Genomic DNA, 144,179 nt, shown 5'->3' with positions numbered 1-144,179 from the left:
CTGGTGAACAGGACAACTGGCAGGACAGACATAAAGATGGTTGGTTGGCCCTTTCAGCAAGTTCCCATGTGCAAGGCACTTCTCTTAGATTCATCTGCTCTTAAAAGTCATTCATGAAGCCATACTGCTCTGCAGGCAAAAGCCATAGATCCCCTGCTGTCCCCTACTCTGTCCCTTGAGACACAGACAACACAGTCCTGTCCTGAACACACTGGAGTCGGGGTCCTCACCTGTGAAAGACCCCACTATCACTATTGCTGTCCCCTGGAATGACTGTGGGGGGAGCAATGCTGAAACTCCACCGAAATTTTCATCTGGGTGAGTGGATTACAAAACTGTGGGGTATGTATGTACTAGTATTGGGAAGAGGTTTCAAAATGTACTAATGTAGCAGTATTAGGAAAGATTGCCAATGTTAAAAAAACATATTGTTTGTACTAAAGAAAGCCAGGATAGTCAGGAAGAAGAGCCTTTTCACATTTCTAAAGAGAAGTAAAGAAAGCCAGAGCCAGGAAAGGGGTCTCTTTACATTTCTAAAAAGAGACAAACTGCCTTAAGAATGGGAAGAAATCCCAGATCCTGGAGAGGCAATTTAACACGTCTTGGGAGTGTAACAGAAGGTATAGAGGTCTGTGTCTGGAGACAGGGCTGCTCCTGCCCTGCCTCCTCCGAGGGGCAGATCCGGCTGGGATGGAGACAGCAGAAAACTGGGCTAAGAGATAGGGCAACATATCTACATATCAAAGGACCTGCAGCAGACTTGGTCAGGATAAGAACACTCAGCATACTGGGGTCTTTGGTAAATTCACTCGAATTGCCCCCCTGTGCCATTCTCTGGCATAGGGCTGTAACTATCTCCTGTATTTCTATCTTTTTAATAAACTTCTTTAAAATCTTCAGCAAGAGTTCAGGTTAATGTGTATCTACACTTAGCTCAGAACAAGAACCTGCGGTTTTGCGGTTTTTCTGTTTGTGTGATTGTGTTGGGGGAATTATTTCTCCCCTCACACACCGAACATATTTCACCACAACAATGCACACAATGGAATTTTACTCAGCCATAAAAAACCCAAAATTACATCATTTACAGGGAAAAGAATGGAACTGGAGGACATTATGCTAAGCAAGATTAGTCACAAAAAAATAAGAAATTGGATGTGTTCCCTAATATGTGAAAGCTAAGGAGAAATGGCTCATAGGAGGAACTCTAGATGAAAAAGAAAATCCTATAGAGGAGCAAACAAGACAACCTGAATGAGGGGATGGGAGGGGGAAAGAAGGAAATTATCTAAAGCACACAATGTACTTAAACATATTGAAGTCAATTACTAAGCCTAGCATGGGAAGGAGGGATGGGGAGGGAATGGGGTAGGAATTGGGTAGGGGCTAAATGGGCGATGTGTACATATTTTAAAAAAAAGAAATTTTCATCTGGAATTGGAAATGATAAGATTTCTATAGCAGTTTCCGAGGACAGACCTAGAACAATGGAAAGATAGCAAAAGGAAGTCTCACAAAGGAAATCCAGGGTATCACAGGGAGGAAAAGAAGAAAGGGAGCAGGGTTGCCGGGCGTGGTGGCGCACGTTTATAATCCCAGAGCTTGGGAGGCAGAGACAGGAGGATCGAGCAGGTTTGAAGCCAGCCTCGCTGACTTAAGAGACCCTGTTTTCAAATAAAAATATAAAATAGGTCTGGGCATGTAGCCCAGAGAAGGGTTTCCAGGAACCCCAGTACCACTAAAAATAAAGGAAGAAGAAAGGGACCAGGGTGGTTGACTCACAGAGCAACATTGCTTTGATGATTCAAACAGGAGAGACAAAACAGAAATTAATGGAACTGTTAACAAGACTGCTGCCAGTACCATTAGGCTTTGTGGTGTTGTGGGCGCTGTGAGGTCGGGCTGTGAGCCCTGGCCTGAGGAGATGGAGAAAAAAGAGCTGCAGCCGTGGTGAGGAAAAGGGACCCTAGCCATCTCCCTGCCTCAGCCCAGAAACCTACCTGTCCCGCCCCTGTCAAGGCCACCAATGGGGAAAAGCCACGACTGTGTAACTCTCCCTCCCTCCTGTGCCCCATAAAAAGCCCTAGTCTGTAAGACAGGGGCCCCTGACTCTTGTGGACTCTCCCAGTCAGGTGCCTCCTCCCAGACCTATCTCCAAATAAATCTGTTCCTGCTGTCAAGCTGCGCACTCCTTGTCCCGATACTTACCAACATACGATATTTACCAACATCATGGTGCATTGGCCAGGAAATGAACTTCCGGGACCAAAGTGGCACCCAGAAGGTTTTAGGCCAGTCACTCTCCAGCGGGCCAGCACCACCTCCCCTCCCCCTCCCCTCCAGCAATTTGAAGGTCCTTTTGCATGCAACAGCGGCCACCAGTCTTGGCTCGGTGAGTCCTGCCCCCCATCTGTCTTTCTGAGGCTCACAGAAAGGTTGTGATGATCCTTCCTACCACACTGACCTGCCTTGGGTAAAGTTTTACGAAACCTGGATATCTATGTACCTGTCTATTTTAATATTTGTGTTCCCAAAATGTACACGCCTAATTACACTATGACCATCTTTTTTCCTGGTATTTATTTCTGTTTTGTGTTTTTCCAAAAGAGCTATATAACTGTTCTGTCACCTGCAAGGCAGCTTAAAAGACCTGGTGGAACAGACCTTGGTCTTCAAGCTGAGACTTATGGAGCAATCTGGAAAGACAGGACTAAAGAAAAACCACCAGTGTTTCAGCCCTAGTCCTCGAAGGTCAAACACAATACAGGGAATAAATGATGGGACTTCTAAGGACTTTGTAAATTATGGAAAGTCACCCAATCCCCCAAGAAGGGAGATTGTGGGTAACCCCAGAGATAGAGCCACCAACATATTCTCTGCAAAGCGTAGGTCATCAGAGAGGAAAATGTCCTCTATGCTTCAAGTGGTCAGCAATACCATGACATGGCCTGTCCGACAGAGGGAGGGCACAACTGGTAGGGATGAAGCCTCACCGAGCCCCTAAGAGTAGCCCTGAGGAGCCCTAACTGATCTCAACAGCAAAACTGCTAAGAAAAAACAACAACATATGTATGCTTGGCCTTGAATTCCCAGAAAAACAGTATAACCAGAGGCAAGTATGCTATTTCAAGGGTGACAAATAGGAGCTGTACTAAAGCCATTTATGTTGTGGGGGTGAAATGTGTGTGGTGTGTGTGTGGGGAGAAGTAATTCCCCCCACCACCACCACACAAACAGACAAACAGAAAAACCGTGGATTCTTGTTCTAAGCTAAGAATATATATTCATGGCTTGGACAGTTGCTGAAGATTTAAAGAAGTTTATTAAAAAGATAGAAATATAGGAATAGTTACAGCCCTGTGCCGGAGCAGAGCACAGGGGGGCAATTCGAATGAAAATGCCAAAGAACTCCAGTTTACTGAGTGTTTTTATCCTGTCTAAGTCCAGCAGATCTCTTTGATTTTGGAGATAATGCTACCCCTTATCTCCAGCCCCGGCTCTGCCTCTGCTTCTGCTATCTCTCCAGCCGGATTTAGGGCCAGAAGGGGAGGCATTTCTGTCTCCAGACACAGGCTTTTACCATTTGTCTTATCCCCCAAAATGTGTGAAATTGTTCTTAGGAATGTAAAGACACATTTTTTCCTGGCTCTAGCCTTCCTTCCTTTACAAATGGAAATTACAAGTCTCTTCTTCCTGTTAGCTAACCCTGGCTTTCTTAGTAAAGAAGATATAAAGTTGGGAATCTTTCCCAATACTGATACATTAATACATTTTAAAACCTCTTCCCAATACTAGTACAATTTATACAGTACTTCTACCTTTACACTCACAAAACAACAGGATATGACACCAGTATCCAAAACCTCCCTTCAGTTAAGTCCTTGTAAGATGCTGTAAAGTTAAATTGTCTGTTCTTAAAGTTTTACAGGTCCAGGACCATCAGACTTCTACCAGAAAGTGAACATTCCTATTTCTGTAAACTCCTACAGGATCTGAGTTCTGTTCAAAATCATACAGATAAAACTTCCTGTTTGAGCTAAGAAAAAAAATAACATGCTGGCCAGGCATGGTGGTGCATGCTTGTAATCCCAGCATTCGGGAGGCAGAGATTGGAGGATCGCGGTTTGCAGACAGTCTGAGACCAGTCACCAAAAGAGGTTTCCTGATAAATTCAAACAACACTGCTGTCCTGGAAAGCCACTATTAACAAGAAAGAAGCTGAATATCTGGTAACTACTAAAGACAGTGTGTGCCATTTCTGGGTATTCTTTTGGTCTTTCTAATTAAGGTGGCCTGAAAGACGGCCAGCTTTGAGTGTGACCCCATCAACAGCAGACTATTGAGGTCATACATCTTGCAGTGACACAGGTCATGCAGGTCAGCTCAGTGGAGCTCACTAGCCCTATGGAGCCACAGGTCAGCAACTCCTACCAAGGCAGAATGGAGATTGTGCAAGGGGAGACTCCTTCCTACCAAGATGCATCAGCCCCTCAGGGTTTGAAAATCAAAGTGGCTACCAGTTATATGCCCCTTCAGAGCAGCAACACTTAGCATGCAATGGGCCCTAGTGGAAACAGGGTGCCTGACAACTAAGGCACTATATGTGACTTTAAGACCTGAGGACTAAGCCGGGCATGGTGGCGCACTCTGGTAATCCCAGCATTTGGGAGGCTGAGACAGCCCTATTTAATCTTTTATTTTGTAACAGGGTCTCACTAAGTTGTGGAGGGCCTACTAAGTTGCTGAGGCTGGCCACAAACTTTCAATCCTCCTGTCTCAGCCTCCCATGTACTTGAATTACAAGTGTGAGCCACCATGCCTAGTATTGTGATTCTTAAATACTCTGAGCTATCTAGCATAATATATGTAAAGTGCTGAGAAATATGTCTCCCCTACAATAAGGGCTCAATAAATGCTAATCAGCACATGATTTTATTTCTACTCCAAACTTTCATTTTTCAGATGAGAAGACTAAGACCTAGGGACCAGGATGTACTTTTCCAATATTAAATAATTTTTTGGGGGGAGGGACAGAGTTGAGTCTATACAGTCTTCTGGCTCCTAACGCACAGCTCCTTCCGAAATCAAATCCCCAGTCAGGAAAAGCTTGGACAGAGTCTCATCCCACCCACGAGCCTGTCACCAGCAGCCCAGGCCTGACATCATTACACCGAGTTTTCCTTGGCCTTCGCTGTTTGGTGGAGGGAAAGAAGTGGACGGAGTATGTTTTGTGTTCAAGGATAACAAGCGACTTCGTTTGCCGCCAGGCCTCCTAAGATGAGTTCCTGGGTGACACTACCCACCCGCCCACCATGGATGGGACAAAGAACGAACCCTTGACCAACATGGCGCCAGCCAGCCAGATTACTTCCTGGTCTTGGAAAGTGGACACAGAGACCAGCGGAGAAGGAGCACGTGGCTGGAACGGAGCTGACTGTATGACGAGGGGCCAGGCCGAGGAGTACACAGAGGAACTGGCAGCATCATCAGGAGAAAGGGTTATAAAGAGATCACACAGCCCCAGAGACAGGGAGGGAGACAGGAGCTGCCAGACACTCCAGCTCCGCAGCCCCCCCCCCCCACTGCTGCCTCAAATGACCCCACCGGTCCTTACAAGAAACCAGGCTCATGGGCTTCTCTGGAGGGGATTCCCATCTCTTGCTTGCAGCTAGCTGTTCCCTGCTCATCTTTGTTGATATTATTTGGACTGAAGAAAAGGAAACCCCCACTCCAGTTGGCTTGGGTGAAAAGAGGCTCTCTTCCCAAACCACAGGCTGTTTCCTGGAACCCAGGGGCACGAAGGTCAAAGGCCGCTGGGCCGGGAGGGCCTGCAGTCAGGTGCGCAGGGGCCTCGGAGGCCTGGCAGCCTGTGTCTCCTCGCGGGTCCCTCACAGGACTCCTCTCGTCCCCATCAGCACTTGGTCTGCAGTGCTCTATAGGGCTCGCCAAAGCTTCCCGGTGCTCTGGCAAATCTAGACATCGGGCTCCACCTAGTGGCCAGAAGCCGCAGCGCAAACTAACCGTCAGTTCTAAAGAGGACTTGTGGATTTTTGCTTTGTGGTGTTTTGTTTTGTTTTGTTTTGTTTTGTTTGGGGGGGTTGTTTGTTTGTTTTTGCTGCTGCTGCTGGGGATTGAACCCAGGGATATTCTACCTCCGATCTACACCCTCAGCCCTATTTTACTTATTTTAAAACAGGGTTTCACTGAGTTGCGGAGGGCTTTACTAAACTTCTCTGGCTGGCCGCGAGCCTCCTTTCTCGTCCTCCCAACTACTCGGATTACAAGCGTGAGCCACCACGCCCGGCTAGAATTAGTCTTTTAAAACATTACTAGACAAAACTATCGTGCCTGGAAAAACATATATATATTTCAAACATTAGGTTGTAACTTTACCCCCACCCTTTCCATCTTCCAGAAAAGGGCAGCCGCGGACTCGGCTGCACACGGGAGGGGCAGCAGTGGCTAGCCCGTGCCAACCTACTCGCCCAATGCAGTTCTGCTGCCAAATTCGGGTTCCCAGACCCAATCTTGCTCTTCCCACACCGACCGTCGATTACAGAAACAATCGAATAAAAGAAAAATGAATGAATGAAGAACAAGAATGAATGGGCCGGGCATGGCGGCGCACGCTTGTCATCCCAGCATTCGGGAGGCTGAGACCGGAGGATCGCGGTGCTCGTTCAGCCTCAGCTACTTAGTGAGGCCTCTGCAACTCAGTGAGACCCGGTTTCAAAGTAAAGACTAAAAAATAGGACAGAGGGTGTCGCTCGGAGGTCGAATGCTCCTAGGTCCCATCCCCAGACCGGCAAAAAAATAAAATAAATAAAAATGAATGAAACAAAACTTGATAAAGAGCTGTGCTTTTTGAAACAGGCCTTTAAGAAAACAAAGCAGCAAACTCAGCTGCGAGAAAACATTTGCAAAACTTTTCTCTGATGAAGGCATTTTCGGGGGGGGGGGCTAAAATCGCGAGCTCCGGGGAGCCGCGCCTTCCCACGGCTGCGCGGCCGACCAGGAAGTGGGCGCGGCCCGCTGACCCGCGGCCGAGCCCCGCGCGGCTTCGACTCGGGCCGAGTTGGGAGGGCATGGCGCGGCGCGAGCCGGCCGGGCTCCTCCTGGGTCTCGCCGCTCTGCTCCTCGGGGGCTCCGTCTGCTCGGCGCCGGCCGGTGAGTACGGGATCGGGCTCCGGCGCGGCGGACGCGGAGAAGCCGCGGGGGCCCGCGCCCCGGGCAGCCCGCTCTCCGCTCGCCCCCCGCGCTTCCCCGCCGCTCGCTCGTCCTAATCAGATGGGGGGGGGGCACCGACACCGACGCACTGCAGGGCCGCGGGAGGAGGGGCGGGGGGGAAGGTTGGCTGTCGGGATCTCGGACATCCAGTCCACGTGAAATGAAGGGAGCGGAGCGCTCGGGAGCTCGGGTGCCGGGTGTCCCGCACAGCACGGGGTCGTCCATGATCGGAGGCAGCCCCGCGCACCTGCAGGCCCAGCGCTGCCCCACGCCCCCACCCCCATCTCTAGGCCCTGGCCCCGTGAACTTCCTCCGGCACCTTGCAGGGATCCCTTGTTTCATCAGAGCTCCCTCCCGGCTCCACGCATGAGTCACTACCCAGTTAGCATCCTCTCCCAGCACCCGCACAACAGGGCCCCCTGCCTTCCCTCCCGCGATCCTCCCGTCTCAGCCTCGCGATTGCTGGGATTACACTCACGCGCCACCATGCCCGGCCTATTTTTTTTTTTTTCTTAAATAATAAGAATAACCATTCCTTTGTGGCTTTTTTTTTTTTTTTTGCAATTCCGGATGACTGGTGTTGTTGGGCATTTTTCATATGCCTGTTGGCTGAATATTTCTCGGTGTTCTTTTGACACCTTTTATCCTTTTTTGTTTTTTTCTTTCTTTCTTTTTGGTCCTGGGGATTGAGCCCAGGAGCATTCTACCTCCAAGTTATACCCCCATACCTCTAAGCTATAACCTTTGTCACCCCCCCCCTTTTTTTTTAACAGTCTCATTAAGTTGCAGAGGGTTTGCTAAATTGCTGAGACTGACCCTGAACCTGTGATCCTCCTGTCCAGGCTTCCTAAGTATTGAGATTATAGGCATGTTCCATTGTGCCCAGCTACATTTTTGTTTGTTTGTTTGTTTGTTTATTTTTGGTGGTACTGGGGGTGGAACCCAGGGGCTTTTCTACCTCTGGGCTATACTCCCAGACCTATTTTATACGTTATTTGGAAACAAGGTCTCACTAAGTAGCTGAGGCTGGCTTCCAACCTGTGCGATCCTCCTGTCTCAGCCTCCCAAGCACGGGGATTACAAGCGTGCGCCACCACGCCCAGCCCCGGCTACATTTTTAAAAATCAAACTTTTTTTTCTTGGTATGGAGTTTTTTGAGTTCCTTATATATTCTGGGTATTAACCTCTCAGCAGATGCAGATGTTTTCTCCCATTCTGTAAGTTATCTTTTCGCTCTGAAGTTTGTTTCCTTTTTGTGCAGAAGGGTTTTAGTTTGATTTGTACTCCCAGGCATTCAGGAAAGCTATATAGTTAGGAAATCTGAAACCCTGTTTCTCATAAAACCATCATGAACACTGATAAAAAAAATCCCCGCGCTTGGGAGGCGGAGACAGGAGGATCGCACTGGTTCGGAGCCAGCCTTGCTGGCTTAAGAGACCCTGTTTCCATATAAAAAGTAAAAAAAAATAGGTCTGGGAGTGTAGCCCGGAGGTAGAAGGGCTTCCAGGAACCCCAGTACCACCAAAAAAAAATATATATATATATATATATATATATATATATATATTCAATAATCAGCTTGGTCAGAACTCTGAAAACTAGCCAAACCTTATATCAATCTAAGGAACATTCATTCAAGAAAAATGGCTTAGCCGGGTGTGGTGGCGCACGCTTGTCATCCCAGCATTCGGGAGGCTGAGACAAGAGGATCGTGGTTTGTGGTCAGCCTCAGCTACTTAGTGAGGCCTTCCACAACTCAGTGAGACCCTGTTTCAAAATAAAGAATAAAAAATAGGGCTGGGGGCGTAGCTCGGAGGTAGAGTGCCCATAAATTCCATCCCCAGTACCACAAAAAAGGTGATTAATTTTTTTATCATTATACCCCCACCCTTAACCCCTTCCTTCTCCGTGCCCTGATCCCCATCTGAGTTTTTCGGCCATTACTGGGTGTGACCAAAACCCTTCACAGGAAGGACTTACAGGAGGAAAGGCTTATTTGGCCCACAGTTTAGAGGTTGAGTCCATGGTCAGCCAGCCCAAGGCAAAAACATCTTGGCAGCAGGACATGGAAGAAAATGTCGCGCAGCTCCTGGTCGCTGGGAAGCAGAGAGAGGGGTGGGGCCGTGCCAGGGACAGAGGTGGGCCTCAAGGCTGCAGCGCACCCTGAACCTTGCTGCACTGGGGACCAGGCTCCAAACACATGAGCTTGGCGTGCAGAGGGAAACCATGACCACACCAAGCTCCACTCTTCTGCCCACTGCTCTCCCTTGTGTTCACGAGACCCTTTTCTGTTTCTCCCCCTCTCTGGCTTCTACATCTGAGAGAAAATTTACAGCCCTTGATGTTCTAAGTCGGGCTTATTTCACGCAGCAATTTGTTCTCTAGTTTCATCCATTTTTCTAAAAATTACATAATTTCATTTTTCTCTTTATGGCTAAGTAAAAGTCTAAGGTATATATATGTGTGTGTGTGTGTGTGTGTGTATATATATATATATATATACCATATTTTCTTTAGAGAGGTGTGTGTGTGTGTGTGTGTGTGTGTGTGTGTGTGTGTTTTACTAGGGATTGAACACCCTGGGTTAAATCCCCAGTAACACACACACACACAAACATACACACACATACACACAACTATATATATATATGTATGCATGTGTGTGTGTGTGTATATGTATATATATATTATATATATATATATCTTCTTCGTCCTGTACTTTTTTTTTTTATGGGTCTGGGGATGAAACCTGGAGCATTCGACCTCCGAGCTATACCCCTCTGCCCCATTTTTTATTCTTTATTTTTGAAATAGGGTCTGTGTTGCACAGAGCCTCACTAAGTAGTTGAGGCTGGCCGTGAACCGCGATCTTCCTGTCTCAGCCTCCCACATGCTGGGATTACAAGTGTGAGTCACCACGCCTGGCTTGTCCTGTACTTTCAGTTTAACCATGCTATGTTATGGAGAGTATCTTTTCTGCTCATGTCTGTTTGGGGTTTAACTACCTCCAGCACTTGAATGCTCATAGTATTCTCAAGACATGGGAAATTTTCTGCAGTAATTTCACTGAATAAGTTTTCTGTGCACTAGCCTGTAACTCTGCTCTCTCTTCTAAACCTAGGATTGAATGTTTATCTTTTAATATTGTCCCAGAGATATTATATATTCATAGTTTCTTTTTTTCTTATTATTACTATTTCAGTGTGCTAGTTCATTCACTTTGTCTTCAGTCCTGATATTGTGTATGTGTGTGTTTGTGTGCACACACATGTGAGTGCACACATGGACACAGAACTGGGGATGAAGCCAGGGCCATTTTACCTCCGAGCTACACCTCTAGCCCTGTTTTATTATTTATTACATTATTTATTTATTTATTTACTTTGTGGTACTGGGGGTGAAACCCAGGGGTGTTCTACCTCCAGGCTATACTCCCAGACCTATTTTATACTTTATTTGGAAACAGGGTCTCACTCAGTAGCTGAGGCTGGCCTCGAACCTGTGCAGTCCTCCTGTCTCAGCCTCCCAAGCGCTGGGAATACAAGCGTGCGCCACCACGCCTGGCCGAAGCCCTGGATATTCTTTCTTCCTCTTGATCTAGTCTATTGGTAGAGCTTCCAACTGAATGTTTCATTTGGCTTTTTGAGCTTTTCATTTCCAAGACTTCTGTTGACTTTTTCTCAGGATTCCTTTTATCAAATTGCTCGTTCATATCTTGAATGACAGACACGTCTTAATTTATCCAGCGTTTTTGTTTTGCATCTCTTTTGAATTCTTTGACCATTTTAGCAATCTTTTGACATCTTCGGCATTTCGTCCACTTCAGTGTCTTTGGATTTGGTTACTAGGGAGTTACAAACTTCTGGAGCAGGCATGTTGCCCGGTGTTTTCATGTTTCTTGTGATTCTATATTGAGCTTTGCAAATCTGTTGGGATGAATGTTTCTTCCTCTTACATGAGGGTTCTAGTGAGCGGCCGTTCTTGAGTACGTGTCTTGGGATGTTGGTGTGTTGTATAGTGTTGAGTTTAATTCCGGGTGGACTCTGTGTTGTCATTTCCTTGTGGATTCTTAGGCAGCGACTAGTGAGCTTTGGTTCTGTGAGTACTGCGTGGGAATCTGAGGAGCCTGCTTTCTCTGTAGAACTCATAGGACGAGGTCCTTCGCTAGTTCAGGCAGGAATAGTTTAGACAGTAGAATATGTGAGGTGACCTCTCTATGGTTACTCCTCCTCCAGACTCATCAGCACTGTAGAGTCTGAAAGGAGTTGGGAGTGTCCTATGTTAGAGCCCCTAACGGGTGGGGTGACCAAAACAGTGCTGTTATTTCTCTCTGTTGTTTGTAGAGGGTCTTCAGGCCCCTCTATCTGGGGCTCTTTGAGGCTGAGTTGTCAGCTGGGAGCATGTGTCTCCTCTATTCTTTAAGTTAGGGTGGATATGCACAAGTTTGGACATGACTAGGTCATGGATGGTAGAGAGTGCGGTTTCTCTCAGCTGGTCTGGGGGTGTAACTCAGTGGCATAGTTATCACCCAACATGTTCAAAGCACTGGGCTCGATCCCCAGCACCATTCTGAGAGGAGAAAAGAATGCTAGTAGCAACAACTTCAGCAAGCCAGATATAGATACACAGTAAAAGCCTATTAAAAACAACAATATCTACACCACCATTAACTAGAGAAGAAAGGGACAGATAATACAGAATAGACTAACGCTGAACATTGGTGAGACTAAAATTAATAAAAAATAAAGTTGTAAAGGGGGAAGGAAAGAAAGAAGAAGGAAAGTAAAGGAGGAGGAAGGAAGGATAGAGCTGGGTGTATTGGTGCATATCTAATCACAGCTACTCAGGAGACTGAGGCTAGAGGATCCCAAGTTCAAGGCCAAAGAGGGGCTGAGATGTAGCTCAGTGGTAGAATCCTTGCCTAGCATGGTCAGTCCCCAGTACAGAAAAGGAGGGAAAAGAAGGAGAGAAAGAGAGGTAGAGAAAAACCCAATTAAAGAATTTTAATTAAAAATACATAAAACTAAGTAACAGTATAAAATAACGATAGAAAACAATATTAAAAAGCCAGATTTGGTGGCATACACTTATAATCCCAGTACTTGGGAGGCTGAGACAGGATCTCATGGGTTCGAAGCCAGTCTCAGCTACTTAGTGAGCCTCTCAGACACTTAGTGAGACCGTTTCCAAATAAAATATAAAATAGGTCTTGGAGTGTATTATAAAATAGGTCTAGAGGTATAGCCCAAAGGCAGAAGGCCCCTGGGTTCCATCCCCAGTACCACATACACACACACCAAATATATATATATATATATATATATATATATATATATATATATATATATATATAACAAAAACAAAAACAAGCAAACCATTTCTCCCTGCTGAGTTATTTGAAGTGGAGACACTTCTTCCAGGACCTCTAATTTTTTGAAACCCGCCAAGTATGGGTGGTAATGGTGGCAGTTGCCATCTGGCGTATTGGTTTCCGCTCCAGCCAAACAGGCCAAAACACACTGGGCAGTATGTGGGCTGAGCCCACCCCACCTTCCCCGCCAGACCAAACAAAAGCAAAGTTTCTGGACAGAGGCATAGTCACTCCAGAGACCTGTGGATGTGCACCCAAGAACAACTGTGATTTGGGGAGCCTTGACATGCTGGGCTTTTATCTATCTGAGTGACACCCAGTGAGTCAGCGGCTTTCACCCTGAGAAGTGGTCTGTATATGAAAGTGTAGACAAATAAAACTGCTTGAGATAAAGCCAGGCAGGGCGAGCTGTGTGCTTAGTCCCAGCTGCTCAGGAGACTGAGGCAGGGGATCACTCGAGCCCAGGGGTTCAAGGCCAGCCTAGGCAACAGAAAGAGAGCTTGGCTTTAAAAAAAATGCTTCAGATTTTTCAATTCTGAAAACAAAAGCCCTGAGACTCAGACATGTCTACTATACACAGACAGGGCATGCTTATACTTCTAAGGAAGCATTTTTTTTTTTTTTTTTTTTGGCGGGTCTGGGGATGGAACCCAGGGGCATTCGACCTCCGAGTTACACCCCCTGCCCTATTTTTTATTCTTTATCTTTTTGAAACTGGGTCTCACTAAGTTGCGGAGGGCCTCACTAAGTAGCTGAGGCTGTCCGCGAACCACGGTCCTCTGGTCTCAGCCTCCCGAATGCTGGGATTACAAGCGTGCGGAAGAATTCTTTTTATTCTCTACCTACCGCAGGATTTCCATCTTTAAATCTTAATGAGATTTCTGACATTAAGTACTCTCACCCGAGAGAGCAAGGGGGGTGTTGGGGTGATGGGTTGATCCCTGAACTCAGGATCGGGGGGGGGGCGGGGGGGGTCGTTGGCTAATGTGAAGGAAACAATGTTCAGCAACACCTGAGACGTGGGAAGACACACACATTCAAGAGAGGATGCGCACGGGTCACCTCAAGGTGAGGGAGGCATTTAGGGCGTGCAGAGCCCTACTCTTATAGGATGGGCTAGGGGAGGCAGTGTCTGGTGGTCTGGTCAGTTTTAGTGAGGATGATCTCAATCTGGAAGTCCCCAGGAGGGTTATGATGGTCCGGTGGTCTGGTCAACCTTAGGGTCCTCGGGCTGATTGGGGTCTTCATTGACTGACTGACAGATAAGTTGGAAGACGTCCTAGATAAAGTTTTCTCAACATATCGTATGTGTCTTGTTAGCAATATGCGCTCTTTCAGTTGACCCTAGAATGGACAGATTCCCCAGAAATTTGGGAGCGACAGTCCTGGGAAAGAGAACGGGTTTGGTGGATAGAGGCTGAGGCGCTTCAACTTCAGGTTCTGGTGTTGAAGTTATATTTTAAGCAAGTGGTGAGACTCAAGTTAACCTAGTAAGACCCTATTTCAAATTATAACTTAAAGAAAGCTTTTTGGTTTCGGAACCCTTTGTACTCTTAGATTCCCCCCCAGTGGTGGGGATGGAATGCAGGGCCCTGCACATGCTAGGAGAGTACCCGACCACTGAGCCACACCCCAGTCCACTCTTAGATATGCTTAAGGACCTCAAAGTCCTTCAGCCTCCTTCACAGGGAACATCCATTTGTGCTTAAATGTTTTATAAAGTAAAAAGCTGGGGGGGGGGGCAGAGAGCTTTGGTTAATGAGGGCTATATCTATTAAAATGTACATTATTAGGCTGAGTTTGGAGGTACACACCTTTAACCCAAGTACTTGGGAGGCTAAGACAGGAGAATCGCAGGTTCAGCAACATATCAAGACTTAGTAACTTAGCAAGCCTCTGTTTCAAAACAAAAACAATTACCCGGGTGTGGTGGTACATGCTTGTAATCCCCAGCATTTGCTGGGGTGCAGGGGGGGTGCTGAGACCGGAGGATTATGGTTTGCAGACAACCTCAGCTACTTAGTAAGGTTCTTTGCAACTCAGTAAGACCCTATTTAAAAATAAAGAATAAACCGGGAGTGGTGGCACACGCTTGTAATCCCCGCGCTTGGGAGGCGGAGACAGAAGGATCGCGCAGGTTTGAAGTCAGCCTCACTGGCTTAAGAGACCCTGTTTCCAAATAAAAAAGTATAAAAATAGGTCTGGGAGTGTAGCCCAGAGTTAGAAGGGTTTCCAGGAACCCCAGTACCACCAAATAAAAAAATGAAGAATAAATAAAGAATAAAAAATAGGGCTCAGAGGTAAAATGCTCCTGGGTTCCATCCCCAGTACCACACACACACACACACACACACACACACACACACACACACACAAATTAGCTGAGCATGTAATCTCAGTTCTTAGGAGTTCTTAGGAGTTCTTAGGAAGCTGAGGCAGTAGGACTACAAGTTCACAACCAACCTCAACAACATAGTGAGGCCCTCTGTAACTTAATGAGACTCTGTTTAAAAATAAAAATAAGTTGGGCATGGTGGCACACACTTGTAATCCCAGCATTTTGGAGGTTGAGACAGGAGGATCATGGTTTGCAGACAGCCTCAGCTACTACTTTGTGAGGCCCTTTGCAACTCAATGAGAACCTGTTTCAAAATAAAGAATAAAAAGTAGAGCTGGGGGTGTAGCTTGGAGATAGAATGCCCCTGGTTCCCATCTCCAGAACCTCAAAAAATAAATAAATAGTCATAAATTTTATATGGAGAAAGAAAAGACCCAGAATAGCCAAAGCTATTCTCAGCAATAAGAACCATGCAGGAGGCATCACAATCTCTGACTTCATATTATACTATAGAGCAGTAGTAGTAAAAACAGCATTGTATTGGCACAACAGGCATACAGACCAGTGGAACAGAATAGAAGATATAGAAACAAACCCCACATACCTATAGTCAATTAATCTTTGACAAAGGGCCCAAACTCATATACTAGAGAAAAGACAGCCTTTTCAACAAATGATGCTGGGAGAACTGGCTATCCATTTGTAGAAAGATGGAACTAAATCCTTGCCTCTTACCGTACATAGGAATTAACTTGAGATGAATCAGACTTAGAAATTAGACCAGAGACTGTAGAGGAGGGCGTAGGCTCCACCCTCCAACATATAGGCACAGGTAGTAACTTTCTCAACAAGACCTCCAAAGCTCAGGAAATTAAAAACAAGAATTAACAAGTGGGATGACATCAAACTAAAAAGTTTCTTCTCAGCAAAGGAAACCAACAAAAACCTAAAGAGGAAGCCTACAGAATGGGAAAAGATCTTTACCAGCCACCACTCTGATAGAGGGCTAATATCCAGAATATACAAAGAGCTCAAAAGACTCTACACTAGCAAAACAAACAACCCAATCAAGAAATGGGCAATTGAATTGAGTAGACACTTCACAAAAGAAGAGATACAAATGGCCAATAGATACATGAAAACATGTTCAACATCAGTAGCTATTAAGGAGATGCAAATCAAAACTATGCTGAGATTCCATCTAACCCCAGTCAGAGTAATAAGCATAAAGAAATCAAATAACAACAAATGCTGGTGAGGATGTGGGAAAAGAGGATGTTGGTAGGAGTGCAAACTAGTTCAGCTGCTATGGAGATCAGTGTAGAGATTCCTTAGAAAACCGGGAATGGATCCACCATATGATCTGGCTATACCACTCCTGGGTATCTTTCCAAAGGGGTTGAAATCAGAGAACTACAGTAACATATGCATACCCATGTTCATAGCAGCACAATTCGTAATAGTCAAAATATGGAACCAACCTAGGTCTCCATCAACAGATGAATGGGTTGCAAAATTATGGGAAATACACACAATGGAACTCTACTCAGCAATAAAGAAAAACAAAATCATGTCACTCACAAGAAGATGGAAAGACCTGGAGAACATGTTAAGTGAGATCAGCCAAGCACAGAAAGAGAAGGGACAAATGTTTTCTCTAATATGCCCAAACTAGGGACTATTAGGAATACCAGAGGGACTCCAGATAATAGAGAGGAAACCTCAGCAGAGCTAGAATGGAAGGGTAGGAGAGGAAGAAGGCTAAGGTTGATTAATGGAGGAGCTACATTCAAATATGTGTAAAAGTATGAATGTAGCATGGTTAACATGGTTAACATTGTTGAGATGAGGGGAAGGGGAAGTGAGGGGGAAGGGTACCAAGCACAGTCTGAATGTATGCCATTTTTAATATGATCTACATAAAAATAAAATAAATAAAATAGTAATAAATAAATAAAATAATTATTGAAATTTTTAATAAAGAACAGTAATAATTTTGATATGATTACAAGTAATAAATAGATTTTTGCCCCCCCAAAATAAAAATAAATAAATAAATAAATAAAAATAAAATAGAGCTAGGGATGTAGCTTGGGGTTCAATTTCAAGTCACACACACACACACACACACACACACACACACACACACACACACACAAAGGGGCTGGGGCTTATGCCAGGGTCTAGCCTTAGCAAGAGTCGAGGTTTGTGTGTTGGTGAGAGGAGAGTCGCGGTCGTGAGAGAGAAGGCACTGACACCCGAGACAAGATGGCAGCTTTTTGAACTTTATTCTGATGGAAGCTTCTCCAGTTTCTCTCTTATTACTTTTTTATTTTTATCTTTTAGAATTTGTTATAATCTTTATAGTCATGCAAACAGGAATTTTAAGGACAGAAAAAGTCTTTTATAGATTTTAGGGCAGGGTGTCAGACATTTAAATAATCATAGAAAGTATGTTTTGTCTCATCACAAGGCCAGCTTGAACTTAATCTTATATATTGGCCTAAACTAAGGTCAGTTTGAACTTAATTTTTGGCCCAAACTTTATCCTTGGGAAAAAAAAATCTTTGTTGTCTGAGTCTTTTATAAGCCGCTGCTCATCAATTTTAGTTATGATGTTTATACATAAAATTTTAATTATATATTAATCCAAATAATCTTAAAATAATTTAAAAAAATACTAGACATACTTTATGGGGGATTTATGCCTTTATGGGTCTCCTGACCAAGCTTACTCAAGGTCTACATGAGATGCTGTAACAGGCTTAGAGGTAGAATGCCCCTGATTTCAGTCCTCCACTGCTACAGAAGAGAGGGAGAGAGACAATTGTCCCTGTTGAGGAGCGAGGTTGTCCTGTGACACATTGACACTCCTGTTCATGCCACCTGTAGTCCAGTTCCCACAGCAGTAAGCATTGGGCTGGTGGTGGAAGCCTGAATTTCCCTCCTCCATGTTGGGAGGTGCAAATGTGTTCTCAAACAGAGGTTCTGTAACCTGAGGAACCAGAAAAACACCTGGGGTACATTGGAACTGTACAGTCCATCCCCTCGTGACACTGAGTCACGGTTCCTGAGCAAACAACCCTCATCCCCTGCACAGCCCCAAGGAGCAAGTTTATTTAACATATGCATTTTAATCTCCGCATTTCCATGTCTCACCACGCGATACAATCAACATTCCTTATGTACTTGAAACCAAGCAAAGTGGATTTCTGCCTTTAAAAACTAAGCAGGGTGTCTAGGTGTGATGGCCCACACCCCAGTCTTAGGAGACTGGGACACTTAGCCAGGTCCTCAGCAACTTAGTGAGACCTTGTTTCAAAAAAAAAAATAAAATAGTGTGTGGGGTGTAGCTCAGAGGTAGAATGCCCCTGGGCTTGGTTTCTAGTTACACACACACACACACACACACACACACACACACACACACACACACACGGAGCTTTGAGCAACCACAAAGTGTACCCTAAGAAAGGTGAGCAGCCCTGGGCACCTTCACAGGGAGATTGCTTACTCACAGGAATTTTTAGAAAACAATCTTATTTTTTAAAACTTGAATCTCGTGGTGGTGCATGCTTGTAATCCCAGTACTTGGGAAGCTGAGACAAGAGGATTGAAGGTTCCAAGCCAGCCTCAACAGCTTAGTGAGGCCCTCCGCAAAAGAAAATCAGGCTGGGTTTTTAGCTCAGAGATAAAATGCCTCTGGGTTCAATCCCCAGTGCCGCAAAAATAAAATAAAATAAACTTGGTTCTCCTTTTGGACTTCAGAGACCCTCAGTCCCACCAGTGATCAGGACCACAGGGACAGTAAGATAGAAGGCCCTCCTGTCCTTTTTTTACAAGTTCTTCACGGCCTCTCCAGCAGCTTCTTTATTTTCAGCTTTGGGACTGTAGCCCAAATTTCAGGACCCAAAACGGGCAGGGCTTTCCCCTTCCTGATATTATAAAATTTGTAGAAAATATCATCTCTGCTGGTATCAGAAGTAAATTTCTATGATGTAAAAAAAAAAAAAAAAAAAAGGACACTTAGCTGGGCGTGGTGGCACATGCTTGTAATCCCCGCGCTTGGGAGGCGGAAACAGGAGGATCACACAGGTTCAAAGCCAGCCTCGCTGGTTTAAGAGATCCTGTCTCCAAATAAAAATATTAAAAAAATAATTCTGAGAGTGTAGCCCGGAGGTAGAAGGGTTTCTCCCAGGAACCCCAGTACCACCAAAAAAAAAAAAAAAAAAAAAAAAAGGACACATAATTGGAAGCAGTTCAGCAAGGCAAATTTTACATTTTGCAAAGAGAGGTTCTGTTACAAGTAAGTCAGCTACAGGAAGATCCGGGTGGGAAACTGCTGGGTATTTTATTTCCAGCTGGACTTCTGTGCTGTGCTCCTATTGGTGGGAGCATAGCCCCACAGTCCTTATGCCATTGGCTGAGGTGGTGGGGAGAGGGTTGGCACAATTTCTAAGAAATGCTATCTTTACAAAAATAAAAGCACACATACAGTCATACAATGGCAGTTTTACAGAAACAGAGCCAAAGTCAAGCTATTCTTTTGATAGAAAAGATCTCATTAAAGCTGGGCGTGGTGGCACACACTTATAATCCCAGCGTGTAGCTCAGAGGTAGAATGCCCTGAATTCCATCCCTAGTACTGCAAAAAAAAAAAAAAAGATCTAATTATAGTCTCACAATATCCCCCTTTTTTAAATATTCACTACTACTCTTTTTTTTTTTTCAATTCCATAGCATATAATGGCTTTTGCTCTCAAGGGTGTTATCCAGTTCAGCATCCTCAGCTAATTCATATCTAGAGCTAAGTGATTTTTCATCTCAGGTAAGGTTGACAGATCTCTCCTAATTGTAATATAATTTACTCTAAAAAAACAAAAATTAATGGAAAAATTCCCACAGCATACAATTTAGCTTATTGACTACTATTACCCTATCCATTATAACTAATAATTTGCATATTAAAGGGTTGCCCACTGCTATCTCTCTCCTGTTGTCACACATTTGGCCCAACTGTCTGTAAATCAAGCATCTTATTTTTTTCTTTTAGGTGTACAGTGGTCCTAGGTCTGTAAATCCTCAAGAGGGACAGGTGTAGTTTCATAGCATCTTATAAAGATTCCAGGAGTACGGCAGAGGTTGAGTCTCTACTGGGGGAGCATATACATACATACATACATACATACATACATACATACATACACACACAGATACAAAAACATTTTACATGTAATATCTATTATTTGTATATACTATTTATATCTTAATATATACACCTAAAATGCAAGATTAAGGACAAAATTTGAAGAGATCAAAATCATGACTGACAGTGGCAAGAAGGGGGATTTTTGTTCTTGTAACTCTGTGTGTGTGTGTGTGTGTGTGTGTGTGTGTGTGTGTGTAAGAGAGAGAGACAGAGACAGAGACAGACAGACCAAGATATACCAGGGATCAAATCCAAGGTCAGCTAAGCCCCAAGTCCTTTTTTTTTAAATTTTGAAACAAGGTCTCACTAAGTTGCTGAGGCTCTTGTTAAATTTCTGAGGCTGGCTACAAACCTGTGAGACCTCCTGTCTCAGCCTCCCAATTACAGGGATTACAGACACGCGCCACTACGCCCAGCCCTCTGGTAATCTTTTTTTCTTTTTCTTTCTTTCTTTCTTTTTTTTTTTTTTTTTTTTTTTTTTTTTTTTTTTTTTGGTGGTACTGGGGTTCCTGGAAGCCCTTCTACCTCCGGGCTACACTCTCAGACCTATTTTACACTTTTTTAAAATTTGGAAACAGGGTCTCTTAAGCCAGCGGGGCTGACTTCGAACCTGCACGATCCTCCTGTCTCCGCCTCCCAAGTGCAGGGATTACAAGCGTGCGCCACCACGCCAGCCTCTAGTAATCTTTGACAGCCATTCACAGCCATGAATGGGAAGTCAGGAAAGACCAAACTCAGGGACCGCTAGTGTTCTGTCTGGCCAGAGTGGTTCTGGGAATTTCCGGTGAGGGAAAGGTCATGGAGGTGGTTTTTGGCAGTGATAATGTTAGTCATAAAGGAAACCTCAATAGCCATGGTGATGAGGTTTCAGCCACGGTGGTGATGGGTGTGGCTGCTAATGGGATGACAACAATGAGTTTGGTAATAATGGGGAATGCTGCAATAATTTTTTTGCGGTTTTTTGTTTGTTTGTTTGTTTGTTTGTTTGTTTTGCCATACTGGGGATGCAACCCAGGGGTATTCTATCTCTGAGCTATATATACCCCCAGCCCTATTTTTTTGTTCTTTATTTTGAAACAGGGTCTCATTGAGTTGCAAAGGGCCTAAGTAGCTGAGGCTGTTCGCGAACCGTGATCCTTCTGTCTCAGCCTCCCCAATGCTGGGATTACAAGCGTGCGCCACCACGCCTGGCTCAGTGCTGCAATGATTTTAATCGTTACAAAACATGAAAGTTTAAATTTGGAGCCAAGTGTGGTGTTGCACACATAATCCTAGTACTTGGAAGATTGAGACAGGAAAAGATGGATTCAAGACCAAACTCAGCAAATTAATGAAACCCTATTTAAAAAAAAAAAAAAAGCAGGGGGAGCTGGGTGTGGTGGCACACGCTTATAATCCCAGCATTTGGGAGGCTGAGACAGGAGAATCCCAGTTCAGGGACAGCCTCAGCTACTTAGTGAGGCTCTTTGCAACTCAGCTTGACCCTGTTTCAAAATAAAGAATCAAAAATAGGGCTGGGGGTGTAGCTCAATGGTAGAATGCCCCTGGGTTCCATCCCTAGTATCACAAAAAAAAAAAAAATATATATATATATATATATATATATCTTTTTTTTTAAAGAGCAGAAGGTATACTTGGAGCTAGAATGTTCCTAGGTTAAATCCCCAATACCACATACAAAAGATATTTTTTGGACCCATGAAGAGAAGAAACTTTGGCAGCATATACTTATAGGTGTCACTTGTGTGTGTGTGTGTGTGAATTGAACCACCCAAGGGCATTCTAATAATTCTATTATTTTAAAACAGGATCTTTAGACCCTGTTAGACTCAGATTGATTAGAGTCTCACTACTTGTTGAGGCTGTCCTTGAATATATGACCCTCCTGTCTCAGCTTCTTAAGTATTGAGATTACAGGTGTGGGCCACAACACCTGGCCTGATTCTTAAGATTTACTCCAGTGCTAGAGGTGGGTTGTTTTGTTTTGTTTTTTCAGGTACTGGGGATTGAACCCATAGCACTTTACCACTTAGCTAGCACTCCACCCCTCTTTATTTTTTGAGGCAGGGTCTCATTAAGCCTCAAACATAGGATCCTCCTGCCTCAGCCTCATTCTCCTGAGTAGCAGAAATTTTGAGTAGCCTTCTGCTCAGTCATCCAAGAGCAGTTCTTCACAAAGGCATCCACTTTGAAAAGAGAAACACCTTTTTATCCATTTGCTAGAGGTATTTTCTTAGGGGGAGTACTGGAGCCAGCCATTTTATTTTCTGTTGGAAACAGGTTTTCACTAGGTTCCTGAGAGTCTCATTATGGTGTTGAGGCACTCCTCAAACCTGCAATCCTCCTGTCTCAGCCTCCCAAGTGTTGCAGAACCTTCAGTGCAAGGATCTCCAGAGGCCAGAATCAGAGTCACGTTTTTTTATTTACTGGTAAGGCCTAGTTGACAATGGTCATGGATCTGAGCCTCGAACAAAGGGTTCACAGGATTCATACACTTTGAGAGGGGAGGGGTAAGCAAGATTTATTACACTTAGCATAAGCAAGATACAGAAAACAGAAAAGGCAGTTAAGTTACATACATCCCCCCAGCCCTCTCTAGTCTTTTAACCTGCTCGCTTTTGTTTACATTAGGGAGAGCTCCTGGATCTGACTCTAGGTTACCTAGGAAACAACTCCTTCATCCTTCGGAAGCGTCTGCTGGCTTGCTTGCTTATGCAGAGGGGGAGGTGTTGGGGAATTTTTACTTTTTCCTATCTTAGGTCTAAATGCCTAGCAATATTTCTAAGTCTCTGACTCAGTTTCCTACCTCACAAGTAGTGGGATTACAAGCTTGTGCCGCCACAGCTGGCTGCTGGAGGATTCTTGACCTCTTTCTTGATCTTGGTGTTGAGGATTTTCAGTCTTTTCTATTACCGTTTGTTTCTGTGCATTTTGGGATGAGTGTCTTACATAGATTCCTCACTAGAACCTTTTCTTTATCAGCAAGTTTTACTTCTGAGTTTCACATCCTCCTGTTCTCTGTCCTCTGACACTACGTTCCATCACAGCTACTAAATGCTGTCCATAATACACACGGACCCTGAGCCACACTTTAAACTCAAGGCCACAGGCAGTGTAGTTTCAAAGGCCCAAAGGGAGCCAACCATTTGCTATGTAGACATTTTCAAAACTGCAGAGAGAGGAGCTCCCACCCCAGGACCCCTCGATCTTCTTAAAGATAATGTTCTTAAGGTGATCGTTTTTGTCAGCCTTTAGTTCACAACTGAAAAGATAGCTCTAGAGGCCCATGCCCATGTCAACTGAATCTTCCCCTGGGGTGTGCTTCGTGAGACTGAATCTCAATAAAGAGGACAGAGTTAGAAAGGGTCAGGGGTGGTGGGAGAGAGGAGAGGAGAGTTGGGAAAAAACATGGGCCCAGTAAAGAGGGCAGGGAGGAGAAGGGGAGAAGTTGGTGGAAGGGGGCAGGATAAAGGAGTGTGTCTACCCCCAGCAACCCTGCTCAGACTGGAGCTTGGGGGAGTAGAGGGAAGTGATTTAAGGTGAATTTTACTTTTTAACATCTCCTTTTCTGTTTTACTTTAGTTTTGGTACTGGGGATTAAATCAAGGATGTTCTACCTCCCCAGCCCAAGGGTGTTCTATATTACCAGCCCTATTTTATTTTATTTTTTTATTTGGAAAGAGGATCTAAGTTTCTGAGGGTCTCAGTAAGTTTCTGAGGCTGGCCTTAAACCTGTGATCCTCCTGTCTCAGCCTTCCAATTACTGGGATTATAGGAATGTACCACTGGGCCCAGTTCCTTTTCTTTTTCTTTTTTTTTTTTTCTTCTTTTTTTTGTTTTTTGTTTTTTGTTTTTTTTTTTTTTTTTTTTTTTTTTTTTTGGTGGTACTGGGGTTCCTGGAAGCCCTTCTACCTCCGGGCTACTCTCCCAGACCTATTTTTACATTTTTATTTGGAAACAGGGTCTCCTAAGCCAGCGCGCGCGGCTGGCTTCGAACCTGCGCGATCCTCCTGTCTCTGCCTCCCAAGCACGGGGATTACAAGCGTGCGCCGCCACGCCCGGCTTTTTTTTCTTTTTTTTTAATGAGTAATTCTGCTTTGTATAATTTGCTAAACACTCCTCTGACGAAGTTGTTCTTCAATTTGATTTCAACAGACTGGTCTCCAGTCTTTTCAGGGTAGATCCCAGGTGTGCCCGCCCCTGTAGAGGATATATTATATGTCCGTGCTCAACTTCTGCTTGCCTGTTGCTCTGTGCAGGCTTCTCAACAGAATGCCTCCTGCACGTTTTACCTTGTCTTCTAACACTCCTACTACTGCTAGTAGCAACCTGGAAGACTGTGGGCAGCGAGTATTCTGGGATGGGAGAACTGGATAGGCCAGGGAACCTGGGATTTCCTGCAGGGTACAGACAAGGCCTGTCCCTTCTGAAGAATGGGACGGGTGTGGCTTAGCAGAGCTTACAGAGAGTTCCTGGGGAGCCCCAGCCCAAGGCTCTAGGTTGGGAACTGTGTTACCTCCCATGTACTAATGTGCCCTCTACTGCCAAGCTCGGCCTCTGCTCCAGGAAGCCTTTCCTGGACACGTGGGACCCAAGTTGAGTCTGGAGTGAACCTTGTCCTCTCTGTTGAAAAAGGCATCTGTTCAGCTAGGTTTAAGTCCAGGAAGAGGGACACTGTCTTGTAGTGTGTGTGTGTGTGTGTGTGTGTGTGTCCAGAACGTGGTAGAAGTTGGTAAAAGTACTTGGCAGATGAATTCTCCGGTAACTATGTGTTCTTAAGGGATCCGCAGTAGCTTCAGGGCATCTGACCAATCTCAGGTAAAGATGGCCCTGGACTAAGGAGCTACCAGACTGTGGGTGTCTAGGAGGGAGGCTCCTCCCCCACCTTCTCTCTGCAAGCCTGGCTCGCCAGAGGGTGCCTGGGGGTCACAGAAGCATGAATCCTCTTCTCCCTGCCCTGGACGTCACTGGCATCTTTTTCTCACAGGTATTCACTCTCTTTGCCTCAACTTCACCGTGAAATCTTGGGTCCAACCTGGAGAGCCCTGGTGTAAAGTACATGGTTCAGTGGATCAGGTTCTTGTCTCGCAGTATGACAGTGTCACCAACAAGGCCATGCCTTTCCATGTCTTGGGAAAGGAGGTAACTGCCACCAAAGAATGGACAACGTTGACTGACGAGATGAGATCTGTGGGGCAAGAGATCCGGGACTTGCTGTCTGACATGCTGGTGACAAACAAAACCAAGGGTAAGGATGGGATGGAGTGGGGAGACAGACAGGCAGCAAGAGGAGAAAGGGCAGGGCATATGTAGGGAGGGGACCTTGGATGTATTTGTGTAAAAGAGCTGAACAGTAGCTAATGTGGTGGCACATACCTTAGTCCCAGTATTTGAGAGGCTGAGACAGGAGGATCAGGTCACAGGTTCAGGGCCAGCCTCAGCAACTTAGTGAGGTTTCAGCAATTTAACAAGACCTTGTTTCAACATAAAAATTAGGTGGGGCCAGAAGTATAGCTCAGAGGTAGAATGCCCCTGAGTTCAATCCTGAGCACCATATGCAGAAAAAAGAAAAGTTGAAATATTGGCCAAATCTTAGAGGCACACAGGACTTAATGAACAAGAAAGGGCAAATCAGGAAGAAAAGATTATAGTGCAGAGAAACACCTGGCCTTTTGGATCTACCAAGAGCTGAAGATGAGAGCCAGGTATGGTGGCGCCTGCCTGTAATCCCAGTACTTGGGAGGCTGAGACAGGAGAATCACAGGTTCAAGGCGAGCCTCAGCAACTTAGCAAGACCCTGTTTCGAAATAAAAAACAAAGCCAGGCATGGTGGTGCACGCTCGTAATCCCCGCGCTTAGGAGGCGGAGACAGGAGGATTGCGCTGGTTCAAAGCCAGCCTCCCTGGCTTAAGAGACCCTGCTTCCAAATAATAATATAAAACAGGTCTGGGAGTGTAGCCCAGAGGTAGAATGGTTTCCAAGAACCCCATACCACCAAAAAAAATAATACAAATAATAAGGGCTAGGGTGTAACTCAGAGGTAGACTGACCTAGGTTCCATCCCCAGGACCAAAATAAAAAATTGTAAAAAATATAAAAGAGTGCCAAGCATGGTGGTTCACACTTGTAATCCCAGCATTTGGGAGGCTGAGACGGGAGGATCACAGTTCAAGGACAGCCTCAACTACTTAGTGAGGCCCTTTGCAATCAGTGAGACCCTGTTTCAAAATAAAGAATAAAAATAGGACTGGGGGTATAGCTCGGAGGTAGAATGCCCCTGGGTTCCACCCCCAGTACTGAAAACAAAAAAAAAAACCTAAAAAAAAAAAAAGAGTGGAAGATGATGGTACTGTGTGTGGCTTGCAGGTCATCCCACCTTGGAGGCCAAGATGTTTTGTCAGTGTGATAAGGAACAATGCCTCGAGGCATCCTGGTTGTTCAGCATTGATGGACAGAGACCTCTCAAATTTGATGCAATGAGCAGTAACTGGACAGCGAATCATTCTGGAGACAGAGAAATCAAGGAGAAATGGGAGAATGACAGGGACCTAGGGAACCATCTCATAAAGGTCTCCAGGGGAGATTGCAAGGACTGGATCCAGGAACTCTTAAATCACTTGCAAGAAATACCAGGTATGTAGTTAACTGAGTTACCTACTCAGGGAAAGACAAGGGGCCATCTACATCATTAGATGTAGACTTCTGACGACTTCCGTGTGGGGATGCTAGCGTGTGTGTAATGGATCATTTTATGGACTGAATGATTGGTTGATTTCTTGGTGGGCTTTCTGGCTAGACAGTCAGTGATGGCCATAAAGACTTCTCACCATCTTCTCTTGCCCATCTCACCTCCCAGGGTTTCTTCCTCAGCATAGGAGCTCCATTGTTCATTTAAAAATAATCTGGTTCACAACCGGGTATGGAGGTGCATGCTTATAATCCCAGTCCTTGGGAGGCTTATGCCAGGAGGATCACAGGTTCGAGGCCAGCCTCAGAAACTTAGTGAGAACCTCGGCAACTTATTAAGACTCTTTCAAAATAAGAGGTTAAAAGGGCAGGTGTTTTTATCTCAGAGATAGAATGCCCCTGAGCTCAATATCCAGGAGGAAAAGAAAAGAAGGAAGGAAGGAAGGAAGGGATGGAGGGAGGGAGGGAAAGAGATAGAGAGAGAAAAAGAAAGGAAGAAAGGAAGAAAGAAAGAAAGACCTGGTTGCTGATGGCTTTGCTCACTGGTTCCCAGGTCTATATGTACCACTGTAAACTCCCAGTCCTTCTCTTCTTCCTGTTAGACTAACCCTTCAACCAGCTCCAGTGTCAGTTTTGAAGCTTTTGCTACCTTCCCAGACAGAATGAAGTATCATCAATTGTGTCAATGCCCAAAAAGCTCTAAACACCGTAAACATGCCACATGGTATGATAATTGGATGGACATTTGCTGTCTCTCTCAGGAGTAGCATGAGCTCCATGAAGGCACGGCGCAGACCCCATTCATCCCTGCACCCCAGAAGGTGGTAGAATAGTTGTCTCATAATGAGTGAGTAAGTCTGCAGGTTCTGTGGGATGCCTGGAAGAAGCTGGTGCTGAGGAAGGTATGATGGAGAAGGATTGATGGAGATTTTGCTCTTTTGTTTGTTTTAGTATCAACATCAGAGGCCCCACATACCAGCCAGTCTCCAGTTAGCTCAAGTAATAATCAACAGAACAGGCTAGATAAAGTCGGTGGTGTTGGCCGCCTCATCAGCATTATCTCCGCCCTTGCCCTTGTTGTCATCGTCATCGTAATTTACATCACCAGTAGGAAGAGAGAATGCTCCATGAAAGGTGAGGAGCGGACTGGGCTGGGCTGGCTTCTGGCTCCGGGGGAGGTCTGAGTCTGGTAAGGACTTGGGAGAGGAAACTCCATCAGTCTCACCCAAGGCCCTGGCCGCTGTTCTATATCTCCACAGAAATCATGCCCTTTCTCAGTCTGGAGCCCCCACTCCCGAGAGTCAGGCTGGGATAACTGTGTTGTTGAGGTCGAGGAGGCTGACTTAGCTACTACAGCAATGTAGTAAGCGGAGGGACAAAACAGGAATCTCCTTTTAGGAGGAGGCAGGAGTCCAAAATTGGACAACCCTGAGTGAGGTGTTGGCTTCTCACCTCTAACCCAGGCTTCCGCCAGCACTTTGATCGGACAGCTGCTTGCTCGCTAAGGACAACATAATCTAGGTCAACACTTTTCCTTGATGTCGTAGAAGCTGTTCCAATCTGTACTGTAAACTCTGGTGCACGAGAAGGCAACATCTTGAGAACAGCTCTTTATGGCAAGAACTGACCTTTGGCAACAGTCTTACTGCCAGTCTAGAGATGGGTTTTCCAAGAAGCAACTTCAACAGAAGCTTCAGAATGAATGCCTCTAATACAAGAGCTGCTACCATGTTCTTACAACGTGTTAACTTGGTCATTTGCAGAAGCAGGATTTTTGCTCAGTTAGGACTGTCAATTTTACTCCCATACTCTTTCCAGTAGACTTCCTTCCATGTCAGCTGGAATTGCAGTGGCTGTTGACATTTTCATTTGTTTAAGACACAGTGAGTCAGGAATATATTTTTATCTAATGAAATGTAAGTGCTCACACACTTAACTTTTGCATACAGTTAAGTTGGTGATGGGTAGGACCCACAAGTCGACTGGGCTTACTCATGTGATGACAAAAAAGGGTCACGGGGTGAACCGACCTGTGGGTCAATATATATCAACATGTCCTGTGGCATCCCGCACAGTATAAGCAAAGTGTGTGATATAATTGTAATTGGACCATTAAATAGAAATACAGACAAAATACAGAATAAACTACTGCTATACAAAACATGGGCAACTGTCATAGATGCAAACTATGACTTAGAACTCTGGCTCTAGAGAGGAAGAGAATGGCAGATGAAAAAGAATATACACAGCTGGGCGTGGTGGTGCACGCTTGTAATCCCAGCATTTGAGAGGCTGAGACAGGAGGATTGTAGTTTGCTGACAGTCTCAGCTACTTAGTGAGGCTCTTGGCAACTCAGTGAGATCCTGTTACAAAATAAAGAATAAAAAATAGGGGATGGGGGTGTAGCTCAGAGATAGAATGCCCCCGAGTTCCATCCCCAGTACCCCAAAGTAAATGGATGGCTGGATGGATGGATAGATAGATGCAAAAAAAGAACATACACTTTGTAACTCCATTCATACAAAATTTTAAAAGACAAAACTGATCTTTGGTAATAGAAGTCAAAATAGTGGGTTCCTGGGGTAGTGATCTATAACTTGATCTGCCAGGTCCATTTCATATTTTAAATACGTTAAGTTAGGCATGGTGGTACACACCTGTAATCTCAGTACTTGGGAGGCTGAGGCAGGAAGATTGCAGGTTGGCAGCCAACCTCAGCAATTTAGTGAGGCTGTCAGAAACTTAGCAAGACCCTGTTTCAAAATAAAAAATAAAATAGGGCAGGGGGTATAGTTCTGAGGTAGAATATCTGTGGCTTCAAGCCCCAACACCACAGTTTAAAAATACATATATATCAAGCTAAAAAAAAACTCAAGCTGCACGCTTGTAATCCCCGCGCTTGGGAGGCGGAGACAGGAGGATCGCGCAGGTTTGAAGCCAGCCGCGCTGGCTTAAGAGACCCTGTTTCCAAATAAAAAAGTATAAAAATAGGTCTGAGAGTGTAGCCCAGAAGTAGAAGGGTTTCCAGAAACCCCAGTACCACCAAAAAAAAAAAAAAAAAAAAAAAAAAAAAAAAAAAAAAACCTCAAGCTGTTATTTGAGATGTTTGAACTTTACTGTAGGGATATTATATTTTTAAAAAAGGTTTTAAAAATATTTAAGGGAATGTTTCCATTTTCATTAATGTTTTAATAAAATGGGAGTTCTCTCCTATCAGGAATATACTCCGTGAGTTTAATTAGATTATAAATATGCTATGCATTCTTCTGATTGAACTCAAAAAGAGAGAGCTGTTGTATGCCAAACACAGGGCTGTACATCTTCCACTAGCTTGTCCTTTTTCCCCCTCACTACCTTAACCCAAGAATTCATTTCCTCCGTTGTTGTTTGTCCTCATAGTGATTGGCCTTCAATGGCCCAGGTGGCCCTGACAATTCTAATGTAACATTTACAAAGGTTGCGTGAGGCGTAGTGATGCATTCCTGTCATCCCAGTATTTGGGAGGCTGCAACAGGAGGATCACAGGTTCGAGGCCAGCCCCAGCAACTAAGCGAGACTCTGTTTCAAAATTTAAAAAATGAAATAGGGTTGGGGTTTAGAGGTTGAACTCTTCTGTGTTCAATCCCCAGTATCAAGAAGAAAAGAAAAAGACAGATACTTGTTTAGCAGGAGAGGAGCCTAATGAGAGGTTTTTAGATCATTGGGAGTGTGTCTTCAAGGGACTTGTATGGGATTTTAGTCTCATCCTCTCTCTCTTTTTCTCCCTCAGATTGTTTGTTTTACTGTGACAAGCAATCCTTCCAAAATGAGAATTCTCTGTCCAGTCCCCAGAGCAATGGGCCAACTGATCTTCACCTGGAACCTCTGAACCCGTGAATCTCATGCACCAAAACAAGCCTAGGGAGACACTGTTTCAAACTAAAAAACAAAGCCAGGTGTGGTGGCACAGGCTGGTAATCCCAGTCCTTGGAAGGCTGAGATAGGATGATTGCAAGTTCGAGGACAGCCTCAGCAAGCAGTGAGACTTTCATCAACCTACGGAGACCCTGTTTCAAATAAAAATAAAATAGGGCTGGGGATGTGGCTCAAAGTTAATATTCCCCTGTGTTCAATCTCCTGGGTTCCATCCCCAGTACCATAGAAATAAAATATTAGTATTAATATTTTATTCAAAACCACATCAAGAGAATTGTACACCACGACCAAGTTGGTTTCATCCCAGAAAAACAAGGCTGGTTCAACATACGCAAATCAATACACGCTATTAACTGCCGAGACCGCCCACTTACTCTCGGCATCTGCGTGTGAAAAACCCCACGTAGTCATATTGGCGATTAGCCCCGAGAGAGAGGGCGTCGTCTCTGGCCAAAACTCCTCCACTCTTAGATATTCTTTCATAACTATTATTCTTTTGGTAATGATTCTTTTAACTCTCCACATGAATTGCTCTGGTGGTGTAAGATCAGGACTGTGAGAGAAACTGAGTCCGTGGAAAATAAACTTTCTGGTAAACATCCTCAGTTTTGTTCAAATGTAGTGGCAGCATTCCAGTCAGTAATTACAAATGCAGAACTCCTCCCTATCTTTGACCTTCATTCTAATAGAGCTAAGGGCTGAAAGAGTGCTCAGCTGCTAGAGAAGTACATCTGACAACGACAACTAAATCTAAAAACTTCATGTTATTTCTTGGTGTTTACCTGCTAAACTGTGTTATGAGTTTGCTTAAGCTTTCAGACAGCAGATTGTATTGCAGACAAAATCCAGCAAACATTCATCGAAATCCTCTAAATCATAAAGGTACACGGATTTCCCTACGTCAACTACATATATGAAAGCTGGAATCTCGGACTTCGTCCCCCATTCAGCTCAAGGAGGTTGCTAGATAGAGAAGGACATTGGACTAAGCCCTAGGAATAAAAGTTCCTAAAGGGTTAAAGAAAACTCTTAAAAACTGGACTTCTCAAGAGATTTTGGGTGTGACTTTTGTTCTTCTGGAATTAGCCTATTAAAAGCCTCTGCAGCTGCAAGGCCAAAGAGGCTGACCCGGAGCACAAGACCCACCTGGGGTAATGGGACTGATTTCAATCACAAAGACCTGTGATATCACAGACCTTACTTTTGTCTTGTTCAGGGTTGGTAATCTGCATGTGTATATCTCTATTGTACCTTGGGTGTTTTGCACTTTTTTACTAGAGAATCACTGGGAGATGGGAATATATAAAAAATCTTGTGTCTAGAATAAAGTGTTCGATTGCACAAGAAGCATTGATCCATGTCAGGTTCTTTCCAGAAGCGCCGCTAATAGGAACTTATAGAAATTTATTTCCTAGAAGGGAAAGAATCGCTGCAGATAAGTGGCTGCAGTACGGGCACCCTATCCTCCCCCATCTTTTCTGAGATCGATCGCAAGTGGACTCGCGCCCCCAACTGAGCAAAAAGTCCCTGGCAATTAACCACATAAATAGAACTGAGAACAAAACCACATGATCATATCAATAGATCCTGAGAAAGCATTCAACAAAATCCAACACCCATTTATGTTAAAAACACTGCAGAAAATTGGGATAGAAGGAATGTATTTCAACATCATTAAGGCTATATACAACAAACCCAAAGCCAACATCATATTGAATGGGGAAAAACTTCATGAATTTCCTCTAAAATCAAGACAAGGATGCCCACTATCACCACTCCTTTTCAATATAGTCCTTGAGACTCTTGCCACAGCAATAAGACAAGAGAAGGAATTCAAATAGGAAGAGAGGAATTAAAACTATCCTTATTTGCAGATAACAAGATCCTTTATCTAGAAGACCCAAAGAACTCACCCAAAAGGCTTCTGGAGATGATTAAGCAATTCAGCAAAGCTGCAGGATACAAAATCAACCTAAAGAAATCAGTTGCTTCTCTTTATGCCAACAATGAATCCACAATGAAATAAATAAAGAAAAAAATTTCATTCACTATAGCCTCAAAACCAATAAACTACCTAGGAATAAACCTAACCAAAGATGTAAAATACCTCTACAAAGAAAACTATAAAACATTAAAGAAAGAAATTGAAGAAGACTTTGGCAGATGGAAAGATATCCTGTGCTCATGAATAGGCAGAATATCAAAATGGCCATTCTGCCAAAAGTAATCTATAGATTCAATGCAGTCCCCATTAAAATGTCAACAACATTCTTCATAGACCTAGAAAACTCAGTCATGAATTTTATATGGAGAAAGAAAAGACCCAGAATAGCCAAAACATCTTTCAGCAATAAGAACTACACAGTAGGCATCAAAATCCCGGACTTCAAATTATACTATAGATCAATAGTAATGAAAACAGCATGGTATTGCCACAACAGGCATACAGACCAGTGGAACAGAATAGAAGATACAGAAAAAAACCCCACATGCCTATAGTCAATTAATCTTTCTTTCTTTCTTTCTTTCTTTCTTTCTTTTTTTTTTTTTTTTTTTTTGTGGGTTTGCTGATGGGACCCAAGGGGATTCAGCCTCCAAGCTACACCCCCTGCCTATTTTTTATTCTTTTTTTTTTTTTTTTTTTTTTTTTTTTTTTTTTTTTGCTGGTCTGGGATGGAACCCAGGGGCATTTGACCTCCAAGCTACACCCCCTGCCCTATTTTTTATTCTTTATTTTGAAACCGGGTCTCACTGAGTTGCAGAGGGCCTCACTAAGTAGCTGAGGCCATCCGCAAACCGCAGTCTTCCAGGTCTCAGCCTCCCGAATGCTGGGATTACAAGCGTGCGCCACCACGCCCGGCTTTATTCTTTATTTTGAAACGGCATCTCACTAAGTTGCAGAGGGCCTCACTAAGTAGCTGAAGCTGTCTGTAAACCACGATCCTCTGGTTTAAACCTCCCGAATGCTGGGATTACAAAGGTGTGCCACCATGCCCGGCTGTCAATCTTTGACAAAGGGACCAAACTCATACGCTGGAGAAAAAACAGCCTTTTCAACAAATGGTGCTGGGAGAAATGGCTATCCATTTGTAGAAAGATGGAAATAAATCCTTACCTCTCACCATGCACAGGAATCAACTCGAGATGGATCAAAGGCTTAAGAGACCCTGTTTCCAAAAATAAAAAAGTATAAAATAGGTCTGGGAGTGTAGCTCGAAGGTAGAAGGGCTTCCAGGAACCCGAGTACCACCAAAAAAAAAAAAAAAAGATGTTCAATATCATTAGCCATCAGGGAGATGCAAATCAAAACTACACTTAGATTCCATCTAACCCGAATTAGAGTAGCAAGCATAAAGAAGTTGAATAACAACAAATGCTGGTGAGGATGTGGGGAAAGAGAAACTCTTATACTGTTGGTGGGAGTGCAAACTAGTTCAGCAGCTATGGAGATCAGTGTAGAGATTCCTTAGAAAACTGGGAATAGATCCACCATATGCTCCAGCTCTACCTACCATTCCTGGGCATTTCCCAAAAGGGGTTGAAATCAGAGAACTACAGTAACATGCATATCCATGTTCATAGCAGCACAATTTGTAATATGGAACCAACCCAAGTCTCCATCAAAAGATGAATGGATTGCAAAATTATGGGAAATACAAACAATGGAATTCTACTCGCAATAAAGAACAAAATCATGTCATTCGCAAGAAGATGGAAAGACCTGGAGAACATTATATTAAGTGAGATCAGCCAAGCACAGAAAGAGAAGGAATATATGTTTCCTCTATATGCCCAAACTCGGGAGCATTGGGGATACCAGAGGGATCCCAGATAATGGAGGGGAAACCTCAGCAAAGCTAGAATGGAAGGATAGGAGAGGAAGAAGGCTGAGGTTGATTACTGGAGGAGCTACATCCGAATATGTGTAAATATATGAATATAGCATGGTTAACCTGGACACTCATTGTTGGGAGGGGAGGTAAGGGAAATGGGGGGGTAGAGGGCACCAAAACTTAAAAAAAAAGAACAAAAAATCAAATTATTAGTATTGAAATATTAGTGCTAATATTACTTATGTTTTATTAAATATTAGTACCAATGTTAGTAGTCATAGTGTCATTTAAAATGTTCTTGTCTCAGGGATTTTTAGATACTTGAGGAGAAATCCAGTACAGCAGTGAGGGGGAAGTTTGGGGGGAGAATCAGTGAAGGAAACGGTCTTACTGAAGTTCTGTTTGTACATATGTGACATTACCAATACCAATCTCAGTGTCCTGTATGGAGAAGGGGAGGGAGTGGGGAAAGAGAGGGAGTTCACCAAGTGCTGTGTGTATGTATGTCCCTCTCACTCTGAACTACACTATGATGTGACACTACAGTGCACCAATTTAAAAAAAAAGGCATCTTTTTTGTTGTTTTTTTCAGTACTGGGGATGGGACCCAGGGGCATTCTACCTCGGACCTATACCCCCAGCCCAATATTTTTTTTTTTATTATTCCAGTGTCTTACTGAGTTGTAAAGGACCTCACTAAGTAGCTGAGGCCGTCCATGAACCCAGATCCTCCAGTCTCAGCCTACCAAATGCTGGGATTACAAGCGTGGGCCACTGAGCCTGGTGCTGGCGTTTGTGTGCCTTGTTTTCAAAATCAGGTTATTTGCTTTTTGCTATGGATTTGTTTGGGTTTTCTGTATATTATGTTAAAGACCAATGTTGAATAGCCAATATTGGATGTTAATCCAAGATATGGTGTGCTAGTCAGCTTTGCACCACTGTGACAGGTATCTTGACAATTTAGTGTGACGTGTTCCAAAATTAAAAAAAATACAGATGGGGTATAGCTCAGAGGTAGAATGTCCCTAGGTTCAATCTCCAGTACCAAAATAACCAAATTAACAACAACAATAATAATGTATTACCAAACTGTGTCCTCAAAATTAGTGATTTTTAAGTTAATTAGGAGCAAATGGAAGTAGAAACTAGGTTTTTCCCCAGTAACAGTACATTTCTTTCAGCATCAAAGTCACGTAGAGGTACTTCCTCAAAAACATCGTAATTTCTTCTCCTGGAATAGCAAAAAGATTGGGCTATTTTTTCCCTTTTCCATTTTGCTTTCTATTTTTTACCTTCGAATTCTACCTCCTACTCTGTTCTGAGCCTGCAAGCAATGGGTTCCTTAATGTCAGCCCTGGAAATAAAAAAATAAAGCAAAAAATGCTGTCTTCCTACCAAATTATTCTTCCCTTCCTAAAAAAAAAAAAAAAAAAAAACCATTCAACAACATTCAACTCTCAATGTCCAGCATTCAGGCAAAAAACTTTCACACATGTTGGTGTGGGGACACACACCTGTAATCCTAGTACGTGGGAGGCTGAGACGGGAGAATTGCAGGTTTACAGCCAGCCTCAGCAACACAGTGAGGTTCGCCTCAATTTAGCGATATTCTGCTTCCAAATAAAAAATAAAAATAGGGCTGGGGGTGTAGCTTGGAGGTAGAATGCCCCTGGTTCTATTCCCCAGCACCAAAAGAAAAACTTTCAGGCAAGCTTAAGAGCAAGAAATGTGATCCATAATCAGAAGAAAAATGAATCAATAGCAACTGATTGAAAATAAACAAGGTAGAGAAGCTGCGCGCAGGGGGAGGAGCCGGCCCGGGAGCGGGAGGAGCCAGCCGGGAGCGGGAGGAGCCAGCCGGGAGCGGGAGGGCGGGGCACGTCCCGCCCCGCCCGTGGCCACGCCCCGCGCGTCGCCCCGCCCCGCACGTCGCCCCGCCCCCGCCGCGGCCGCTGTCCGCACGCCTGGTGCTGATCCCCGTCGGGGCCGGCTCGCACAGCCCGCGCGTCCTCGGAGAAGGAGGGCGGTCGGCTCCAGGCCCCGCCGGTCATGGCGCTCGCCGGCGCCCGTGCGCCCGCGGCCTCGGGGCAGCAGCCGGGTCCCCGGGGCGCGGCGTTCTGAGGCCAGGGCCCGGCGGCGGCCGCGCGAAGCCCCAGGCGGGTCTCCGGCTTCCCCCGCGCTCGGCTGCCAGGGCCGCCATGGCGGGCGCCGCCCCGCCGGCCGCGGGTTCGGGGCGCCGGCCCCTCGGGGCGCTGCGCGCGCTGCTGCTGCTGAGCCTGTGGCTGCCGCCCGCCGCGCCGCTGTCCGAGCTGCACGCGCAGCTGTCGGGCGTGGAGCAGCTGCTGGAGGAGTTCGGCCGGCAGCTGCAGGAGGAGCTGGAGGTGGAGCTGCGCGCCGGCGGCGGCCCGCTGCGGGGCTGCCCGGGCCCGGGCGGCGACGGCTACAGCGCCATGCCGGACGCCATCATCCGCACCAAGGACTCCATCGCGGCGGGCGCCAGCTTCCTCCGGGCGCCCGCGGCCGTGCGGGACTGGCGGCAGTGCGTGGCGGCCTGCTGCTCCGAGCCGCGCTGCTCCGTGGCGGTGGTGGAGGGGCCCCGGCGGCCCGCGGCCCCGGCCGCCGCGCTCGGCTGCTACCTCTTCAACTGCACGGCGCGCGGCCTCAACGTCTGCAAGTTCGCGCTGCACCGCGGCCACAGCAGCTACGTCCTCAGCCGCGCCCCGGACGCCGCCGGGGCCTCGCCCCGCCTGGGTAAGCGCGGCCCCAGGGCCAGCTGGGGCCTGCCCGCCCGGGTCCCCCTGAGCTTGCACCTGCTGGGTGGCTGCGCTTTTCCAGACATCTGGGAGACCCTCACCAAGTTGTAGGGAAACTCACTCCAACCTCCAAGTGATTTTAGCTGCAGATAGCCAGAAAAATGGCTTGATTCCTCATTCTTAGGGATGTTCCCCAGAAGCCCCAGTAGACGGGCCGAAGGGCGCACAGTGGATTTGCTACTGGAATTCTTTCTAGGCCGGGGCTGGGGGAGGGTTGCCGAGCGAGAAGACGGATGGAAATTCAACTTTAAAAGGAAGAGGAAAAACCCAGAGCCAAATAAAAGTCCATGTTAGTCTTACAGGTTTTGTGTCAGGTCATCGCAAGAGCAAAATCTGAACTAATGCGAAATGGTTCACAGCACCCACCCCTGGTTCTTGGCATGGCCCTCCCGACTCATGCTTCCGCCTGTGCTTAATGCTTCAGCAGCCGGAAATGGGAAGGAAAACTACTGTTCCCTTTAATGAAGAGTGAGGAGAAGGGACATGATTTGGGATTCTAGGAAGGACATTTGAGGCATGTCTCCTTTAAAAGCGGCTCCAGTTCTAGGGTTTATTTTGTGCAGGTGCTGTAAATGAGAATCGAGGCAAAAACAGCAATTGGAAAATTAACACCACTGAGCGAATAAGAGGTCGATCCGGCCCCTTTGCAATCAGGCTCGGTGTGCTTCACGGAACTCTGTTGATTTTCCAATGTATGATAGATATTATTAGCAAGACCGTGGGAGGAGGGGGCAGGATAGTTTCAGCCACTTGGGAAATCTGGCTTCTCCATATGAGAAGGGTCTGGAAATCTACATCCACACTGACATGCTCCCCTCCCCCCTCCCCCTGTAACTGAGCTAAAGCTCAGAACCTTTGTGGGGTGGGAGGCAGGCGTGAAAAGGGCCACCCTGGAACTGCTCAGCCTGGAGCCAAGCACTGGGAAATACCTGGTGGTATTCCCTCTGAAGCTGGGGCAGGCCACACCTACACTTGGACCCCTACCAGCCTCCTTGAGCCCTGCCCGTGGCTGTTATCCTCTCTGCCAAAAGTGGACCAAAATATTTCAGTACTCATCCAGAAGGAACCTTGCCAAAAGGAGTTTCCCTATTTTAAAAAGGGGATGAGAGAGATCTACAGCAAAAGAGTATGCCCAGGGAGGTTAGCAACAAAAAGGTTAGGTAACTAGAAGTTTCCCAGTTATTTTCCTCCTACTTCCTCCTTTGCCCTCCCTTCACGAGGGAAAGTTTGCCAATGAACTCTATGTTTAGATGTTTGGAGGTGAGAATAGGCAACTGAACGGGGATGAGGTGGTGCGTACCTGTAACCCCGGTGCTTGGGAGGCTGAGGCGGGAGGATGGAAGGCTGAAGCAAGCCGCAGCAACTTAGACCCTGTTTCAAAATAAAAAAGGCCTGGGAGTATAGCTGGGAGGTAGAATGCCCCTGGGTCCAATCCCCAGTGCAAAAAGAGTAGGTAACACTGGCATGGCCCTCCTTTCTAGGAGGACAGTGGTGTGCTCAGACTTCTCCAGGTCCCCACAACATGGGGATGTGCAAGGTGCAGCTTGGGCTCCGAGGCTCCTTGTCTGCCCTGCACGGAGGGCTAGTGGTGTTTCCCTGTGTTCTGGGTTTCCCCTGTTGGAGCTTTAATACTTTGGGGACTTTTCCTTCTTGGATTCATTCATTCTCTCTCTCTCTCTCTCTCTCTCTCTCTCTCTCTCTCTCTCTCTCTCTCTCTCTCTCTCTCCTTTGAGCCCAGGGTATTGGGACTGAAGTGCCTGCTGCCTTCGGCTCAGGCTGTCATGAGGATCAAGGGCAGACATGCTGAGAATGACCAGGGTGGCACAAGGGATGGTATTGTTAGAGAACCCTGGTTGAGTGACACAGCTCCCTGGAGGGGTAGGAGGACTGGATGTCGTGATTAAAGTGAGGAGCAGAGGGAGCTGGAGGAGCTGAGAGTATAACCTCTGAGGGGCTCGGGGACCAAAACCTTTTCCACCGAATAGCCTGAAATCCAGTTTCGCAGGACAGAATGTGGAGGACCAGCCCTTTTCATGTCAGGGAGAATGAAAGTCTTCAGGCAGAGTTCTGCTCTCCCTTCCGCAGACCAGCCTTGGCCTTTCTCAGCTGCTTCAAGTACAAAGGAAGGAACTGACCGTCCAAGTCAGGGCAAATCCCTCCCCAGCTGGTGGCCAGACTCCTCCAAGGACTTCACTTTCTTACATTTTCATCTCCCTTCTGTGTTATAAATAAACAATTACATTGAATAAATAATATTAAGATATTGGGTTAGCAATTTTGGGGGAAATACATTTAGCCCTACAACTAACCACACATGAACTCCAGAAGAGTTAAACAGTTGTTTTAGTTTCTTAAAAATAGACTTTAGTCAGGCATGGTGGTGCACGCTTGTAATCCCAGCACTTGGGAGGCTGAGACAGGAGGCTCGCACAGGTTCGAAGCCAGCCTCAGCTACTTAGTGAGGCTCTCAGCAACTTAGACCCTGTTTCCAAATAAAATATAAAAATAGATCTGGGAGTATAGTCTGGAGGTAGAAAAGCCCCTGGGTTCCACCCTCAGTACCACAAAAAAAAAAAAATTGACTTCATATGTATTTGTAAAAAATTTTTATATCAAGAAACAGAAGGCATTGCAAACAAGAATCTAGGAAATGAGATTAAATATTGATTTTTTTTTTGGCTAGGAAGAACCTATTGATCAGTAAGAAAAGCAAAAGTAAACGAGCAAAAGAAATGAGCAAACAGTTCACAAAAGAGGCAGTCTAGTTGATAAACATGTAAAATGGCTTAACCACAGAAGTAATCAAAGAAATGTAAATAATGCCAGCTTGTGCTTATTAAATTGGCAAAAATATAAATTGTGTGTGTGTGTAACTGAGGATGGAACCCAGGAACATTCTACCTTGGAAGCATACCCTCAGCCCTATTTTTAAATTTTTAATTAATTATTTTATTTATTTTGCAGTGCTGAGGATTGAACTCAGTCAGGGTAATTCTACCTCCTAGGTACACCCCCAGCCCTATTTTTATTCTTTATTTTGAAACAAGGTCCCACTAAGTTGCAGAGGGCCTCACTAAGTAGCTGAGACTGTCTGAGAACCTTGATCCTCCTGTTTCAGCCTCCCAAGTACTGGGATTACAAGTATGTGCCACCATGCCCAGCTTAATTTTTTATTTTTATATAGGGCTTCACTAAGTTGCGGAGGGCCTCACGAAGTTTCTGAGGCTGGCTTCAAATTAAATCCCATCTCAGCCTCCCAGGTACTGGGATTACAGGCATGTACCACCATGACCTCCTTATATATCAACTTGCATGCATACAGGAAACTTTTTGTACTCTTAATTGGTACCACTCTCTTGGAAGTCAATTGAGAAATGTATAACAGACACCACTAAAATATTCATTTATTATTCTGGAATATTTCTTAGGAAAATAATCCATGCTAAAGAAAAATATGAGCAAAAAAGCATTTATTTAGCCAGGCGTGGTGGTGCATACCCGTAATCCCAGTATTTGGGAGGTTGAAACAGGAGGATTGCAGGTTCAAGTACAGTCTCAGCAAGTAGTGAGACTCTTAGCAACCTAGCGAGACCTTGTTTCAAAACAAATAAATAAAATTGGTCTGGGGAGTATAGCTTGGAAGTAGAAAGCCTGTGGGTTCAGTCCCCAATACCACATAGACACACACACAGAGGGTTTTTTTTTTTTTAATAATGGCATTATTTATAACAGTGAAGAAAAAGTTGGTAACAAAGCAAATGTTTAATAGTAGGAGTTGGATAACTAAAATAGCAGTTGTAAAGCTGGGCATTGTGGTGCATGCTTGTAATCCCAGCATTTGGGAGGATCTCGGTTGGTGGACAGCCTCAGGTACTTAGTGAGGCCCTTGTCAACTCACTGAGACCCTGTTTCAAAAAAAGAAAAAACGGGTGAGGCTATAGCTCGGAGGTACAATGCCTCTGAGTTCCATCCCCAATACCACAAAAATAAACAATCAAACAAATAAATAAATAAATATAAAATGGCAGTTGTAGCCAGGCATGGGAGCACATGCCTGTAATCCTAGTACTTGGATTTAATCTTCTCTACAACCAAAAATAAATAAATAAATAAATAAATGGCAGTTGTGCAATGTATGCAATTACATCGGCAGTGCTCAGATGTCAGATATATGGATGAATAGGAATGAGTGCAATATGTCAGTAAACTAATGGATTCGATTCAAATGTGAACTTAGGGTAGCTAGGATACTGCAAAGTGAGCGGGAGGAGCCTTTGACGTGGACATATCTGGGCTGACATCTGAGATGATAAATTGATCACTGATGTGTGAGATCTTGGCAACTAACTGAGCCTCTCCGAGCCCAGGTTCCTCATCAGTAGTGTGAGATCATATTATCTACCTTAGAGGTTCTTAGTGAAAGTTAAAGAGAGGTTATTCCTATAAAGTACCAAGCATGATCCCTGGTACAGAGAAGTCATCCAATAAATGGCATAGTTATGATTATATGTGATTATCAGCATTGTTTGAAGAAAGAATAAAACAGTGTGTATCAAAAATAATTATTATAAGTTTTTTCTAAAGTGTTGTAATTTTATTTAGTGTTGAAATTTTATATTGATTGATTGATTGATTGATTGTGGTGCTGGGGATAGGACTCAGGGACATTCTACCTCTGAGCTACACCCCCATCCTGATTTTATTTTTATTTTGAAACAAGTTCTTGCTAAGTTGATGAGAGTCTCACTACTTGCTAAGGCTGTCCTCAAACCTGCGATCCTCCTGTCTCAGTCTCCCAAGTACTGAGATGACAAGTATGCATCACCACACCTACCTCTAAAATACTGAAATTTTAAAACCCATGATAAGCCAGGCATGGTGGTAATGCCTATCTGAGTACTTGGGAGGCTGAGATAGGAGGATTGTAGGTTTGAGGCCAGCCTGAACAACTCAGCAAGTTCCTCTGTAACTCAGTAAGACCCTGTTTCAAAAATAAAAAGACTAAAAAATAGGGCTGGGGGTGTAGCTGGGAGGTACAGTGCCCCTGGGTTCCATCCCCAGTACCGCAAATAAAATAAAATAGAATTCAGGGTAAAGCTCAAAGTTAGAATGCCTCTGGGTTCAATCCCCAGTACCACAATAAATAAATAAATAGATAGATAATCTATGATGGCTTTTACCCCTTTATCTGAGCCTCATTCCTTAGATGGCCCCACTTCTATACTTCACTTCAGATACCTCTGCATTTCTCGGCCTGGTCTGTATCGTTCCTGCTCACACGGCACAGATCCAGAACATTCTCCTCATCTCCAAGGCTCTGTTCCCAGCAGTCTGTTGTGAGTTAGGCCCACCAACAATGTCATTCTTTTTTTGGTGAAGTCCCACCTTTTGATGTACTTTATCTAGATTGGTGTGAGCCTTATTTGTCCTCTGTGGGTCTTACGGTTCGCATTTAGTTTTCAAAAGAAAACCATTTTCCCATAGTACTTAATATATGCTGATTACATTTTTATGATGAAAATTTATCATAACAAGCAAGATAAATCACCTTTATCGTGTCCTTCCTTGGCAAGTCAGCCTTTGTTAAGTGATCGCACAGTCCTTTTCTTCTTGTCCTTTGTTTATTTTAAGGGCAATTTCTGGGTAAATAAGCTCTGGCTCATTTTAAATACATTCCGCAGTGTAATTGAACTTGAACGGAAAAGGAAACATTATCTCTGCCTTTTGAACACACCCGAGGGCAATTTAGATAATAGGAGGATTTCACAAATCATATCTTAAAGCTCACCTACCTCATAGGGCTCCGCACTTAAATGATTAAAGTGATTTTCTTTCTTTCAGGAGAAGCAGGATTAATTAGTTCTGTACTACATGGGCCTTTCATTGCCTGCCTGAGCCTTTCATGCTAGATGTTTTAGGTGAACTTTCTGTTGTTGTTGTTGTTCTGTGGTACTGGAGAGTGAGCCCAGGGCATTCTACCTCCAAGTTACACCTCAGCCCCAATTTTTTCTAGTTATTTATTCATTTTTTGTTTGGAAGCAGGGTCTTCCTAAGCTGCTGAGGCTGGTCTTGAACCTGAGATTCTCAGGCATTTTACCTCTGAGCTATACCTCAGCCCTTTTTATTTTATTTTTTATTTGGAAACAGGGTCTCACTAAGTTACTGAACGCTTTGCTAAATTGCTAAGGCTGACCTCGAACCTGAGATCCTCCCATCTCAGCCTCCTAAGTACTGGGATTACAGGTGTGCAGTACCATGCCCAGCGATTTTTTTATTATTATTATTCATTGCTTTTATATCATAAGACATATTTTAATTTGTTTAATTGAAAACAACAATTTAAAATAAACTTTAATGGAAATAGCTGCAAACTATTATATCTAAGTGCTGAATTATAAAATGCTTCCCAGATTTTAAAGAGGGAAACTATTTTACAGAAACTATGAACCTTTTAGAGCAAAGACAAGGTCAGCACTCTAGAAAAGGCCTATTGTAAGTAAATGTCACATCTCTCTTCACCTGGGAAAAGCAGAATAAAGATAGCAGGCACACAATCTTTGCTCAGAGATGGGAAAAGGCAGAAGAACTAGTTTTTTTCTTAGGTCAGGGGTTGATCACTTGTCTTCTTTCAACCAGGGGTATTGGTTGTATTAGCCAGATTTCCATTTCTGTAACAAAATACCCTATAAAGGGAAAAGGATTGCCTGGGCCCGTGGTTCTGGAGGTTCCAGCCCAAGATCCAGCAATCTCATTGCTTTGGCCTTCTGCCCATGTGGCGGCCATGGCAGAACCCTGTGGCTGAGCTTACATCATGATCCAGGAAGCAAAGACAAAGAAAGTGAGGAAGGCCAGGGCCCCACACTCCCCGAGCCCTCGAGGGCTTGCCTCAGTGTCCCAGTGACATTCCACTGGGCCCCACTTCTCAGAGTCCCACCACCTCCCCATGGCACCACCCTGGACCACGCCTTTAACACGTGGACCCTCAGAGACATTCAGTATCCAACTCTCATCTTCTGGGTGAGCATATAGGTCTCTTGGCAGTGGCTAATAGTGAGCAATTGAGCTTATTCCCTGTAACCTAAAATTAGTGCCATTCTAGATAAAAGGAAAGTGCATACTTGTTCTTTTAGGACATTTCAACCAAAACTCAGTGTGCTGCTTTCATTGTAAAAATTAGTTATTAGAACCATTAAATCTCTTCTGTTTTCCTGGAGGAGAAACTAGATTCCGGAGGATTTCCATGTGGGATTTATTTAGTATGTATCCAAGTTTGCTTTAACTTTCCAAATATATTTTCCATCCATTGAACATTTGATATCACTCTTACTTTAAGAACTTGAAGGCAAGTTATTCAGTGGTGCACACCTGTAAATCCCAGCTACTCTGGAGGCTGAGTTAGGAGGGTACAAGTTCAAGGCCAAACTTGGCAACTTAGACCTTGTCTCAAAAGAAAATAAAAATGGGATATGGGTATAGCTCAGTGAAAGAGCATCCATCCCTCAGTTTAATCCCCAGTACTGCAAAAAAAGTTTTGAGGATAGGAAAAATAAAATTTATACTAGAAATAAACTTGGTTTTATTGAGGGGTGTGTGTGTGTGTGTGTGTGTGTGTGTGTGTGTAAAATACTGGGGATTGAACCAAGAAGCATTCTACCTCTTAGCCCTATTTTATTTTTTTATTTTGAGTGGATTTGGCTAAGTTTCTGAGGCTGCCTCAAACCTGAGATCCTAGCCGGACGTGGTGGCATATGTTTGTAATCCCTTTTTTAAAAAGAAACTATTTAGAGCCGGGTGTGGTGGCGCACGCTTGTAATCCCTGCGCTTGGGAGGCTGAGACAGGAGGATCGCACAGGTTCGAAGCCAGCCTCAGCTACTTAGTGAGGCTCTCAGCAACTTAGTGAGACCCTGTTTCCAAATAAAGTATAAAATAGGTCTGGAAGTATAGCCCGGAGGTAGAAAGCCTCTGGGTTCCACCCCCAGAACCACACACACACACACACAAAGAAACTATTTAATAATGGCTTAAGTCAGCCAGGCATGGTGGCACATGCTTATAATCCCAGCATTTGGGAGGCTGAGACAGGAGGATTGCAGTTTGGCAGCCAGCCTCAGCTACTTAGTGATGGATGCCCTTTGCAACTCAGTGAGACCGTTTCAAAAAACAAAGGATAAACCAGGCATGGTGGCGCACACTTGTAATTCCTTTGCTTGGTAGGATGAGACAGGAGGATCACACAGGTTCAAAGCCAGCCTCAGCTACTTAGTGAGGCTCTCAGCAACTTAGTGAGACCCTGATTCCAAAATAAAATATAAAAAATAGGTCTGGAAGTATAGCCCAGAGGTAGTGTACCCCCAGTACCATAAAAAATAAATAAATGAATAAATTAATTAATTAAAGGAGATCTGGGTGTGGTGGCACACACTTATAATCCCAGCATTTGGTAGGTTGAGACAGGAGGATCACTGTTTGTGACAGCCTCAGTTACTTAGTGAGGCCCTTTACAACTCAGTGAGACCCTGTTTCAAAATAGAGTATAAAAAATAGAGCTGGGGATGTAGCTTGGAGGTAGAAATCCCTGGCTTCCGTTCCCAGTTCTGCAAAAAATATAAAAAAGTAAAGGATGAAAAATAGGGCTGAAGGTGTGGCTCGGAAGTAGAATGCTCCTGGGTTCCATCTCCAGTACCACACATACACACACAAAAAAGGCTTAAGTCATTTTTAAACTAAGTGAAAAATTTACCCCAGAGAATAAAACTACTTCTCTGGATTTAAAATGGGCAGACTCCAGCACATTGCCTCATGCCCCCAATTCTGTCCATAACTACTGCTAATAGTAGATGCAGCATCCTTTTTCTTCTGCATATATCACAGCTAAATTTCCATGTGAATAACATATTGCTATTTTATTATCTTTATATAAAGAGAATACAATGAAAGCAGCAGGAAGAGAAATTCCAGTTAATATTCATTCTCTTAGCAGTTCTTTGCTGGACCAAGTCTAGTCAGCAAACAAGGTACCTCTCTTCATAAAGCAGAAGAAATGGGGAATCATCTCTCTTATGATCATTTATCTTTTTCCACAGACAAGGATGCACCTCCACTTAGCAGTGCCGGGCAGGACGTGGTCTTGTATTTGCCCACAGACGGGGTGATTTTGGACGGCCGCGAGAGCACAGATGATCACGCCATTATCCGGTACGAGTGGACACTTCTGCAGGGTGACCCATCTGTGGACATGAAGGTAGTTCCTGTTGTCCTTGCTAATGAATACTGATGCTCCTGGAAATGGCCTTCTGCAGTGTCCTTCCTCTTATGTTCCCAACATGCCTACAAGCTAGCAGAAGAGGCAGAAAATAGAGAAAGTCTAAAATTGATTGTTCAAAACATGGTTTATTCTACAAATTTACTTTTCCACTGAGTAAACAGTGATATTGTTTTGAAGCTTGCCTCATTCTTGCTGCTTTTTGTTGACAAAAACACTTCAAGGGAAAAGGCATGCTTTGTTTCAATGACTTTTTTTTAAGAGTGTAAACCAGTTGTGGTAATGTACGCCTGTAATCCCAGTACTTGGGAGGTGGAGGCAGGAGGATCACAGGTTCAAAACCAGCCTTAGCAACTTTGAGAGGTTCTCAGCAACTGACTGAGGCCCTGTTTCAGACCAAAAAAAAAAAAAAAAAATAGGGCTGGAAGTATAACTCAGAGATAGATGTCCCCGATTTCCTTCCCAAGTGCACACACACACACACACACACACACACACACACACACAAGACAAATGTAATGGAAACTTACTAAAGGGTAGATTCTTTTACACTAACAACTTCAGTATTAAATCGTAAATCAAACCATTGCACACTAGCTTACCTGCTATGCATAATTTTAAAAAATAGGTTGTATTTATTCTATAATTAAATGTAAGCTACTATGTGTAAAATATATATTTTATATATACAAATGTCACAATATATCTATATCTATATATAATATACCTAAGGTAAGCCACTGAATTTCCGGCTAGGGAGATGGAATTGAGTTAGAAAAGCAGGCTGAGTCATACGTTGACATGACTAGAGACCAACGATCAAAGGCTCTGCTGCTGCTGAACACGTCTCCAGCAGAGATCACACACTCCTTGTTTTATTAAAGGTAACTCTTATCTCCTCTTTAAGTTCCAAATTGGGTATGTTGTGTCTGCACGTGTACATGTTGTGGTTTTTATCCTGAAACTAGGAACGTCACATAAATGTGAGGGTCTTGAAGGTAGCACACCAACCTTACAGTCCGATGCATTCCAAATACCTCTATAGGGGAAAGACAGCTCTGTTACTTAGATGAACAGAAGGAGCCAGGGAGGGGATATGCCATCTGAATAGACCTAAATTTGATTGCACTCAGGATGTCGAAGGTGATTGTTGTGATCTGCATCTGGGTCCACTGTTTCCTGCACTGGAGAGAAAGAGGCTGGGAAGTTGGCGGGAGAAGCTCTGCAAAGCCCAGCAGAGAGGTTGGCCTCTTATGCAGGGACACTCTGTCCTTCTAGCCCTGCTGCTGGAAAGCAGGCTTCCACGTTCACCCCAGGCCTGCAGAGTTTTAGTCTCGTGCCGGTTCATTGAACTTCTGTGTGTCTGTGTGTGGTACTGGGGATTGAACCCAGGGGCATTCTACCTCTGAGCTACACCCCTAGTCTATTCTGTTTTATATTTTGAAACAGGGTCTCACTAAGTTGCTGAGAGTCTAAGTTTCAGAGACTGGCCTTGAACCTCTGGTGCTCCATCTCAGGCTCCCAAGTACCGGGATTACAGGTAAGCACCTCTACATTTGCCCCCCACAAAACCCACAAACATACACACACACACACACACACACACAAATAAAATTAAAATTCTTTTTAAAGATAAATAAGTATTGTAATCACGACAGCACAGTGACTTTTGCAGGCATAGTTTCAGGGGACGAAGGGAACGTGGCCAGCGTGGTGGAGGGAGCCTGCCTGGGAAGCAGTGCAGCCCGCCCTGCACATCCCGAATCCGTGGAGGTGGGAAGGAGTCAAGGCTGGGGCCCCGAGGACCCTGGAGCTTAGGGAAGTCTTCACTCGTTTTCCTTATTGTTTAGGACGAGTGAAACTTGAGCATAGTAATAGCAGAGCCATTGAAGGAGAAATTGGTAGTTGAGCATTCTGAAAGTCATGGAAGGAAAGTCAAGGGCCAGAAGGAGGGACCGCTCCAGAGCACAGGACAGACAGTGCATCCCGTACGGCGTCAGGACAGCGGTGGCGATGGGCACGGGGACGGGCCAGGTGAGGTGGCGGGGCAGCCAGCATCGTGGTCCTGACTTTCTCCTTGAAGTAGAAGAGGGAGTTGCTGAGAGGGAAGGGACTTGCTACTCAGTGTGGCGCTTGGGAGGCGGGAGGCGATGTAGGTTTGAAACAGAGGAGGGGCCATAGGTCAAGGCTATTGTCAGCTCAGATAACACTGGAATGGTGGGGCCAAGATGGGGCCAAAATAGCGGGATTTAGTCTCCAGCAGCCTTGGCTTTGTCGCAGAGGCAGGCCGGGGCATTGCTGCAAGGACCGCACTGGGTTCTGGTTTGGGAGGATGCTGAACTCCATACTAGGATCTCCTCACTAAGTACGAAGCGTCTGGTTTGTGTGTCAGGTGCCTCAACCTGGAACCCTGAAGCTGTCTCACCTCCAAGAAGGCACATACACCTTCCAGCTGACCGTGACAGACACCGCAGGTCAGAGAAGCTCCGACAACGTGTCGGTGACCGTGCATCCCAGGACCCACTCTGCAGGAGGTAGGAACATCCTTCCCTCGAGTTTACCCTGGCCAGCCCAACCCAGCCATTCGTAGAAGAATAATGTCTGATTATCATTTTATCTTCTGACTGTGCATTCTATATGCTCTCCCATTTTGCTTTGATGGCTATTGAATGAAAAAGTTTTACTGAAAACATAAAAAGCCAGGCATGGTAGTACATGCCTATAATCCCAGTACTTGGGAGGCTGAGACAAGAGGATCACAGATTTGAGGCCAGCTTCAGCAACCTATTTCAAAACAAAGAATAAGCTGAGCATAGTGGCACCCACTTGTGATCATCTCAGTACTTAGGAGGCTGAGACAGAGCTCAGAGGTAGAATGCCTCTGGGTTAAATCCCTAGTTTAAAAAATTATGTGTGTGTGTGTGTGTATGTGTGTGTGTGTGTGTGTGTGTGTGTGTGTTGAATACATATATAGGATTACTTAGGAAATAAGAATGCAAAGAATAGCATATAGAAAACCTTGAAATACTTAGGATTTTTATTTCATGAATTTAGTAAAGATGACAGGTAACTGCACCCTGCTTGGTCTATTAAAACAAGGGGTAGGGCCAGGTTAGGTGACCCACTGAGGAGCAATAAATGGCCAGAGGAAGAGAGGACAGTGATGGCAAATGAATGAATGAGTGCATGAATGGAGGGAGGGCGCTGGGGGAGGGGCCGGAGCCCCGCTGGCCTGTTCCCACCTCTAGGCAGCGCAGCGCTGACACCGAGAGCCCTGGGGCTGCTGAGAATGCAGTCAGGGTCCAGAAGAGAGACACCCTCTGACCTTTCCAGAGCCCGAGGCTCCAGCGGTGAGGTTTTCCTCATTATTCACAAGAATTTACTCAGATGTATTTTCTTTTCTCTTTCTTTCCTTTTTTCTTTTTTTCTTTTCATTTCTTTTTTTTTCTTTTTTTTTTTTTTTTTTTTTTTTTTTTTTTTGTGTGTGTGTGTGTGTGTGTGTGTGTGTGTGTTACTGAATATTGAGCCCAGGGGCATTTTACCTCCAAGCTACACCTCCGGACCTATATTTTTATTTTTATTTATTTATTTATTTTTGCGGTACTGGGTATGGAAGCCAGGGGCATTCTACCTCCAAGCTATACCCCAAGCCCTATACCCCAAGCCTCTTTTTTATTCTTTATTTTGAAACAGGTTCTCACTGAGTTGCAAAGGGCCTCACTGAGTAGCTGAGGCTGTTCTCCAACCCAGATCCTCCTGTCTCAACCTCACAAATGCTGGGATTACAAGTGTGGACCACCACGCTCAACTATTTTTTTATTTTTAAATTTTGAAACAGGGTCTCACTAAGTTGCAGAGGGCCTCATTAAGTAGCTGAGACTGGCCGTGAACCCGAATTCTCCTGTCTCAGCCTCTCAAGTACTAGGATTACAAGCATGTGCCACCACATGACACACATGACACCACATGACACAGTGAAGGCCTTAACTTTTCCTGCACCCCCCGTGACTTGAGACTTGTTCACAAACAGGATGCGCCAACATTTGCTCACGCAACCACTTCTTCTGTGATGACGGCTGCTGTGTTGACATCACCCTGGCGTGCGATGGACTGCGCCAATGTCCTGATGGGTCTGACGAGGCTTTCTGTCAAAATTGTGAGTCCCCCGCATCAGCTTGTCAGGCAGGGGGCTGGCAGGGATGGAGAAGGGATGTCTGTGTTCTTAGGATAAAATAGAACCCAGTGTTCATCTGCTCCAAAACGCTCTGCCTGAAATGGGAAATCACTGTGAGTTGCTAGTCTGAGTTGCAGATGTCAAGTTTTTGGTATTGCATATGTCTTTTTTTTCCAGTTTTCCAAGTATGTTTTCCATTTTAAAAATGTTGCGTAACATGATTTTCAAAAATCTAAAGTCAATTAACATTTTTTGATAATTTCTAAAGAACATTCATGATGCGCTAGGTGTGACTAAGTCAACACTATAAATGAGTCCCACAATATCACTTACACAAGTGTACCACAAGAGCCCTGTTAAGTCCCAACTTTTCAATTATGCAAATTTCAACAAAATCGACCCAGATGCATTAAAATTTAGATTGTAAATAATAATTGAGAGCTTATATGTATTATTACTATTCATTATAATTACGACTATATATATGTGTAAATATATACTGTTATACTTACTTTTTTGGGGTAGTGAGTATTTAACTCATTCTACTTCTGAGCTACACTCCCAGCTCTATTTTTTATTTTGAAACAGGATCTTACGAAGTTACAGAAAGCCTTGCTAAGTTGCTGAGGCTAGCTGCAAACCCACGATCCTCCTGTCTCAGCCTTGCAAGTACTGGGATTACAGGCGTGTGTCATCATGACCAACCATACTTACATTTTTATAGGTGTTCCACATTTGGGACAATAGGAAAAATACATTTAAGAAGTACTGGTTTAGCTGGGCGTGGTGGCGCACGCTTGTAATCCCCGTGCTTGGGAGGCAGAGACAAGAGGATCGCGCAGGTTCGAAGCTAGCCGCGCGCGCTGGCTTAGGAGACCCTGTTTCCAAATAAAAATGTAAAAATAGGTCTGGGAGTGTAGCCCGGAAGTAGAAGGGCTTCCAGGAACCCCAGTACCACCAAAAAAAAAAAAAATAGTACTGGTTTAGCCGGGCGTGGTGGCACACGCTTGTAATCTCCGCGCTTAGGAGGCGGAGACAGGAGGATCGCTCAGGTTTGAAGACAGCTGTGCTAGCTTAAGAGACACTGTTTCCAAATAAAAAAGTATAAAAAATAGGTCTGGGAGGGTAGCCCGGAGGTAAAAGGGTTTCCAGGAATCCCAGTACCACCAAAAAAAGAAAAAAAAGTGCTGGTTTGTGGAAGGACAAAGAATTTTAAAACATAAGGTTTAATTTTATCTTTGTCTATTTCTTTAGGTATTATATTTGGAAAGCTAATTATTGAAAGAAGAGAAAACAATTTGAAAACTAGAAAGAATAGTTTTTATGGGGCTCCGGTGTGTCTTAGTTAGGTGGACTGTTAGTCCCAAATATCCATGATTTTAAACCAACTGCAAATGTAGTGGTTTTATTTAAAGTTCAGAAAAGAAATTCAACTAAGTAAGCTCTTGTACACTTCAGTGGGGCTTGACCGCAAGATGGTGACCCACACAGCAGCTAGTCCTGCCCAGCCAGGCAGGACAGGGCTGAGTGAAGAGGCAAGGGAGGACCCCTTGTTGGAAAAGCCTCGGAAAGCCACCGTCCCCAACCAGCCCGCTGCCTCGCCAAACACAGAGAAGAGGAATCATTCCACCTGGGGCGGACTGGAGAGTCAGCCCATTCCTGTGATGCCAGGTAAGGACCCAGGGAAGGCTCTCCATTAAGAACCTCACTCTATGTGGTTAAACATAAAATTAAATGTGGTTCAAATTTAAGTTTATATACGGAGAATGTTAAGGAAGTATTTCAAAAGAAAGACAATAATTAGAATGAAGAATTTGGCCAATACTTGATATTTGTTCTGATTGATTTACGGTAAGGAATACCTACTAAATATCCTTGGTATCCAAGAGAGATTGGTTCCTGAACCCCTGAGGTACCAGAACCTGCAGACACACAGGTCTCTTATATAAAATGGTGGAGCGTTTGCATATAACCCTAACAAATCCTCCTGTACTTTAAATTATTTCTAAATTACTTTTAATATGCCGTAAAATGTAAACGTTATGTAAATAGTTGTTAAGCTATATTGTATAGAAACTAATGACAAGAAAATAAAGTCTGCACGTGTTCAGTACAGACTTTTTTTTCCCCTTGGTGCATGTTGGAGATTGAACTCAGGGCCTTGCATATGTGAAATACTCCCTCTAAAACTGAGTTAAATACCCAGACCCAGGTGCAATTTAGTGTTTTCTGAGCATTTTCAACCCGAGGTTGGCTGAATCCATAGATGTAAAGCCCCCAGGTGTGAAGGGCTAACTGGACATTCATTATCTATCTACCCACCCATCCATCCATACTACAGAGGTGTGTGTGTATATGCGTGCATGTGTGTATGTGTGTGTAAGTATTAGCACTTAAGGAAACTAATTGCACTAACTGGTATACTTTAGGTTATTTTGAACCTAAATGAAGCAGCATTACTTCTACATAGTTATATAAATCCTCTTTGCCCTAAGCAAATGAATATATTTAAAAAAAATTTTTTTTGTGTGTGTGTGTGTTTCTGGGGATTAAAACTGAGGAGCATTCTACCTCTAAGCTATGCCCCCAGCTCTATTTTAATTTTATTTTGAAACAAGGTCTCGCTAGGTTAATGAAAGTCTCACTACCTGCTGAGGCTGTCCTTCAACCCCAAATCCTCCTGTCTCAGCCTCCCTCCCCAGGGAAAGTGGGCACTTAAGAAAGTACTCTGAAAAGCCAGGCATGGTGGTGCACACCTGTAATCCCATACTTGCAAGGCTGAGGCTAGAGGATCACCGTTTGGAAGCCAGCCTCAGTAACTTACCTGTTTCAAACTGGGCCAAACTAAAAAATAAAATAGTAAACTAAAAATTAAAATAAGGCTGGGGTGTAGCTCAGAGGCAGAATGCCCCTAGGTCTAATTCCTAGTACCACCCAAAAAAGGAAGAAAGTAATATTTAATTTTGAAAACCAAAGATTCAAAATGAACTTGGACAGTTTTGGGTTTGATTGGTTGTTTGCTTATTGTTTTATTTTTTGTGGCACTAGGGATTGAACTCAGGTATATTCTACATACGAGCTATACCCCAGTTCTATTACACACACACACACACACACACACACACACACACACACACACACACACATATATATATATATATATATATATATATATATATATATATAGAGAGAGAGAGAGAGAGAGAGAGAGAGAGAGTGTATGTGTGCATGCACGGTACTGGGGATGGAACCCAGAGGCATTCTACCTCTGAGCTACACCATCAGCCCTATTTTTTATTCTTTATTTTGAAACAGGGTCTCACTGAGTTGCAAAGGGCCTCGCTATGTAGCTGAAACTATCTGAAAATCCAGATCCTCCTGTCTCAACCTCCAGAATGCTGGGATTACAAGCATGTGCCACCACGCCTAGCTTTATTTTATATTTTGAAACCGAGTCTCGCTAAGTTGCTGAAGTTGACCTTAAACTTGTGATCCTCCTGTCTCAGCCTCCCAAGTACTGGGATTACAGGTTATAGCGCCATACCCAGTTTGTACAGTTTTTTAAACAACCCCCCCCCACCTCCATGGTGAGGTCCCCTGAGTACAGATAACTCATTTCTCTACCACATCTTTAATAGAGCATCACCTTGGCCTTTCTAAGAACACATTTAAATTATTGATTGTGTTGGGCAAGGTGGCACTTGCCTCTAATCCCAGTACTTGGGAGGCTGAGACAAGAGGATCACAGGTTCAAGGACAGGACAGCCTCTGCAGTGTAGTAGTGAGACTTTTAGCAAACTAGCAAGACTTTGTTTCACAGTCAGTAAATAAAAAGGGGTGGAGGTGGGGCTTGGAGGTAGAATGCCCCTGGTTTAATCCCCAGTTCTACAATAAATAAAATAAATAAATAAACAAGTTTGTGATTGTAGCTAGATACAAGTAAGCAAATATAGTATTATCTGTAAATTCTTGAGGTACAAAGCTTACATTGTAACATATGGTTTTGAGAGCAGTGTGGGTCATAGGAATCTGCTTTGGAGCAGTTCTGGGTTCTAACCCCAGCACCATTTACTGGTCACTTGATAACCAGCTGCCCTGAACTGCATTTCCTCACCTCTGAGAGGATAATGATAACTTCTCGTGTGGCTGCAAAGGTCACATGAGATAGTATATGTAGATAATTTTTGTCTCTCAGTAAATGCTCGCACCCTCTGAATTTTGGCTGGAACATTCAAGTTCAGTGATATTCCCTAGGAAACTGGGAAATGGAGCTGCAAGTCTCTAAGACAATTCCAATAAAATTAGAAACAGTGCATTGATGGTCCCCATACTGAGTTCCTCTTCATAACTAAGACAGACGAGCCCCAGGGCGAGGTGGATTTGTTACAAATCCACTAAGCAACTGGAAAGGCGATCTGATTCTCTAGACTACAGCGTGCCTCTCTCATTTGTCTGCATTCAGAGTTTACGGAAGAAACGAGTTATTGGCTCTGTGTAGGGCTTGTCCCCGAGCGAGCGCAGCAGACACAGCCAGCTCCGGGCGCTGATCCATGAGCGAGTCAGGCGTGCCTGGAAGCCGGAGGGTGGGAGGGGCTCCTGGCCAAGGCAGAACCTAAGACCAAGTGGGGTTTATAGCCGGGGTGACTCAGAGGGGAGAAGGGAACCATCCGGGGAGTGGCATGGATGCCTTAAAAGATAGGCGCGTCGTAGTCCCTTCTGTTTAGCAGCAGTGACGTGATCGCCACGATGGACTCGCGATGGCCGGATCGCCATGACTCATCACTCTCTGCTCTCGCAGGTGTCCTGATTGACTATGATTTTCATTCGCCAAGTGACTTCCTGATGCTCAGCAAACGCACACGTATAGCTCAGGACAAATTCCATACCACCTGTGTGCATTACTAGGGATTGAACCCGGGGCATTCTACCTCAAAGCTATACCCCCAGCCCTTTTGTTATTTTGCATCAGGGTCTTACTAGGTTGCTGAGAGACTCATGATGCTGAGGCTGGCCTCAAACCTGAGATCTCCCTGCCTCAACTTCCAATCTTCCTGCCTCGACCTCCAAGTGCTGGGATCATAGGGGTGTGCCACCATGCCCAGGGATATACCACTTTTAAATTGTCTTATTCCAAGACAATTTGACATTATGAACAGAAGTTATGAACATTTCTGTTGATTCCATACAAGTAAAAAAAGCTTTAAAAATTGTCTTGTTTCTGCTGGGCGTGGTGGCGCACGCTTGTAATCCCCACGCTTGGGAGGTGGAGACAGGAGATTGCGCAGGTTTGAAGCCAGCCCCTCTGGCTTAAAAGACCCTGTTTCCAAATAAAAAAATATAAAATAGGTCTGGGAGTATAGCCTGGAGGTAAAAGGGTTCCATCCCCAGTACCACCAAAAAAAAAAAAAAAAAGAAAGAAAATTGTTTTGTTTCTCAATAAAATCCTTCATCTAGAAAGTTCATTTGAAACTTATTGACATTAACCATAATAGTTAAAAGTCCCACTTGAAATCATACCATAGCATGAAAGTAGCTCTGTCAATTCATGAAGTATTATCTTGTCAATGTGACACATAAATGCCTTCATTTACTAGATGGGAAATGATGGGAAGGCACAGTTTGGCCTTATCAGAACCTAGGGGTAAAAATGCTGATATTTGGCCAGGCTGGTGGTTCCCGCTTGTAATCTCAGTACTTGGGAGGCTGAAACAGGAGGACCGCGGGTATGAGGACAGCCTCAGCGAGTAGTGAGACTGAGACTCTGATCAACTCAGAGAGACCCCGTTTCAAAATAAAACCAAAATATAGGGCTAAGGGTGTGGTTGGAGGTAGAGGGTGTAAGCCCTGGTGCTACACACAAGGAAAAAAATCCCGAGATCTTTTTATCTTGATGTTTTCCTTCGATAATATATAATAACTGAATAGAGTAGTTGCTATATCATTAAACCATAAGTTCTGGTTTCCACCTACAAGCATCTTGATACCCACAAGCTTGAGCGTGAGCACTGTGATGCACCTACTGCCTGTGTGGACCCGGGCCTCAGCCCTAGGGAACAAGCTGATGGTTAAGACCTGCCAGGCGGGGTTGTGGCAAGATAGTGCCCAGGAGGTCCTGATGTCTTACGTATGCCCATTCCTAGTGTGCGCGCGTGTGTGTGTGCATACGCACGTGTGTGTGTGCGCATGTGTGTGCGTGTGTGTGTGTGCGTGCGCACGTGTGTGTGCACACACGTGCATGTGTATGCACGTGTGTGTGTGTGTGTGTGTGCGCGCGTTTACTGGGATTGAACCCAGGGACATTGTATCTCTGAGCTACACCCCCAGCCCTACTTTATTTTTGTTTTTGAAACAGTCTCACTAGGTTGCTGAGAGCTCAGTACTTGCAGAGGCTTTGGTTGATCCTGTGGTCCTCCTGTCTTAGCCTCCCAAGTCCTGGGATTACAGGCGTGTGCCACCATGCCCGGCTCATTCTTACTGGTTAAAAGAGAACCTTTTCTTGAGGTTCTGCCTCCTGGGTCTGATGTGCAGAGGCCGGGCCTGGCTTGGCCAGCTGATTCTTCCTTTCCTCTGGGATGGGGTGGTAGTCCTGGCAAAGGGTGCGTCTGCCCCCTTTCCCTGTGCGGGGTCTTTGGACTTGCCACACACTCTGCTTTATTAAAACGGTCCAATTTGTTGTCCAGTGTTTTAGTATCAAACCTAGGCCTATGTGTCTTTGAAAAATAAATCCTGCAAGTTCTTTCTCTAAGTCCATCTTTTAAAAAATAAAACTGTATTTTCATGTCTGTTTCCTGGGGTTTCTGAGGCAACTTCAACATATGGACTATTTCTTTTCTGCAGATAGTAATCCCTCAGGGAAGAACAGAAAAGAGAAAAATTATATTTTCGAGTCCAAGAGCGAGCGAGGAAGAGGGGAACATCCGGCCCCAGAAGCAGGTGAGAGTGCGGCCACACCTTTGGAACCACGTGTGCTGAGGCGAGGGAGTTGCCCCCGTGAGGTCCGGGAGCCCCCGGCCCACAGCCGTCTTCTCTCTTCTGCGTCCCAGCGCATCTCGGCGCTCTACACAGTAGCCTACCATCTTCAGGCCCCCGCTTCCTCTTTCGTACACTCTTCCAGGATGCCATTTTGTAGAAAAAAGTCCCACTGTGGCATAGTGGCTAAGAACGGGCCTAGGATCAGGGACCACAGTTCATCCTGGATCCACTACGAAGCCTGGTGACTTTGGCGGGTTCTTGTCTCTCTAGATCCTAATTTCCTCATTGGTGGGATGAGGTAGTAGCCATTCCTGCCTCATAGGGTTGAGAGGGACAAAAAGCAGGATGAGTGATATAAGGTATTGAGCACATTGCTTGGTCACGTAATGAGCCCAGTGTGAAGTAATGGCCATCACCATTGGATTATTTGTGAAGCAAGAAGAATAAGAAAGAGACCTTGTGCTCCCGCTCTCTCTGTTCCAGTAACAAACACAGAAGACAGTTAGAAGGGAAAAGGGTATAGAAGATAGAAAGAAAATTTACGAGGTGGGAGAATGCCATAATTCCCTAATTCTGGGGTTTTGTTTGTTGGGTGCTGGAGATTGAACCAGAGACATTCTACTTCTGAGCTAAACCCCTGCCCTTTTTATGTTTTATTTTGAAACAAGGTCTCACTAAATTGCTAAGAATATTGCTAAGTTGCTGAGGCTGGCCTCAAGCCTGCGATCCTCTTGTCTTAGCCTCCCAAGTACTCAGTACCCCAAGTAGAGGTGTGCACCACCATGCCCAGCTTGGTTGTTTTTAACTAAAAGAAAACTCTAGATTTAGTCCTATGCAAAGTCAGACTTTAGTCCTAAATCCCCCAAGATAATGAGTAAGAAGAGATTTAGAACAAAATATGATCCTTAAGTTACAGATCTAAACATTGAGAAAACTCTTTCCCTGGAGTATCTTCTGTATATCTCTCTCTTCAAGTCTGAGCCCTGGGTTGGGCTGGGACCCTCGCCACGGCTCTCTTCCTCTAACCTAAGCACAGGTGCCCATCTTCCAACAACGCAGGCACAGCTGAGGTCTGGAAGCTTCTCCACTGCCCTGTCCTGATCAGGCAGAACTGCGGCTGGGCGTTATGACCCAGTTAGTAGAGAACGTTATGAGGCTCTTGGGGTTTCTGCGAGTGCAAGGAGGATTGCAAATTGGAGCCTAGAAAATCAAGGCTGTCTGAAATGGACTTCCTCACATACCTACCTAGAAACAGTGGAGAAACACGTGTGTTTCCACCGCCCTTCTTTACCCTCCGAGGCTCTCCCCTCTCCCTCATTTTCATCTTGTGCCCCCAACTTCCTCGGGTATGTTTCTCCATCATCTATAAACTCTCCAGGGTGTGTGTTTGTGTATGTGTGTGTGAGTGTGTGTATATGTGTGTGTATGTGTGTATATGTATGTATGTGTGTATGTGTATGTGTGTGTGCCCTCATTCTTCAGTCTCCTGTGTGTGTATGTATGTATGTATGTGTATATGTATGTATATGTGTATGTGTGTCTATGTGTGTATGTGTGTATATGTGTGTGTATGTGTGTGTGTGCCCTCATTCTTCAGTCTCCTGTGTGTGTATGTATATATGTGTATATGTATGTATATTTGTATGTGTGTCTATGTGTATATATGTGTGTGTATGTGTGTGCGTGTGCCCTCATTCTTCAGTCTCTTGTAAATGGTTTCCCAGTTGCTAAACCCAGTGGACACTCTGGTTTCACCTCACTTGACCTCTCCTCAGCGTTAGATTCTGCCGAACCCTCTCTTTGTGGACTCGCCTTTTTTTTTTCTTTTTTGTTTGTTTGTTTGTTACTAGGGTTGAAGCCAGAGGAACTCTACACCCTCCCCAGCCCTAATTTATTTCTTATTTGGAAACAGGGTCTTCAGAAAGTTGCTGAGAGCCTTGCTAAAGTCGCTGAGGCTGGCTTTGAACCTGTAATCCTCCTATCTCAGCTCCCAAGTATTGGGAATACAACTCTGCACTACCATGCCCAATTTTAGTTTCGTTTTGAAACGGGGTCTTGCAAGATTGCTCAGAGTCTCACTAAGTTGCTGAGGCCATCCTCGAACCTGCGATCCTGTCTCTGCTTCCCAAGTACTGGGATTACCAGCGTGCAACCTACGCCCGGCTTCTTCTCATTCTTTGTGGCCCCTGTCTGCTGTCTTTCTTCCTTTCTCTCTGGCAGTCTCACCCAATTCATGACTGCAGCTACCACCTTTATGCCAGAGGCTGCCGCATATTTAGACCCAAATAGTCCAAAAGCCTAAGAGAAAATTCTACCTGAGTCGCCTATAAGCATGCTCATCTGAAAATGTCAAAAAATAAATTTGTCTTCCTCACTCATCCCAGACTCTATTATAACGTCCAAATCACTCCAGCAAAAACCTTACTGACCAGACAGATGGAAAATTCTTTTTACATCTGTCCTTCACAAGTAATTCTATCACAGTAACTACAATATTTTATTGCATTTTTTAAAAATTTAAATAAGTTAGCCAGACATGGTGGCACACACTTGTAATCCTAGCACTTAGGCAACTGAAACAGGAGGATCAGTTTCAATGAGGGTCAGCAACTCAGGAGATTTGTGGCAACTCAGTGAGACACTGTTTCCGAAGAAAAAATGAAATAGGGCTGGGGAGTAGCCAGGAGGTAGAATGCCCCTGGATTCAATCCCCAGCACCACAAGGAAAAAAGATTGTTTTTAAATGTCTCTACCTAACCTCAGTCATTGGAAGTAGTCTCGGTTACCCTTTGGAGCAGTGGGTTCTAAAGGGCTCTGGAGCTGCCCTGGCTGGGTGTTTCCTATTTTCACCATTAAGAGCACAATGTTAGGGCCAGGCATGGCAGACCCACCTGTAATCCCAGTACTTGGGAGTCTGAGGAGGATCATAGCATCAAGGTCAGACTCAGAAATTTAGCCAGGCCTTCAGCAATTTAGTGAGATTCTGTTTTAAAATAAAAACTAAGCTGGGCGTGGTGGCGCAAGCTTGTAATTCCAGCATTCAGGAGGCTGAGACAGGAGGATCGCGGGTCACGGCCAGCCTCAGCTACTTAGCAAGGCCCTCTGCAACTTAGTGAGACCCTGTTTTAAAATCATGAATAAAAAATAGGGCAGGGTGTGTAGCTTGGAGGTCGAATGCCCCTGGGTTCCATCCCCAGACCTACAAAAATAAATAAATAAAATAAAAACTAAACCAGGCATGGTGGCACGCATTTGTAATCCCAGTACTTGGAAGGCTGAGACAGGAGGATTGCAAGTTTGCAGCCAACCTCAGCTAAACTTAACAGGCCCTCTGAAATTCAGTAAGATTCTATTTCAAAATAAAGAATAAAAAGAGGGCTGAGGTATAGCTTGGCAGTAGAATGTCCCTGTGTTCAATCTCCAGTACCGCAAAAATAAAAATAAATAAATAAAAATAAAATAGGGCTTAAGGTATAGCTCAGAGGTAGAACACTCCTGGGACCAATGGCCAGTAACACACACACACACACACACACACACACACACACACACACACACTATATTAGACAAATAACTAAATTCGTGTGTGTGTGTGTGTGTGTGTGTGTGTGTGTGTTTGGGGATGGAAAAGATCATTAACCTTTCTGCACCTTCGTTAATCTGCAAAATGGTGGTATCAATTTGAGTTGTTCAGATTAAATCAAATCGTACACGGACGCAAAGTGCTGGCTGCGCAGTGAACCGCTGCGCCGTCCTGGCCGGGCCTGACCTGTCCCCTTCTGCCCTCCAGGAGCGGTGCTCCCCCTGGCATTGGGTCTGGCCATCACCCTGCTGCTGCTGATCCTGGCGGCCTGCCGACTTCGGCTGGTGAAGCAGAAGCTGAAGAAAGCCCGTCCCATCACATCTGAGGAATCCGACTACCTCATCAATGGGATGTATCTGTAACACGCGCAGCGAGTGCGTAGGGCAAAGACAGGTCTCACCTTAATGGATTCTTTATTAGGTCCCGGTATTTACTTTTGTTTTGAAGTGGGCTAGAAGATTCTGCTAACCACAAACCCTTATTTATTGTAGAAAAGTTTTCCTTGGGAAACAGTAAAATTTTTTGACCTTTAGAGAGGAATTGGCATGAGTAAAGACTTTGGCAGATCTAATGCTGGTTTACAAAGCTGTCCCTGAAAATGCAAATCTGTGGTCAGCTGAGACAGAAAAGTCAAATCTTGAGAGAGGGCGTTGGGCTGGCAGTGCTCGGCGCCCTTCCGTTTTGAGAAGCCGCACATGGCCCCTGGGAGTGCCAGCCCGCCCGCGCTAGGCACAGAGCCCCTCGCTCTGGGCCTGGTCTCCGTCACACCCCTGCGCGTGCCATTTTCTTTTCCCGTGCACATGTTTCTGAGAATGGGTCTCCAGTGAGTTGATACTGTGAATGACATGTTACCCATGGCAGGTATATTTAAATTATAAACCTTCTAGCCGGGCGTGGTGTTGCACGCTTATAATCCCAGCATTCAGGAGGCTGAGACAGGAGGACCATGGTTCCTGGACAGCCTCAGCTACTTAGCGAGGCTCTCCGTAACTTAGTGAGACCCTGTTTCAAAATAGAAAAGTTAAAAATAGGGCAGAGGGAGCCGCTCAGAGGTAAAATGCCCCTAGGTTCCATTCCTCAAAAAACATTATAAACCTTCTCAACAGATGAGTGAGGCCCCAGGGGGAGGAATGTGGTTCTCCCAGTGATCCGGCATCGCCATGTCGGTGGTGTGCTCCTTAGGCTGATCTTTGGAGAAAAACAAAAGAGCTCTAGAGTTTGGGTGGGGAACAGCTCTCAGATGGTTATAAAGTGAGATAGGACATCCAAGTGAAAGGAGAGGACCTGAAGGCCAAAAATTGTAAGAGCCAGCCGGGCATGGTGGCGCACGCTTGTCATCCCAGCACTCGGGAGGCTGAGACTGGAGGATCGCGGTTTGCAGACAGCCTCAGCTACTTAGTGAGGCCCTCTGCAACTCAGTGAGACCCTGTTTCAAAATAAAGAATAAAAAATAGGGCTGAGGGTGTAGCTCGGAGGTAGAATGCACCTGAGTTCCATCCCCAGTACCACACACACACAAAAAAAATTGCAGTAGAAACTTAGCTGGGGACTACGCCAGCCCAGGACAGTTCTTTGTTGCAGCTACTCAACACTGCCCCACAGCCCGGAGCACAGCAACTCATTTAAATAGTCCCTGGTTTTCATTATTAGTCTTTGTTGATGAAAAACAGGACACTGAGTGGATTTCTAGGAACAGCTTCTGTACAAATGTTTCCAGGCTTAAGTATGAGCAGGTTATTTGAGCTGCTGGAACTGAGCAGAGGGTTTTGTTTGTGTCTTAGTGCTATAAGATGTTCTAATGTGCCGTCAGCTCATGCCGGGCTTATGTATTTCCAGCGTAGAAAGCAGTTTGGCACAAACTGGCATCTAGCGTAGCATCTTTCCCCTTTAATTTTTGTAGGCGTTTAAAGACAAGTCATTCCTGCCATCACTTAACACCAGGATTATACACACTCTAGAAATTACCCTGAGGAGAATGTACAGTGCAGGCCCATCCGCGCGTGCATGATGTTCCTGTTTGCATTTTTAAATCCTAAGTGGCAATCTTTTGAAACACATGAAAAATACTGGAGAGAAGCTGGGTGTGGTGGCGCACACTTGTAATCCCCGCACTTGGGAGGCTAAGACAGGAGGATCGCACAGGTTCGAACCCTGTTTCCAAATAAAGTATAAAATAGGTCTGGGAGTACAGCCCGGAGGTAGCAAAGCCCCTGGGTTCCACCCTCACCACAAAACAAAAAACAAAAAAACAAAAAAACACTGTAGAGGCTAGTAGAGTTTATTTTTAGACTGTATCTAAAGTACATAGTTCCTTTAGCAAAGGGCTAAGTTGGGTATGAAATATCTTATCAAAATACATTAACAAATGGAAGTTAGTTCTAGAAAAGTAAATTGCCAGGTGTGGAGGTGCATGCCTGTAATCCCAGTACAAGGGAGGTTGAGACAGGAGGATCACAAGTTTGAGGACAGCCTCAGCAAGTAGTGAGACTCTCATCAAACTAGTGAGACCCTATTTCAAAATAAGAATAAAATTGGGGTGGGGGCATAGCTCAGAGGTAGAAAGGCCCTGGGTTCCATCCCCAGTACCCCCCCACACACACACACGAGTATCATTTTTGTCTCCTGAGAAACTCCAGCCTTTTAAAGAGTGTGTAGAGTTGAGCAATGATATGATTTAGATTTCTCAGTGTGAATGAACTTAAGGTATTTACACTCTATGTGATATTGTACAGTATGATATTATAGAAAAGGATGTCACCTACAGCCATACCCAATGGAATAAAAACTGATAAGGCATGCATCTTTCAGCAAATCTTTTATACATGAAGAAATGAAATTTGATTTAATCTTATGATGGTATTGAAGTGCTTATGATGTCTCACATATATGTAAACTATATCCCTTTAATAAATTGTATTTATTCTTAAGCCTATTTTAAAAAGTCCTTTACTATAAACCTGTAAGTTGTTAATATTGACTGTGTTGTTACAGTATTATTCAGATTTAATCATACCACCTCTATTTTATAAAGGGGGAAATTAAGAGTTTAAAAGTGACTTGCCAGCCGAGCGTGGTGGCGCACGCTTGTAATCCCCGTGCATGGGAGGCTGAGACAGGAGGATCGCACAGGTTCGAAGCCAGCCTCAGCTACCTAGTGAGGCTCTCAGCGACTTAGTGAGACCCTGTTTCAAAATAAAGTATAAAATAGGTCTGGGAGTATAGCCTGGAGGTAGAAAAGCTCCTGGGTTCCACCCACAGTACCACCAAAAAAAAAAAAGTGACTTGTCCAAGGCCTTATAAAGTATACTGGGGGAAGGGAAAACCAGTATGAAGTATTTATATTAATAAATGGACTGAATGGGACTTATTTTTTGTAGTACTGGGGATGGAACTCAGGGGCATTCTACCTCTGAGCTACAACACCAGCCCTGTTTTACAACTAAGTTGCTGAGGCTGGCCTCTTGCCTCCCACGTATTGGGATTCTAAGTGTGAGCTCTGAATGGGAATCATCGTGCCTGTGATTAGGTTAGTGAAGGAGTTCTGCATCTAAGAAAACTCAAAAATAATTTCAAAGGGAAATTTACTTCTCAAAACATGTTGTTTCGCATTTCTTTTCCTACGCAAAGATTCACCAAACTATCTTCCTGAAAACTTAAAACTTGATCATGACTTTCACGCAGGAGTCTCCTGTGTGAACACACTGCAGAGGAGTACATGCCCTAGAACGCTGTTGATAGCAGACTACTAATATTCCTTAGCACAAGCATCTGAGCCTGAGCGTCTGTAATTTGGCTGTCATCTCCAGTTTCACATGTTGACTTGCTTTCTTTTGTGGATTACACCGTTTTCTTCCGAGCAGAGCTACTCCACTCATTTGTCTTTTGCAGTCCCAGTATTCTATGATTTTTTGTATTAAAATTGAAGGAGCTGGGCGTGGTGGCGCACGCTTGTAATACCCGCACTTGGGAGGCTGAGACTGGAGGATCGCGCAGGTTCAAAGCCGCCTCGGCTACTGAGTGAGGTTCTCAGCGACTTAGCGAGACCCTGTTTCTAAATAAAATATAAAATAGGTTTGGGAGTGTAGCCCAGAGGTAGAAAGCCCCTGGGTTCCATCTCTAGTACCACCAAAAAAAAAAAAAAAAAAAAAGAATGAAGATTTGACAAAGAACTGCTCACACTGAGTATGAAGAGGGAAAGCCATAGTTTGCTGCCTGTGAGTGTCCCCATCTTGCTGCTGTGTGCTGTGAGTGCCTAGGAGCATCCTTTTCTCAGTGCCTTTGCCTGGCCTGGTAGGACACCATGTCCTAATTGAGTAATATATACTATTTGGTTTCCTCTCCCACCAAGCACACCTGGCACAAACACAAAGTTAAAGATGAAGCCCAAGGCACAGAATCAACAAGTAATGTGGTGGGTGTTACAGTTTGGGAAACTGTCTCCAGGGACCTTTATTAGACCCCTGAAACAATTCCTATAAACAAAAATCGCAGGTTCTTGTCCTGAGCTAAGGATAAGTATGCAATAGCCCGGACTCTTGCTGAAGATTTAAAGGAGTTTATTAAAAGATAGAAATACAGAAGACAGTCACAGCCCCATGTTACCCACAGGTGACATAAGGGGGTGCTTTGAACAAAATCACTGAGATATAAAACACGGAACAGACTTTTTATACACATGACATCCTCCATCTTGTTCCAGTAACTCTGACATAGTAAAAGTCCCTGTAAAGTCCCTCCCCTTACTTTTCCCACCAAACTCTTGGTCTGCGCCCAGATTTCTCCTTTCATGAAGGTCGACCTCCTCCTCCCATCCTCTTAACTCAAAGCACTTATCATGTAAACCTGTCTTTAGAACGAGGAAGTCCTGGTTCCCTTCTCCTATCAACTTGTTAATTATTTTTAGCCAGGTTAATTTAAGTTTCAATGGCTGCTTGTTTCTTGACCAAAACCAAGTCCTTCCCTAGGTCTGCCCTTTTTACACTATGATTTTTGAAATATATTTATTAATAATCAGAGATTTCTCAAATCTTCCTACACCATTCCCAATACTGGTACAGTAGGAACGGTATCAGAAGGACTAAAGACAAGAAAATAATTGGACTTAACTTGGTATTTACTGTGTTAGAATACATAACACACACTTCCCGGGCCAATCACTTCAAGTGGGACCCTTTTCCTGACACTCTTCGAGGCACCCTTTAAATACAGCAGGGTCAAAACACTGCCCTTAAAAACAGAAAGAAACTCAGAGCCACAAATGAAATCCAACCAGAAGCCATTTGTTTTACTGAATATAGTTCCTAAAGGCCACAATAAGTTGTAGAAGAGTGATTAATTTTTTTATTTTTATTTTTGTGGTACTGGGGATTGAACTTAGGGACATTCTACCTCCAAGCTGTACCTAGTCCTACTTTTTTTGTTTGTTTGTTTTCTGTGTGTGTGTGTGTGTGGTGTGTGGTACTGGGGATGGAACCCAAGGGCATTCTACCTTCGAGCTACACCCCAAGCCCTATTTTTTATTCTTTATTTTAAAACAGGGTCTCACTGAGTTGCAGAGGACCTCACTAAGTAGCTGAAGCTGTCCGCGAACTGCGATCCTCCTGTCTCAGCCTCCCGAATGCTGGGATCACAAGCGTCAGCCACCACACCTGGCCTATTTTTTATTCTTTATTTTTGAAACAGGATCTAAGTTGCTGAGGGCCTCACTAAGTAACTGAGGCTGGCTATCAAACCTTCGATCTTGTTGTTTCATCCTCCCAAGTACTGAAATTACAAGCGTGTGCCACTATACCCAGCTAAAAATGATGAATTATATGCTGCAAGAACTTTAGCACTTACCTAAAATGAGTTATTGGCCCACTGGGTGACATTTAAAACATTTTTAAGCTATCCATATTTATTCTTCATTTACAATACTAGTATTCAGTTATGATACTCAGTACCATAAAAATTTGTTAACATTTAGCTAAAAACCAGAAATGCCTACCTTATTTTTTTTTTTTTTTTTTTTTGCAGTCCTGGGGATGGAACACAGGGGCATTCTACTTCGAGCAACATCCTCAGCCCTATTTTTTATTCTTCATTTTGAAACAGGGCCTGAGTTGCAAAGGGCCTCACTAAGTAGTAGCTGAGGCTATCTGTGAACTGCAATCCTCCTGTCTCAGACTCCCAAGTACTGGGATTACAAACCTGCGCCACCACGCCCAGCTGAAATACCTACCTTTCTAATAAAAATCACAAAACAGGAGTTATTTCCAGGATGATAATCACATACCTTCAAGAAGAGTTTCAAGGAATTAATGACATTTAGTTATTACTAAAGTGAACAAAAAAGTTATCCTATTTTGGAATTCACTGAGCTTTAAAGATGTCTAGGTCTAGGTACATTGTAGATAATTTTAAAAGTTTACTCAGCTTTTTAAAACAATAGAAGTTTTAAAATTAGGGAAATGGCATTTTAAATATTTGTGTGAACAATGGTATTAGATTAACACCCCCCATTATCATTTTTCTTTTCTTTTTTTTTTTTTTTAGTACTGGCATTGGGATGGAACCCAGTTCTACCTCTGAGCTCCGCCCCCAGCCCTATTTTTTATTCTTTATTTCGGAACAGGGTCTCACTAAGTTGCGGAGGGCTACACTAAGTAGCTGAGGCTGCCCTAGAACCACAATCTTCCTGTCTCAGCCTCCCAAATGCTGGGATTACAACCGTGCGCCACCATTCCTGGCTCTATTCTTTAAGCAAGGTCTTTCTAAGTTGCAGAAGGCCACACTAAGCAGCTGAGGCTGTCCTTGAACCACTAGCCTCCCAAACGCTGGGATTACAAAGCATGCACCACCATGCATAGCTCCATCTTCATTTCTTCTGTTACTGGCTGGGGAAGAGTTGAAACATTCAATAGAAACTAAAATTCACAATGCATGCTTATTAACATTTGACAACTAGATTTTATCTTTAAAAAGGTAATACAAATATAGAAAAGAAGAGACAGAAAGATGGCGGAGACAGCCAGTATTCGGGAGAGGAAGATAAAACCAATCCTACCTGCCGTGGACTGTTGGCGAAATCTCCCCCCAAAAAAGACTGCTCCTGCCCCACATGCTCACGACTTCTGGACAACATACTAAGTAAGGAAAATGCTCGGGAGGAGAGCCAAGATGGCAGTGGCGGCAGTGGGCAGTATCGGGCAGAGGCAGGTAGATTCATTCTAATCTACCCTGAACTTTTGAGGAAATCTCCCTGAAAGTAGACTGCACCTGCCCCACATGCTCAGGACTCTGGACAACATACTATGTAAGAAAAATGTTTGGGGCGCATCAGATGGAGCCCTGCATAGTCACGTCGGCCGGCGCCATGCATCAAGGGAACTCTCCGCGCTCATCTGCGCAGCACTGGGGCTGGGTGCGCTCAGAGCAGCAGAACCTGCTCTTCTTGGTGAAGCTGTGGGCCTCCGCTCTTGGCGGGGAGATAAAATACACTGCTACTAAATACTTGGGCCCACCCCCAAATGACACGTTTTCTCTTAAAAAATATTGAAGAGGGAGGAAGATGGCGGCAGCTGCGGTTGCAGCTGCAGCGGCGACCAGGGCTGCAGCGGTGATGGTTAGCAGCGGCCGAATAGGATATGCACCCCCTGAGAAACCTGGACAACAGATTTTGATTTAATAGCTGATTGGGACAACACACAGAAACAGTTCCAGTCATGACTTCCTATCTGAAATATAGGAGAGAGAGTGGAAAATGGCGGAATTAGAGGGACGACTGCAGTGTGACGCCTGCCAGAATATATATATATGGAGGGGAAAATGGGAACCTCTGTAAACATCATGCCCACAGTGACAGAACCAGAGCCTGCCGGGAGGTGAGGCTGGAACTGGAGCCTACTTCACAGCAAAGGGCCAGCGGGTTTCTTCAACTGTGTGGCCAGAAAGCAATAGAAGCTGCCACTGCCTCACCTAATCTCAGCAGATTTCCAGATCCAAGTGACCTCTATTTTTAAAAAAATTGGTTGTGAGTGGATCATTCTGTCAAAGTTACTCAAGTGGGAATAAGTGTGGAGAAATAGAAGATCTAATACATTGTTGGTGGGATTGCAAGTTGGTGCAACCACTTTGGAGAACAGTACAGAAGATCCTCAGAAGAAGGAAAATTTACTTACTTACCATATGATCCAGCAATACCACCTCTGAGTATCTACCAGAAAGAATGAAAACCAAAATACCAAACCAATGCATGAGCAACCATGTTCATAGCTGCCCAGTTCATCACTGCCGAACTGTGGAACCAGCCAAGATGTCCTTCAATGGATGAGTGGGTTTCCAAACTATGGGATATGTACACAATGGAATTTTGCTCAGCCATAAGGGAGAACAAAATTATGGCATTTACAGTGAAATGTCACAAAAAATAAGAAATCAGATGCTTTTCTTAATGTCCAAATTTTAGGGAGAAATGGATGACAGGAGGAACTCTAGATGAAGAAGGGACCCTATAGAGGAGCAATGAAGGCGACATACCTGAGGGGATAAAAGGGAGGATAAGGGAAACTCTTTAAAGCATGTGATGTACTTAAATATATCAAAGTCAATCAGGAAGCCAAGCATGGGTAGGAGGGAGGGGGTGGGAAGGGGTTAGAGATTGGGTAGGGGCTGATTGGCTGATGTGTGCATGTATATCTCCACGAGTTTTTTTTTTTCCCCATTGAGATGCATGACTACAATGCACCAATAAAAATTTACTTAAAAAATTAAAAAATATAGAAAAATTCTCGTGTCAACAGATCTCACTAGATTAAAACTATTTGAAATATTTCTTTTGTTGTGCTTCATATGATAAAAAGGAATCATTTTTACTAAGGAAAAACAAGCCAGACATGGCGGCATATGCCTAGAAGGCCAGTGCGTGGGAGGTGAAGACAGTCGGACCGCAGGTTCGCTGCAGCCATAGCAACTCATCGACCTAGATCGTTTCAAAATAAAAAACAAAAAAGGCTGCACGTGGTGGCGCATGCTTGTAATCCTCGCACTTGGGAGGCGGAGACAGGAGGATGGGGCAGGTTCCAGACGCACTGGCTTAAGAGACCCTGTTTCCAAATAAAAAGTATAAAATATGTCTGGGAGTGAAGCCTGGAGGTAGAAGGGTTTCCAGGAACCCCATTAACGCCCAATAAAATAAAATAAAAAATAAAAAAACAAAATAGGGCTGGGGTGAAGCTTGGAGGTAGAATGTCCCTGGGCATTTTAGAAATTATGACTACTAAAATTGATCTCTAACCTATATACATATATAAATTCAGCTCTCTTAATAAAAGCTTTCAGACCCAGTTAAAATCCATTACTTCCATCAGTTTCCAGTTAGTGGTGCTTTCTTAAAATTCATGTTGTTTATTCAACATCCTAAAATTTCAATTCATAAAAGTGTAAAGTCTGCCAGGCTTGGTGGCACATGCTTGTAATTCTAGCATTTGGGAGGCTGAGACAGGAGGATCGTGGTTCGCAGCCAGCCTCAGCTACTTAGGCCCTTTGCAACTCAGACCCTGTTTCAAAATAAAGACTAAAAAAATAGGATTTGGGGTGTAGCTCAGAGGTAGAATGCTCCTGGGTTCCATCTCTAGTACCACAAAAAAGAAAAAAAAAATTAAGTCTTAGTTAGATGGAATGGTACATGTCTGCAAACCTAGTACTTGGGAGGCTAAGACAGGAGTGTCATTCACGGCCAACCTCAGAAACATATCGAGGCTCTCAGTAGCTTACTGAGACCCTATTTTAAAATAAAAAATCGGATTTGGGGTATTGTAGCTCAGATGTAGAATGCCCCTGGGTTCAATCCTCAGTACTAAAAAAAGAAGTTGCCTTTAGGAACATCCGACTTATGCAAACATCTCAAATTGACACTGAATCTGGATGTGAAAGTTCTCATAGATGGGGTTCAGAAGCAATAAACAGTAGCAAACTTAAGACAGCAATAAACTTAGATTCTCCAAATAATGCTAGTTTCATACATCTATGATTCCAAGAAAAGGTCCTTATGAAAATAACAAATCTGAACATAAAATTTCTCATACCTAGGGTTCAGAAGCATTAAGCAGCAGCAAACCAAGCCAGCAATAAACTTAGGTTCTCAAATTTTGGGCACCAAATAATGCTACTTTCCAAGAGACACTTGTGAAAATATATATGCATAGTTTAAAAAAAATTTTTAAAGAATTGTGTATGTGTATGCCTGGCCATGTATGTGTGGTCCTGAGGTACACCCCCAACCCTTTCTTTCTTTTCTTTTTTTGCGGCAGTGGGTTATTCTACCTCTGAGCTACACCCTCAGCCCTATTTTTTATTCTTTATTTTGAAACAGGGTCTCACTGAGTTGCAAAGGGCTCACTAAGTAGCTGAGGCTGTCCTCGAACCGTGATCCTCGTGTCTCGGCCTTCCAGGAACTAGGATACACGCTTGTGCCACCACGCCCAGCTCACTCCCAGCCCTTTCTAATTTGTTTGCATACAAGGTCTGGCTAGGATGCTGAGGATCTTGCTACACTGCTGAGGTTGGTCTTGAACCTGTGATCTTCCTGTCTCAGCCTCCCAAGTAATTGGGATTAGCACCACCCACGGCAGAAGTTATAGTTTTGAAGAGTGGGGAAGGACATCTCACATGCTCACTAAGGACCTCCTTGCACAGAGCTGAATGGCTTTGCTGGGAGTGCCAGTTCTTATTTTAGAGCTTGCAGTATTTCCTCAAATTCTAGAACCCTTAGAAAAACTAGGATTTCTTACATTTAAACAAGATCCCAGAGTGCCACTGCCTTCTTAGAAATGCACTTTACAGTCATCATACCAATACATCTACACGAGGAGACTTTGGTGACGTGTTCCCCTGACATTAATCCGTTCACCCATTCACTCACTCAGCGCTTATTATACAGCTATTATAAGAACTGGGCTAGACGCGCAGAGAGAAATTGTGAATGAAATGTGGGCCTTGCCCTGAAGAAATGGAGTTGCATTCTATGATGTAGAAGATGGACAAGTGATGTTTACCTACTTTTATTTTGTGAAACAGAGTATTAGAGAAACAATTTTTTCTCTGTGATCTTCACATTCTGGATCTGGTGGAACTGATATTCCTTCTAGATTCAAACACCACTAATACCTCTTTTGCTTTTAACTTTATTTGGCAAAGCAGCAGTGTATAAGCTGTGCAGTAATTAGCACACAGCTTACACAGCATTTTAGGATCATATACATTATTAGCAGCAAACTAGAAACAGAAAAAACAATACTGAGCTGCAAGTCTCCTATCAGAATTAGAGAGAAAGGAAGAACTATGTAACTATGTCCAATCTGAACAGCTGAATGTTTATAGGACAGTACCTGCCATCTTAAGTCTCAATATTTACAAACGCCTAGTTTAAAGGTAACAAAGCAGCTGATTGTATCTACAACATGCTATTCTATGACACCACATCAGAAGCTTTAAAAAGAAAGCTCATCTCTATTTTCTTAGTAGCATCTAACAGACATCCAAATGCCAAAACCTCAACTTGTGAATGGTGGTGTTATCAGATGCACAAAAGAAATCTTATAAATTAATATCAGAACAGAATTAAATGTCCAAAAGAGAGAATTCACTCCTTAAAATCAATTCACAAACTAAGTTTTCCATTTTGCAGAACACCCCGTTTTTAACATTTTAAAGTAAAACGTGGGCATGTTAAATTAATAACACACAGATTTATACTCTGCTTCCTTCTACTAACTTGGCTCTGGGCCTCTTTGAAGAATTAGAATACCCTATAAAACCACACATTTTCATGCTAAAAATGATAGTGTAACAAAGTCCAAAACAAGCTGTGATGCTGTTGGTTTTCAAAAGCTTTAAGGACTGAGATGAGCGATCCACTGCAGTATTATAGACTGGTCAAGCTGATGCTGCTTTCACAGTTCATCCCTGGGGAGAAAAGAAAGGAGAATATAAGTAGAAGTTACAGCTGTAAAATCTGGCTAACAGTTCAGATACAATGCTTAAGTCAGCCAAAATGATTCCCCAAGCAGTATATTTAAAAAGACAAAGCACAAACAATCACAAGTCAAAGCAAAAATGAAAGGCAGTCATTTCAAACATCTTTCATGCTACTCCAAAATGAGGTATGAGACCTAAAGGGCCTGAGTTCTTTATTTTTCTTAAGACAGATTTCTTCCTTCAAGATCAAAAGTTCAGAAAAATTATAACTTATAGATCTAGGACCATGCTGCTAATACATTTCATCATAAAATATCTAGAGTATTTAGAGTTCAAATTCTTTTTTTAAAGTTACAGCCACAAAACTGGACAAAAATGTATTCTTCTGCTTAGAGTGTCTGATAGCAATTGCAGAGTGGGTCAGTATCAACCCAAACTCTGTGGGATAAGATGCGTCATCTGTAGGTATATTATACCTGTCAGCTGATTTCATAAGGCAGCTTTATCAGCTCCAAAAGAAACCTTTCGCTCAGCCAGGTGGAGCACTGGGCCAGCAACTGCCAGTGAGAGGAAGGAAGGTGTAAAAATGCAAGCTACAGTAAACTGTATGGTATATAAAGTCTACCTCAGTAAGCAGCTAAAAGTAAAACAGACAAATGAGACTACCAGGAAAACCTGAAGGCCTCATATTAGAGGGTAACCTGAGTGGTTAAAAAGCACGGTGAACACTCAATACTTTGGGGTAAAGAAACATTCTCTTTGCAGCTAAATCTCAAATGATTCTGGGAAAAAAATATTGTGTATGTATGTGAGGATAGAGTGAGAAGGCAAATGTAGAGAAGGAGTGAAAACGAGTGATTCTGGATAGAGACTCAAGAGAGCTTTACACTATTCCACTAGCCTCTGTCTAAGAAAGCGTAGAGGTTTTGAAAAAGTTGTTAAAATACTGAAAAGGAAATAAAGAGCTTTTATTTCACTGGTAAGTGGTCTATTTGTTTTTTTAACGAGTTTTGTAAATAATGCAACAAAATATTTTAAAAATTACTTCTTCCAATAGCTACCTTGTCATATAGTGATGGATTATTTATTTATTTACTTACTTATTTGTGGTACTGGGGTTCCTGGAAGCCCTTCTACCTCCGGGCTACACTCTCAGACCTATTTTTATACTTTTTTAAAATTTGGAAACAGAGTCTCTTAAAGCCAACGTGGCTGGCTTCAAACCTGCACGATCCTCCTGTCTCTGCCTACCAAGCGCGGGGATTACAAGTGTGCGCCAACACGCCCGGCTTATTTATTTATTTATTTACTTACTTTTTGGTGGTACTGGGAATGGAACCCACAGGCTTTCTACCTCCAGGCTATACTCCCAGACCTATTTTTATATTTTATTTGGAAACGGGGTCTCACTAAGTTGCTGAGAGCCTCACTCAGTAGCTGAGGCTGGCTTCAAACCTGTGATCCTCCTGTCTCAGCCTCCCAAGCGCAGGGATTACAAGCGTGTGCCACCATGCCTGGCCTGGATTATCTTTTAAATGATAAATGACCAGTTTTGATCTCTTAATATTTATTTATTTATTTATTTATTTATTTATTTATTTTAGGTACTAGGGATTGAACTCATGGGCATTCTAACTCTGAGCTACACCCCCAGCCTAATTTTTTATTCTCTATTTTGAAATAGGGTCTAAGTTGCAGAGGGCCTCACTAAGTAGCTAAGGCTCACTAAGTTGCTGAGGGCTACGAACTGCGATCCTCTTGTCTCAGCCTCCAGGTACTAGGATTACAATCGTGTGCCACCACGTCTAGTGATCCTTCAATATATTCTCTTTGTGTGTGTGGACGGAACCCAGTGGCAGTGCACCTCCGAGCTACACCCCCAGCTCTATTTTTTAGCTTTTTATTTTTGAAACAGGCTCTCACTGAGTTGCAAAGGGCCTTGCGAAGTAGCTGAGGATGTCCACAAACCCTGATCCTCTGGTCTCAGCCTCCCAAATGCTAGGATTACAAGCAGGCGCCACCACACCTGGATTCCTCAATATATTCTAATAGTCTTATAATTCTCATAGAATAGCATCTATTTAAGGTAGACATTAACATGTAATATATAGGCATATATTATATTTACCTGTGGCAAAGCACTGAAGATATTAATTAATCCTAATGCCCCATGGAGAATATGGTATACGGCCAAATGTGTGTGTGCGCGTGTGTGTGTGTGTGTGTGTGTGTGTGTGTGTGTGTGTGTTACTAAGGATTGAACCCAGGGGTGTCCTGCTCCTAAGCTATACCCCCTGAACTATTTTATTTTTACTTGAAACAGGGTGGAGGGCTTCACTAAGTGCTGAGACTGGCCTCCAACCTGTGACCCTCCTGTCTGTCTCCCAGGTACTGCAGTTACAGGTGTGTGCCAGGATATCCAGCTTCAAATATCGTTTTCATGTAAGCCGGTCGTGGTGGTGCACGCTTGTAATCCTTGTGCTTGGGAGGCTGAGACAGGAGGATTGCACAGGTTCGAAGCCAGCCTCAGCTACTTAGTGAGGTTCTCAGCAACTTAGTGAGACCCTGTTTCCAAATAAAGTATAAAATAGGTCTGGGAGTATAGTCTGGAGGTAGAAAGCCCCTGGGTTCCACCCCCAGTACCATAAATGCACAAAAAAATCCTTTTCAAACAAAAAAATTTTCTTAAAAATATGACATGCTAGCTGGGCATGGTGGTGCACACTTGTAATCCCAGCATTCAGGAGGCTGGAAAGGAGGATCGTGGTTCGTGGACAGTCTCAGCTACTTAGTGAGGACCCTTTGCAACTCAGTGACACCCTGTTTCAAAAAAAAGAATAAAAAATAGGGCAGGGGATGTAGCTCAGAGGTAGAATGCCCCTAGGTTCCATCCCTAGTACTTAAAAAATATATATATGCTAATCAACTGTTCTACTGCAGCATGCCTGCTAACTACAATTTTTTAAAAATATAGTTTGTAACATCTCTGGAGAAATTCAATCTCACCCTTTTCTCAGCCCCTGGATTCCTCAGTAAAAAGATGGGAAGTGGTGAGAAACAAGAAAGTGGTCCTTAGAAAGCACTATCCTGAGTTAAGTTTATCTTGAACAGTTTCAAAGAACAAAAACCACCCAGCATGGTCAGAAGTTGACCAAAAGACACTTTTTTTTTTTTTTTTTTTTTTTGGTGGTACTGGGGATTGAACCCAGTACATTCTTCTACCTCTGAGCTACATGCCCAGCCTTTTTTTTTCATTACTGGGGAGGGAACCCAGGGATGTTCTACCTCTGACTTATACCCTGAGCCCTAATTTTTATTCTCTATTTTGAAACAGGGTCTCACAGATTTGCAAAGGGCCTTAAGTAGCTGTGGCTGTTTGTTAACCAAGATCTACCTGTCTCCACCTTCCGGATGCTGGGACTGCAAGTGTGTGCCACCATGCCCAGCCCTAGCCATTTTTTGTTTGGAAATGGAAACAGGATTTTGCTAGGTTGTTGAGAATCTCACTACCTTGGTGAGGCTGGTCTTGACCTTGTGATCCTCCTGTCTCAGCCTCCCAGGTACTGTGAGTCCAAGCATACACTACCACACCTGTTTCCAAGGAACTTTTGTTGTGTGTGTGTGTGTGGCACTGAAGGTGGAACTCAGGGGCTTTTCTACCTCGGGGCTATACTCCCAGACCTATTTTATACTTTATTTGGAAACAGGGTCTCACTAAATTGCTGAGAGCCTCACTAAGTAGCTGAGGCTGGCTTCGAACCTGTGCGATCCTCCTGTCTCTGCCTCCCAAGCGCTGGTAGTACAGCATGCACCACCACACCCGGACTCCAAGGAACTTTTTAAAATGTTAATTTCCAAATGTAAGATGGACACTTAAGAAAATAATGACCCTTTCTGGATGTGGCCATCAACCTCCCTCCCTCTATCTTCACTCTAATTTGTTACAGATCCCCCCTGCTTCCAACTCTAGGTTTGTCCCTTTCCAGTGTTCTCTCTATGTGATAGCTGGAGTGACCTTCCTGGAAATAATTCAGATAGCTTTACTACTTGGCTTAAGCACTTCAGTTGCTCCCTTCTAAGAGTCTAAGGACCCTAAATTGCAACTTCACGCTGGTTTGGCCTTTATTTGGATCTCCTACATGACTTAAAAGCTCCATGAATGTCAAAGTAACAGATGAAGATTCCTGACACTGGTATAGGGCCTGCCAGAGTGGGCACAAACTTGCTACATTCATGAATAATATTAAGAAGGTGTTTAGCCGGGCGTGGTGGTGCACGCTTGTAATCCCAGCATTCGGGAGGTGGAGACTGGAGGACTGCGGTTCACAGGCAGCCTCAGCTACTTAGTGAGGCCCTTTGCAATCCATTGAGATCCTGCTTCAAAAATAAAAAGACGAAAAAAACAGGGCTGGGAGTGTAGCTTGGAGGTAGAAAGACCCTGGGTTCCATTCTCAGTACTGGGGAAAAAAAAAAAACAAACCTGTAGCCAAGTGCACCTATAATCCCAGAATTTTAGGAAACTAAGGTAGAAGAATCTTGAGTTTGAGGCCAGACTGAGCAACAGAGTGAGACCCTGTAAGCGACAGGAGGAGTGGGCACTGGCGAAGGGGAAGGAGACAGTGGTGAGAACCACTTTCAGTCAGACCCCATCTGCCACAGGGCCCTCCCTACTTCCACTGAAGTCTGGCTTCTACGATTCCCTGGTAAGAGAGAAAACAGTTCGCAGACCTGGCCGTGGCTGCTTCCCATCACCATAGCTGCTGTCAGTACCCCATCCCCTTCTCCCTTGTCTTACCTTGGCTGTTCCTGCTCTCAATGAGTTCTAGTAAAATTGCCTTTCTCCTTCCCCCATTGGGCCTATAAAAGTAGAATCTTTGTACTATCACTCTGAGTGTCCGTGGTTCTCAGGTATGTCAACGTTCCTTACTGGTTTCCACAGGCTTTCTTAAATTTTACTGAACAGTTTCTTCATTAAACTCACCTCAAGCTCAGGTGCCTTCTGTTTCCTGCCTAGACCATGAGGGGATACAGTTTGTGACCACAAACAGAAATGGCAGGATTAGATTTTAAGTTAACTATTGATACTGTACCCTCTCCAACATTCTATTTTCTAGTAATTTTTAGTATGCTTTTTTAATGTTGCAAATGACTTTTACTAATTTATATTCTAAATTTTTTCACCTTTAGTTATTCTTTAAACATCCAGAATTACAGTCAAGTAGCTGAGTATCTTTATAATTAGAACCACATCTTTGAGCTGGGTGCTGTGGCCCATGCCTGTACCTCTTGGTACTGGGAGGCTGAAATAGGAGCCTGACAGGTTCAAATCCAACTCTTGGTTACTTACTGAGATCCTGTTTCAAAATAAAAATAAATTAAAAATAAATGAAGGGCTGAGGTATAGCTCAGTGGTAGAAGACCCCCCCCCATTCAATTCCTAATCGCACGCACGTGTGTGCATGCATACACACACACATACACACACAAAATCATATCTTTGGATGTTAGAAAAAATGTATGTGAACAGAGATAGAAATGTACAACAGAAAAAATTAGAAACTCCTAGTACAACTAGAAAAATATTCTCCAGTGATGAAAACATGAAAAATTGCTCATTTTCTTAAGATCCAAAGGCCCCCCGAAAAAACAGGCACACATTTAAATATTCAGTAAATTACTAACTGTCCATAAAGTTAAAAGTTATTTTCAATTTTTAACACAATAGTTTGGTTTTAACAGGGATAGATTCAGGTTTGGGGAAGGAGCTACATTTTATGCAATTAAAACACAAGAGTACTGTTCTATGAGAATAAGAGAAATCAGTAAGATTGTGCATCTAGAACAGAGCCGGAAAGCCCTTAGCAAGCAAGGGTTCTGAAGGGTCAGCTCCATTAGCTCATGGTAAGCCCACTCTGATTATAAAAATGAAACACCTTTTCGTAATTCCTCCACAAGTAAATTATAGTTGGGATGTTCAAAACTTTATTATGTATAAAATAGATTTTTTTTTTTTTCCAGAATTGGGGATGGAACCCAGGAGCATTCTACTTCCAAGCTACACACCCAGCCCTAATTTTTATTCTTTATTTTGAAACAGGGTCTCTCTGAGTTGCAGAGTCTCAATAACTAGCTGAGGCTGTCCATGAGCTGTGATCCTCCTGTCTTAACCTCCCAAATGCTGGGATTACAAACGTGTGCCACCATGCCTGGCTCATAAAATAATATTTTAAATTTATCTATCTATCTATCTATCTATCTATCTATCTATCTATCTATCTATCATCTATCTGTTTTGTGGTACTGGGGATGGAACCCAGAGGCACTCTACCTTCAAGCTACACCCGCAACCCTATTTTTTTTTTTTTTGGTGGTACTGGGGATGGAACCCAGGGGCCTTCTACCTCCGGGCTACACTTCCAGACCTATTTTATATTTTATTTGGAAACAAGGTCTCTTAAACCAGCTGAGGCTGGCTTCAAACCTGCGCGATCCTCCTGTCTCAGCCTCCCAAGTGTAGGGATTACAAGCGTGTGCCACTACACCCATCCCCCATCCCTATTTTTTATTTTTTATTTTGAAACAATATCTCATGGAGTTGCAAAGGGCCTCACTAAGTTGCTGACCGAATCGCAATCCTCTTGTCTCAGCTTCCCAAATGCTGGGATTACAAGCATGCACCAATACACCCGGCTAGATTTTAAATTTACTAAAAAAAACAACAAAAAAACCCCACTCTACCTTGATATCAAATTTCAGTTAATTTCAATGACATATTTGCCCCTTTTATATACAATGGTAATCATACAATTATGTAATTTTCTAAGCATATTAAGAGGTGAAGGATTATTGCAATTAGGTGTTATTAACTATTTCTGATTCAAACTAAAAAGATTGTTTTATAAAATAATTTTTCTTGCTGGGTGTGGTGACGCACGCTTGTAATCCCAGAATTCAGGAGGCTGAGACTGGAGGATCATGGTTCATGGACAGCCTCAGCTACTTAGTGAGGCCCTCTGCAACTAAGTGAGACCCTGTTTCAAAATATAGGGCAGGGGGTGTAGCTCGGAAGGTCAAATGCCTCTGAGTTCCATCTCCAGACCTGCAAAATAAATAAATAAATAAATAATTTTTCTAAATAATTTTTCTTTTTTTTGTGTTACTGAGAGTGGAACTCAGGGTTGTTTTTTTTTTGTTGTTGTTGTTGTTTTTTTTTTTTTAACCTCTGGGCTATACTCCCAGGCCTATTTTATACTTTATTTGGAAAAAGGGTGTCATTAAGTTGCTAAGAGCCTCACTAAGTAGCTGAGGCTGGCTTCAAACCTGTGTAATCCTCCAGTCTCAACCTCCCAAGCGCTGGGATTAAAAGTGTACGCTACCACGCCTGGTTCTTAAATAATTTTCCTAAGAAGCTCATATTTAAACTTTATCCTAATAAATTTTAATACATAGTAAATAATTTTTCTAAACATAAGCTATGCTCCTGGTTAGAATTCAAAGGAAACAGCTATACTATACTAGGTAAAAAATAAAATGCAATTCCTAGTAAGATATCTTAGAAAAGACTAAATGGAATTTAGGTTAAAGTAAAGCATTATTTCAAACAAATTTAATTAGATTCACTATCATTTTTGCAATTTAACATTTATTAAAAAAGTACCTTTCCTATGCCAGGCGTGGTGGCGCACGCTTATAATCCCCACGCTTGGGAGAAAGAGACAGGAGGATCACGCAGGTTTGAAGCCAGCCACACTGGCTTAAGAGACCCTGTTTCCAAATAAAATATAAAAATAGGTCTGGGAGTGTAGCCCGGAGGTAGAAGGGCTTCCATTCCCAGTACCACCAAAAAAAAAAAAAAAAAAAAAAGTACCTTTCCTCTTTAGGGAAAACAAAATTGAATTTATAATTATGGCTTACTTACCAAGAAAATAATCATCTTAAATATAAGAAAACAAGAATGTGTGTGTGTGTGTGTGTGTGTGTGTGTGTGTGTATTACTGGGGATGGAACCCAGGAGCCCTTTACCTCTGAGCTATGCCTCTAGATCTATTTTATGTTTTATTTGGAAACAGGGTGTTACTAAGGTGCTGAGAGCCTCACTAAGCTGCTGAGGCTGGCTTCAAACCTACAATCCTCCTGTTTCAGCCTCCCAAGTACTGGTATTACAAGAGTGTGCCACCACACCTGGCTAAAATAAGAATCTTTTTTGTTAACTAAAAAGAGATTCGAAGATAAACTATAAAGCCTTTTGTACTTTGGCATCCGACTTCAAGCAGTCCTAGCTAATGGCACTTGTATGTGCTAGTCTTATTCCCTCTTACCCCAGAGAAAGTGGACAGTGGAAGAGAAACCTTAATGTTTATCTTAACAGGTTATGCTATGATAAAAAGCAGGGCCAGGCCAGGTGAAACACACCTGGAATCTCAGCTACTCAGGAGGCTGAGGAAGGAGGATTACGGGTCTAAGCCAGCCTGGGCAACTTAGGGAGACCTGTCCCAAAATAAAATGAAAAAGGTGGGAGACGTATATAGGTCAGTGACCAAGAGAGGCCAAAAAGCAAACAAAGCAAAGCAGGCATTATCTGTGCAGTCAGCCTCACAGAGCTTGTGCTGTATGCCCCTGATGCTCTGGGTGGGTCTGTGAACTGGGCACTCACCCAGCAGCTTCTAGAGCCCCTCCCCTCCTCTCCCCAGAGACTTAGCCAGAAGAGCTTAAAAACTGGCTGCCTAAGTCTATTGAATAATGACAACTTCTCATCAGAGCTCTTAAATCATGGCCAAATTTAAAACAGACTGTCAGACATCTCTAAATTAACTGAAAGAGCCGGGCATGGTGGTGCACACCTGTAATCCCAGTACATGGGAGGTTGAGACAGTTTGATCACAGGTTCGAAGCCAGCCTCAGCAACTTAGTGAGGTTCTCAGCAACTTAGTAAGACCCTGTTTCCAAATAAAAAATAAAATAGGGCTGGGAATGTAGCTCAGAGATAGAATGCCCCTGGGTTCAATCCCCAGTACAAAAAAATAAATAAATTGACTGAAAGAGAGAAACCAAGCCAAAAGATAAAATGTCCTCTCTGGATTCTAACATTTTTGAAAACTGGGCTTTCCCCTTCTTCTTCTTCTTTTTCTTCTTCTTTTTTTTTTTTTTTTTTTTTTTGGTACTGGGAATTGAACTCAGGGGCATTCTACCTCTAAGCTACATCCCCCAGCCCTATTTTTTTATTCTTTATTTTGAAACAAGGTCTCTGCCGGGTGTGGTGGTGCACACTTGTAATCCCCACTCTTGGGGAGGCTGAGACAGGAGGATTATACAGGTTCAAAGCCAGCCTCAGCAACTTAGTGAGGCTCTCAGCAACTTAGTTAGACCCTGTTTCCAAATAAAATATAAAATAGGTCTGGGAGTATAGCCTGGAGGTAGAAAGCCTCTGGGTTCCACCCTGAGTACCACACACACACACACACACACAAAAAGAAACAAGGTCTCACTAAGTAGCTGAGTCTGGCCAATACTACGATCCTCCAGTCTCAGCCTCCCAAATGCTGGGATTACAAGTGTGTGCCACCACGCCTGGCTCCCTTCATTCTTTTTATAATGGTGGTACAATAATAGTGAATAAAACAGGAAAAGATGGCCCCTTCTTTTCCAGATCAAAGCTTCTGTTCACATGCCCATGTCGCAGCTATAGAATTATTTCTACATACAGAAACACAGAGTGGCTAATAATGAATAAAATATCCTTAGGAAGTACTGAACTGCTGCTCAAAGTCTTTTAAAACAACAACAACAAAAAAACCCTTGTGCTAACCACATCTCACCTTCCCTTTCCCAAAGATATGTTAAACTAAAAGAAGAGCAAACCATGCAAAAGTTTTCACATGTTTAATGTCACGAATTTCTGATGTTTTAATGGAGTAGCATGAAGGTGGCAACCAAAAAAAAAAAATCGCTCTTGCAGGCTAATGTCTTAAAAACCACACCCTTTCACCTTGCATGTGTGGAAGAAGAAAGAGCAGAAGAGAAAATCACTTCCACCTGGACCACTGCTTCTCCTTATCTGTTAAAGGCACGTAGATCACCCCCATCAGAGGCTTCATTTTGACACTGCCATCCTGCAGCTTGTCATACTGTTCCAACATTTGGTTTCCACCTGCAGGACCAACTGGCAGTATCAATCTTCCACCAGGCTTTAACTGGTCTATTAGCTAAAAAAAAAAGCATATATCAAGTTATAGATTTTATATTAACAGTCATTTGACGTTACTATAACACTCAGTGTCTATGGGCAGAAAGCAAAAAGTGCTTCATTTAGTGGGTACAGTCATTTCTTGTATGCTTGGGGACTGGTTCCAGGATGGATACCAAAATCGTTACTCAAATTCCATATATATATATGGCCTAATAATTGCATATATTGTATGCACATACATCCTCAAATAATCAGTTAATTAATTTGTTAACTAATTATTTGAGACAGGCTCTTGCTATATTGCCCAGGCTGACCTTGAATTTATTATCCCAAAGGAGCCTTATCACCCTTATCAGCCTTCCAAGGAGTCACCATGCCTGACTTTTCCCATTTACTTTAAGTCATTTCTAAATTACTTACAATATCTAATACAAGGTCTATATATCACTGAATTTGCATGAATTTAGCACAGCATTGAGCACTCAGCAAAATCAAGTTGTGCCCTTTGAACATTTCTGTATTATTTTCCCCAAATATTTTCCACGCATGGTTGGCTGAATCTGAGAATTTAGAACCCTCAGATACAGAGGGCCAATCATATACACTGAGTGTTAGTCTGTAACTCAACTACCCACTCATTCATTTAGCCCTCAGCTTCCCCTACTAACCTACAAGTTCCTTGGGAACAGGGGCAGTGAGTGTCTTTATGCCCCTAGCACCTAACATAGTACCTGTTAACTGCAGCACTCAATATGTCTGAACTTAACCACCTAAAGTAGAGCTATTCTCATGGGACAGAGGAGGGCAAAGCAGAAAATTCTAACGACTATGTATCTGTTTGGGATCTTCACGGGTTAGAGGAGAGGGAGAAGGGAGGAAGGAAAGTGTAGGAAATCTGCAAGAAATCCCTATCCTATTATTGCAGAATCTAGGGCATCAGTGAAGAAAAGATAAGAGAACTCTAGCTACGGTGACTGAATTCATAATTGCTGGCACCAGGAGGAGGGAAGGCAGGGCTGCAGCGTTAGAATGAGGACATTCCCAGCAGGAAGAACCAAGACTACTCAGTGAAAGCCCCTCCAGTAATAAAATGCTGAAATCATCTGCTACCATTTGGACAGAACCTCACAGATCGCCTTATCCAGAAACAGTAAGAAACTGACTGGAGAGAACTGCCCCAGGGAAAGGTGACCTCAATTAAAATCTGGGCAGCAAGTTATTTTTCCATTATGAGGTTTTTCATCATTTTTCTGAATTTAAGACTTATAATGAAAAACAGACTTTTTCCCCCCAACTCTAATTTTGCTTTCTAAATCCAGGCATTTTAAATCCTTTTAGCTATGTCTTCTAGTATTACTCTTTATCTTTCAAACTATAAGATAAATATTGAGATCCCTTTTTTATATTTTTAAAATATTTTTACTGGTGCATTGTAGTTTTACATCTTAACGGGGTACAAGATGGTGAAGGCATACATGCACACACCACTGAGATCTCTTAATAGTCTACTTCCTTCTCCCCACTTTAACCAATCAATTTTTCATTAAACTGAAATTATTTTTATTTTCAGTTATTACTGTAAATATAGTTTGGTGTCTTATGATTGTTCTTTCTTATATAATCATTTTGTTTTCCCTGCAGGCAAAATTGAAGGTTTTTTTTTTTTTGGTGGTACTCGGGTTGGAACCCAGGGGCTTTCTACCTCCGAGCTATATACCCATCCCTATTTTTTATTCTTTATTTTGAAACAGGGTCTCACTGAGTTGCAGAAGCCATCACTAAGTAGCTGGGGCTGGCCACGAACCACGATCCTCCGGTCTCAGCCTCCCGAATGCTGGGATTACAAGCGTGTGCCATCACGCCCGGCTCTGTAACAGTCTATCTTTCTACTCTCTAGCAGCTTCTCAATGAAAACCTCACAGACAACCCCACCTAAGGAGTGTTTTGTCTTCCCTGCAGACTCCCTTCAATGCCTACTGCTGTCATCCTGAGACTTGCCACTGCAATAATCCTGGACATTTCTATTACCTCTCTCTGACCAAGATGCCCTACTTCCCAGGTCCTATGACTCTCTCTTTGGTATTTTCTACTATTTCTATCTCCATGCCCTCCTTGTGATTGTGTGTTGGGGTGGAGATGGGAATAAAATGTAGGGGCATTCTACCACTGAGCCACATCCCTAGACTTTTTTTTTTTATTTTCTATTTTGAGACACGGTCTCACTAAGCTGTCCAGGCTGGCCTCTAACTTGTGATCCTCCTACTTCAGACTTCAGAGTGGCTAGAATTACTGGCATATGCCACCACGCTTGGTCCTCATTTCCTCTTTTATCTTATTTTTTGTGGAACTGAGAATTGAACCCAAGGGTATTCTACCTCTGAGCCACACTCCCAGCCCTAATTTTTTATTCTTATGTTAAAACACGGTCTCACTAAATTGCAGAGGCCTCACAAAGTAGCTGAGGTTGGCTGCAATCTGTGATCCTCCTGTCTCAGCCTCCCACGCCTGTTCATTTCCTCATTTGTTATGACATTATTAAAGCAATCCCTCCAAAAGCATTTTGTAAAATGATACATAGAATATGAGATAGATTGAGATTTACAAGTCTAAAACTATTCTGATTTGCTCCTCTGACCTGTTGATTCTAATGCTGTTATTTTGTAACCTGATGCCTTTCTGCTTACCAATCCTTAACAAGTATCTGCTTTGCTTTTCTGGAAGCTTTTTAGAATCTTTGACCATATATATATATATGCTTTTTTATATATATAAAATATATTATATATATGTGTGTGTGTATATATATATATATATATATATATATTCCCCCCCCCCCAGTACTGGGGATGGAATCCAGGGGCATTCGACCTCCAAGCTTCACCCCCTGCCCTATTTTTTTTTTTTTTATTCTTTATTTTGAAACAGGGTCTCACTGAGTTGCAGAGGGCCTCACTAAGTAGCTGAGGCTATCCGTGGACTGCGATCCTCTGGTCTCACCCTCCCAAATGCTGGGATTACAAGCGTGTGCCACCACGCCCGGCTTCATTTTTTTTATTTTTGAAACAGGGTCTCACTGAGTTGCAGAGGGCCTCACTAAGTAGCCGAGGCTGGCTGCGAACTGCAATCTTCCTGTCTCAGCCTCCCAAATCCTGGGACTACAAGTATGCACCACCACGCCCAGCTTAGAATCTTCTGAATCTGAATATTCTGAAGTTTCATGATAATACTGTGGTTCATTCTTTCTCTCCTATTATTTATTTATTTGTTTGTTTGTTTATGCTTGGGATTGAACTCAGGGGCATTCTACCTCTGAGGCACACCCTTAGCCCTTTTTATTTTTTATTTTGAAACAGAGTCTAAGTTGCGGAGGGCCTCTCTGCGTGAGGCTAGCTGCAAACCTGCTATCCTCCTGTCTTAGCCTCCCAAGTACTGGGATTACAGTGTGAGCCACCATGCCTGGCTGGTTCATTCTTAGTTTAAAAATTAATAGTGCTAGACAATCAGCAAGTCTTCTCAACTACAGATTACTGTTTTTCAGTTTGAGAAAGATGTCTTAGGTAGGACTTGGGGCTGTTTCTTATAGAGCTTACAGTAGCAACCCTTCTTTTCAGACTCAAACTTCACTTCTGATTTCCAAGATCTGAACATCTCCAATGGCGAGCCTTTTCAGAGTTCAGCACTTTTCAGCTTGCTTCTGCGCTGACAGACTTCTCTCTACTACCTTTCTTCTGCTTTTCTGAGTTAGCTATTATTCCATCTACTTCCTATGTGTACACAGCATTGCAGGTATGCCCACCTAGGTAACTGAGGGTAAAATTTGTGTTTCTGTTTCTTGTTTTGCATAATTGTTTTGCAGTAATATTTAAGACAAAGCAAAAACAGCTTTAGTCTGCTATCTTTTTTTGGGGGGGGCGGTTATTGGGGATTGAATCCAGCAGCAATTTCCCTCCGAGCTAAACCCCCAGCCCTATTTTTTTATTTTTATTTTTTGTTTTGAAATAAGGATTAAGTTGTGAAGGGACTCACTAAGATGCTGAGTCTGGCTTCGAACCTGAGATTCTCCTGTCTCAGCCTCCTAAGTACTGGAATTCCAAGCATGCACCACCAGGCCTGGACTTAATCTGCTATCTGAAAACTGGAAGCCCCTTAGCACATCTTTTTAAAAGTGTAATCATATGTATAATTAATATATATATAGATTAACTGCATATAATAGTCACAAGCACTAAGACAATATACATACATTTATTTGTTTGTTTGTTTGTTTATTTATTTTCAGTATTGGGGACTGAACCCAGGGACATTTTACCTCTGAGTTATATCCCAGCCCTATTTTAAAAAATTTATTCTTTATTTTTATTTACTTATTCATTTATTTTACAGTACTGGGGATAGAACCCAGAGGCATTCTACCTCTGTGCTACACCCCCAGCCCTATTTTTTATTCTTTATTTTGAAACGGGAGTCTCACTGAATTGCAAAGGACCTCACTAAGTAGTAGCTGAGGTTGTCCTCAAACTGTGATTCTCTTGTTTCAGCCTCCCAAATGCTGGGATTACAAGCGTGCACCACCACGCCCAACTGGCTATTCTCTATTTTGAAACAGGGTCTCAATAAGTTGTGGAGGGCCTCAATGAGAAGCTGAAGCCAGCCTCCAACCTACAATCTTCTTGTCTCAGCCTCCTAAGTAGTGGGATTACAAGCATGTGCCATCACACCCATCCTAAATTCATATCAAGCTAAATTTAGAAATGTCCTTCAAGATCATCTCAGAGTCCGAATAAGTAAGATGAGTCCTGCACCCGTTCCTTTCACTTCAACACAGTTCTACTTGAGATTTCAACTACTCACTCAAGGTTGCCAGTATGCTTTTTAGAAAGTTAAATGCCAACTGCTCACATGTGCATGTTAATATTAAGTGAGATATTCATTTATGATTTGTATACCTTTCTATATCATGTTAATACTTCTATGTGTTAAAACAAGCTGGGCACAGTGGCTAAATACTTGGGAGGCTGAGAGAGGAGGATCCTGGGTTTGTGGCCAACCTTGGCAACTGAGCATGATATTCTGCAACTTACTGAGACCCTGTTTCACAATAAAAAAAATAAATAAAAAGGGCTGGGGATGTAGCTCAGAGGTAGAATGCCCTGAGTTTAATCCCTAGTATAAAAAAAAGAAAAGATTTTCCTCTGTAGTCTATCATACGTTAACATAGCATTAAATTCCCTGTTAAATGTATTATATATCTGTTCTAGAATGTATGCTTTGTGGGAATATAATGTGTGATGAATACTTTCTGGTAACTTAGTCTTTCATATTCTTTTTTTTTTTTTTTTAATTTAACCCAGGGAAAGTCTACCTCTGAGCTACACTCCCAGCCCTATTTTATTTTTTATTTTGATACAGAGTCTCACTAAGTTGCAGAGGGCCTCACTAGGTTGCTAAGGCTGGCCTCAAACCTGCAATCCCCCTGTCTCAGCCTCTTAAGTACTGGGATTACAGGTCAGCACCACCACATCTGACTCATATTATGGAATAATAAAACTCTAAACTGATTATTAGGTCATGGACTCCAAAGACATTTTCCGAATTCTACTGTTATCCTAATTCTTACCTGGATCAATTTCTACTTCAAATAAGACAGCCATATGCTAGAGCTTAATAATTTCAAGTCATTTACATAATTGTTTACACATGGGAAAAAAGTATTCCAGCTAATTGTAATCCAAATGCATGAAAGTCTCAATATAATTTGAACATAATCTAGAAGCAAATTCTATATAAATCTTTTAGAGTTTTAGTTGAATAAAATACACAAATACAAAAAAACAATCCCAACTCACTGCCTGGGGCACAACTGGGGCTGCGGCTCCTACATGAATAGCATCATATGGAGCTTCAGCGGCGTATCCCATTCTTCCATCCCCCACTGAAAGAGAAAAACGCTGCTTTAAAACCCTGCTCAGACCAAATCCACTGTGAAGAACCATAGTAGAGGAGGCTGAAAATGGGAAAAGGATAGATCTCTTAATGATAATGGGACAATTGGATATTTACATGGAAAAAATAATAATTGGGTCCCTACCCTGATTAATACACAAATCAACAATGGGAAAATCAAAGACCTACACATGAAAAGGTAAAATGATAAAGAAATAATATAAAGATATCTTTATGATTTCAGGTAGCCTTAAATAAGATACAGAAAACATTGAAAAAATTGCCAAGTATGACTACCTTGAAATTAGGAATTTCAATCAAAAGGAACCAATAAAGCCAGGCATGGTAGTATGGACTTGTAATCTCAGAACATGGATCCTACTGAGACAGGAGGATCACAGGTTCAAAGACGGCCTCACCAACTTAGCAAGACTCTCAGCAACCTAGTGAGACTGTTTCAAAATAAAGAATAAAGGTTGGGTGTGGTGGCACACGCTTGTAATCCCAGCATTCGGGAGGCCAAGACTGGAGGATCACAGTTCACAGACAGCCTCAGCTACTTAGTGAGGCCCTCTCAACTCAGTGAAAGACCCTGTTTAAAAAAAAAAAAAACTAAACTAAAAAATAGGGCTGGAGGTATAACTCAGAGGTACAGTGTCCCTGGGTTCCATCCCCAGTACCACAAAAAAGAAAAGAAGAAAAGAGGAAAAAGAAAGAAAGAATAGGGTTGGGGGTATAGTAAGCAGTAGCTGACTATATTTATTAGCCTCAGCTGCTTAGTGAGGCCTTCTGCAACTTAGTGAGACCCTATTTCAAAGTAAAGAATAAAAAATAGGGCTAGGGGTATAATCAGTGGTAGAATGCCCCTGGGTTCAATCCTCAATTCTGCCAAATCAAAAAAAAAGGGACAAAAACATTGTTTAACTTACTCCTTAAACGTGACTATAAAAAGAATACAATTAATAGTTTCAAGCATTATGCAACTAGCATGGATCCTCTGAAAATAAAAATCCCAAGGGAAAAAAAATTTAATTTTCTGATACTTACCAACCAGTTGTACTCTCCCTGAAGACAAAAGTGTTGGATCATCCTTTTTGACATTATTAATTGAGTCATCTACTAGCTCTTTAATATGATCAATTCCTATGACTTTTCCACTATATCCAACCTGTAAAAGAGGAAATAAATCAATACCTCATTGAACTATATCTGTATTTCTAAAGTGTCATGAAAATGTGTTCTTAAAGTCACATTGCACAATGAGAAATTTAAAAATAAACAGCATAAGCTTCTGATTAGATTGTTTAACTCATCCATACAACTTTATCAACTATAAGCCTCACTGAGTAATTATATTTAAGCAATAATGGAGACAGAATAAATTACAAATTAAAATACTAAGAAAAATTATATCTTTCTTGGAGTTCTATTTGTTTTTTTTTTTGTTGTTTGTTTGTTTGTTTTTTGTGGTACTTGGGGATTGAACCCAGAAGCATTCTACCTCTGAGCCACACACCCAGGGCAATTTTATTTCTTATTTGCAAATAAGGTCTCATTAAGTTACAGAGGGCTCACTAAGTTGCCAAGGCTAGCTTCAAACCTGTGACCCTCCTATCTCTGCCTTCCAAGTACTGGGATTATAAGCATGTGCCACCATGCCCAGCTCCAGAGTTCTAATTTTAAGCCTAGAACTTTGAAGTAGCACTTAACTACTAATATTTAATGGCAGTGCAATATTCATTCATTCATTCATTCATTCATTCATTCATTCATTCTATGTAGTACCAGGAATTGGACCCAAGGGCATTCTACCTCTGAAATACAGCCCCTTCCAGGTCATTTTACTTTTTTATTTTGAAAAAAGGTTTTGCTAAATTGCTCAGACTAGTCTTTTCATGTATCAAGTCCTATTCTACATGCTTAGAATATAACAACAACAACAAAAAAAAACATTAGATACTAAGCATCTGAGAAGAGGACTGCAGGTTCGAGAACAGTGCAGAGTAAGTTAGCAAGACTGTGTTTCAAAATAAAAAATTCTAAGCCAGGCATGGTGATGCACACTTGTAATCCCAGCATTCAGGAGGCTGAGACAGGAGGCAGCTTCAGCTACTTAGTGAGGCCCTCTGCAACTTAGTGAGATCCTGTTTCAAAATAAAGAATTAAAAAAAAAAGGCAGGGAGTATAGCTCAGAGGTCGAATGCCTCTGGGTTCCACCCCCAAACTCACGATAAAATAAAATAAATAAACAAAATAAAAAATTCTAAAAAGAGCTGGGGGTGTAACTCAGTGGCAGAATTCCTCTGGGTTTAATACCCATCATATCTCCCTCTCTGTCTCTCTCTCCCTCTGTCTCTCTCTCTCTCTCTGTCTCTCTCTCTTTCTCTCTCTCTCTCTCTCTCTCTCTCTCTCTCTCTCTCTCACACACACACACACACACACACACACACACACACACACACACACTCATAGACAGCACAATTCGCTCTTCCCTGAGCTTACATTCTTTTGGTCTGTTGACTATATGTTTAAAGCAAGTTACATGGATTCTAGTCCAAGAAGGCTCCATAGATCTCAACTGCACCAAAATCTTCCAGTCTGAGCTCCAGACACAAGATTGCCCATAACCAACTTGATTTTATTATGTGAACACAGATGAGTCTTTACTCTGTGGAGTTTTAGTGGACACCCACTTTATTCTCTAGATAGTCATCTATTAGACAAGTCTCTGGCAATAAAATCTAAACTATGAATAAAAAAAAAAAAGCAGTCTTTTTTTTTGTCTGTGTGGTGCTAGGCATTGAACCCAAGGGCATTCTGTCTCCAAGCTACATACCCAGCCCTATTTTATTCTTTATTTTGAAACAGGGTCTCGCTAAGTTACAGAAGGCCTTACCAAATTGCTGTGAGGCCTGTGATTGCTAGAAATCTGTAATCCTCCGGTCTCAGTCTCCCAAGTCCTGTCATTATAAGCATGTGACACCAAGCCCAGCTCAAGGCAATTCTTTCTAATATAAAAGAAGCTCAGCTGGGCACGGTGATGCATGCTTGTGATCCCAGTACTTGGGAGGCTGAGTCAGGAAGATTGTAGGTTTGAGCCCAGTCTCAGGAAGTTAGTGAGATCCTTTGCAACTAAATAGGGCTGGGGTGTAGCTTGGAGGTAGAATCCCTATAGATTCAATTCCCAGTTACCTCTATACACACACACACACACACACACACACACACACACACACACACACACACGAAGCTCTACCTTCATTCCTAATAAACCTGTAGAAGTGTCTGAAAACTGAGCTTGCTCTATTTTTTTCTGCTAAATGAGAACTTGGAAGAATGTGGTTTGGGAGCTACCATCTGCCATCTTGGAATCACAAGGGCACAGTCTATCTAATAAGGAAGCTAACACAGGAAAATGAAGACAAACCAAGATCAGAGAGAAACCCTTGATAATAACACCTCATTTTCTCCTAAACCCACCCACACAAGAAGCCATATATACCCTTAGACTTTCTCATTACATGACCTAAATAAAATCCTTTTCAGTTCTGCCAGTGTGCATTAAATATTCTGTCTCTTTTAACAATAACAACAAGAAAATGGTAAGGGATGCATATTTCAGTCACTAACTTAATAGAACAAACAAAACACACAAATCAAAACCACTTGTGAAAAGAAGAGAGTCAAATCATGATGACTTTCTGTTAGGATCAGAATGGAAACTACAGCTCTTACCATACGTGCGAAGCATGCAGTAAGGATTCCGCTTCCAGATCCTACATCAAGAGCTTTAGCTCCTTCATGCAATTGATCAAACAGAAGTTCTAGCGCGTATGCATGCTGCCAAAAGAAAACAGATAATATAACCATTTCTTTTCAAGACTTTTAAGCATCATAGTATATAAATAGAGTTGCCAGGTCAGGCATAGTGGCACACACTTGTAATCCCAGTACTTGGAAGGCTGAGACAGGAGGATAGTGGGTTTGAGGCCAGCCTTGGCAACTTAAAGAGGCCCTCTGCAACTTAGTGAGACTATTTCGAAATAAAAAATAAACTAGGTCTTGGGGCTTAGATCAGAGGTAGAATGTCCCTGAGTTAAATCCCTAGTAAACACACACACACACACACACACACACACACACACAATTACTAATGATGAAAATGCATTCTTTTTGGAAGGAAATTCTGACACAAGGTATGATGTGTCAATAAATGAAAAAAATGTCCTTCATTATGCAAAGTTAAATAAGCCAGGCACAAAAAGACAAGTGCTGTCTGCCTCCACTGATATGAGTACCTGGAGCAGTCAAATCCAGGTACAGAAAACACAATGGTGGTTGTCGGGGGCTGGGGAATGGGTGCTGAATCGGTACAGCTTTCATTTGCAAGATGAAAAGGGTTCTAAAGATTGGTTGCACAACATGAATGTACTTAACGCTAAACCATACAATTAACATGGTGAAGATGAGTCAGGCGTAGTGGCTCATGCCTGTAATCCCAGTACTTGGGGCGGCTGAGACAGGAGGATAGCAAGTTTGAGGTGAGTCTCAGCAACTTAGGGAGACCAACAACTTAGCAAAACCCTGTCTCAAAAAAAAAAAAAAAAAAAGGCTAGGGTGTAGCCAGTGCAAAAAAAAAGGGCTAAGATAAAAAATTTTATGCTATATGTATATATATTTGGTGGTACTGGGGTTCCTGGAAGCCCCTCTATCTCCGGGCTATACTCCCAGACCTATTTTTACATTTTTATTTGGAAACAGGGTCTCCTAAGCCAGCGCGCGGCTGGCTTCGAACCTGCGCGATCCTCCTGTCTCTGCCTCCCAAGCGCGGGGATTACAAGCATGCGCCACCACGCCCGGTTTATGCTATATGTAATATTTTTTAAAATACTGTCAGGCATGGTGGTACACGCTTGTAATTCCAGTAGTTTGGGGGCTGAGAGAGGAGGATTGCAGGTTCCCAGCCACCCTCAGCTACTTAGTGAAGGCCCTCAGCAACTTAATGAGACCCTGTTTCAAAATAAAGAATAAAAAATATAAAAATAGGACTGAAGGTGTAGCTCAGAGGTAGAATACCCCTGGGTTCAATCCCTAGGACCGCAAACAACAACAAAAAAGAAAAGGAAAAAAAACTAAATGCATCTTTTTCAAAGAATAAGCCCTCACCAATTAAGAAATAGGTAAGAGATCTGAATAGATACTTCTCCAAAGATGACATATAAATGACCAATAATCACATAAAAAGACATTTGCCAGGGGAATAGCATACTTTGTAATCCTAATATTTGGGAAGCTGAGACAGGAGAATCGAAGGCTTAATGCCAGCCTCAGCAATTTAGCAAGACTCTCAGAAACTTTGGGAGACAGTTTAAAAATTTAAAAAAAAAAGAAGGAAGAAGAAGAGGACGAGCAGGAGAAAAGGGTTGGAGAACAGTGTCTAGTTCAGAGTTAGAATGCCCCTGGGTTCATTCACCAGTATCAAAAAAAAAAAAAAAAGAAGCTCAAAATCATTAATCATTAGTGAAAAATCATGAGATAGCAGACAGCTATAGTAGCTCACACCTGTAATCCCAGGATTTGGGAGGCTGAGACAAAGGATTGCAGGTTTGAGACTAGTCTTGAGACAATCTCAAGATAAAAATTAAGAAAAAACAAATGAGGACCGCGCAGAGCACACCAGAACCCTGGAGAAACCAGGCCGGTCCTCAGACCCTGGGTCCTGGGCGGAGATCCGGACCCTGGAACAGCCGGGCCCGCGTCACAGAACCCTGGGCCCCGAGCCGGACTGCGCGGAGCAAGCCAGACCCCTGGAGAAACGGGCCCAGTAGTCAGATGCTGGGTCCCGGGCGGGGGGTTGGGCGGGGCATGCCTGACCCTGGAACAGCTTGGGCCCGGGTCCCAGGACTCTGGGTCCCGGGCTGGACCGCTCAGAGCAGGCCAGACCCCTGGAGAAACCGGGCCAGTTCTCAGACCCTGGGTCCCAGGCAGGGGTCGGGCAGGGCACACCGGACCATGGAACAGCTGGGGCCCAGAGGGGCCCCGGGCCGGACTGCGCGGAGCACACCAGACCCCTGGAAAAACCGGGCCCAGTCGTAAGACCCTGGGTCCCAGGCGGGGGTCATGCGGGGCGCGCTGGACCCCTGGAAGAGCCAGGGCCCAGGTTGCAGGACTCTGGGCCCCAGGCGGAGTCATGCAGAGCACGCTGGACCCCTGGGGAAACCGAGCCAGGGTCACAGTGCTACTGAGTGCCTGATCCCACTACCTCCTCAAACCACACATACTGTCTTATTTAAAAAAAAAAAGGAAAAGGAAAAGAAAAAGAAAGAAGAAAAATAATGGAGAGGGGTCAAGAAGGCCATGGTGATTGCCAGGATACTGGAGATGCAGACAAAACTTATCCAAATGAACTGAAACTTTTGGAAAAATTTCCCGTGAAGGAGGACTGCTTCTTCTCTACATTGTTAAGAATCTTGGACATCACCTGTAAGGAGAGAGTTTAGCGGAGACCAAGGAGAAAGGGGGTATTGAAAGTGGTCTCCGCAATGGCAGTGGAGGCTTGTAGTCAAGAGAAGCAGAAATCGGATCCTATCAACCTTATTTTTTTTGGAGAAATTACACCAAATGAAGAATGCTACCACTGCGCATGCTTAGGAACACTGGACAACATTCAGAGTGGAAAAAGAGCTTGGGAAAGATTTGAAATGGTGGAGGCAGTGGCAATGGCCAGTACTCAGGGGAGACAGAGATCTGATGCATTACACCTGGAACCTTTGAAGTAATAACCCCAGAGGCAGAATGCTACCACCACGCACCCTTGAGAACGTGGTACAAATGATTGGAGCCTGCCATGACGCAAGGCCAGTGCTGGAGCCTCCAAGGCCAGGATTGGAGCCTGCCGAGGGGTTAGGCCAGTGTTGGGGCCAGTGAGGCCGGGATCGGAGCCTGCCATGAGGCAAGGCCGGTGCTGGGGCCTTCGAGGCTGGGATCGAAGCCTGCCGAGAGGTTAGGCCAGTGACGGGGCCAGCAAGGCCGGGATCAGAGCCCGCCATGAGGCAAGGCCAGGATCGGAGCCTGCCGAGGGGTTAGGCCGGTGCAGGGGCCAGCGAGGCCAACATTGGAGCCTACCGTGAGGCAAGGCCGGTGCTGGGGCCTCCAAGGCCGGGATCTGAGCCTGCCGAGGGGTTAGGCCGATGCCGGAGCCAGCAGTCAGCATCGAAGCCTGCTGTGAGGCAAGGCCGGTGCTGGTGCCTCCGAGGCCGGGATCAGAGCCTGCCAAGGGGTTAGGCCGGTGCCGGGGCCAGGAAGGCCGGGATCGGAGCCTACCGTGAGGCAAGGCCGGTGCTGGGGCCTCCGAGGCCGGGATCTGAGCCTGCCAAGGGGTTAGGCTGATGCTGGGGCCAGCGGTCAGCATTGGAGCCTTCCGTGAGGCAAGGCTGCTACTGAGGCCTCCGAGGCCAGGATTGGGGCCTGCCAAGGGGTTAGGCTGATGCTGGGGCCAGCAAGGCTGGGATCGGAGCCTGCCGTGAGGCAAGGCTGGTGCTGGGGCCTCCGAGGCCGGGATAGGAGCCTGCCGTGAGGCAAGGCCGGTGCTGGGGCCTCCGAGGCCGGGATCCGAGCCTGCCGAGGGGTTAAGCCAGTGCTGGAGCCAGCGGCCAGCATCGGAGCCTGCCGTGAGGCAAGGCCGCTACTGAGGCCTCCAAGGCCAGGATCAGAGCCCGCCTTTAGGCTAGGCCGGTGCTGGGGCTACTGAGGCCGGGATAGGAGCCAGTTGAGGGGTTAGGCCGGTGTCGGGCCAGTGAGACCAGAATTGGGACCTCCCATGGGCAAGGCCACTGCTTGAGCCAGCGAGGTCTGGATCAGTCCACCGGGTAGCCAGGCCACTACTGGGGCCGTCAAGAGTGGGATCGGTACTTGCAACGCGGCATGCACAGAGAAATATCGCAGATAATTAAAACCAGATGCTTCCCCTAATCAGCAATAACTAGGAGGAAAGGGGCAACAGAAAGAGGTCGAGCTATAGAAAGGGCCCTATAGTGAAGTAATCAGAGGGTATGGAATAGGGGAGGATGGCGCCTCTTTAAAACGCAGGAGGCACATAAACAAATGTATCAAAGTAATCACCAAACAAGCATGGGATGGAGGGAGGGGGAGGGAATGGGATGGGGACTGGATGAGGGCTAATTGGATGATGTGTGCTTGTATATCCTCTCAAGTCTTGTATTCCAATGTGATATAAGATTACAATGCACCAATAAAAATAAATTAAAAAAAGAAAAGAGAAAAAAATGAAAAGGGCTTGAAGGCAGAACTGGGTTCAATGTCCAGTGCAAAGGGGAAAAAAGAGAAAAGAAAAGAAAAATAATAAAACTGGGAAGCATAAGATTGATTGATTGATTGATTGATTGATTGATTTTGCAGTGCTGAGGATGGAAACCAGGGGCATTCTACCTCCAAAATATATCCCCAGTCCTATTTTTTCTTCTTTATTTTTGAAATAGGGTCTCATTAAGTTGCAGAGGGCCTAAGTAGCTGAGGCTGGCCGCGAAACTACGATCTTCTTGTCTTAGCCTCCAAAGTACTGAAATTACAAATATATGCCACCACACCTGGCTTATTTATTTATTTCATTTATTTATTTATTTATTTTTAGTGGTGCTGGGGATTGAACCCTGGGGCATTTTACTTCTGAGCTACACCCCTAGTTCTATTTTTTATTCTTTATTTTCAAACAAGGTCTCACTGAGTTGAGGAGAGCCTGACTAAGTGGCTGAGGCTGGCTGTAAACCTGCAATTCTCCTGTGTGTGCCACCATTCCTGGCTCCAACATATTTATTTATTTTACATTTTGATAGATATTGCTAAATTGCCTCCCCAAAACACTTAATTCACTCCTTCCCCCAATAAAGAAAGGTATGTTACTGTTCTCCCCCTTTCAGTACAACTAATCAAAAAAAAATTTTTTTTTGCGGGTCTGGGAATGGAACCCAGGGGCATTCTACCTCCGAGCTACACCCCCTGCCCTATTTTTTATTCTTTATTTTGAAACCGGGTCTCACTGAATTGCAGAGGGCCTCACTAAGTAGCTGAGGCTGTCCATGAACCGCGATCCTCCAGGTCTCAGCCTCCCGAATGCTGGGATTACAAGTGTGCGCCCACCATGCCCGGCTTAAATGTTTTTATTTTTACTTTTTTTTTTTTTTTAATATTATGGTACTATGGATTGAACACCGGAGTGGTCTACCTCCAAATTACATCTAAAACTTTTTATTTTATTATTATTTGTTATTTACTTGTTTGTTTATTCATTTATTTTGTGGTAACGGGGAGTGATCCCAGAGGAATTCTACCTCTAAGCTATTCTGCAACAGGATCTCATTAGGTTGATGAAAGTCACACTACTTGCTGAGGCTGTCCTTGAACCTGCAATCCTTCAATTTTAGCCATCCAGTGCTGGGATTATAGGTGTGTGTCACCACACCTTGCTATTTTTTAAAAATTTAAAACAGGGTCTTACTAAGTTGCTAACGGACTTGATAAATTGCTGAGGCTGGCCTTGAACCTGCTATCTTCCTGTCTCAGCGTCCCAAATACTAGGAATACAAGTCTTCAAGATCATGCCTGGCTCTGACTTTTTGATCTCTGCCAATCTGATCGATGACAAGTGGTACTTCACTACGGTGCTAATTTGAAATTTACTAAATTCAAGTGACGATGACATTTTATTTCCCTAATAGCTGATGTCACATGTATTTTTCAATGCACTATCAATCATTTCCTTGACTCATTTTTTGTTGGATTTAGTGATCTTTCTCTCTTATTAAAGGATACACATGTATATATGTGCATGTGTGTGTGTATTTGTCCTTTGCTATTATATGTATTAAAAATATTTCTCATTTTCTTTTTTTTATTTTAGTCTATAACATTGTTCTCAGCCATGTATGGAGGTACACATCTCAATCCTAGTACTTGAGAGGCTGCTGAGACAGGAAGATCGAAGGTTTGAGGACAGCCTCAGCAATTCGTGAGACTCTCATCAACCTAGTGAGATCGTTTCAAATTAAGAAATAAAACTGGGCTGGGGGATGTAGCTCGAAGGTAGAATGATTCTGGATTCAATTCCCAGCACTAAATCCTAAATTCTTATGTTGCAAAATATAGTGATTTTTTAATGGCTTCTGTGTTTCTGTCATTTATTTTTATTTTTATATTTATTTATTTATTTATATTTATTTATTTATTTATTTATTTATTTATTTATTTATTTATTTATTTTGTGGTACTGGGGATGGAACCCGGGGCATTCTACCTCCAAGCAACACCCCCAGCTCTATATTTTATTCTTTATTTTTTGAAAAGGGTCTCATTGAGTTGCAAACAACCTTACTAAGTAGCTGAGACTGGCTTCAAACCTGTGTGATCCTACTGTTTCAGCCTCCCAAATGCTAGGATTAAAAGCATTTGCCACCATGCCCAGCCCTGTCATGTTTCAAAAAGCCAAGTATATTCAATTTTTACAAATAAGTCCTCTACTTTTTACCTTTATGTATTTTTGTACTATTATTGATTCACTATAAATATAATTATATATATAAATTTTATTTAGGATAAAGTTTTTTTTTTTTTTTTGTAGTACTGGGGATGGAACCCAGGGGTGTTCTACCGTGGAGCTACACACCCAGCCCTATTTTTGCAGGTCTGGGGATGGAACCCAGAAGCATTCGACCCCCGAGCTACACCCTCTGCCCTATATTTTATTCTTTATTTTAAAACAGGGTCTCACTAAGTTGCGGAGGGCCTAAGTAACTGAGGCTGTCAGTGAACCGTGATCCTCTCTGGTCTTAGTCTCCTGAATGCTGGGATTACAAGCGTGTGCCGCCACGCCTGGCTCCCTATTTTTTATTCTTAATTTATGAAACAGGGTCTCACTGATTTGCAAAGGGCCTCACTAAGTAGCTGAGGCTGTCTGCGAACCGTGATCCTCCGGTCTCAGCCTCCCGAATGCTGAAATTGCAAGCATGCAACACCATGCTTGGTTTTAGGATAAAGTTTAAATAAGAGCTTCTTCAGGGCTAGGGATGTTGCTCTGTGGCAGAGAGCTTGCCTAGCAAGCACCAGGCCTGGGGTTCAATCCCCAGCACTACAAAAGAAAAAAAACAAAAAACAAAAAGAGCTTCTCCAACCCAAATAACTGAAGGGAATCAGAAAAGCTACTGTTTTCTCTACCAAAAGCCAACAGAGTACTCATTCAAACCACTGACATTTAGAACCCAGGAAAATTCCCAACAGATTAAAAGTACCAGATCACTTAAAAAAGGTCCTTTTCAAGGATACATAGCTTCAAGTTTGCTTTACTTAAGCATTACTGAATGATTTTTCCAAATAAAATGTAAAATACTCAATTTGAGATTTTTTTTTTTTTTTACAGTACTAGGGAATGAACCCAGAGGAATTCTACCTCTGAGCTACACCCAGCCCTATTTTTTAATCTTTATTTTGAAACTAGTTGCAGAGGGCCTAAGTAGTTGGGGCTGGCAGTGAACTTGCTATACTCCTGTCTCAGCCTCCCAAGTACTGGGATTACAAGCATGTGCCACCATGCCCAGCTCAATTTGAGATTTCTATAACATGCCCGTTGTATTATTTAAAATATTATTTCTCTTAAGTCATCACTAAATAACTTGCTACTTTTACTTGTTTATTTTTGGTAGTGCTGGGGATTAAACTCATGGGCATTAAACCACTGAGCTATACCCCCAATCCTATTTTATTTTATTTTTTGAAACAGGGTCTAAGTTGCAGATAGCCTCACTAAGTTGCTGAGGCTGGCAGTGAACCTGTGATCCTCAAGTGTCAGCCTCCCAAGTACTGGGATTACAAGCATGCACCACCACTCCTGGATCTTTATTCAAATTTGCATGTCATAGATACTAATGACAGACATCAAAGGCTTTAATATGATAGTTTTTACCAAGAGGAGCTCCCTGTAGATACTATGTATAAAAGAATAAGAAGATCATTACAAGTTTATATAACCTAGAGATGACAAAATTGATATAATAAAAATTTTAAACTTTTTTAAGCTTTCTTCACTAAGGAAAATGACTTTTCTAAAGAAAGGGGCAAAAATCTAATCCATTTGTAACTAAATGAACAAAGTCAACTTACCATGTGTGGAGCACTGATTGTTGCCTGGAAACCTGCAAAACAAGAAGAAAACCACTGATACATTCATGCAAAAACATACTGAATATTTCACGTAGTTTCTTTTCTAGCATTCATATACTGCTTTTCACAAAAATTCTGTTTTAAAGTTTTTATGATCTCAAAAAAGAAATTTTGTCAGAGTATTGACACAATGTAGTTAAAATTAGAAAATATTATCAAAAGCCAGGTGTGGTAGCCCATGCCTGTAATCCCAGTACAGCAATGTAGTGAGATTCTCAACAACCTAGCAAGACCCTGTTTCAAAATAAAACAAAACAACAACAAAAAGAAAAATAGGGCTGGAGGTGTAGCTTTGCAGGTAAAAGTCCCTGGGTTCAATCCTCAGTACCAAAAAAACTAAACCAAACAAACAAAAATCCCTAGACAATCAAAGTATTAATAAATTACCTCAATTCCTCTTCATATTGTCACCTAATGTTAATCCACACCATATTTCTTTGTTTTTAGCTTTTGGTTTCTTTTCTTCTGATGTTACTTTCTCAAAACTTATTTACCTGCTTCTGCCTCTGAAGCAATTTTCACTGAGCGGTGGTAGCAGGTGCCTTCGGGGTTCAGAAGCTCCCCAGGATCTTCTTGCTGAAGTGCTTCAAAAGAAGACAGAATGGCAGCTGGCCGACAGGATCCTGAGGCACTTCTAAGCCTCAAAGGCGCCCACTGCCAAGGCTCAGCAGTTCAGCAAAACCTGCTTCAGGAGAAGGAATTAAATATGGAAATTTCTAAAAACAAACACAAGCCAAAAACTCAGGGCAAATTAAGCAGGAAAGTCAATTATAATGTAATGATTCTAATTTCCTTTGGACATCAAATTTTAAAACTTAATGCCAATGTGAAAACACATTAAGGCCCCTAGAGAAAACAGCACTCAGCAAAGACTAAGTTTTCATTATAACATTTGCCCTTCACTAAAATATTCTAAGTTTTAAAAATCTTTATTCATCTTATAAGTTGTGAAACACATCAAAAACATTTTGCTAGCCGGGCATGGTGGTACACACTTGTAATCCCAGTACTTGGGAGGCTGAGACAGGAAGATCACGGTTCGCGAACAGCCTCAGCTACTTAGTGAGGCCCTTGGCAACTCAGTGAGACCCTGTTTCAAAATAAAGAATTAACAAAAAAAAAAAAAAATAGGGCTGGGATGTAGCTCAAAGGTAAAATGCCCCTGGGTTCCATCCCCAGTACTGAAAAGAAATTTTTTTTTTTTTCTAAAATGGACATGTTTGGGGCTATGAAATTTACTGAATCATAAAACTCAAATAAGCAGGGTAAAATTAAAACTCGTGTCCTGGTTTTTTTCTAATTATAAAACAGAGTAAATGAAGGAAAACGTGGCATCTTCAGAGATCTAAACCTTACCTATTGATTGTGGAGAATCCATATAAGGGTTACATTTTGCATAGTGCGAGCGGTCTGTAGCCAGCATCACTTCAAATACTTTATCTGTCTTGATGATTCCATTTTCTGAAATGAATGAGACAAATATTTTAGGCAGAGAGTGACACAGATATCTGAGAATTATTTATTCTGTGCTGCAATAAAGAGACTGGACTGGAAGAGAGCAAGTCTAGAAGTCACAGCAATGATAATTATGTAGGGGGGTGAAGGATGGATCCCAGAGCATTCTACCTCTAAGTTATCCACTCTCTACTAGCCCTATTTTATTTTTTACTTTGAAACAGGGTCTCAGTAAGTTGCTGAGAGGCTTACTAAATTGTTGAGGCTAGCCTCCAACCTGTGACCCTCCTGTAACCAGCCTCCCCAGCACTGGAATTATAGGCATGGCCCTGGTATAATTTGGTCTTTAATAATGACAGTCAGAGAGCCGGGAGTGGTGATGCACACTTGTAATCCCAGTACTTCAGAGGCTGAGACAGGAGGATCGCAGATTTGCAGCCAGCCTCGGCTACTTAGTGAGGCCCTGTTTCAAAATATAAAATAAAATAAAATAAAATAAAATAAAATAAAATAAAATAATAGGGATGAGGGTGTAACTCGGAGGTAGAATGCCCCTGCATTTAATCCTAGTCATAGTTAAGGGGAGAAGGATAGATTATTCACTCAGGGGCTATGGATTATACAAATGGAGATACTCAACAATCGATTAGAAACATATATCTGGGGGTCAGAAAAGAGATCTAGAATAGAGGTAAAGGTTTCTATTTATATAGATGGCAACTGTGTGTGTGTGTGTGTGTGTGTGTGTGTGTGTGTGTGTGTGTGTGTGTGTGTGTTTGGAAATACCTAAACCTAAGATCAAGAAGGAACACAGGAAAACCACACATGATCCACTGTCATCACATTACCAGGTAAAAGAGAATACCCAGACTTCAAATTACCTGTAAGTATAAAGAGAAATAACAAAGCACAACAAAGCTCTTGCTACAGTTGGAAGCTTGTGGGCGGAGAATGCAAAGGTGGCAGGGGAGGCTTAAAGGTTGTGGTGACACAACCCTGTAATCCCAGTACTTGGGAAGCAGAGACAAAAGGATTGCAGGTTCAAGGACAGCTTCAGCAACTCAGCAAAACTCTCAGCAACCTGGTGAGACTGTTTCAAAATAAAAAACTGAGCCAGGCATGGTGGTGCACGCTTGTAATCCCAGCATTTGGGAGGCCACGGACAGCCTCAGCTACTTACTTAGTGAGGCCCTTTGCAACTCAATGAGACCCTGTTTCAAATATAAAGAGTAAAAAATAGAGTTGGGGGTGTAGCTTGGCGGTAGAATGCCCCTGGGTTCCACCCCCAGTACCACAAAAAATAAAATAAAAGAAAAAACCCTGATGCCAAGCAATGGTGGCATATGCCTGTAATCCCAGTACTTGAGAGGCTTTGACAGGAGGATTGCAGGTTGAAACCAGTCTCAGCAACTTACTGAGGCTCTCAGATGGGAGGGGGTGTATTTGGAGGTATTTGCCGTGGAGTTCAATTCCCAGGACCACAAACTAAAGCTGGGGGACCTAGCTCAGAAGTAGAATGCCCTTGGGCTCAACTCTCAGTACAAAAAGAAAAAAAGAAAAAATGGTTAACCATTCATAAGAGCAGCACTGAAAGCAAAGGAAGAATGAAGAATATTTTCAAGTAATTCAAGGAAAGAAATTACAACCCAGCAAAAAAAGTGTGAATTACAAATGCAACACTTCACTACTAATCTCACTAACGTGTGGAGAGGAGGAAGGGAGTGAGTAGGTCTAAGGAGGAAGTTCACCAAGTGACGTGTGCATGCATGTCTGTATCACTTTGAATTCCACTGTGGCGTATAACTACATTGCACCAATAAAAATAAATCTCAAGGGCATTGGGAAAGAAGCCCAACATGGAGATACACACTATTATGATGTCATGATGTCATTCATATCAAATTCTAGAAAAGCAAAAACCACAGTCATAGAGTGTTGAGAGCATTGTTAGTCATCTGCTCTGAGGTCACCTCGGTCTGGCTTGCAAGGGGCACAAACTTCCCACCCAAGTGGGAACTGTTTGCACATAGACACGTTTCCAAGGACTAAATGGGACGGGTAACCAGGGACCCTGAGCGATAAGACCCTGACAGTTTCCTTGTTTACCCTTCCTTCCCTGATTCATCTGTGACTACCTTGGTGTAGAGGGCTTGGTAGAGGGCTGATCTGTAGTTGCCAGGTGTTGGCACTGGAGGGAGGAGATAATTGCAAAGGGGTACGTGGGAATTTTGGGAACAGAAGAAATGTTCTTTGAGCTTTAGTTCAGCAAATTTTGTAAAGGGCCAAACAGTAAACATTTTAGGCTGTGCAGACCATAAGACTCTGTTGCAACTATTCAATTCTGCCATTGTAGTGCCAGAACAGCCAGGGACAACACATAAATGAAAGGACACGGCTGTGTTCCAATAAATATTTATAAAACCAAGCTGCAGGCCAGATTTGCTGTGGGCTGTCGTTGGATGACTCCTGGTCTATATCACCATTAGGGTGGTAGTTACACACTACATATGTTTGTCACATTTTTTAAATTGTGTTTTTGTTGGGTGAAGTGGTGCATGTTTGTAATCTCAGTATTTCGGAGGCTGAGACAGAGGGATTGCAGGTTTGCAGCCAGGCTCAGCTACTTAGTAAGGCCCTGCAGAACTTAGTGAGAACCTGTTTCAAAATAAAAAAATAAAAAATACAAGTGGAGGTGTACCTTGGAGGTAGAATACCCTTGGATTCAATCCTCATTATTAACACACACACACACGCACAAATGTTTTCTTTTTAATTAGTGAATTTTAGCCAGGTGTGTTAGCCCATGCCTGTAATTCCACTATTTGGCAGTCTGAGACAAGAGGATTGTAAGTTTGAGGCCAGCCTCAGCAAGGTAGCAAGACTCTGTTTCAAAATAAAAAACAGAAATGGCTGGGGGTGTAGCTTGGAAGTATAAAATAAGCCCCTATCAATCCCCAGTATCAAAATAAAATGGAAAATATTTTGTATTTCTATTTTATATACTTACAGAATATACTATTTCTATATAAAGTAACTAAGATAAGCTACTCAGAAAGGTCATTAAAATAAAATAGTCAGGTATACAAATGCTTGTAATCCTAGTATTTGGGAGGCTGAGATGAAGGATTGAAGGTTTGAGGCCAGTATAAAGCAACTTAGAGACTGTTTAAAAAAAATTTTTTTTGTGGGTACTGGATATTGAACCCAGAGGCCTTTTACCTCCAAGTCACACCCCCACCCTATTTTATTTTTTATTTGGAAACAGAGTCTTACTAAGTAAGCCTCATTAAGTAGCTGAGGCTGGCCATGAACTTGCAATCCTCCTATCTAAGCCTCTCAAGTACTGTTACCAATGTGTACAACCATGCCTAGCTCCAAATTAAAAAAATAATAATAAAATTAAGGATCTGGGGTAGTAGCTCAGAGTTAAAATTCCCCTGTGTTCAGTCTCCACTACCAAATACATACATGCATATGTACATACATACATACAAGTGAAGCCGGGCATGCTGGTATACACTTGTAATCTAAGCATTTGGGAGGCTGACAGGAAAATCATAGGTTCAAGGACACCCTCAACAAATAGTAATACTCTCCAGCAAAACCTCATTCCAAAATAAAAATAAAATAGGGATTGGGGTATAGTTTGGAGGTAACAAAAAAAGAAAAAAGAAAAAAAGGAAAACATAAAAAGTATTTTTAAAAGTTTACAGCAGAATAACAACATAATTTTTTGAAGTTCATTATGTATCAGTCAGAGTGCTAAATACTTTTACATAAAGTATCAAAATATGAATTTATGGCTGGATGTGGTGGCACACATTTGTAATCCCAGCATTTGGGAGGCTGAGACAGGAGGATCATGGTTCAAGGCTAGCCTCAGCTACTTAATGAGGCCTTTTGAGACTCAGAGAGACCCTGTTTCAAAATAAAGAATAAAAATAGGGCCGGGGTGCCCAACAGGGTGGCACACGCTTGTAATCCCAGCATTCAGGAGGCGGGGACCAGAGGATCATGATTCCCAGACAGCCTCAGCTACTTAGTGAGGCCCTTTGCAACTCAGTGACACCCTGTTTCAAAAAATAAAAAGGAGCCAGGTGTGGTGGCGCACGCTTGTAATCCCTGTGCTTGGGAGGCTGAGACAGGAGGATCACACAGGTTCAAAGCCAGCCTTGCTGCTTTAAAAGATCCTGTTTCCAAATTTAAAAAAATATAAAATAGATCTGGGAGTATAGCCCAGAGGTAGAAGGGTTCCATCCCCAGTACCACCAAAAACAAAACAAAAACAAAAACAAAAACAAAAGGAGCCAGGTGTGGTGGCCTACCCTTTAATCCCAGCATCTGGAGGCTGAGAGGGTTGGATTGCGGTTCATGGACAGCCTCGGCATCACTCAGAGGTAGAATGCTCCCGGGTTCCATCCCCAGCATTGCAAAAACTAAATAAATAAAAAGACAAAAAAAAAAAAAAATAGGGTTGGGGTATAGCTAGGAAGTATAATGCCCCTAGGTTCCATTCCCGGTACTGCAAAAAAAATGTATGAATTATGAGATAGGCTTGATTAAGAAGTAGACACTAAAGCCAGGCTACTGGTTTTATTTCTATTATTTAAAAATTGTTTATTCACCGGGTGTGGTGGCGCACCTTTGTAATCTCTGCGCTTGGGAGGCTGAGACAGGAGGATCGCGCAGGTTCGAAGCCAGCCTCAGCTGCCTTAAGAGACCCTGTTTCCAAATAAAATATAAAATAGGTCTGGGAGTGTAGTCCGGAGGTAGAAGGACCCTGGGTTCCATCCCCAGTACCACCAAAATAAAAAATAAAAAATAAAAAGTTTTTATTGAGCCGGGCATAGTGTAGCTTGGGGGTCAAATGCCCCTGAGTTCCATCCCCAGACCCGCAAAAACAAACAAACAAACAAACAAACAAACAAACAAACAAACAAACACAGATTGTTTATTGCCAGGTGTGGTGGCACACACTTGTAATCCCAGCATTTGGGAGGCCGAGACCGGAGTATCGTTGTTCACAGACAGCTTCAGCTACTTAGCAAGGCCCTTTGCAACTCAGTGAGACCCTGTTTCAAAAATAAAAAAAAAAAGACTAAAAAGTAGGGCTGGGGTGTAGCTCAGAGGCAGAATTCACCTGGGTTCCATCCCCAGTACCAAAAAAAAAAAAAAAAAAAAAATCATGGAACGTAGACATATAAAACTCAAAGTTACACAGGTAGAGCTGTGGGCAGAGCTCAGCGGAGAGTGATCAGGCCCTTGGCTTGATCCCAAGCAAGTGAAGAAAGTTCAAAGGTAACCACAAAGCAGGAAGCAAAAATTATGATATTTTTGGGGGGAGAAAAGATTTTTCCGGTAAATACCAATCCATCTTGGCATGGGTCAGCACATGATACCTAAAGTTGAGGTGGGAGGATGGCTTGAGTCCAGGAGTTGGAGACCAGCCTGGGCAACACAGCAAGATCCGTGGTCAAAAATAACAACAGTCACCAGAGGAACCAAAATCTGTTCTAAGTGGTTCACACAAGAGGTGGGAAGAACAGGACAGGCAACTACTGCTTTCACCTGAAGACGTTTCTATACTTTATCTTTTAATTACATACATAAACATTTGTGAAGGGGTGCCGGGGAGTAATCCCTGGGCATTTTACCTCTGAGCTACACCCCCAGTCTTATTTTACTTTTCTTTTGAAACAGGCTCTCACTAAGTTGCAGAGGCTGGCTGCAAACCTGTGATCCTCCTGTCTCAGCCCCCCAAATACTGGGATTACAAGCATATGCCACCATGCCCAGCTTATTTGCATATATTTACCTTTTCATAGCCAAGCGTGGTAGAGCGTGCTTGCAATCCCACTTAGGAGGCTGAAACAGGAGGATCACAGGTTCAAATCCAGCCTCAGCGTGAGACTCTCAGAAACCTAGTGAGACCTTGTTTCCAAATAAAGAAATAAATAAAATTGGGCTTTGGTTAAAAAGAAAACTTATCTTTTTAATTCAAACCTCTCTCAAACCCTGCAGAAAGGAAAGAAAGATCACTAACATAAATATAGTAGTATTTATATATGGATGTATAAGTACGAATAAATATGTATGAATACACACACACACACACACACACACACACACACACACACCTATAATTATAAATATGAAAGAGGGACTCCTTTCCTTTCAGTGATAGAACTTGAACTGGGTGCATTCTCTAGCCACCCTGTAATTATGTGTAGGTTTACAATTAAGTTTTGTCAATGTAACATATGCAGAAATTAAGTATGCAACTTCCAGATCATGACCTTAAAAAGAAAGACGTGGGTATTCTGTTTTCTCTTGTTTTACTTCCCACAGGCTGGAATGTAGAAAACATGGAGATAAACTGTCTTTAACCTTGCAGATAAGGATGAGAAAAAGGGCAGAGAAAGAGAGAAGTCTCCATTTTCAACAGCAGGATAACACCACATTCTGAATCACGTATATTGGGATTGCTATGGGAAAGAAAAACTTTTAAGTCTTTGTTATAGCAGCTGAGCATGTATCCTAATGCACAAGACATATAGGAAGGAAAATGAAAAGATTCTGAAGAACAAGAATGGAACTGGAGCACGGAAGTAGGTTGTACAAGACTATAGAGGCTTGAAGTGGAGCCAGAGGTGTTTCCATTTGATACAGTAAGTATTTGGAAGCCTGAGCAGAAAACTGACCTAACAGAAAGCAGTACACACACCAGTAGGGACCTGAGGGGAGGGAAACTGAAAAGTGTGACAACCAATCAGACACCAGCTGCACTGCTTCAAGTTTGAAAGAGAAGCTGGACTGGGAGGGATGGTACTGCGGTTTGGACCTGGTGTGTCCCCACAGGCTCATGTGTTAAAAGCCTGGTCTCCAGCCCATGGTCCTACAAGAAAGACATGGAAACGTTAAGAGATGGGGCTTAGTGGGAAGTCCTCAGGCCAGCAGGGCCATGTCCTTGAAGAGGCCTTGGGACCCGGGTCACTCCCTCTTCATCTCTCCTCCTTTATTGGCCATGAGCTAGGCAGCTCTTCTCTGCCACACACTTCTGCCATGATGCACTGCTTTGCCACAGGCCAAAGCAACAGAGCCTATTGATCATGGACTGAGTCCTCCTCAAATGTGACCTCAAATAAACCTTCATTTTATTATCTCAGGTATTTGCTAAGTGATGGAAAACTAACAGAAAATCAGTACCACAAAGTGGGGCTATTGACTATGTCTATATTTGAGTCAATGTGGAGAAGCCTCCAGATTTTGGCTTACAAAGCAACCCGGGAAAGTTTGGAGAAGCAAGGTAGAAAAGGCCTAAAATGTCATAAGGAGATCTTAATAATGATTCTGATGGGGCTTGGAATGCTGACAAGAATATAAACAGTATATGCTATGCTGAAGAAGTTTAGTGTGGAAATGTAGATTTGATTGGGAATTGGCCACCCTCATTACACCATGGCAAAGAATCTGTTTCATCCATGCCCTCAGATTTTGTAAGTGGCTGAGGTTGAGCTTTAGAGGTGACAAACCAGCTTATCTGGCAGAGGAAATCTCAAAGCAGCAAAGCACACAGGCAGCAACATGGAGATTATTGAATAGTTTCTGCCAAATTTACTGTGAGAATCAAAGCAAAAAGGAACAAAACAGAAAGGTTCAAAAAACTTGGTAGTTTGGCCAGAAAAGCATGTATAAAGGTACAGATGAGGAACTTCTGTTGCCAAAGAGATTTAGGCCATTAAAAAGAAGGCAAGCCCTTTGTACCAGGACAACAGAAAAGATACCTGGAGGACATCTCAGGAATCAGCAAGACTCTACCCATTATAAACTGGTAATGGAAATGTTTCAAGACTTTTCAGGGCAGAAACTTTAGAGAAGAGAACCTTTCAGAATATACTGCTGGCCCTGACCTACCTCAGGAATTTTCAGTATGCAACCTGGAAGCCACTCAGAGGCCACTGTGGCTATTACAGAGAGTACAGGTATAGCATGTGGGGTGTGAGTGTGTGTTACTGGTGAATAAAGCCAGGGGCATTCACTCTCTACCTTTGAGCTACCCCCCAGCCTATCTTATTATTTTTATTTGGGAATAGGGTCTCACTAAGTTGCTGAGAGCCTCACAAAGTTGCTGAGGCTGGCTTTGAGTCTATGATCCACATATCTCAGCCTCCCAAGCACTGGGGATACAGGTATGCGCCACCATGTGTAGCTTGTGATGGTTTTATAGTTATGAATGGGGTCATGGAAGCTTCCACTGAAATTTCAAACAAAAGCTAGGGAGTCAGGCAATGAGTGACAGATTCAGAGTCCCTGCAAGCACTTCTGACACAATGGTGCACAGTGAAGCTGTGAGGATGAAGCCAAAACTGCCAACAGAAGTCTGAAGAAGTCAGAGGTGACAGGAACACAGAATCCTGTCTCAGCCTTCCAAGTACTTACAGGGATTATGAGATTACAGGCATGGGCCACCATACCCAGCTATGGGAAATAGCTAAATTGCTAAGGCTGCCTACAAACCTGCAATCCTTCTGTCCCAGCCTCCCAAGTACTGGGATTATAAGCACTCGGCAAATGGTGGAAGCTTTAAGAGGTGGAGCTTAGCTGGGCATGGTGGCGCATACTTGTAATCCCCGCGCTTGGGAGGCTGAGACAGGAGGATCGCAAGGTTCGAAGCCAGCCTCAGCTACTTAGTGAGGCTCTCAGCAACTTAGGGAGACCCTGTTTCCAAATAAAGTATAAAGTAGGTCTGAAAGTATAACCCGGAGGTAGAAAAGCACCTGGGTTCCACCCCAGTACCACAAAAAAAAAAAAAAAGAAAAAAAAAAAAAGAAAAAGAAAAAAGAAGTGGAGCTTAGTGGAAGGCCACGGGTGGTGTGTCCTTGAAGGGATTGTGGGACCCCAGTCTCTTTCTCTCTTTCATTCTTGGGCATGAAATAAGCAGCTTTGCTTTTCCATATGCTATGCTTTGCTCTGATGGTGCTGCCCTGGCACAGGCTCCACACAGGCAGGAAAACCATTCATGGGTAAAACCTTCAAAACCGTGAGAGAAGATTCACCCTTTTCTTGTCAGGTGTAGTGAAGCATACCTGTCATCACAGTACTGGGAACTAAAACAAGGGCACAGCAAACTTGAGGCAGCCTCTGCAACTCAGCAAGGCCTCACCAACTGCACGAGAGCCTGCTCAAAGTAATGGGCTGGAGGAGGTAGCTCAGAGGTAGAATCCACCCTGGGGTCAATCCCTAGCATAAAAAATAAATCAAATAAAAGATTTAACTTTTTTTCTTCATAAATTATCTCAAGTATTGTTATAGTGATAAAAATGTGAATAATATTGATGCTATCATTGACAAAATAGTGAAAGGACTGGCTATGAAAGGCGTTTTAAGAATTGCTGAGTTAGCCAGGTATAGTGGCATATGCTTGTAATCTCAGTACTTGGGAGGCTGAGACAGGAGGATCACAGGCTCGAGGCCAGCCTCAGGAACTTAGTGAGGACTTCTCAATTTTGTGAGACCCTGTTTCAAGATAAAAAAAAAAAAAATAAAACAGGGCTAGGGGTGTGGCTCCAAGGAAAATGCCCCTGGGTTCCGTCTCTAGTACCACCACCACAAAAATATGAGTGAATGTGTGTGTGTGTGTGTGTGTGTGTGTGTGTGTGTGTGTGCGCGCGCGCGCGCTGCTAAGTTTCAAATGAATGACTGTTCCAAAATTTTTGATCTGGGAGAGTGAAGAATGACAGAAATGAAAATGAGAGGAACAGTGCTGGTATGATGACTTTCAAATCACATAGAAACTTTTTTTTTGTACTAGGGTTTGAACCCAGGGGCATTCTACCTTTGAGGTACACCCCTGGCCCTATTTTATCTTTTAGTTTGAAATAGGATCTCTCAGGTTGCTGAGTCTTGATAGGTTGGCAAGGCTGTCCTCAAACCTACAGTCCTCTTGTCTCCACCTCCCAAATACTGGAATTATAGGCATGCACCACCCAGCATAATGTTACAAAGTTACATCTCAAGCCTAGCATGGTGGTGCACATTTGTAATCTCAGTATTTGGGAAGCTGAGACAGGAAAATCACAGGTTTGCAACCAACTTCAGCTGCTTAGTGAGGTCCTCTGCAACTTAGTGAGACTCTGTTTCAAAATAAGGTATAAAAAATAGGGCTGGGGGTATAGCTAGGAGGTAGAATGGCCCTGGGTTCAATCCCCAGTACTGCAAAAAAAACAAAAAAAAACCAAACAAACAAACAAACAAAAAACCCAAAGTTACATCTCAATAAAAGAAATATTACCTTATTGCATGGCTTGAAGGATTTAATACAAGCTGGGAGTGATGGTGCATACTTGAAATCCCAGCATTTGGAAGGCTGAGACAGGAGGATTGGGCAGGTTTGAAGCCAGTCTTAGCTACACAGTGAGGCTCTCAACAATTTAGTGAGACCCCGTTTCCAAATAAAATATAAAATAGGTCTGGGAAGCTGGGCGTGGTGGCGCACGCTTGTAATCCCCGGGGCTTGGGAGGTGGAGACAGGAGGATCATGCAGGTTTGAAGCCAGCCACACTGGCTTAAGAGACCTTGTTTCCAAATAAAAAAATATAAAATAGGTCTGGGAGTGTAGCCCAGAGGTAGAAGGGTTTCCAAGAACCCCAGTACCACCAAAAAAAAAGAAAAGAAAGAAAGAGAAAAAAATGAAAAAAATAGGTCTGGGAATGTAGCCTGGAGGTAGAAAAGCCCCTGGGTTCCATCCCCAGTAGCACGAAAGAAAGAAAGAAAGAAAGAAAGAAAGAAAGAAAGAAAGAAAGAAAGAAAGAAAGAAAAGATTTAACACTTATTAATAACTTACATACATTTCTTCTCCACTATCAATGATAGATTAACAAAACATATACCTTTTATTTCCTATCGAGAGTGATTAGGTACAGTAGATGTTAACTACCACTTAAGACACTTCCAGTACAGAAAAGTATAAAAGGAAGCTGGGTGTGGTGTAGCATACTTGTAATCCCAGAATTTGGGAGGCTGAGACAGGAGGATCTCGGTTCGTGGACACCTCAGCTACTGCTTAGTGAGGCCCTTTGCAACTCAGTTAGACCCTGTTTCAAAATAAAGAATAAAAAATAGGGCTGGGGATATAGCTCGGAGGTAGAATGCCCCTGGGTTCCATCCCCAGAACTGGGAAAAAAAAAAAGCATAAAAGGAATTGGAGGTAGACACAGTGGTGCCTGTCTGTAATCACAGTACTTCAGAGGCTGAGACAGGAAGATCGTGGGTTCAAAGACATCCTCAGCAAGTAGTGAGCCTTTCATCAAGTTAGCTAGACCCTGTTTCCAAATAAAATATAAAATAGGGCTAGGGTTGTAGCTCAGAGGTAGAATTCCTCTGGGTTCAATCCCCAGTACTTTAAAAATAAGAGGGGGATTATATTTAAATTCATACTATAAAGAAATTTGTATCAAGTCTAGTTATGGTAAATGAAATCATCTAAGTACCAGATATTTTATTAAAATACCTTTCTCTATAACCTAATCACTTTTGGTAGACAAAAAGCAGACTCTTTTGATACTATTTCTTAAAGGAGAAGGAAATGTTCCACGGACTCCTTTTCATCTCCAACAAAATAACATTATGCAAAACCTCTAAAATGTAGAGAGCATTAGAAGTTAATCTTAAAATTCTATGTTTGTTTCTAAAACATACACACACCATAACTATTATATAGTTCAGAATGCTAGGAAAAAAAAGTCACAGAAACTTAGACTTACCAAAGGTCTTCAAGGTCTAGTATACATTTAGATCTGATAACAAAATTCTTCCTACAATATCCCTTACAGTGAAATGGTCAACAATTCTTTGCTTCAACATATTCAGTGACAAACACTATTTTTGGAAGCCAACTCTTTGATACTCAGGTAACTCCGTGATTCTTCCTTTTTTTTTTTTTTTTTTAAGGTACTGGGGACAGACCCGTTCTACCTCCGGGCTACACTCCCAGAACTATTCTATATTTTATTTGGAAACAGAGTCTCTTAAGCCAATGCGGCTGGCTTTGAACCTGCGCGATCCTCCTGTCTCCACCTCCCAAGCGTGGGGATTACAAGCGTGCGCCACCACGCCCGGCTAATTCTTCCTTCTAATGAGCTGAAATTTGCTTCCCATTTGTCCTTATTCAACCCTCTTCTACACAACATTTCTTCTAATATTTAAACACCATTGTTCTCTAAAACCTGCTCTCTGTTAAACCAATCTATTCTATCAAAGCACCATAGAAAACGCTGCCTCTTCATTGTTCTTGTCTAATGATTTTCGTTTTTCTCTGCCCCTTTAAAGCATGCCAGCCGGAGCAAAGCCCAATACTAATAAAAATATGTCTAACAGAACAATGGAACCTCTCCTCTCCTACAGCCTACGCTCACATGAAACAGAAGTAACAAAACCAAGCATCTGGATCCAGCACAATCCAACAGGATCGTCTGTGACGGAGGACACATTCTGCGTCTGCACTGTCCAGCACGGAAGCCACCACCTTCGTGTGCCTAGCAAGCTCTTGAAATGGCCAGGATAACAGAAGAATCACATTTCATGAATTCTAAATGAGGCCTCATGGGACTGGGGGTATAGCTTAGCATACAGCACTTGCCTAGGATACTTAAGGACCTGGGTTGAATCTCCAGTATCACTAAACAAATAAATGAAGTTTCAGTTTCTTAGGATTTTACTAGCTGGTTATATTTATCCCATCTACACAAACAGTAACGGACAATAAAGACTAAATGCTCTTTTCCACTAGCTATACTACTAGTGGATAAGAACAGATGTGTTAAACAGAATAAAAAAATAACTGATTGGCAAAAGTAAATACTTTTAGGACACACACACACAAAACTACAAATTACCATACTCATACATATTCAAATGCATAGTAAAAGCCCCTACTTAAATGTTTTTTATCACCTCAAATCTAAGATTTCCCCAAACAAAATTTCTGTTCTTCCCACATGGATCCTCCAACAACAAAAACTGCTGCTCACTTACTTCCAATTCAAACAATGGCAACTCACTCCAGCCGTGAAGGCCTAGAAACCTTGGCTCCATATCCTTGTCTCTGATCTCTTTCACACCTCAAATGCAAATCTAGCACCTGTCATTTCTTCTGCCTGGAATGCCTGTCCCTCAGCTCTATCTGTGTGACTTTTTTCCCTTCCAACACATCTTTGCTGAAACGAGACATCAGTGAGGACTTTGCCTTAGACACAAAGCCACTGCCCACAGTCTGTCTCCTCCCCTATTTGCCAGCTTGACATCATGCGACATTACTGCATGCTGTACCTGGTGGCTCCCATTGGAAGTACACTACAAAGAGAATGGATGTTTGTTCTGTTCACTGCTGCCCCCGCACAGTGCCTGGCACACAGAAGGTACTGAGGCAGGCGTGATGGCACTGGCCTGTGGCGCAGGCTACTTAGGAGGCGGAGGCAGGAAGACTGCTGGGGCTGGGCCAACGGCTTCAAGGCTAGCCTGGGAAAAGAGTAAGACTCTGTCTCAAAAACCAAAGTGTGGTGGCACACACATGGAATTCCAGAACTTGAGAGGCTGAGATGGGAAGATAGCAAGTTCATAACAGGTATCCACTACTGTAACAAAACTCTGTTTCAAAATAAAAAGTAAAAAATAGGGTTGGGAGCCAGGTGTGGTGGTGCACACTTGTAATCCCAGTACTTGGGAGGCTGAGACAGGAGGATCGCTCCGGTTCGAAGCCAGCCTCAGCTACATAGTGAGGCTCTCAGCAACTTAGTGATACCCTGTTTCTAAATAAATATAAAATAGGTCTGGGAGTATAGCCTGGAGGTAGAAAAGCCCCTGGGTTCCACCTCCAGCACCACAAAAAAAAAAAAAAAAAAAAAAAAAACCCACTGGTTTAGATGCCTCTACTCTAGGAGACTATCTCGTGTACTCCCGTCCATAATCTTCCTAAAATTTTACCATAGCTAGAAGTTATCTCAGTAGAAGTAGGGAATAAACTCTATAAGCATTATTTAAACAGTTTCATTCCCTAGATTAAGCAGGCTAATAGTTATTTTAAGTTACAGTAATCTGTTTCTGAATATATTACCAATTCATAATTATAAAATAATAGTCAGTGTGGTGATATCTGTAATCCCAGTTCTTGGAGGCTGAGACAGGAGGATTACAAGTACGAGGATAGCCTTAGCAAGTAGTGAAACTCCATGAACCTAGCAAGACCCTGTTTCAAAATAAAAATAAAACAGGCTGGGGCATAGCATGGGAGGTAGAATGCACATGGGTTCAAACCTGAGACTACAAAAATTTAAAAAATCATAAAATAACTTTATTTTTCATTTCTATGGGCCTGCACTGTCCAATATGATAACCCTATGTACATGTAGTTATTTAAGTTAGTTAAATAAAAAAAAAATTCTACTTCTCATTTGTCTCAACCACATTTCAAATGCTCAATGCTACATGTGGCTAGGAACTCACATATTGAACCACATAATACAGAACATCATAGAGACTGCTATAGGATTTTTCTTATACTTTCTTATATTTTATTTTATTTTTTATTTTTGGTGGTACTGGGGATGGAACCCAGGGGCCTTCTACCTCCAGGCTACACTCCCAGACTTATTTTATATTTTATTCGGAAACAGGGTCTCTTAAGCCAGCTGAGGCTGGCTTTGAACCTGCGTGATCCTCCTGTCTCAGCCTCCCAAGCGGGGAAAACTTTATTTTATTTTTTGTGGTATTGGGGATGGAACCCAGGGGTATTCTACCTCTGATCTACACTTCCAGCCTTATTTTATTCTTATTATCTTGAAACAAGGTCTAAGTGGTAGAGAGCCTCAGTAAGTCGTTGAGGCTGGCCACGAACCTGCGGTCCTCCTGTCTTAGCCTCTAGAGTACCAGGACAACCAGCGTGGTCCACCATACTTGGCCTCAAACTTTAAAGCACAGAAGGATTTTGCTAAAATACTGGCACAATTTAACTTCGGATCTTTCAATTCTTGTATCTATAGTTCTCAAAATACAGTTGCAGCATAAAGAGTTAAACATTTGAAATGCAACATCTGTATACAAAACTCCCAATCAAAAGACATAAGGAGGGGGCTGGTTGGACCAGGAGGGAACTGCTGTAAGAGCTGTGTGCGTGTATGTTTCTATCACGTGATACACCAAATAAAAGTATAATCTCCAGCCCCAGCAGTTTATTTATTCATTAATTTAATTAATTTAGTTATTTAGTGGCACAGGGGATTGAACCCAGGGGAGTTCTACCTCTGAGACACACCCTCAGCCCTATTTTATTCTTTAGTTTGAAACAGGGTCTCCCTAGGTTGCTGAGAGTCTCACTGTTGTAGAGGCTGTCCTCAAACCTGCAATCCTCCTGTCTCAGTCTCCCAAGTATTACAAGTGTGTATCATCATGTCTGGCCCCAGCAGTTTATTTGACAAGTTCTCTACATGATCCAGGAGATTCTGAAGCATTCTCAAGTTTTAAGGTCACTGTTCTAACTTATTAAAGACCATAATCAAAACATAAGCCATGAGATGATAAGACATCTGCCATCACAATCTAGTCTATAAATGTTTTGACCGTGAAATCATACAGTCATGTTTGTATTATGATGTTTAATACAAAACAAAAAGTATTTCCAACAATTATATTAAAATTTAGGCGGGTGGTGGTGCACGCTTGTAATCCCCACGCTTGGGAGGCTGAGACAGGAGGATCGCACACGTTCGAAGCCAGCCTCAGCTACTCAGTGAGGCTCTCAGCAACTTAGTGAGACCCTGTTTCCGAATAAAATATAAAATAGGTCTGGGAGTATAGCCCAGGGGTAAAAAGCCTCTAGGTTTCACCCCCAGTACCACCAAAAAAATAATAATAATAATAATTGTGGGCGGGCATGGTGGCGCATGCTTGTAATCCCAGTATTCAGGAGGCAGAGAACAGAGGATCGTGGTTTGCAAACAGCCTCAGCTACTTAGTGAGGTCCCTTGCAACTCAGTGAGACCCTGTTTCAAAAATAAAGAATAAAAAATTAGGACTGGGGGTTTCACTCAGAGGTAGAATGCCCCTGAGTTCCATCCTCAGAACCACACACAAAAATTAATCATGAATTTAATATCCATTAAAAACATTAAAACTGTAATTTGCTTCCTCTTCCAATTTATACATGTCTTTTTTACTTCAAAACAGCATAATCACAGTTCCATCTTTTTTTAGATTCAATTAATACCTTTGTGCAGTGTGTGCACATGCATGAGCATGTGTGTGTGTGTGTGTGTGTGTGTGTGTGTGTGTGTGTGTGTGTGTGTTTAACTGGGAATTGAATCCAGGGATATTCTACCTCTGAGCTATACCCCCAACCCTATTTTATTTTTTACTTTGAAACAGGGTCTCATTAAGTTGCTGTGGGCCTCACTAAGTTGTTGAGGCTGGCTGATCTTGAACCTGTAATTCTCCCATCTCAGCTTCCCAAATATTGGGGTTACAGGCATGTATCATCAAGCCTAGCTAAATGCCTTTAGAGAGCTGAGAGTGTAGCTCTGTGGCAAAACACTTGCCTAGCATGGATGAGGCCTTGGGTTCAATAATCAATACCACGGGGGAAATATAAAAAGAAGGAAAATGAGGAAGTATTTTTTGTGTGTCTGTGTGGTCCTGGGGATGGAACCCAGGGGCCTCTACCTCCAGACTACACCCCCGACCTATTTTACATTTTATTTTGGTGGGTTTTTTTTTGTTGTTGTTTGTTTGTTTGTTTTTGTTTTTGTTTGGTGGTACTGGGGTTCCTGTTAACCCTTCTACCTCCAGGCTACACTCCCAGACCTATGTTTATACTTTTTTATTTGGAAATAGGGTCTCTAAGCCAGTGCACATGGCTGGCTTCGAACCTACACGCTCTTCCTGTCTCTGCCTCCCATGTGCTAGATTACAAGCGTGCGCCACCACGCCCGGCTATATTTTATTTAGAAACAGTGTCTTACTAAGTTTTTGAGAACCTCACTAAGTAACTGAGGCTAGCTTTGAACTTGTGTGATCCTCCTGTCTCAGCCTCCCAAGTACTGGGATTACAAGTGTTTGCTACCACACCTGGCTAGAGGAAGTATTTTCAAAATGTGTCCTAACTGTAATTTTCACATGGGCAAACATTACTTTTATAATCAACTAGTAAATAACATGGTGTAGTGGTCCATACCTGTAATCCCAGTACTTGGGAGACTTAGATGGGAGGAACACAGGCTCAAAGTCAGCCTTGGCAAGCAGTGAGACTTTCAGCAACCTAGGGAGACCTTGCTTCAAAATGCAAAATAAAGAAGGCTGGGAGTGTAGCTCAGCGGTAGAATGCCTCTCTCTGGGTTTAAGCCCCAGTACCGCAAAAATAAATGAATAAAATAATACATTAGTAAGTAAAAAACCCTACTTCAGCAAAAAGTTAAAACTAAAGCTGCACAAGTATTACAAACTAAACAATTTCAGTACTCTATTTCCTCTTACCTACCATAGGTCTAGTATAAAACTAAGTATTTGCAATATCAACATCCATGTATATTAAATATGCCTTACTAAAGTTTCTGACAGGAAGACTTCTTTAGAAATTTTGGCTAAGAACATTCATGCAATACATTAAAGTGATTATAAGACCACCGGGAGATCTAGTCTTGGCTTACCACAAATTTGGCCCAAAAAGGAAGGTTTTAAGAGCCTGATAGATTACAAATTTCAACTACAGCCAAGTGTCTACTGTGATAACCTACTAGTGGAAAACTACTTAGTCACAATTCATATATAGAATGCTGTATAGTGTAACAGCAGGCACTTAGATCATGTGAAGAAATTTTATATAAATATTTACAACAAATTGAGTTTATGTGCAATCTATGAGAATCTACATTACACTTCATATTATTGTCTTGGAATAAAAAACATGAGTGGTGGCAATGGTTAGCAAAACAGTGACACCTAAGTCAGGGGTGGTGGTGAACGTTTATAATCCCAGTACTTGGGAGGCTGAGACTGGAGGATCAAGGTGTGCTGCCCACCTAGGAAATATAGCAAGGCCCTCTGCAACTGAGTAAGACCAAATAAAACAAAATCAGGCTGGGAACTGGAATGAGTTCAATCCTCAGTCACACACACACACACACACACACACACACACACACACGAAAGTAATGACACCTAAACATTCTACACTACTCTTCATTACTAAACACTAAAAACACAACTTCCACATTTTAAGTTTTTTTTTTTTTTTTTTCCGTACTGGGGATGAAACCCAGGGGCATTCTACCTCTGAACTACATCCCAAACCCTATTTTTTATTCCTTATTTTGAAACGGAGTCTCACTGAGTTACAAAGGTCCTCACTAAGTAGCTGAGGCTGTCTGCAAACCGTGATCCTCTTGTCTCAGCCTCCCGAATGCTGGGTTACAAGCATGTGTCACCATGTCCGGCTTAAGTATGGTTTTTACGTGATGTCGAGTGATGACTCTTTTACGGACCAACCCTGTGTCAAAGAGTTCTACTTATTTTTCTCATTCACCTTTGCATTCCTAGCACAGACCCAGGCATATAATGTGCACTTAATTGGCATTTGTGAAAAAAGAAGTACTAAGTTCTTTAAATATTAAAACAAAAAAACAGTCTCAGCCCTCAAGGGCATTAAAAATAGAGCAGAGCAAGCGGGCGTGGTGGAGCATGCTTATAATCCCAACATTCCAGAAGCTGAGACCGGAGGATCGTGGTTCGTGGACAGCCTCAGCTACTACTTAGTGAGGCCCTTTGCAACTCAGTGAGACCCTGTTTCAAAATAGAGAATAAAAAATAAAGCTGGGGGTGTTGCTCAGAGGTAGAATGACCATGGGCTGTGGGCGCGTGCGCACACACACACGGAGCAGAACAAGGGCCCTTCGCAACTCAGTGAGACTCTGTTTCAAAATATATATATATATATACACATACTAAAAAATAGGGTTGCGAGTGTAGCTCAAAGGTAGAATGTCCCTGGGTTCCATCGCTAGTATCAATCAATCAATCAATCAACCAATCAATGGAGCAGAGACCAAAGACTCGAAAAGCTAAAAATCACAAGACAGTTAAAAATAACACATGACAGCTCGGCAGCGCTGGCACAGGCCTGTAATCTTAGCTACTTGGGAGGCCGAGGCAGGAGGATCAAAAGTTCGAGGCTAGTCTGGGCAACTTAGCAAGACTCTGTCTCAAAATAAAAAATAAAAAATGAGCTAGGATGTATCTCAATGATAGAACACCCTTCAGTCTCCAGCACTGCAGAAAATATACATGGCAAAATCTGTAAAGTTAGAAGCAAAGAGAGAGCTATAAATTTTGTCCAGAGTAAGATTACGGACTGTGGTCCTTCTGTTCTCCTGACCAGAGAGTGACACTATATTTTAACTTAGAAAAGTGAGTGAGGGCCACAGCTCTAGCCTGTAATCTCAGTTTGGGGAAGACTAACACAACAGAATCCAGGTTCAAAGCCCAAAGAGGATAATTTAGAAAGACCCTGTTTCAAAAGAGTATGCCTCAGAGATAGAACCTTGCCGGGTTCAATCCGCAGTACCACTCCCTACACACACTCACATACACAGGACACAGCTGCCATTTCACCCTAAAATTATCGTCAAAGCAATGAATACAATAACTGAAAGAATGACATAAAGAAACTTCCATCCAGCCCGGCACGTTGACTCATGCCTGTAATCCCAGTACTTGGGAGACTGAGATAGAAAGATCACAGGTTCAAGATCATCCTCGGCAATTTAGCAAGGTCCTTAGCAACTTGGCAAGACGCTGTTTCAAAATAAGAAAATAAAATAAAATAGGGCTGGGGGATCTACTTTAGACGTGGAATCCTCAGTACTTACAATAAGAAGAAGAGGAAGAAAGAAGAAAAAGAGAAAGAAGAGGAGGAGGAAACTTCCATCTAAGGATTTTAAAGCCTATGGTAGTCCTGAAAAAAGTTTCAGCATTTCCCATACACAAGTGTTCGCTAGACTCCAGAATTACAAGTATCTCCTCGTTCCCTCTTCCTTCGCCCCCTACGGAGCTTCCTACTGGACAGCCGCCCCAGAAATTTCTCTCCGCATCCGCAATGGCAACTCTCATCTTCCTCTCCCTCCCCTCGCTGGTATCACACCGTGGCATCTCCCTCCAGAGGAAAAAACGGAGGGCGGGGGAGGCAGCAAAAGAAAGCAAGCTTACAGAGAGATCGATGAAGGAGGAGGAAGGTGGGAGAACGCGGGTGGGTCCCCCGTGGGTCCCCCCCGGTTCCAGGCCAGTCACCAGCAAGCAGGCCCACGCGTCCCTCCCCCGAAGTCACGCCCCTCGCCCGCCGGGCCGCGGCTCCGGGGACAGCCCGCCACCCGCGCCGCAGCCCGGCCCCTGCCCCGCGGCAGCGGCGCCTCGCACGCGCTCTCCCCTTCCGTCCACGTCGCCGGCGAGTGACAGGTCCCCGGGGAGGCACGCGCCCGCGCGGTTCCGGACTGCCGGTGCAACCGCGCGCGGAGGCCCTCCAGCAGGCGCGGGGTGCAGCAGGAACGTTCCGGGCGGCCCCGGGGACCCAGTCCAGGCCCGGCCGGCCCACACCCGGCGGGGGTGGCACTTACTGCGGAGATTGTGGATTAGCTCCGAGTGGCTGGCGCCGCCGGATTTCCAGGCCATCGCTAGGCACACCCGGAGCAGGTACAGAACCGCCTTCAGCGCGGCGACGGTGCCCAGCAGTTTCCCCAAGAGTGAGACCACCTCCCACACGGTCACCGCCCCGCTCGCGTCCCCGCCGTGGCCACCGCTGTTACTGCTGTCGCCGCCGCTGCCGCCACTGCGCGCTCCCGGCATCCCCCGCGGCACGCATGCGCTCTGTGACGCGCGCGGCCCGGGCTGGCCGGGTGGGGCCGGAGACGGCGCCGGGGGTGTCGGGGAGGCCGGGGAGGCCGGGCCGCCCTGCCCGCCGCCGCCCCGCGCCCTGCCCGCGGCCGGGGACTGCCGCCTCTGCGCCCGCGGCCGCCGGCGCGGTGGGCGGCGCTGCAGGCAGCGGCCCGGGACACCCAGCGCCGCTGGATGGCAGGAGCCGTCTGCGTCGCCGCCGCCCGCCGCTCCGCCGTCGCCGTCGGATCAGCTGTTGAGGGCGAGCGGCGAGTGCTCCTATAGCTGTCCAGATTGTTAGACCGTGGGCTTCCTCCGTCCTGCCTCACCCAACCCCGTTGATTTGAATAATTAGGTCGGTTGGAGTCCAGGCGCCCCGGGATGCAGGTGGAATAACAATCTTCATAGAACCCAAGGGCAGAGGCCCTCTCCAACCTGTGTACACCAGTCTCTGGTTTTGTGACATGCATGTCGCTGGTTAAACCTAGACTAAGACCCTGATTTGTTCTCAACTCTAAAGTGCAAACTCAGAGTGGACATAGGCGTAGAGTGGGGGGAAATGCTTTGCTCATTTAGAACCAAACAAACATTAAGGGTTATATAATTGGTTTAAAAATGCCATAGCAGCCAGGCACAATGGCACACACCTATAATTCCAGTGCTTGGGAGGCTGAGACAGGAAGATCATAGGTCTGAGGCCAAATTCAGCAATGCTCTTAGTGAGGCCCTCAGTAACTTAAGGAGACCCTGTTTAAACATAAAAAGGGCTCAGGGTGTAGCTGGGAAGTAGAATATCCCTGGGTTCAAAAACCAGTAACACCTTTCCCCTTTCTACCCTGCAGCAGCATCCTGTGGTGAATGTGTTTTTCTTCTAATGCAAGTGTCACTTTTCAGCGAATTAAGCCTCACAAACCCCACCCTAAGGCACCAGCTTTATTGGGCAGAACCTTGAAGCAGAGACAGGGAACATAGTATCCTGCCCAGTCCTAATTGAGACTGACAGAACCCAGCCGTCTTGTATTCTAGGCAGCTTTTAGGAAGGAAACAAAGAGAAGTCAAGACATCTATGTTACTATATTAGTAGCAATTTTCAAATTTTACTTATCAGATTTTGTCAAAGGTGATGCAATCTGTTTCCAATCGGAAATATGTATTGCCTGTTTTTCTGGGATTCTTTGGCCATAAGTGATACTGTGTAGAAAAGTGTAGAAATGTGTTCTTTACTTCAATATTAGGGTAATATTGTAAGTTGCATTTCTAAATCCACTCAATAGTTTTTCATTCCATCTTTACAGTTTCCCCATGGTCTTGATTTGAAATAGAAGGAAAACCTGAACAAAAATAGTTTATCTTAGTTCCTGAATGCCCCCTCTAGACTTCACCTGCTTTGTTACTTCTTAACATGCTTCATCTGCTTTTAGTTACTTTTAGTTGACTATAGATCACACCCCTGAGGTAAGACACATGATGAAGTTGCATCCAATCACCTTTCCCCACCTCAGCCCATATATAACCCCTTCAGGAAGCACATTCAAGACTTGCTCTCCCATCTCCCTATGCCTGGCCACCTTGTAAATAAACTCTTTTTTGCAAAGCTCATTGTTTCAATGACTGGCATTCTTCACAGCAGGCAAAATGAACCTGGTTTAGTAACAGTCTTCCCATTCAAACTCAAGGGTTTTTATTTACTTTATTTTTAATTTGTTTATTTTTATGGTACTCGGGATTGAACTCAGGGGCATGCTACCTCTGAGCTATACCCCCAGCCCTATTTTTTATTCTTTGTTTTGAAACAGAGTCTTACTAAATTCCAGAGGACCTTACTAAGTAGCTAAGGTCAGCCACAAACCCAGATCTTCCTGTTTTAGCTTCCAAAGTACAAGCTTGCGCCACCACACCCAGCCAAACTCAAGTTCTTTATATGTACCTGACAGTGCTTTCTTAAACGGACTTAGATATGATTGCATTTACATGCAGTACACTCATAAACTTACTGTAAATAGCTGAGCATGGTAGCACATGTCTGGAATCCCAGCACCCTGGGAGTATGGGGCAGGGGGAAGGTAAGTTGGAGGTTAACCTAGGCAACATAGCAAGACCCTGTCTCAAAAAAAAAAAAAAAAAAAAAAAAAAAGGCTGGAGATATAGGTCAATAGTAGAGTAGCCCCAACTGCAATAATCAGTATCCCCTGCATCTCGAATGCACACACGCACGTACACACACACACACACACACACACACACACACACACACCCCTATAGTTTAAATAAGATTAAAAAGATGAAGTCAGGTGTGGTGGCACACACCCGTGAGCCCAGTAGTTGGGAGCCTGAGACAGGAGGATTGCAAGTTCACAGCCAACCTCAGCAATATAGTGAGCTTCTCTGCAACTTAGACTCTGTTTCAAAAAACAAAAATAGGACTGAGGATGTAGCTTGGAAGTAGAATGCTCTGGGTTCCATCCCTGATACCACACACAAAATTTTTTTTTTTACTTTTTTTTTTTCAATACTGGGAATGGAACCCAGGGGCATTCCACCTCTGAGCTACGCCAGCAGCCTTATTTCAGTCTTTATTTTGAAACAAGGTCTCGCTAAGTTACGAAGGGCCTCAGAACTTGCCAAGGCTGGCGATGAGCCTGCAATACACCTGTCTCCACCTCCCAAGTACTGGGATTACAAGCATGCGCCACCACAACCGGCTCCACAATTTTTTATATTATTGTACAGTAATATATATATTACTGCACAAATATGTTGCCTCACGGTTTCTATATTGATCTTGCATACTTCTTGCAGGGCTCGGGCCCCCTAGCCTCAGTTTAGAGTCATCTCAATGAGGGTGGGCGTCCCAGGTCCCTTAGTTCAAAGCGCTGGCAGTGCCCGCGCGCGCGCACTGACGAGGATTGTCTCTCGGCGGCCACCGTCTCCGTCGCGCGGCCCCGTCCAATCAGAGCTCTCCGGGAAGGGGCGGGGCCGAGAGGCGCGCGCTGTGCTTCTTGTGGTACTAGCCGTGGTTGCACTCAGCATGGAGGAAATTTATGCCAAGTTTGTGTCTCAGAAAATCAGCAAAACCCGCTGGCGCCCGGTGCCTCCGGGGAGCTTGCAGACCGCGGAGATCTTCGCTACGGGCTCGTGGGACAATGAGGTATCGCCGTCCCGGGAAGGGCAGCTGCGGCTTCCTCGCGTTTCCGCGCCCCCGGCCTCTAGCTTCTTTCGCCTTTTTCTGCCCCCCAGCCCCGTCCTAGTTTGGATTTCTTTAGAGCCCGCAGTGGGGTGCCTGAGCCTCGTATCTCGTGGTGTGGTAAAGTCGTGGTTGCCATAACGTTTGTCTGAAATGCATTTGAAAGTAACGTTGGCTGGAGGCACTGTAAATGTTCCTTTCCTAGAGTTGACGCTTACATCGTCTAAAGATAAAAACTTTCTGCTTTGCAGGAAAACTATGTTTCGCTGTGGTCTATTGGAGACTTTGGGAACATGGACTCTGATGGGGGGTTTGAAGGAGACCATCAATTATTGTGTGATATCAAACACCATGGTGATGTCATGGATTTACAGGTAAGTCTGTGTTATACACAAAAGCTAACTTTATGTTACTTTTGTGGTACTGGGGATTGAACCCAGAAGCATTCTACCTCGGAGCTACATTCCCAGCCCTATTTGTTATTCTTTATTTTGAAACAGGGTCTCATAAATTAAGTTGTAGAGGGCCTCACTAAGTATCTGAGATTAGCAGTCAACCTGCAATCCTCCTGTTTCAGCCTCCAAAGTACAGGGATTACAAGTGTGTGCCACCACGCCCCACTCAAAAACAAACTTAAAAGAAAATTGAGTTATTTATTTATTTATTTGTGGTACTGGGAGTGGAACTCAGAGGCTTTCTACCTCCGGGCTATACTCCCATTCCTATTTTATATTTTTTACTTGGAAACAGGGTCTCAGTAAGTTGCTGAGAGCTTCACTAAGTAGCTGAGGCTGGCTTCGAACCTGTGCAATCCTCCTGTATCAGCCTCCCAAGCGCGGGGATTACAAGCGTGTGCCACCACGCCTGGCAGAGAGTAATATATTTAGAGATTCAGTAGATCTAAAAGTTTGTCTAGTCTCATCCCTGGTGATTAATTATGATTTGGCAACATCATTTACCCACTTGGTTGCAGAATCAGAACTGGGATCAGGGGTTGCAGATTTAATCATTTTATTTACTTATTTAGGTACTGAGGGTGGAACCCAGGGGCATTCTACCTGTGAGCTACACCTCCATTCCTATTTTTTATTCTTTATTTTGAAACAGGGTCTCATTGAGATGCAAAGGACTTCACTAAGGAGCTGAGGCTGTCCATGAACCTGGATCCTCCTGTCTCAGCTTCCCAAATGCTGGGATTACAAGCGTGTGCCACCATGCCTGGCTGATCATAATTTTACAGTTAATTGTCCATATACTCTGTGCCAACAGTTGTTTTGGGAGCTTTATATAAATTAATGTAATTCTCACTATGACTGAATCTTTTTTTGAAGGGTGCTGGGGATTGAAACTAGGGACATTTTACCTCTGAGTGAAATAGGGTCTTCCTAAATTATTTTGAAATAAGGTCTCTACAAATTGCTAAGGCTAGCCTAGAACCTGTGATCTTGGGGGTCTCAGCCTCCCAAGGGCTGGGATTACCAGTCTGTGCTACGACTTCTGGCTAATCATTGTTTTTGTATGTGTGTGTCTGGGTGTGGAGAAGTTTGTCTGTGTGTATGTGTGGTGCTGGGTGGTCTACCACTAGGCTATATCCCCAGCTCTCAAGTATTGTTACTTTGTGGGCATGGTGACACACACATATAATCTCAGTACTTAGGGGCAGGGAGGTTGCAGGTTTAAGGTCAGCCTCAGCAACTTAGTGAGAGCCTGTTTCAAAATAAAAATTAAAAGGGCTGGTGGTGTAGCTCATAGGTAGAATGCCCCTGGGTTTAATCCCCAGTACCAAAAAAAAATTGTTATTTCTGCTTTAGCAACACAGAAAACCTAACTAATACCATTTGAACATATATAGAGAATACTGTGCAGTTTACCTGTAACTGATTTTTAAGTTTTTAGAGTAATTCCTTGAGTAGAGATTAGTACTCCCTGTTTTAAAGGTTTACTGAAACTTAAAGGATTTAAGTTCTCTAAAAATGTCCCGCCGGGCGTGGTGGCGCACGCTTGTAATCCCCACGCTTGGGAGGCGGAGACAGGAGGATCGCACAGGTTCGAAGCCAGCTGCGCTAGCTGGCTTAGGAGACCCTGTTTCCAAAATGAAAATGAAAAATAGGTCTGGGAGTGTAGCCCGGAGGTAGAAGGGCTTCCAGGAACCCCAGTACCACCAAAAAATAAAAAATAAAAAAATAAATAAAAATAAAAATGTCCCAAAGTCAGATGTGGTGGCGCACACTTGTAATCCCAGCATTTGGGAGGCTGAGACTGGAGAATCACAGTTCGCAGATAGCCTCAGCTACCTAGTGAGGCCCTCCACAACTTAGTGAGATCCTGTTTCAAAATAAAGTATCAAAAATAGGGCTGAGAGTGTACCTCGGAGGTCGAATGCCCCTGGGTTCCATTCCCAGACCCGCCAAAAAAAAAAAAAAAAAAAAGTCCCCAAACCAGTCTTAACTGGTAGATTTGAAATTAAATTTTCAAAGCTGGATGTGGTGGAGGGAGAATGCCTGTAATATCAAATACTGTGGAAGCTAAGGCAAAAGGATCACCAAGTCCAGGATTTTGAGGTCAGTTGGGGTGACATAGAGAGATTGCATATCAAAAAAAAAAGTTTTGCCGGGCATGGTGGTACTTGGGAGGCTGAGATAGGAGGATTGCAGGTTTGAGGACAGCCTCAGTAAGTAGTGAGACTTTAACTTAATGAAACCCTCTTTATGCTTCAGAGTTCATCCGTTTTACTCCATAGAAGCCTACTTACCCTTGAGAACAATACTTGTGTTCATTTTGTGGTTTCATTGTTGTAGTCCAGAATTAAATTATAGTTGAGCAAGTTTAGGAAAAAATTCCTATTATTTATTCTTCATGCCAATACTTTTTTGTTTTTGTTTTTGTGGTACTGGGGATGGAACACGGGGGCATTGTACTTCTGAGGTACACCCCCAGCCCTCTTTTTTGTTCTTCATTTTGAAAAAGGTTCTAAATTGTGGAGGACCTCACTCAGTAGCTGCGGCTGGTGACAACCTGCAATCCGTGTGTGTTAGCCTCCCAGGACTGGGATTACAAGTTTGTGCCACCATGCCCAGCATGCCAATACTTTTATTTAAAGCAATTTTTACATTCAGATTCTATTAACACATTTTATTTGCTTAACATAGTTTGCTTTTTAAACTATTTTAGGTTATACTACTAATTCAGATCAACAAATGGGCTTCATTTCTACAATATGTTGATGTCTATAATAAGCTGGAATTTTCTGTTTAGTTTTTTGACCAGGAAAGAATTGTAGCTGCTTCATCAACAGGATGTGTAACGGTTTTCCTTCACCATCCAAATAACCAGGTAAAAAAACCCTGTATTGGAAGATCAACTTTGAGCTGGTTGTGGTGGGGCACACCTATTTTCTCAGTACTTGGGAGGCTAAGACAGGAGGATTGTCGTTTCGAGGACAGTGTCAGCAACATAGTGAGACTCTTAGCAACATAGCAACCTGAGACCCTGTTTAGAAAAAAAATGAAAAGGGCTGGGGGTGTAGGTCAGGGGTAGAATGCTCCTGAGTTCAGTCCCCAGTACTCCCTCTGAAAAAGGAAGTTTGAATTTTATTTTTAAGAATCTTTAAAAAGATTGTGCTAAATAATTATACAAACAAGAAAGTCTTAAGACATGAAGGAAGCTGGGTGTGATGGCATGTTCCGATAGTCCTGCACTCTGGAGGAGGCCGGGACAGGAGTACTGTCTGAATCCAACAGTTTGAATCAGCCTAAGCAACATAGTGAGACCCTGTCTCAAAAAGGGAAAAATAGCACTGTGTATTGCCCGGTTTTTTTTGTTTTTGTTTTTGTTTTTGTTTTTTTTTTTTTTTTTGAATGCTAAAGATTGAACCTAGGACCTCAGGTGTGCTAAACATTACTCTACCCCTGAGGTACACACCCTGTCCACTATCACCTGGATTTTTAGTAGGTTAAGTCTAAAACCATGTTTGTGTATGCCTTTTGAAATTGGACATCCCTTTAGTAGGTTTCCTTCCTTTCATTCATCCATCCTTCCATCTTTCTTTTTTTTTTTTTTTTGTAATGGGGTACAGAGCTTTGATGGAAGTAGTTTCTAGACAGTAATATGCTAAAGTACAAAGGAGAAAAATGTTATTTTTTTCTAGATGGGCATGATATTGAATCTTAAAATACTCTTAAGGAAAGCTCATTCTTTAACATTTTGCCTGGTATTTAAACATAACAAAGTCAACCACTAAGCCAAGCATGGGACGGAGGGATGGGGAGGGAATGGGGTGGGAATTGGGTAGGGGCTAATTGGGCGATGTGTACATGTATGTCCACACAAGTTTTTTACCCCATTCTGATGCATGGATACAGTGCACCAATTAAAAAAAAAAAAAAAAAAAAAAAAAAAAAAAAAAAAAAACTTTGCTTGGATTAATACTGCTTCATTCCTGATGCCTAGACTCTGTCGGTCAGCCAGCAGTGGACAGCAGCTCACCACCACACAGGGCCCGGCAGTCCTTCCTACAGCAGTGCTCCATGTACGAGTATTGTATGTGACAACCCAGAAATTGTCACTGTTGGAGAGGATGGGCGAATAAATCTCTTCAGAGTTGACCACAAGGAAGCTGTAAGAACTATAGGTAAGAATTGCTATATTTTCCACCCATGATGTAGTAATTCAGCACTTACAATATGCTAAGTAAACGGTGTTAAGTGTTTGTGGGGTACAGGAATGTATAAGGTAGGATTCCTTTGTTGAGGAGAGTATGTACAGTCCCGAGTGAATGACTACAGAAGAAAGAGAAGTTTTTTGGGTTTTTTTGGCTAGAAGGGATTCTAAGATCAGGAAGCAGGTGACAATTTAATCTAGGTTCTAGACCGTAAGCAATACTGAGTGACAGCACTAGGCAGTAGGAACAGTGTGGAGGCAGGATAAAGCTGCACAGCAAATGACAAGATTCCTTCACCTGACATTATATATGAACAATGAAACTGGGAAGGTAAACTGGGGCCAGGTTGCAAAGGATCTCAAATGCAAAACCATCTTTTAGATGAAAAGCTAAGGCACCATTGAAAGCTTTGGAGCCAGGAAATGATATACACTGTGCCGTGCTGTAGATGGATTATTTTAGCACAGTAATTCTCAACTCTGGTTTACAGACTTGCTGGATGAGATTTTCAACAGTCCACCTACCCTAGACCCCTTGGATCAGATCTCTATGGATTAAGCCCAGGAATCATTTTTCATGTTATTCTGGTCCTTGCTTCTGAGTTAGGCTGTCTGTTGATTGCAGCGTAAAGGAGTGGCACAACACAAGTCTCAGTGTGTGTGTTTAGTTATGTGCCGTAGTTCTGTTCTAAGCACTCTTGGATATCTAACAGCCAGGAAATTCTTCATGGAAAAGGAGGAAGCGAATAAGGGTAAAGAAAGATGAGCCAGCAGTATAAAGTCAGAGAGATCTCTGTAGGAATTGCTAGGTTTTGGCCCTCAGAATGGAAGTTGTGGTTCAAGGGGTAGTGGGAAATAAAGTTGGATATACAGAGCTGGGCATGGTGGCACACATCTGTGGTTCCAGTACTTGGGCGGCTGAAATAAAAGGATCCCAGGTTTCAGACCAGCCTCAGAAACTTAATGAGACTCTCAGTAACCTAGAAAGATCTTGTTTCAAAACAAAAAATTAAAGCTAGGCGTGGTGGCGCACGCTTGTAATCCCAGCATCCGGGAGGCTGAGACTGGAGGATTGTGGTTCGCGGACAACCTCAGCTACTTAGTGAGGCCCTCTGCAACTTAGTGAGACCCTGTTTCAAAATAAAGAATAAAGATATGGCGGGGGTGTAGCTCAGAAGCTCGAATGCCCCTGGGTTCCATTCCCAGTACCGCAAAACAAAACTAAACAAAAAATAAAATAAGACTGGGGGTATAGCTCAGAGGTAGAATAGCTCTGGGTTCAATCCCCAATATAAAAAAAAGAAAAAAAAGATTGGCTTTAGAGATGTATAAGCAGCTGTCTCATAAATGCAGGGTAACAACCTTAAGAGAAAATAAGAGAAAAGAATATATGAAAACTCAGCCCTCCATTTAAAAAACAGTTCAGATGTCATGTTAGTGGTATTTTTCTGTCAGAGGAGAGTCTATCTAAACATATATATTTTCCAAAGAAATTAAACTATGACTGAAAATTTTGCTTCTAATATTTTAATAAACAGATGGAATGTGATTAAGATTTTCTTGGGTAAAAGGGGCCTATACTTTTAAAAAAAATTTTATTGGTGCATTATATTCATACATCATATGGCTATACTTTTATACACTACCATTTTAAAATTTGTAGATAATGCAGATAGCAGTACACTCCATGCAGTAACCTTCCTTCGAACTCCTGAGATTCTTACAGTAAATTCAATTGGACAGCTAAAAATATGGGATTTCAGACAACAAGGAAATGAACCCTCTCAGATATTATCACTGTAAGTTTTGATTTTTAATTCTAATAATGTAATATAAAAATGATTAGTTTGTTATGGCAAATGACTTTAAAACTTTTCTTTCATCTGGGCGTGGTGGTACATACTTGTAATCCCAGTAATTGGGAGGCTGAGATAGGATTTCAGATTTGAGGACAGCCTCAGCAAATAGACTTTTATAAACCTAGCGAGACCCTGTTTCAAAATAAAAATAAAATATGGTTGGAGATTTAGCTAAGAAACAGAATGCCCCTGGGTTTGATCCCTAGTGACACACACACACACACACACACACACACACACACCCCTTTCTTTTTTTCCTTGGTGTGCTACATTCTAGCCTTTTTTATTTTGAGACAGGGTTTTTATAAATTGCACAGGCTGGCCTTGAACTTGCAATCCTGTCTCAGCCTCCCAAGTAGCTGTGAGGCTAAAACCATATATATATATATATTTTTTTTTTCTTTAAATGGGAAACTATTCTTTTTTTTTTTTTTCTTTCTTCCTGTACTGGGAATGAAACCCAGGGGTATTCTACCTCCAAGCTACATCCCCAGCCCTATTTTTTAGTCTTTATTTTGAAACAGGGTTTCACTGAGTTGCAAAGGGCCTCACTAAGTAGTTGAAGCTGTTCGTAAACTGCAATCCTCCTGTCTCAGCCTCCCAAATGCTGGGATTACAAGTGTGCGCCTCCATGCCCGGCTCAGGAAAATATTCTGGTTTTTATTTTGCACATTATTCTGAAGTACACAGATAATCTGGGTATAGTAGCTCATGCTTGTAATCCCAGTACTTAGAAGTTGAGACAGGAAGATCACAGGTTCATGGCCAGCCTTAGCTACTTAGTGAGGCTCTCTGCGACTTATTGTGACCCTGTTTCAAACTAAACAATAAAAAAAAATAGGGCTGGGGTTGTAGATCAGAGGTAGAATGCCCTTTGGTTCAGTCCCCAGTTCTTTAAAAAAAAAAAAAAAAAGATTATAGCTGGGCGTGGTGCCACATGCTTGTAATCCCAGCATTTGGGAGGCTGGCTGAGACAGGAGGATTGTGGTTCACAGTCAGCCTCAAAATAAACAATAAAAAAATTGGGCTAGAGATGTAGCTCGGAGGTAGAAGGCCCTTGGGTTCCATCCCCAGTACTGCAAAAAAAAAAAAAAATTATAAACCAAGTATAATATGATGTGCTTGATATTATCAGGCTTCGTTTAGTAAATATTTGTGTTCAGATACTTATCATTTTGAAGTTCATGTTACTAGAGAACTTCTATCTATACATCAAATGATTGTATTCATAATGGATAAAATTAACCCTAATATGATTGGGGGTAATTATAATCCAAAATATGTTTTCTGAGCAGAAATCCCTTTTTTTTCTAAAGAAAATAGAATATAAGCTGGGCATAGTGGCGCACGCTTGTAATCCCAGTATTTGTGAGGCTGAGATGAGACGATCGTGGATCGTGGACAGCCTTAGCTACTTAGGCCCTCTGTAACGTAGTGAGACCTTGTTTTAAAACTAAATAATAAGAAATAGGGCTGGATGTGTAGCTCAGAGGTAGAATAACCCTGGGTTCTATCCTCAGACCCACAAAAAAAAAAAAAAAAAGAAAAGAAAATATAGACTCAGGATTCTGAGGGAGCAGGAAGATCTAAAGTTTGAGGCCACCGTGGGCAACTTAGCAAAATATATCTTGGTAAGAAAAGAAGGGGGGAGGGGACAGAATGTGTTAGACTGAGAAAAGGTTATACAGACTAAGCACTAAATAAGATAGAAGTGAAGAATATTTGTTATTACAGGTGATACACGTTTTTAACATGTTTTTAACATGATACACATGTTTTACACATGATACACGTTTTTACACGTTTTAAATAGACATGTGTTTAATGCACCTTATCAGGTTATCTGGCTTTCCGTATTTTCAAACTGAGGAAAGAATGATTAACTTTGCCTTTTAATTCCAAAAATTTTTTACTATCTATAAATATAATCTTGTTAGTTTTTTTTTTTTTTTTTTGGTATTGTTAAAATGTAGTAGCTCCAGCATGGTGGCACATACCCACATACCTGTACTTATTCCCAGTACTTGGGAAGCTGAGACAGGAGAATCGTAGGCTTCAGGCTATTCTCAGTAACTTAGTGACACCTGTTTCAAAATTAAAAAATAAAGCTGGGCGTGGTGGTGCATGCTTGTAATCCCAGCATTCTGGAGGCTGAGAACTGAGGATTGCGGTTTCGCGGACAGCCTCAGCTACTTAGGCTCTTTGCAACTTAGTGAGACCTGGTTTGAAAATAAAGAATAAAAAATAGGGCTGGAGGTACAGCTCGGAGGTAGAATGCCTCTTGGTACCATCTCCAGTACTGCCAATAAATAAATAAATAAAATAAAATAAAAAGGGCAAGGTTATAGCTCAGAGGTAGAATGCTCCTAGGTTCAATCCCCACTACCAGGAAATAAAAAAAAAAAGACTTCATAGCCCAGCCACATAATTAACATTTATTTTCTAGAATAAAACATGCTTCTTGAGTTATGCAAGGGTAAATTATCCTTTACCCCATATCTGATATTATTGTCTCTCTCACAAAAGGACTGGTGACAGAGTGCCACTTCACTGTGTTGACAGACATCCCAACCAGCAGCATGTTGTAGCTACTGGTGGCCAGGATGGAATGCTGAGTATTTGGGATGTTAGACAAGGTACTATGCCTGTGTCTCTGCTGAAGGCTCATGAAGCTGAGAGTAAGTATTGTGGAGATAGCTGAGTCTTTTCTTGGGTGAGTTATATAAACAACTTTGCATAATGGTACATGTGGATCATTGTACGTCATAGCTTTTAATATCTGAGTTGTATAAATTTAAGTAAGCCCATTTAATTTGACACTTAAGATTGTTATGTGTTTCATTATTATATGCAGGACCACAGGAAATAAGTTATTCATTTCTGTGCATGTATTTTCTTATCATTTATAGGAGAATTAATGGGCTAAAGCTTCTGTACATTTTAAACCTATAATGTATGTTATCAGTGTTCTACATAAAAAAATACTAGTTTATATTGTTCTACTTATATATATGAGAATGCCTTTTTATAAGAACAATACATTTTTGTGTGTTTGTGATACTGGGAATTGGGCCCAGAGACATTCTACCTCTGAGCTACACTTCTAGTCCTATTTTATTTTCTGTTTTGAAATAGTTTTGCTAAGTTGCTGAGGACCTCAAACCTGCAATTATCCTATCTTAGGCTCACAAGTACAGGAATTAGAGATGTGTGCCACCATACCTGCTGATCATATTTTAATTTTTCCCTTTTTTTTGGGGGGGGGAAGTAAAGGGAAAGGAACCCAGGGGCATTTTACCTCCCACCTACACCCTTGCCCTATTTTATTTATTTTGAAACAAGGTCTCACTGAGTTGTAAAGGGCCTCTAAGTAGCTGAGGCTGTCCGTGAACCGTGATTCTCCTGTCTTAACCTCCTGAATGCTGGGATTACAAGCATGCACTACCATGCCCGGCTATATTTTAATTTTTCAAATATATTTTTTTGTAGTAGTAGGAGTAGGGATTGAACCCAAGGATATTCTACTACTGAGGAACACCTCAATCCTCCTTATTTTTTTTTTTTTGAGACAGGGTCTCACTAAGTTGCCCAGACTGGCTTTGAATTACTTGAAGTTCTCCTGTCTCAGCCTCCAAGTACTTGGATTAGGATTATGTTTTTAAATTCTAATTTCAAAGATGTTTACATTAAATTCTTCTTGAGTAAAAGTACGAGAAAACAACTGAACCAATATTGCAACTTTTCTGTTTAAGTAAATTTTGCATTATTACCTTGGAAATATAAATGACTTTAAGGTTATATTTATTTTATTTTTATTTTTTTGGTGGTACTGGGGTTCCTGGAAGCCCTTCTACCTCTGGGCTACACTCCCAGACCTATTTTTACATTTTTATTTGGAAACAGGGTCTCCTAAGGCAGCACGCGTGGCTGGCTTCGAACCTGCGCGATACTCCTGTCTCTGCCTCCCAAGCGTGGGGATTACAAGCGTGCGCCACCACGCCTGGCCTTTAAGGTTATATTTAAAAAACCAAAGGATAACGCCGGGTGTGGTATCCTGCACTTGGGAGGCTGAGACAGGAGGATCACAAGGGTTCGAAGCCAGCCTCAGCTATTTAGTGAGGCTTTAAACAACTTAGTGAGACCCTGTTTCCAAATAAAATATAAAAAAGGTTTGGGAGTATAGCCCGAAGGTAGAAAGCCTCTGGGTTCCATCCCCAGTACCACCAAAAAAATAAAATAAATAAAAATAAAAATTTAAAAGGAGGAGTTAAAATAATTATAAAAGGAGCAGTTAGAGCCGGGCATGGTGGCACACACTTGTAGTCCCAGCATTTGGAAGGCTGAGACAGGAGGATCAAGGTTTGCAGACAGCCTCAGCTACTTAGGCCCTTTGCAACTCAGTGAGACCTTGTTTCAAAAAATAAAGAATAAAAGCTGGGTGTGGTGACATACGCTTGTAATCCCCGTGCTTGGGAAGTGGAGACAGGAGGATCACACAGGTTTGAAGCCAGCCGCACTGGTTTAAGAGAACCTGTTTCCAAATAAAAAAGTATAAAATAGGTCTGGGAGTGTAGCCCGGAGGTAGAAGGGCTTCCAGGAACCCCAGTACCACCAAAAATAAATAAAGAATAAAAAATAGGGCTGAGGGTGTACCCTGGGGTTAGAATCCCCCTGAGTTCCATCCCTAGTACTACAAAACAAAATAAAAAGAGGGGTAGTTCATGGGTAGAATGCCTCTGGATTTAATACCCAGTACCAACAAACAAAAATGAGTAATAAATACATGAAGATGTCAGTTTGGGAAGTCTGTTCTTGGCCATACAGGATGTTTTGTTTTAATGAAACAAGGTGAATGTACTTTTTGGGAACTCATACTTCTCCCCAGGAAGGTGATGTTTTTACATTTTGTCACATATTTAATTGTGATAACTGTCAGTGAAGGTTGCTGTCCTGTACACGTGCCATTCACTCTTTTTTGCCATATTATCAGGCAGTTTCCCCGCTGATTCGCAGAAGGCTTGTTCACAAACTTCATGTTCTTTTCTTCACGATGCCTGTAACTTCCTATGAATCCCTGGCTAATCAACGGCTCACAGTTTTCTATGGACACACAAAATTCCCTTAAATTTTAAGCTGGCTGGCAAACCCAGTATGATTACTTGAGGCTCTCCATGTGAAACTGAATCCAGAAATTAGCTGGTATCCTCTCTGATGTAGGCCAGAAGTGTCCAGTCTTAGCATGAGCTACTAAAAAAGTCTTTTTATCTTATTGTTGTTCTTTTCCATAAAAAATGTAGTAAGCAATTATTTTAATGCGCCCTGGCCCAATCCACAAGTAGATTTACTTGGATTCTTTTCCCTACCTACATGTTAGAGCTATTAAGAGTTATAGTTTGTCTTTTTCTCAATTCTGAAGTCTTTAATCGGCACAGATTTGAGATTTGTAGATGTTGATAGAGGTTAAAGTAAGGTGATACCTAGAAACAGGTGGGTGGGTGGGTGTGTGTGTGTTTGAGAGAGAGAAAGATTGAACCCAGGAGCATTCTACCATTGAGCTCTGTCCCCCAGCCCTGTTTATTTTTGAAATGGTCTTGCTACGTTACAATGTGCTGGCCTAGAACCTGCGATCATCTTGTTTCAGCTTCCTAAGTACTGTGATCACAGGCTTGCGCCAACACGCCTGGCTCAGTGAAAGGGTTTCAATGTTGTTTGATCAGCTGATCTGTGCGGGAATAAGCATCTTGGTTTTTCTCTTTCAGTGTGGGAGGTTCACTTTCACCCATCCAACCCAGATCACCTATTTACTTGTTCTGAAGATGGCTCGCTCTGGCACTGGGATGCCTCCACAGATGTACCTGAAAAGTCCTCACTCTTTCACCAAGGTAAAATGTCTTAATGAGTCTTGTGTGTCAGTTTTAAGTACCAAATAAGACATTCATATATATATATATATATATATATATATATATATATATATATATATATATATATATATATGTATATGTATATGTGTGTGTATATATATATTTGTTTTTTGGTGGTACTGGGGTTCCTGGAGCCCTTCTACTTCTGGACTATACTCCCAGGCCTATTTCATATTTTTATTTGGAAACAGGGTCTCTTAAGGCAGTGCGGCTGGCTTCGAACCTGCACGATCCTCCTGTCTCTGCCTCCCAATCGCGGGGATTACAAGTGTGCGCCACCATGCCCAGCAGCATTCTCATATTTTTATGTTCAAGAATGGCAAAATATTTCCATTGTCCTCTCTCAGTGAATTTGAATATCATAGGGCTCAAACTCTGTCAGCCACTTACTACTATACGCCTAATAACTAGAGATGCTATTAGCCGGACAGCCAAGGTTCTTCTTTGTGAGTCTTCTTGACCTGGGTCTTCATGCCATATGACAGCTATCGGCTGATTTATAAGAACATTGGCAAGAGCACATGCCAAGAAGAAGGATGTTTTACACATTGTTTCCTCTTCGCTTAAAAGGTCCTGTCTCCTGATTAAAATTTTCAATGAGTAACCTCAACCAGAAAATATACACTAGTAATAAGGTCGGTCTGTCTGTCTTTCTTTCTTTCTCTCTTTAATGGGGATGGAACCGAGGGGCATTCTACCTCCTAGCTACACTCCCAGCCCTATTTTTTATTCTTTATTTTGAAACAGGGTCTCACTGAATTGCAAAAGGCCTCACTAAGTAGCTGAAGCTTGTCTGCAAACCGTGATCCTCTTGTCTCAGCCACCTGAATGCTGGGGTTACAAGCATGGGCCACCATGCCTGGCTTAAGGATTTTCTTTTTGTTGTATTTTCCAAGCTTCTTGTTTTTGATGATTTGTCTGGGGTTCCAATGTTTAGTAATTCATTGGGTATTAAATGTGTTGGGGCCTACAATGGGGAATAGAAAAAATACTTCACGCATAGAACAAACATCCCAGCAGACAATTAAAAAGTAGATAATGTACCAGTAACAGTTCAATTATAAAACAAAAACTACCCTGGATTTAGAGCGGGTTTGTTTCACATTTGTTATAAGGGCCTTGAAAACAAATAGGAACAGGAGGGTTGCTGCAAGAGAAAGAGAAAGAAAATACCCAGAAATCAGAAATTGTTAATAACTCTGCTGCTGCACCGTTGGAAAGACTGCTAAAGTTGATTCTGAAATTAGCAAAACAGGTACCGCCTCAACCAGCTGGAACAGCGCCAGCGCTCATTGCCAAGCCTGGAGCAGTAAGGGACTGTCTCACCTCCTCTGCCTTTCGGTCACCCCACACTATTGCCTCCCATTGGCAGGACCCATCTGGAAGGCAGATGGCAGGAGCCTGGAAAACAGCTTGCAGTTCCCACCTCCTGCAACACAAAAGAGGAGGCAGGGAAGGGGGCTGAAAACAAAACAGAAAATGACTGGGTCAAATGTATTGATAATTACTGTGAAGAAGAAGAAAGCAGAGGAGAATAAAGAATAAGCCAGGGCACAGTAGTGTAATCCCAGCTACTCTGGAGGCTGCAGGAGGACCGTAAATTTGAGGCCAGCTTGGGCAACTTAGTGAGATCCCATTTGAAAATAAAATTACAGCGGCTGGGTGCAGTGTGTGTGCCTGTAATTTCAGTGTTTTGGAGGCTAAGATAGAAGGATTGAAACTTCAAGCAGCCTCAGCAACTGTTGAGACCCTGTTTCAAAGTAAAAAGAAAATCACTGTGGGGGTATAGCTTAGAGGTAGAACACCCCTGGGTACAATCCCTGGTACCACAAAAAAGAAAAAAAGAAACATAAAAGCAGAGGGCTGGAGATAAAACTCTTGTTGAGTGCTTGACTAGTATGCATAAACCCTGAATAAAGGGAGATCCTTGAGAGTATTAGAAGATTCCACTTGGCAGAAATAACATTTGAGCAGAGACCTGTGGGAAGTGGAGGTGCGAGTCACATGACTGCATCCAAGCAGAGGCTTGAGATGGGAGGGCAGAGCCAGACCAGGGTGGGGAGTGGCAGGAGGTGAGGACTGATCTAAGAGATGACTTCCGGGGCTTGGAAGTCAGTAAGGACTCAGGATTTTATTATAACGTGACAGGAAGCCATTGGAGGAAGTTGTACAGTTTGACCTGTTTGCAAGAATCTCTGGTTACTGTGGAAAATAGACCATGGGAGAGGAGTAAGAAAAGTAGAAGCAGGGAGAGTGGGAGGAGTGGAAGCAGAGACTGGGACAGGAAGGAGTCTTATCACAGTGGTCTAATATTACACCTTGAGTTGGGCGTGGTAGTGCATACCTGTGATCCTGGTACTTGATGATGGGGGCTGAGACAGAGGATTGCAGGTTTGAGACCAGATTTAGCAGTTTACTGAGACCCTGTGTCAAGATAAGAAGTAAAATGGGCTGGCTGGGCATGGTGGCACACGCTTGTAATCCAAGCGCTTGTGAGGCTAAAACAGGAGGATTGCACAGGTTCAAAGCCAGCCTCAGCTACTTAGGCTCTCAGCAACTTAGTGAAACCCTGTTTCCAAATAAAGTATAAAAAATAGGTCTGGGAGTATAGCCCTGAAGTAGAAAAGCCCCTGGGTGCTGGGCGTGGTGGTGTACGCTTGTAATCCCAGGATTCGGGAGGCTGAGACCAGAGGATCGCAGTTCGTGGACAGCTTCAGCTACTTAGTGAGGCCGTCCGCAACTCAGTGAGACCCTGTTTCAAAATAAAGAATAAAAATAGGGCTGGGGGTGTAGCTCGGAGGTCGAATGCTCCTAGGTTCCATCCCAGACCCGCAAAAAAAAAAAAGAAAAGAAAAGCCCCTGGGTTCCAAACCCAGTACCACCCCTGCCCCCCCCCCAAAAAAAAAAAGTGGGCTGGGAGTGTAGCCTGGACATAGGACACCCCTGGGTTAATCCCCAGTATCTAAATGGGCTTGATGGCACTTACCTGTAGTCCCAGTAGTTGGGAGGCTGAGACAGAAGGATTGCAGGTTTGAGAATAGCCTCAGCAATTTAGTGAGACACTCAGCAACTTAGACCCTGTTTCAAAATCTTAAAATGGGCTTGGGTGTAGCTTGGAGGTAGAATGTCCTTGGGTTCAAGCTCTAGATTAAAAAAATAGAGCGAGATGTGACAGTAGGACTGTCTGCCTGTCTGAGAATTAAGCAAGTTGAAATCATATCTCCCTTTTGAAATATCAGTGGAAATTTAGATATTTATGAACATAAAATTAGTCTTAAAAGGTTTTCCCTTTTCTTTTTTTCTTCCAGGAGGAAGATCCAGTACTTTTCTGTCTCATACTATCAGTAACCAGGCCAATGTTCACCAATCTCTTATAAGTTCCTGGCTCAGCACTGACCCTGCAAAAGACCGTATTGAAATCACAAGTTTGCTTCCCAACAGGACTCTGTCTGTAAACAGTTTGGATGTTTTAGGTCCTTGTCTTGTTTGTGGAACAGATGCAGAAGCAATTTATGTTACTAGACAACTATTTTCATGAAAATATTGTAATTATAATATTGCAAGTAAAAAACACAGCCTTTTGAATTCCAACTTTGTGCAAAATTGTATTATAAAATGCAGTATTAGCAGGAGGAACATCAGTAAACTGCTATTAATGTCACTGTGCGTTGTTGGGGCTTTTGTTGGTTGGGTACTCCCACAACAGTTACTGAATCTAATAACTGACAGATGGGGAAAGATTCTGAACATGTGGAAGAACATCAGGGAACCCTTGTGCCAATGAATACATTGCCTTCAAAAGACTATTACTGACAGCTGGGGGACCAAATCTTCATTTTTGATGATGTGGGGTTTCACACTGTAAACCGCTGATGGGCTCCTATAATTTTTATGAACATTGTTCTTTTTTAGGAAGAAGTTAATAGAGCAAAAGTGATAAACTTACACTTGTGTTCAAATTATTTTAGTCTGTACAGGAAAGCACAGAGCTACATTCCCTATCCCTGCAATACTTTTTTTTGTGTGTGGGTGTAGGGATGGAACCCATGGGCATTTGACCTCCAACCTACACCCCCTGCCTTATTTTTTATTCTTTATTTTGAAACAGGGTCTTACTAAGTTGCGGAGGGCCTCACTAAGTAGCTGAGGCTGTCCGCGAACCACGATCTTCTGGTCTCAGCCTCCCGAATGCTGGGATTACAAGTGTGCAGCACCACGCCCGGCTTATAATACTTTTTATAATAATGAAATTATACATGCTATATTTGTGGATGCATATTCTCTGGAAGTAACACATTTCCCTACTATAGTTTTTGAATGGCTTCTCTCTCTCTCTCTCTCTCTCTCTCTCTCTATATATATATATATATATATATATATATATATATATATATATATATATATATTGTGGGGGGGGGTACTGGGGTTCCTAGAAGCCCTTCTACCTCTGGGCTACACTCCCAGACCTATTTTTATACTTTTTTTATTTGGAA

The 144,179-nt window shown here is 43.1% G+C and overlaps 3 protein-coding genes across 13 annotated transcripts; 2 read left to right on the top strand and 1 right to left on the bottom strand.

Moving 5' to 3' along the window:
- Positions 1-36,779: 36,779 nt before the first annotated feature.
- Positions 36,780-61,748, top strand: LRP11 (LDL receptor related protein 11; the record flags this gene model as incomplete). The annotated part of the gene is made up of 7 exons (XM_080699962.1): positions 36,780-37,332; positions 46,479-46,636; positions 49,050-49,191; positions 50,688-50,813; positions 52,290-52,502; positions 57,669-57,764; positions 61,594-61,748. The coding sequence occupies 7 exons, from the start codon at positions 36,780-36,782 to the stop codon at positions 61,746-61,748; spliced, it is 1,443 nt and encodes a 480-aa protein (XP_080556088.1).
- Positions 61,749-73,288: 11,540 nt separating this feature from the next.
- Positions 73,289-124,033, bottom strand: PCMT1 (protein-L-isoaspartate (D-aspartate) O-methyltransferase; the record flags this gene model as incomplete). Of its 11 annotated transcripts, none has more annotated exons than XM_080700746.1 (7): positions 83,364-83,543; positions 89,374-89,459; positions 90,518-90,638; positions 93,206-93,310; positions 101,639-101,670; positions 103,055-103,159; positions 123,805-124,033. In XM_080700746.1, 7 exons carry the CDS (start codon positions 124,031-124,033, stop codon positions 83,364-83,366), a joined length of 858 nt encoding a protein of 285 aa, XP_080556872.1. The 11 variants fall into 11 exon arrangements, with proteins under 11 accessions (XP_080556874.1, XP_080556872.1, XP_080556879.1 ...); XM_080700753.1 differs by having other exon boundaries at positions 83,364-83,536; positions 89,370-89,459; positions 123,805-123,859; XM_080700755.1 differs by having other exon boundaries at positions 83,364-83,531; positions 123,805-123,859.
- Positions 124,034-127,088: 3,055 nt separating this feature from the next.
- On the top strand, positions 127,089-143,224 carry NUP43 (nucleoporin 43; the record flags this gene model as incomplete). Its single annotated transcript, XM_080700745.1, has 8 exons — positions 127,089-127,208; positions 127,496-127,618; positions 130,500-130,577; positions 131,694-131,874; positions 133,567-133,702; positions 136,289-136,440; positions 139,522-139,644; positions 142,995-143,224. 8 exons carry the CDS (start codon positions 127,089-127,091, stop codon positions 143,222-143,224), a joined length of 1,143 nt encoding a protein of 380 aa, XP_080556871.1.
- Between the last annotated feature and the right edge of the window lie 955 nt (positions 143,225-144,179).

This window comes from Muscardinus avellanarius, assembly GCF_963383645.1.
Source record: "Muscardinus avellanarius genome assembly, chromosome: 8".
NCBI lineage: Eukaryota > Metazoa > Chordata > Mammalia > Rodentia > Gliridae > Muscardinus > Muscardinus avellanarius.
The sequence above is the reverse complement of the archived record's forward strand: the minus strand, read 5'-3'. Positions and strand labels throughout refer to the sequence as shown.